General features: G+C 37.0%; 1 protein-coding gene and 1 pseudogene across 1 annotated transcript; both read left to right on the top strand.

Moving 5' to 3' along the window:
• Nucleotides 1-2,462: 2,462 nt before the first annotated feature.
• On the top strand, nucleotides 2,463-2,930 carry LOC149162066 (uncharacterized). The gene has a single exon (XM_089435091.1). It carries the CDS (start codon nucleotides 2,463-2,465, stop codon nucleotides 2,928-2,930), a length of 468 nt encoding a protein of 155 aa, XP_089291217.1.
• Nucleotides 2,931-75,866: 72,936 nt separating this feature from the next.
• LOC149162065 (butanoate--CoA ligase AAE1 pseudogene) lies at nucleotides 75,867-117,950 on the top strand (annotated as a pseudogene).
• The last annotated feature ends 2,178 nt before the right edge of the window (nucleotides 117,951-120,128 follow it).

Below are 120,128 nucleotides of genomic sequence, written 5' to 3'. Positions count from 1 at the left end.
TGGTGAAGGCCAACACGACTGCAGAGTCCCTGGCCTGCTTCGCTATCTGCAATGCCATATTTAGCGATTTGTTGTCGTGACGATGGCTCCGATGGAAAAAATTTCCATGCAGATTATGGGGAAATGAATTGAATTTGGCGAGAGGAGGAGTACAAAATCGGATTTTCTGATGCCCAATTCGGCCAAACCAGCGGCAAGTGATTTCACTCTCTGCCATAGCTGAGGGAAGGTGATGGTTTCTCCTGTGGTGGAATCGATGAGGGCTATGCGGCCTCTGTGGGGACCTGAAAAAACGAAGGTGGACAATACAGTTGCCAGTAAAAAAGAATCATAGAGACTAGTGTGAGGCTTCAAGGTAGCCAAAAGGCCCAGTGAGAGAAAAAGGTTCCCATTCAATAGCACTGAAACACCATGATCCCCTTCGTCCTTGTTCCCAAGACCTAATGAGAAAGATGGTGGTATAACAGATTGAAAGTAGAAATCTTCCCACTTCTTGCAGTAGGTGGGCAGCTTCTATTTGAGTTCCAAGCAATCGAACGAACCATGTTGTGTGAACCAAAACCCCCAAGCAATCGAATAACGAACCAATCTACTCACTATCTACTTGCAACTATCACTAACCAAAACTACATGCATCTCTTAATCAAGCAAGCATGCAAGAATAAAATGGGAGAGCCAGATGCCAAGAGAGCAGAAATTACCTCCACATGCACATAACTAGAGGTAAATGAGCAGAAATTACCTCCACCCTCCTTTGCAAACCCCTATTCACCCCCTGCTTTGCTCCTGACACTCTCTGCTCTGCTCCTAAAACTAGCTCGAAACGAAAACTCACTCTCTGCTCTGCTCTAGAGGAAGGATGCCTGTGCACAACCATTAGACATCTAGCACTGGCTACATGCAAGGCGTTGCATGCAGGGCACGGACAGCATGCTTGAAAGGAAAACAGTGACCCTGAACATGCATCAAAAGTAAACTTTGAGCAATAAAACAAATAAACTTAATAAACTTTGGATAAAATGACCATTTCCATCGTAATGTGCCTCGAAACAAGTGAGGTTTCCAATAAGAGGTGCAAGTGAAAAGTTTGGTTAAAATGTCATTGTGCAAAATTGAAATGTCAAAACCTTAGATTAAATTTTGGTGAACAACGCGGTCAACGACAACTAATACCTGGTCAACGCTCGATCGAACGCTATAGTCCCTGCTATGCCAGAGGCAGGGACTAGTAACCCCAGGGATGCATAAGAAAATTTAGCTATAGTGACAATTATACTTATTAATCAACACTGCATCAAAATCCGTACATTACCATATATAATAACCCTGAGAGATGCATAAGAAAATTTAGCTATAGTGATAATTATACTTACTAGGGACATTTCCAATCATGTGTGAAGATCTTGCACCATATTTGCGTGTTTAGGAGGATAAGCTCAACTCGTGGAGTCTTCACAATCAACGAGCGAGCATCACATTATAGGCAATAGCCACCATTGAATTGCATGTTTAACACAAAAACGTTGTTGTTATGAAAACTAGTATTAATGTTTAGATTGCTCACTTTAACCAGATGTTTTGTTTTATTGCTGTGAGGGTGGAATGAGATTTTGATCTTTTTCATTTAAAAATGAAGTCAGGTTTTGAAAAAAAATTGAAAAATTATCAAGCTTCTAGAATTTACATCTTAAAATTTTGGGAAAATTGATTTAGAAAAACATGAAAAAAATGACAAAATCTAAGTGATCAACCCCAATTTCCAAAAATAAGAACTAGTATTTTCACTGTAGTAAAGAAGAAAATGAAATTTGATAAAATAAAAACTAATTCCCATTCACTTGATAGTGAAATTGGGCATTGGTCAATACCACGGTTCTGCAACTAGGGTTCTAGCGACTATCTGAGACGGCACAGACCAAGCACAACACAGTACCCACTAAAGGCCTGACTGCCTGGTACTGACAGAGCATCGTAGGCTAAACAACAACGATTATGGATCCCCCACAGGGGGGGGCCTCAAAGCCCTCCCCCTTGTCCAACTCCTCTTCGCCAGGGCAAACGGGGTCTCTAGTATTTAGCTCGATCCATGTAGAGGCGGAAAACAATGAGAAGACGCAGCAGCATAAGCCCAATGCACCTGCCAGTCAGTCAGACAAGAACAATGAAATACCAAAAGGAAAAGACAAGACAGAGGAAATGATCAAGGTCACCTCGACAACATGCAAACCAATAGCAGCTGAAAGACCCAAGATAGAACTGCCCGGTCAGAAGATCAATGAATGAATCCAATATATGACGGACCCTGCACTCATAGGAAAATTTATAGGTTTTTGGCCGACAAAAAAGCCTTGTACGACTGGATCGCTGCTAAATGGAAACCCAAGGGCCACATAACATTGCAGCTAGGACCGAAGGATTTCTTCACTGTGATATTCTTGGGTCTAGAAGACAAGTTCAGAATCATGGATGAGGGGCCATACTTTTTCAACTCAGCAGGATTGTATCTAAGAGATTGGGTAGCAAGATTTAACCCGGATAAGGAAGACCTCACCTGGGCTCCAGTGTGGATCAGAATGTATTCACTTCCAGAGGAATATTGGGATGAAGGGCTGCTCAAAGACATTGGAAATGGACTGGGGGAATTCGTAAAAGCAGCTGAAGAGACGAAGCTCCAAAGATACACATCCTATGCCCGCATTTGTGTCTTCATGCGCCTGGATAAAGCCCTACTGGATTCAGTAAGTCTCTCTCATGACGATTATGAATGGATTCAACCCCTGGATTATGAACATGTACCTTTTCGTTGCCGTAAATTTCATGCTCACGGGCATCTCTTCAAGGATTGTCCGTTAAATTCCAAAGCCTCTGTCTCCGATCCCTCTGATCTGCTAGCCCAAGATGGGTTCACCAAGGTCCCTACCCGCAAATGATCGCATAAAAAACCTTCCACTGGGAAAAACCCTTGCAAGAAATGGCTTCTACCCCCACCACAAGTAATAGTTTTGATATCCTATCGCAAGCCACAGAAGAGCAACCCTTGAGCTCGAAGCATAACCACATTCCCATCCCCTCCTCTGTACCCCTTCCCCCCCCTGGATCCTCCCTAGCATCTCGTTTCCCCAGGGATGATAATGCAACCCCCAAAGAGAGCCAACAGGGACTTGATGGGAGAATAAAGGATATGGAAGTAGAGGGATCGCCATCCAAATCAAGTGGAACTCCCATAGCTAACTCGAAAACCCCTGAGGGAACATCCAAAGCCATGGATACGGATGAACCCCACAATCAATCCTGGCAACTAGCGCTTATCCCAGAAGAAAGCAGCCAAGTGCAGCATATGGATGAAGAACCAGAAAGCATAGATCTAAAAGGGCTAGACATTTTTGGATTGGAGCAAGCATGTAGAAAGAAGGAGTATGACAAAATCCAAGAGCATCAGCTCAGTACTCTGGAAACTATACTATCCAGAGCTTACCAGCAGCAACAATTGGGTATACAACCCAGGAGCCAATGGGATGGTAACCTCCTTCCAAAGGATTCCAAAAAGAGGGGGAGAAAGATAGATCTCCAGAGAACTATAGCAGTAGGGAAAATCCTGGTCGACTCAGGCAGATATGCTAAATTAATGAAGTACTATAGGCCCACTCCACATAGTGATCAATGAAGCTCACCTCATGGAATGTAAGAGGGCTCAATAGCCCTGGGAAACTCAGAATGATTAAAAATATGATAAGGCAGGAACAACCCCAGATCTTTTTCTTGCAGGAAACAAAGTGCAACAGTAACACCCTGGGAAACATCCTTTCAAAAGCATGGCCAGGATGTCACTCAGTGGTAGTGGATGCATCAGGCGCATCTGGAGGCTTAGAAATATTGCTGACAAATTTTCATGCATCCCACAATATCATCTAGGCAACATTCCATATAATCGGTACCAACATTCATGGTCACCTGACCAACGTTTATTTTCCGCAGGATGCACCAAATAAAATTGCTCTTTTAGACACCATAGCAACTCTCAACTCCAACAGGGAGCATTCTCTTTGGATAATAGGTGGAGATTTTAATATGATCACCAAGTTAGAGGAAAAGAAAGGAGGTCGGGCCAAGTTGGATCAGGATGCGGATCACTTCAAAGACTTCATCCATAATAACATGCTCATCGACATGCAAACACCCAATGGCATGCACACTTGGAGCAATCGTAGGGCTGGGAGGTATCAAATTGCTTTGAAACTTGACAGGTTCCTCATCACGGATAGTGCAATACATCTCGGAGGCGATCTCTCAGCATCCATCCTCCCCCACTCTGGTTTTGATCATTGGCCTATTGCACTCCAATGGCAGCGACTAGGTAACACTACCAGACATCCTTTCAGATTTGAGGCATGTTGGTTATCTCATCCCTCTTTCAAAGACTTCATCAATCACTCATGGAACAACTTCTCGGCGCGAGAAGGTTCAAAAATGTTCCAATTCCAACAGAAACTCAAATATCTAAAAACTCAAATCAAAAGGTGGAATAAGGAGACTTTTGGTAACATCTTTCAAGCTCAACAAAACCTCAACAAGGAAATGAGGGATCTCCAGCAACAAATAATAACAGAGGGGTACAGGGAAGGAACTTTGGAATGAGAGAAGCACCTTCATAATCAAATGGAGGAGAGAAACAAGCAGGAAGAGATTCCCTGGAAGAAAAAATCCAGAATCAGATGACTGAAAGAAGGCGAGAGAAACACCAAATTCTTCCACAGAACCACAATACAAAGAAGAATGCACAATACTATCTCCTTTATCCAAAAGCAAGGGGGGGAAGAGTGGAGGATCATGCAGAAATCGAACAGGAATTTACCAATTACTTTCGGGAAGTCCTACGAGAACCCTAAATTTACAGAAGGAATGTTATAGAAAAGATCACTCAATATGTGCCTAAAGTAATCACAGAAGACAACAATCAGCTCCTTCTCTGAACTGTAATGCCCGAGGAGGTGGACTTAGCCATGAAACATCTCAAGGAAGGCAAAGCACTAGGTCCGGATGGCTTTTCGACCACCTTCTTCCACTCATTCTGGGAGATCATAAAAGGAGAAGTTTGACAAGTAGTGGAGGAATCCCGATCTCTTCACTCACTGCTGCCTTCACTCAATTCTACTTTCATTGCTCTCATCCCCAAGGAAGACAACACCGTCACTCCAGATAAATTTCGCCCAATTGCACTTTCCAATGTCATCTACAAGGTCATCTCTAAAGTCATCGCAAACAGGCTAAAGCCGTTGTTACCCCTACTCATATCGCCAGAACAATCAAGGTATGTTGAAGGGCGACAAATATTAGATGGTATTATCCTCACTCATGAAATCATAGACTCCCTCAGGAACAAAGCAGGCAGGTGTGATTCTCAAGATAGACCTCTCCAAAGATTTTGATAAATTAAGTTGGACTTTCATTCAAAAAATGCTTCATGATTTTGGTTTTTCACCTATGTGGGTTCGTAGTTTAATCTCCTCCACCTTATTCTCCCTCCTCATTAATGGCATCCCCTCTCGACCTTTCAGCCCCTCCAGAGGAGTCAGACAAGGGGACCCCCTATCTCCTTTCCTTTTTGTTATAATGGCAGAAGGGCTAGGAAGACTCATCAAGCATGCCCTTCACTCCCATCTCCTTAAAGGAATCTCCATTCACAATACCCCTACTACCACCCACCAACAATTTGTGGATGACAACATGCTCTTTGGATATCCATCTGTTCAAGAAGCTACTAACTTCAAAGCCCTTCTGAAGGACTTCTCAGACGCCTCAGGCACTAGCATCAATAAAGCCAAATCGCAAATCTTCTTCTTTCATATGCCTCCCATCATTCAACGGGCCATTGCCTGCATTCTTGGTTTCACCATAGCTACTCTGCCCTCTAATTACCTTGGTGCCCCTCTCATTGACTCTGCCATTAAGCATGCCTCCTGGCGCAGGCTCTTAGAGAAGCTGGAATCCCATCTCTCCTCTTGGACCTATAGAGCTCTGAACATGGCCAGCAGATTAGTCCTTATCAAAGCGGTGCTTCAGGAAATGCCCCTATATCTATTTTCTATCCTGGCAGTGCCTAAATGGGCACTCAAAAGAATCAGAGATCTCCAGCGCAACTTTCTGTGGGGAACTCATGGGACAAACCGTAAATGGGCCCTTGTAAAATGGACTACGGTGTGCAAACCCAAGGAACAGGGAGGCTTAGGTCTGAGAGACCCGAATCACAGCAATGAAATCATGGGAAAGAGAATCTGGTGGCAATGGCTCACAACACCATACAAGCCCTGGGGGGTCATCTGTACAGCCAAATACGCCAACCACAGACCAATGGAGGAGCTAATCAGATTTACCCCTATTGAGAAAGGCTCGTTGATGTGGAATGCAGCCAGCCAACACTTCTCGTTGATTCAACAACACAGTTTTTGGGAGATCAGAAGTGGCAATATAGCTCGTTTCTGGACGGATGCCTGGAATCAGCTTCCCAAGCTTGAAAGCATTCTCAATCTTCAGCCCAACTATGATTGGGAGGAACGACAAAGGGAAACGGTCAAACAACAATGGGCACAGGAGATCAACCACGGCTACAGACAATGGAAGAACCTGGAAAGACTGATACGAAATACTGATAACCAGACAAGAGAAAATTTGGAAAGAGAGCTCCAAAAACGAAGAATCAGATACACCGAAGGTCAAGATCTATTGAGATGGGGATATACTCCAAGGGGCTCCTTCACCACGAAATAAGCTTACAGAATCAAATGCCAGGATGATGCGCCTCAGGATCCCATCTGGAGAAGGGTCTGGACTCCGGGCATTTGGCCCAAAGTCTCAATATTTCTGTGGCTCACTGGGCACCGAAAAATTCTAACTTGGGACAATTTAAGAAAAAGGAACATACAGGGGCCCTCCATATGCCCCAACTGTCACTCCCAAGAGGAAACGATACAACATCTCCTGGAATCCTGCTCTCTGGCCAATCAGTTGTGGGAGAAAACCAGCTTCCGCTGTCAAAGAAATTGTCGAACATCTGAGGACATCATCAACTCCATGCGCCTCTGGCACCAAAGTCCCTACAAAAGCGCTATCCTTAACCATCTATGGTGAATCATACCTGGCCTCCTCATCTGGACTATATGGAAAGAAAGGAATAAGCGTATTTTCAAAGACCAAAGCACTCCCCCAGAAATCATTTGGGACAAGTTCGGCAAGAACCTGGAGGAAACTTTGTTGCTTAAAACTTGGTTTCTGGATGACCTTCCCACGCTGGCTAATGAGAAAACCATATGGGAAAATTGGAACCTCCAGCTCCAGCAAGGAATCCCGGACTGCAATCCTATCGAAAAAACAAGCATCAACACGAATCTTTGGCTCCCCCCCCCAAGACACAGATACAAGCTCAACTTTGATGGAGCTTCTAAGGGTAACCCAGGGAACGCAGGATTTGGTGGCATTTTCAGAGATCATAAGGGTTCTCCTCTCTTAATCTACTTCGGCAACATAGGATGGGACACAAATAACTCAGCTGAACTGGAGGGACTCTGGCAAGGAATACTCTTAGCCCAACACCATGACTTCCAGCCTTTGGAGATCGAAGCAGACTCCCAACTCCTCATCAACATGGCCAAACAGCTGCTCAATGGAGCTCATGCGAACAAAATTTCCACTAGCTGGAGACTTGAAGCCAGATTGGAAGCCATAGAAAATATTCTCAACTCCAACAGAGCAATCATTCTCAACCATGTTAGAAGAGAAAGAAACAAGGTAGCGGATTTCCTTGCCAATCTGGGAGCAGACCATAGGCTCTCTCTCCTCACAGGGGACCTAGATATAATATAGAATCATGAACAGAAACAGGAATGCAACACTCTGGTTCAAAAGGATGCAGGCTCCCCGGATGCGGGTGCTTCAGTGGGCATTTAAAGAGATGGGACAGGGGTGCGGCAAAGCAGGACGACACCTGCCAGCCCAGCACCACTTGGATCAGGATGGGACGAGCCTCATACAGAGGAGGGTGAGTTCACATGGCCTTAAGCATTGGGAAGGCAGCATGCATAGCCGGAACCTGGACTGGACCATCACCTCCGCATGCTTCAGGTATAGCTGGGCTTCGGCTCCATTTATTGCAGAAGTAATGGCGGGGGAAAGTCGAGAAGAGTTGGCGGCAATCAATCTCATGTATAGCCATGGTCTCGGTTGGAAGTTTCATACGCATTGTTGGTCGGGAGAAGGTGGGTTCTAGAACGCTGTTGGGTCATGCCCGGCTTCTGAGACGTGCCCTCCGCCAGCTCCAAATTGGCTCTTTTCTCCTCTCTCGGAGAACCTGTGCGCTCTCTCTGCTCTATTCCCCATCATGGTGAGACGGCGGTTAATTAGCAAGAGGGGTGGTTCGAGGGGCGGCAGCTCTCGACAGCAAGTCCAGAGGCGCAGCATTTCGGGCTCTCCCTCTTCCTCTGCGGAGAATCCTAGCTATCCCAACACTAGAAGCGGACGAGGCAGAGCAGGCCTTCGCTCTGCTCCATTTCCTCTGCCCCAGCACCCCTCCACCCATACTACGCTCTTCCACTTCCACAGCACTCTCAACCAGCCTGTCATCACAGCCACCATCGCCATCTCCTTCTCCGAGGAAGAGGTTCAGAATGCCCAGATGCCCCGCCCTGGAGGTGACATGCCTAAACCAAAACCCAGTCACCGCAGAGACCAGCAGAACGAAAGAAGAGACAAGGCAATGGCGCACGGTGGACAGCCCAAGCGGAAAGGGAAGGAGGCTATGAGGGAAAGGCAGGAGGATTCAGAGCCTCAGCGTGCCAAGCCAGTCATGGAAGTGGGCAAGATGAACGAGGAGAACATGCAGCAAGCTGAAGGAAGAGGCGAAGGCGAGCCATCGCAGCCAGATAACCGCGAGGATTGGAGCTGCCCGGTGGTGGAGGAACCTGCCACGGAGGAGTTCATCAATCAAATTACCAATGCCAGGTGGCACTTCATATAATGTTTGGTTCCACCTCTATTTTGTCCACGTAGGTACATCCAGTAGGATGAATTGCTAGTATTTTGTTGTTTTCTTAGCTCTCCACAGAACTCTGAGGAAAATGTTCAATGATGTCCTTCTTTTTTTTGTAAGCCCCGCACTATCAGACTGGTTTCCCCTCTGTTGGGGCAGTCGCAGAACCAGTTCTTCAGCAAGCTGATATAGGTTGTTTTCTTTTACAGCCAGTTCCTCTCTGTAAATATCTTTTTTCATTTTAATAGATTAACCTTACTTAGCAAAAAAAAAAATTAGGCATTGGTCAATTCCCAAAACTTCATAGGACTAAACAATCTATGACACATGTTATAGCATAGGAGTTGAAAATAAAAAACACTTTCATTCCTATTATCCATTTTGTATTCACATTTCATTTAATTTTCTAAATTACCTTCTTAACCTTTTAAATCACCAAAATTATAATAATTTATAAAAAATTATCTCTTTTTAAATACACATAAAATATTAAAAATTTTCAATTAATTTATTATCTTGTTAAAATTGAATGGTAAACCATGTAGATTTTAATAAACATGAATTAACATCTATCAATTGAGTTTTACAAAATTATCGTTGAATTTTAAAATGGCCTCTGAACGACATGATACAGTCAGCTACATTGCACGCACAATGCAAACACAGAGGAATAATGGGCAACAACCTTTGACCTTTCATCGTCTATATTATTATGATTTTTTTGTACTTCTGCACTTTAGTAGCCATACATGATTATTCTGTACTGACAAGGTAGTTTAAGCCTTGTGCAGCATTCATTCACTGGGAAGTCAATTAGAATTCAATTTCGTCTTTATAATATTTGAATATTTGTTATTGGGTAAAACGAATAGAAAATTAATTTGATAAATTAGTTTTTATAAAAAAAATTATGGATTTTCGCTAACTACGACATAAACCAAGAAGGGGGAGCGACGATGAGAGCGAGGGTGCGCGCTGCTAGGGTTTGCAGACGGCGCAGCAGACAGGGTTGACAGGCGAATAACGCGGGAGAGAGGACGAAGAAAGCCGAAGAGGACAGATCCGGAAAACGAATTTCGCAATACTCGCATCTCAGGCAACCAGTTTTCAACAGCGAAGTAAGGGTAAATAATTAGAGGCAAGAGCTGAGGGGTAAATGGAAAATCCAAAGGGGAGGGGAGAGATCGTCTCCTTCAAAAATGTGGTAGCAAGGGAGACCAGTGCAAGCGGAATGCAGCATAACCAGAAGGAAAGCTATGCCCCAGTGATGGGCAACCTATGGCAGAAAAGGATGGGAGGAAAATGCCTACCTAGGGCACAAAAACAACCAAGATATGTCATTCCCTGCAACAAACTTGAGGAATATAACTGTTACATGAAGGACCATGCCCTGATATGAAAATTCATAGGCTACTGGCCATCTGAGAAGGAGTTATACAAATGGATTGATCAAAGGTGGAGACCAAAAGGCCATATAGATTTGAAATTGGGAGCAAAAGGGTTTTTCACAGCTATCTTCACGAATCTGGAGGACAAAGATAGGGTTTTCGAAGAAGGACCGTACTTCATGAACAATGTAGGCCTGTTCATGAAATACTGGGAAGAAAGATACAACCCAGAAAAGGAAAAAATGTTGGACGCCCCAATCTGGGTTAGACTGTTCGGGCTCCTAGACGAATTCTGGGACCCTGAAATTTTAGAAGGAATCGAGAACTCAATCAGGGGTTTTGTTAAAATTGCAGAAGCTACAAAACGAGGCAAATATACTTCATATGCAAGGATCTGTGTCTACATGAATTTAGTAGAACCCCTCCGAGAAAGTATCGAGCTGGAATATCATGATGAAATCTGGCAACAGCCAATAGACTATGAACATATCCCGTTTAGGTGCCGCAAATGCCATGAATATGGCCATCTATATCGGCAATGCCCGCTGAATAAGGAGGAGGAGTCAAAAAGAAGTCAAGAGGAATATCAGAAAAATTCAGAAAAATTGGAGGAGGCAGACAGGGGTTTTCAACAGGTCACAAGGAGAAAGAAACAGAGCAAGGAGGGACCAAAATCCCAGTCACAAGAAAAGCCCAGCCACACAACAAGTCAAAACAAGTTTCAAGTGCTTCAGAGCGAGAACGAGGACTATGAAGTAAATTTGGAGGACGACGAAGACCCTGGAAACACACCAATGGAAATTGTAAGTGAAAATAAAGGAAAAGATGCAAATTTAAGGAAAACTATTGAGGAACGGACGGAAGGAAAGGCAGAAAATGCAGCAATGCAATCCCAGATGGAAGTGGAAAACCAAGTAGAAAGTGAGGTGGAGGAGGAGAGAATCATGAAACAACTAATTCAGGAATGGAAATATCTAGATAGTAGATTCATACCTGAGAAGCAGAAACAATTGTATAAGGAAGCATTTCAGAAGTACAAGGAAAAAAAAGGGGAGAACATGGACAAGCAGATAATTATAGGAAATGAACAGGGGAATGGACAGGTGGGAATGGACGGCTCTGGAAAAAATAGTAGGAAAAGAGGTCGGAAAACGATGAGTGAAACTATCCAGACTGTGGGAGAAACGTTGATAAACTCAGGTAAAGTGATACCTCTGTCAGAGGTATTCTTCCCCTCCTACCAAAAGTTTTAAATGATTGTTATCAGTTGCAATATTAGGGGTTTGAACAGTAAGGGTAAACAGAGATATATGAAAGAGAAATTGAAAAAAGAGAAGCCTAGTCTTATGATTTTACAGGAGACAAAAATTACAGTTCAACAGCTTGAAGGAATAATTGACAAAAATAAACTGCAATACGAAGTTATGGGGCAAGATGCTATTGGCTCTGCGGGAGGTATTGAAATTTTGTGGAATCCAAATGATATCATTCTAGAAAGCTGGACCAGCATGAATAGAGTCCTTACTGGCTTGGGTAGGATAGTAGGAACAAAGGAAAAGGTTGTTATCTCAGGGGTTTATGGCCCCCCTTCCCCAGGGGAAAAAGAAAATTTTATAAATAGTATGAAAATCATCCGCAGAATATATCCAGAAGCTGCTTGGATCATAGGAGGCGATTTTAATTTAATCAGATCCTTAGAAGAAAAAAAAGGAGGGATAAGGAAGGTGGACCACTTCATGGATATGTTCAATGAAATGATAGAGGATTTAAGATTAGTAGACATCCAGACTATTAATGGGATATGCACCTGGAACAACAGGAGGGGGGGAAAGAACCAAATTGCATCAAGACTTGATCGCTTCCTAGTATCAGAAGCTATTATGAATAAGGATGTTTTCGTCGAAGCAAAGATCATATCATCCCTTGGTTCTGATCATTGGTCGATTAGACTAGAGGTGGATATTAAAAGGAATCGTGGAAAAAGACCTTTCCGATTTGAAGCCTTCTGGTTAAGGGACCCAGGATTCATAAAGAAAGTTGAAGAATGGTGGATGCAGAGTACAGTGCAGGGCAAAGGAAAAATGCACACGTTCCAGTTGAAACTGAAAGAGCTGAAAGGGAGAATTAAGAAATGGAACAAGGAAGAATTTGGCAACATTATGGAAGACAAACAAAAACTAGAGGGGGAAATGGAATCACTTCAACAAAAGATGATAATGGAAGGCAGAACAGAGGAAAGCATTAGAGAAGAAGGGGTAATACTTGGAAAACTAGAAGAAAGACGAAAGCAGGAAGAAGTCCTCTGGCGGCAAAAATCAAGAATAAAGTGGTTAAGGGAGGGGGAAAGGAACACTAAATTCTTTCATCAGGCTATGATCAAACATAGACAGAGAAACAGGATTCTATCCATCAAAGATAAGAATGAGGATAGAGTGGTCGAGCAAGCTGGGATTGAACAAGTCTTGATAGATCATCATAAAGGAATCCTAACAGAACCTCAAGCTGATCGAACGAGAGCAATTCAGGAAATATGCTCGGCCATTCCTCGTTTAGTCACAGAAGACCAAAATAAGGCGTTGATGAGAGCTATTACCTTAGAAGAGATAGAGGAAACTGTGAAAGCAATGAAGAAAGGTACTGCTCCAAGCCCGGATGGCTTCACAATTGATTTCTACCAGGCGTGATGGCACTTTCTGGGAAAAGAGATCCTTGATCTGATAGAAGAATCTAGGATGAACCAAAAGGTATGGCCTGCCATTAACTCTACTTTCTATGCTTTGATTCCTAAGGCTGATAATTTAGAAGATGCCAATGGTTTTAGACCCATAGCTCTGTGTAATGTTATTTACAAGATTATAACATCCCTGATCGCCAAGAGATTAAAACCCCTTCTGGACAAGTTAATATCTGCTGAACAAACAGGTTTTGTTGAAGGTAGACAGATCCTAGATGGCCTAGTAGTAACTCAAGAAGTTATTCATTCTCTAAAAATAAAAAAGCAAAAGGGAATGATGATCAAATTAGACTTGTCGAAGGCTTATGATCGACTTAACTGGAACTATTTGGAAGAAGTCCTGGAAAGTTTTGGTTTTAACAGGAGGTGGATTAAGTGGATTCATAGCTTGATTTCTTCTCCAAAATTTTCCATTCTTGTTAATGGAACTCCCTCGAAAACATTTAATGCATCTAGAGGAATTAGACAGGGAGATCCATTATCTCCGTTTCTTTTCATTCTAGTAGCCGAAGGTCTGGGTCGCTTTATTAAAAAAGAACGAGCAGCGAACAGAATCAAAGGTCTTCAGCTCTGGGAAAATAATTTGCCCTTAACTCATCAGCAATTCGTTGATGATATCATGTTATTCAGGGAACCAACTGTCAAAGAAGTAAGACATCTTAAAAGAATTTTGGATTTATTTGCTGAGGCTTCTGGTCTGGAAATTAATAGAGATAAATCCTGTATATTCATATTTAATACAGTGGATCAGGTCGAAACCCACCTCATAAGATTATTGGGCTTTAAGAGAGGAGAACTGCCTATGAAATACTTGGGAAATTCATTGGACTTTACTTCCAAAAAGATGAAAAATTGGCAAGGAGTCCTGGATAAGCTAAGAAACAAAGTAGCAAACTGGGCCTTTAGAGTTTTAAACATAGTAGGAAGGATAGTTCTGGCAAAATCTGTCCTTCAAGCTATCCCCATTTACCCCTTGTCGATAATGGCAGCCCCTTTAGGAGTATGTGCAAAGATTAAAGAGATCATTAGAAATTTTATATGGGGAGGGACTAACCAGAAGAAAAAATGGGCCTTAGTTTCTTGGAATCATTTAACATAGAGAAAAGAAAAAGGAGGTTTGGAGCTGAGGGACCCTGAAATTCTCAACAAAGTGTTGGGAGCAAAGCTCTGGTGGCGCTGGCTTAGGGAGGGCAATGATCTTTGGAAAGCCATATGGAAAACAAAATACAATATTCCTGACTCCACAGTTGAGATCTTAAGACAGAGAGAAACCCCCAAAGGGTCAACAATTTGGGACCTAGCTCGTCAAAACAGAGATTTGGTTGAAAAACATACTTTCTGGGAGATTCGAGGTGGAGAAGAAGCGAATTTCTGGGAGGATAAGTGGCAACAGAAAGAAAGAATGAGTAGAATTCAGAGGCTTCAACAGATTCAGGATAGAATAGAAGGAGATCGAACATGTGTCAGAGACTATTGGAAAGCTAATGATCCGGAAGGAAGCTGGAGAATATGGACTGATCCGACTGAGTGGGACAGGGAGCTCAGCCAAGACCATCAAGAAGCCTACAGGAAAGAGGTAGAGTCCAGGAAAATTAGAGCACGCACTGGAAAGGATATCCTCAGGTGGGGGAATTCCATGAAAGGTTATTTCACCACCAAAGAGGCTTACTACTTAACTGATACCCAAACCAGAGGTGAGGAGAATTTAGACTGGAAAATTATATGGGAAAGTAACTGGTGGCCGAAAGTCTCCATATTCATATGGCTTGCAACTAAGAATAAGATTTTAACCTGGGACCGAATTCAAAAAAAAGGCTTCAGTGGCCCATCGAGGTGCTGTCTATGTAACACTGAAGTGGAGACCAGAAATCACCTACTGATTAATTGCCCGTTCGCAAAGAATCTGTGGATGAACACTAAACGAATATTTGGCAAATCCGAGATAGCCCCCAGTGAATTCAATGAAATGGTTTTTCAATGGAATAAAGAAGTTTTTCAATGTAAAGTGGTCAGAAGAGCGTGGAATCTCATCTCAGGGTTCGTGCTTTGGATGATATGGAAGGAGAGGAATCGCAGAGTATTCCAGAATAAATCAAAGGATCCGGAAATAATTTGGGGACGAGCAGTCAAGTTAATGAGGGAAACAATCCTGGTTGAAAAGTGGGATGGGGAGGATTGGAAGGCAAACCAGGTTGAGGAGGGAATCCTGAACAATTTAAATCTAAAATTTGAGATGGTCCATCACAAGCAGAACTCCCGACATGATATGCGGACCCAAAGCCCCGATAAATCCAGCTATCCCAGAGAAAACTTCATCAAATTAAACTTCGACGGGGCCTCAAAGGGGAACCCGGGCGAAGCTGGTTTTGGAGGCATTTTTCGGGATAGTAACAAGAAGGTAAGGTGGATTTACACAGACTGGGGTGGAGAAATGACGAACAACGAGGCGGAGTTTTGGGCTCTTCACCAGGGTTTGCGAATCGCTGTAAGAAATGGTTACACTAATTTTGAAATTGCTGGAGACTCCCAGATTGCGGTTGAAATGCTGAAGAAGCTCAGTAATGGACGAGACTGGGAGAAGGTCACAAGCAGCTGGCGTACGGCTGGAATTGTCCAGGAAATCGCAGACTTATTGAAAAGAATCGAATACAAAATAAGAAATCACGTCAGAAGGAAGGGGAATCGGGCGGCCTATTTCATGGCAAACTGGGGATGTAGAGGTCGTGGCAGCACGATGGACAATCAATGGAGAGCGGTGTGCGGGAGCAGGGAGTGGAAGGACCTGGCATAAATCATTAATGAAGACCATGATCAAGCTACAAGCGGAAACACGAGGATCAATGAGCTGGAGCAATGAGAGGACGTGGAGGTCCCATGTAATGAACCTAGATCAGTCTGGGCAGAGAAGAGATATGATCATAGGATACAGGGCAGTACAGTAGCGGCGTGCGTGGAAAACGGCCCAGGATCACATCCAATGTGAAGCAATAAATGATCGAGATCTTAGAGGAGGGTGGAGCGGTCTGTCAGATCTCTTGACAGCGGATATTAATCAAGGAATGATGGCCAAAGGAAACGTCACCCCGGAAAGCAACCGGCGGCAAACGAAATTTGATTCAAAGGTGTACGATGAGGACAGAAATCTGATATATACCCAAACGGGGAAGGAAGAACAGTCATTTAGCTGTTTCCTAATTTGGAGAGGTGTGGACATTACTGCTGAGAGACAGCATTTTAAGATAAAGTTTTCCTGGCACCAGAGATTTCTCTGCGACAGATCCGTTGGTAACATGGAAACACGGCTGAGAACCAGGGAGGCAGAGGAGCAGCATAATTCAACTGTTAAGAATAAGAGCCGGAAAGGCAAGGAAATTATGAACGAAGATCAACCAACTGAGATCTGGGAGATTGAGGACGAGTCTGAGGAGGAGATGCCCCGAGGCGAGGGGAACGAGCGGTCTTTTTCTCAGGACAGACTAGCAGGCGAGGAGTATCATCAGATGGAAAATGACCACCCTGCTCCGCAGGAGGTGAAGGTTCGTCGTTATGGCATGAGAAGACGAGAGAGGGGCCCCGGCAGCGGTGCGGACTCGAGCAGGAAAAGGGGTCGGGGACAGAGTAGGAGGACGCATGAGGAAGGAGAGAACTCCAGGCAGGACACGAAACCTGTTAAAAAGACAAGAAGGACGGTGAATCATAGAGTCCGTCGGGCAGAAAGGGCCTATCAGCGAAACACCAACCCAGCAGTTAGAAGAATCATGCAATACCTGGAGGAGGAGTCTCTCCAGGACCAATCTGAAGATGAAATGGAGGATTGGGAGTTCCTGCTACATGATCCAGGACATACCAGGGGAAGAATGTCCTTGTTTAAACAATCTCTGCACATATACTGGGTTATGAAGAGGCTGCTGGCAAAGGCCCTAGAGCAAGTTGCTAAGGAGATGGTCGAGATTGCCCAGGGAGGCCCTGATATGCGCAGAGAATTAAGTTTCATCCGCATTGCCATGGAGAGGCAAGAGGAGAAATTGGACGAAATTCATCAGCTGCTGAAGGGAGACCACCAAGATGCAGAGAGAGGAGCAAGTCAGCAACCAGCAATGGACAATGTTTGACATGAGATATGTTCAGGAAAACTCATAGTCTTACTAGTTACAGTTTTTTGCATGATTTAGATAGAGATATATATTTCTTGCAGACTAGTAGTATTAGAAGATCTCAAGACTGCCTTGTTTATTTGGCTAAGATTATCAGACTTTGGGCCTTTTACTTTTGGGCGACCATCAAAAACTATAGATGGATTAATCATCCGGTTTTCCCATGTGGGCGGGTCTACAATGTTTTTGGTACTATGTAATGTTTTATTTTCTATCCAGTAATAGAAAGAGATCCACCTCAGCTTACAAAAAACAAAAAATTATGGCTTTTCAATGTATTTTTTAGGGAGTTGTTTTTAGTAGGATTTTTTGGAAGGTGAAATTTTGATTTGTGTTATTTAAATTGCTTTTTTTATTATATATGGATTCAGCATCCTAAAAGATCTCTAGGGCACTTCTATTATACAAGGGTTACTCATCAAACTTGTGATTTCAATAAATTTTTGTTAAATTTTAGAGAAATTGACCAGAAAAAAGCCATTATAAAAATTCCAAAAAACTTCACTAAAAAACAACTAAATTGTGATATTTAAAAACTAATAAAATAATAATAATTAAAAAGTCAAATTTAAATTAAAACATTAACCACACTTTTTTTAAATTTCAAAATAAAAAGTCAATAACTTTTTTACTTGAATATATTTTGATCACCCCGCGTGTAGTTCTTGTTAGTTGCTAGTTTCTTATAGAGTGTAAAATTAAAAATAATTGGTTGACATGTGTAAGCTAAATTTAGCATAATGGTCGTGCTAAAAATCTCCCGATTATCAGAGGTATTGGTATCCACGTTGCAACAAATGCTACAGTTATTGTTGAGTGAGCCATTTTTTGTTGCTATCCATAGTCACCTCAGCCTCCCGGTCAAGTGGAGTGTGTTCAAACTACCGATATGATTTGTTGGTTATGTGGTAAATATCTTGTTGCGCTTTTCGTTAATGGGGTGTTAATCCAATTCTCGTGTGTTTTGTGGATCCGTTACATTTAGCGATGTGTCTATTTACTAACATCTACGGGTTTTGGTCTAACAACTGGTATCGGAGTTAGGGTCGAATATCCACTATGCAAGTGCCATCCCCTTACTCTGTTAAAACGTTGGTTGTTACCCTTGGAGCAAGGATTTGTCCAAGAAATCGCTAAGGAACGTTGGAACTAAAAGACAGTCGCTGCAAGAAAAACAAGGTCGTGGATCTATGTTGAAACGTGTTGCTGGAGTTTGAAATATAGAGATCAGTGGAGTTTGGAGTTGAAACATGAGTGTTTGTAAGTTTTTTTTACATTACACTCGCAAGTATACGTCAAGTATTTTCTCAAACCAACATATGTATGTGTGAAATGTGAAAAGGTTAAAACATTATATATGTTTTTATATTTATTATGAAACATATATAATTAGGAATTTTGAAAAGTATATTTTAAAAGGAACAGGGATTTTGAAAAGGGTATTTTAAAAGGAGGAAGATCATTATTACTAAATTTTAAAGAGTAATAATTAAAGTTTTATTTTTAAGTGGTATCAGAGCCAAATGTCTCAAGTTTGAAAGGTTAGCATTGAGGGGGCATTGTTGCCCTCCCCGTTAATGGTAGTGTAGCGTTGAGGGGGCATTGTTGCCCTCCCCGTTAATGGTAGTGTTAATCCAACGCTCCCAGTGTGTTTCGTGGATCCGTTAAATCTAGCGATGTGTCTGGGTTTTGGTGTAAAAACAATCGTGACTCCAAAATATCCAAACCATTGAAAGTTAGATTTGAAGAATTGTTTATTTTGAAAATATTGAAGTTATAGATATTTCTACTTTGTTGTCGAAATGAAGTGCAATTTGTTTTTCATTTGAAGGTAAGTGTGTTTTTTTCATTTTCGCTCATGAATGGTTTATTCAAAGTTAGATATTATCTTAGGGTGCATGAAGGAATTTTTTTATTGGAGAGATATTTTCAGGTGATTTTGAAAAAGAAAAAGATAAGTTTTCGAATCCTTAGATTTCATTTGGTGTAAAGGGTTTCAAATCGTTAGATTTCATCTGATGTAATGGGTTTTAATGGCTTATCTATGATAAAAACCGAATAGTTTATATATTAAACTATAAAGTTTATATTTTACTTTCAACAATCTATAAAGTGGATTTTAATTAATGACTGTAATTCCGAATTAAAATGGGAAGATTAGAAAAGTGAAAATTAGAAAAAGGTAAAAATAAAAGTAAAATTAAAAAGGAAAAATTAGAAAAAGGGCAAAAAAAAAAAAAAAAAAAAAAAGAGTAAAAAAACAAAGAGAAAGATGTGGATTTTAAAAAATGTAAGAATAGGGAAAAAATATTAGAGAGTTGAGAATAAAATAAAATAAAAATGTTAAAACTAGCAACAATAAAAGTAGTAGTTATTGTGTGGAACAGTAGATTTACATAAGGTTTTAATTTTTTATTTTATTTTATTTTTATTTATTTTTATATTTATTTATTTATTTATTTATTTGCATATTTCAATGATTTGTATATTTCATAATCTCTTATTTTTGTTGGAAAAATTTATAAATAAGAAATAAATTACGAATAAAGGAGTTATAGGAAATTGTTTTGTATGGCTTTGAAGAATCTTCATGTCAAGCACCTTATGAGGCTATGACCCAAGATCAAATGAATCAAGCAATTTATATCCAATAGAAAGGATGATGCAACAACATTGTTTCTCATTCAACAAGGTTCAAATAACAACATTCTTCCCAAGATTGCAATATTAAATAGAGCTAAAGAAGTTTGGGATATTCTAGGGATGACATAACGTGGGAGGGGGAGCAACATTGTCAACATTGAGTTGAGCTAAAGAAGTTTGGGATATTCTACGGATGACATAAAGTGGGAGAAGGAGCAACATTGTCAACATTGAGTTGAGCTATAGAGAATTGAAGTTGTTAATGAAGTGCTCATTGTAATAGGAGAAGTGGAAGATTTTGATATTGCAAAATTAATTAGAGATATTTTGGAAGAGTCTCTTAAAGCACAAGAAGGTATACAAAACATGGAGGTTATAATTTCCCTAAACACTACAAAAAAAAATTGTTAAAATTTTTTATGAAAGAAATATGTGACTTTGTGCAAGACACAGAGTATCAACATGATGCAAAAGGTGAATCCCACTAGACACATTTGTGGAAGATGAAATTGAAGTTGAAGATGGTGAAATTAAAACAACTTTTATAGCAACACCAACGGGTGAGAAAAACCTAGTAGTCGAATTTGAATTTTCTTATGACGCTAAATTACTTTTTCTTGAAGAGTGACATGCATAACCCAAGTATAATGAGGAAGAAATTGAATATAAAATATCCATCCTAACTACAAGAGAAGAAGGAACAAAATAAATGAAGGAAACTATCAAAGTTGGTGAAGCTCTTGCATAATAGAACAGGGGATGAATGAAAATGAAGATATTGTCTTTATCTTACAAAGGTTGGCATAAAAGTTCACTAGTAGTAGTTGAGACACAAGTAGATGCAGAAGAAGAAACATATAAAGGCGGAATTGAAGATGAAGAAGTATTGAAGAAGAAGACTAGAGTACATCTAAAGCTAAAGAAGAAGAAAAAACATGCAGAATATAAAATTTGGAGGAAAAAAATTAAAACATAAGCTTCAAACAACTTACACCAACATGTAGAAGCAAAACCATTTTTTGACTTAATATCAAGTATTATAATATTAGTTATGACTTATACCAATAAATGGTAGTGGTCGTGATTAAGGGGGAGTGTTGAAGCCTATTAACTACTCCAACTTAGTTGGTAGTTTCTAGTAGTTTTCAGTAGAACCTAAATTTAGGAGTAATTAGTCATGCACATTTATAAGCTAAAATTAATATAATTATTGTACTAAAGATTGTACTCATGAATTATCCATGATCTTTTTGGTGGATTCTCCAGAGGTTTTATGGGTTCTTTTCGTGTATCCTCAAGCAATTCAAGTAACGATAATTTGAGTTAGCAAGTTGTTATGTTCTATTGTGTTTTATCATGTTGTATTATTATGAGTTATTTTGTGAGTGTTTGATTGATGTAGAAAGCCATTTTTCCTCTATTATCCATAAACTCTATGTTACTTTTAAATGGAAATAGGAGATATGACATGGAATTACTATAGCTCATCAATGTTTAATTTATGAAGAAAAATGTCTTGATAATCAAGATCCTCTATCTATTTATTGCATTGATAAATATTTAATCATCTTTTTAGTGTTGTGATTGAGTTGAGAAATCGTTGGTTCTTTAGTGCCTTCATCCTCCAAACCTATCTCTTTTTAAGATGCAATAAAATAATTCATCCATATCAAATGCTTCAAAGTCTTCTACCCTTCTTATTTCCTATATAGTGAAACATGGTCATGAGGTGCCCATGGTGAAGATGATAATGTTTGATGATATAGGTGGATATAGGTGGATATTGATGGCCACCCACCTCTTCTATTAAGTCAACCATTCTCTATATCCTTGGGATTTATCTTGCAAGTTTTTGGGTTAGAATCTTCTTGAGTCATATTGATGTCTTATAAATTATTTCTTGCAACTCCCTAAGGGGAGGGGGTGGGGGTGGTGGGGTAGGGGTTTCCATGGAATTCCTTGGCCTTCTTTAAAATTTGTAGCCATCAAATAGATATTTCCAACAAGCTACTATGAACCAAAATAGAAATTGTATACAAAAGTTATGCACTAGGATGTTGATGTACCAACTACCTTGGGACTCATAAACCTTTTAGCACTTCCTATCCTAGTGTTAGGGTTTTGAAACTCTAGGGTTCTTTCTTTATGTTAAAATAACATTCTTTAGACATATTATTTATGAATGTTTGTAGCAACCATCTCTCTCTCTCTCTCTCTCTCTCTCTCTCTCGCTCGCTCGCTCTCTCTATTAATGCCACCATTGTAACCCATTTGTGTTTTACAATATTCTACTATTTTATTTAAAAATTCAAGTTGGGTATTCACTATATTGCTATTCTCTTTGTTATATTTCTCTGTGTGTGTTTCGGTTCCATTCCTACCTTTCATTTCATTCATTGTACAACCTGCATCAACGGTATTAGAGTAATTTGCTCCTTCTTGTTTCTTGGTGCACGACCCCAATGAGGTGATAGTACAAAGAGTTGGGTCTCCATTTAGTTTCTCCTTGGAAGAATTTCTCTCACGAACTCAAAAGGACTTCTATGAAGTAAGAAAAGATAAATGATGGAGTACGAGATCCTATCAATCTGATGATCAAGGAAGCGTTTGTGCAACATATAAGTGAGATTATCGTAAATTGCATTTAGATCCTTTGAAAAATTCCAATATTAGTTGAGACGCTTCCAAACAACGATGATTTTAAAGGTGCAACACCCTTTAAGGTACACATTATCTTTGATATCCCCCTATTTGAAGGCCAATTAGATGCAAATGCTTTGGAAAAATGGTTAAATCTATTACAAGGTTATTATTTTGTCTAAAAATTTTCCAACAATGAAAATATCACCTTTTCACTATTGAAATCTCTTCCCCATGTCAAATATTGGTGGGAAGGTTATTGAAAGAGACAACAAAGATGAGTATGCAATATTTAAGGTAAGGCCCATTTGGAAATATTTCTTTGATGCCCTTAAGGAAGAATTTAACCGTGTATGGAACTATGATGACTAGTACACAAGATGGACTATGATGACTAGTACACAAGATTGACAACACTATGATAAGAGAGAGGTCAGATCATGTTGGAGTACACAAATATTTTTTTACTTTGCACCCTAAGCTAGGTATCAAAGACTACAAGCAACAACTAGTTTTGAAGTATCATAGTGGTATACACAAGTACATCCAAACAAAGATTGCTAGTTACATGGATGCAATAAAAATAAATCAAAGTTATCATTTAAAGATTTTTCACATAAGTTGTTGTTGCAAGTTCATGACATCTCTATTATGATTTTATGCTATTATTTCAAATTGTATGTTCTTGGCATATTAAAATTGACATATTCATTTATAATTTCAGTACTTATTTCAAATTCTAAAAATTTGGTCAAATTTTGAAGATACTTTCCTTAGAATCTACTATTTGTGTTAGTAAAAATTCATTAAATATTTTTGTTTACAAATCAAACCAAGGGTGGGTTTTTTTTCCTTTCTAGTTTTCTTGATTAGTTTCGAGCTTCCAATATTTTTGTGCATTAATTTATATTTTTTTCCTACTTTGCATAAATAAATAAATACCTGTAAATTTTTTATTTTTATTGTTTTTTAACCAAAAAAAAAGAAATTTAAAAAATTAATTTCAAGAATGTTTAAGCTTGTAATATATGAAACTCTAATGTTTCTTGTATGAATGTGGAATATAGGTTTTGTATTTTACATGGATGCAACAAAAAGGAAATAAAGGTATCATTTGAAAGTGTTTCACATGTATGTTGTTGGTGTAAATTCATGTTATAATTGTTGCAATTTGAGTATTTGCTTCAAATTATGAAAAATTGATCAAATTTTAATGTCTAAAATTTACTCTTTATGTTCGTTAAATATAATTGAATATTTTTTTAAAAAAATCAAGCTAATTATGTTCCTTTCATTCTAGTTTCCTCAATAAACTTTGAGTATGAGCTCCCAATATTTCTCTCTATACAAAATTCTATTTATTTTATGTAATTTCATTAAAATAAGTTGTTAGATATGAGACAAGGCTAATTATGATGCTAAGAGTATTATATTTTCTTTCTTGGGTAATTAGGCGCAACTTATTGTTAAAAAAATAGGTTGTATTATTGATAGGGATTTAATTATGTGAACAGGTGCCCCTATTAGTAGAAATATTTTTCGTTTAATTAGATTTTTATTTGTTGGTATAATGTTGTTGTTTCTTAAATGCAATTTCAAATATGAGTTGTCTTGATTATCTAAATCTATATTTACCTTTTCATATTTACCTAATATAATTATGAAATTACCATGCAATTTATTGTTAGATAATTGTTAGATATTGTTAAAGTAATTTACAAATATAATATAAATTTCCTTTATATAGTAAAAAAAAATTACATACTTGAAATATTAAAAACATTAAGAACACACAGTGGACTTGTTATAATAATTTATTCAATTTTTATACAATGAATAACCACAATTACTACCAATTTGAGATACATTACATTAACCTAATGTCTTGAGTGTAATAAAGTTGTTGAATGATAATCCTCAAAGTTAGTCACATTTAATTGATTGTTCGTGTAATTTGGTGTTATTATTTATGGAAGCAAATCCACCATTCTTATCATCTACTGTAAGCGCTACTTTATTATTTCCAAATCGACCTGATTAGTACTAATCAGGCTAGCAAGGATTGGTAGCACGTTCTAATGTTTTGGAGAAATATCTAGCCTTTAGTTTGATAGTTAGCACGTTCTAATGTTTTGGAGAAATATCTAGCCTTTAGTTTGATAGTTACGAAACACAAATATGTTTTTAGATTCAATTATATCAAAAGCAAAGTGGCAATTAACTATTTATGTTTTATAAACATTTCACTAATACATGTAAAAAAGTAAAAATGAATAACACTCAAATTTATATCTTTGACTTTTTAGTTGGAACATATACACTTTTGTAAGATGACCATTTTTTCTTATTATATCTTCTTTTCCCTAGTTCCAAACTAGCATTGTTTTTATCTAAATAAAATTTATTTAAACAAAAAGGTGAAACGTGTTTATTTAAGTTGGATCCTCAAATTAAATTGGGTCCCTACCATGTTTTTATTATTATTATTTAATATTAAAATTTATTTTTATATAAAAAATTCAATATACTAATCGTCTTTTCATTAATATAATTTGTATTTTTTAATTTTAATAAAAACTTCATAATGGTATGAAATAGCAATATGTTACCAGGAATTTCATGAGAAGTCTTCTCAAACTTCGGATCCAAATATGAGAGGTACTCTTTGATACTTTTACATCATTCATGAATATGTCGTGGTTTTATTTTGAACACTTCTTTAAATAGTAAGATTCATTCATTTGATGTGACATCTAAGTTAGTGTACACATATATTGTTAGTGTACACATATATTTTTTTAATTTTTCTGAAGTGTCTAATTTGTTTAAAATATTTTTCAAATATTTATTATATCTAGTATTTTATATTTTTTTTAAATTAAAAAGAGTTTTTAATCAAAACCTTATTATTGAAAATGTAGTTTTTTTTTTTTAATTTACATAACATTCTTTGACTAGAATATAAAGTCCCAAAGATTTAAAAAAAATGACAAGTAAAAAGTAATCCAAATTCAATCTAGTTTCTGTGACATCTTACTTAATAGGTTAAAATGTAAAGTAAATATGATTATAAGATCTCATTTCTATATCCTAAATTTCTTACCTATTCCTAAATTTTTTACCCATGACGTTCTCTTAGAAGTTCATGTAACATGAGTACGACACCAACCCCGTGGCCTATTCCTCTACCCTGGTATGTGATATATGGTGAGAACAGATGCTCGGAGATGGAGATTAGGGAGTTACATGTGCAAGTGAATGGTTTATTCATGTGTGATTTGATCCAAAATAGGTGTGCACCAAGAAGCAAGGAGATGGCTAAGATTTGATACATCTGACAGTGTAGTGAAGACAAATGAATATACTTGCTTGATCTATTTATGTCTGTGTAGATCACAATGCTAGATCTGGGGTTATAGTGATGGTAGGATCTGATTGTGCAGTAATATGTGATGTTGACAATATAGGCACAAGATATGGGTTTGCCATGTGTTATGACTTGTGCGAAGAAGTTGATTAAGTAATTTAAGATGTGTACGCAGGTTTGCTTTAGGATAGTTGCATACATACACGAATATGCTTCACAATAGTCACATATATATACTCAGATAATTTTCCTTTAGATTTCTTCTTGATTTGAGTCGTTTACAGAGGTTTGGATGTCAAATAAATTTATGAAGTTTGTATTATTTGTTGTTATCTGTCACTGAAGTATTGATATGTTTGGTTGTGGATTGGTATATTGATTAGTGATATGTTTGGTTGTGGATTGGTATATTGATTAGTTATAATGTTGTAGAAGTGTAATTGGGTATGGTTCAGGGATATGTGGTTGGTTCAATACTTGTTTTAGTTGTTGGTTCAATGTTATAGTGATTCAATTAGTTAAATGGTCAAGTGTTCATTAAACTGAAATCTATGCATAGGTTATATGCAGAGGAAAAACATATATATGTATATTTTATTCATAACAATCGTGTATACATTCTAAAGTAAATTTGATCAGGGTTTGCACTGACTGTGTTGATGACAGAGTGACTATTATCTTTATTCATGATTGGTTACTTAGTGGATTGATTTATGACTTGGTATATTGATGGGTGCTTGTGCATTGGTATGATCTGGTTATGGTGACTTGATATTGATTCAATATTTTATGATTCTTGGTTCTTCTAGTGATTAGATAATTTGATTCAGTATTTGGTTTCATAGTGGTTAATTGGTATTGAGCATAATGTTGGGTGTGGGTCCAATGTGAAAATTTGGTGAAAGGTGGTCTACATGTTTTGATGCATATTTGAGACATGTGGATCGAGTATGAAATATTATAAAACACGGTCCATGAGAGGTGCTTAGAGCCTTAAGTAAGGTGTTATATACCTAGGGGGGATAATATGGGGTACCAAAGGAGGTACCCAAGGTAATAATGTAATAATGGGATGGGCCATAGTAATAAATAAGGTGGTTAACCCATATCATGTAAGGGACCACAAGTAGTTAATAATAATGTAATGGGCCCATGGTATTAGTTGATGGTATGAGGGAACCATGGTAATGATCCATGGTATTGTATGCATGAGGCCTATATAGAGGCTAGAGACTCCACATAGAGGGATAGTGAAGGATTATTGTATGAACAAGCATATGGCTTGTGGAGTGTTCTCCTTCCTTAGGGAGTGAATGTATGGTGTTGCCCTACCTTAAGGGTTTGATTAATAAAGAAGAATTTCTATCTATTTCTATCTTGTTATTCTTGGGTTATTTCTATTCTCATATATCTTTTGGCTCAGATCTATAACAAGTGGTATCAGAGCGATAACAAGAATGTTATATACCTAGGGGGGATAATATGGGGTACCAAGGGAGGTACCCAAGATAATAATGTAATAATGGGATGGGCCATAGTAATAAATAAGGTGGTTAACCCATATCATGTAAGGGACCACAAACAGTTAGTAATAATGTAATGGGCCCATGGTATTAGTTTGATGTTATGAGGGAACCATGGTAATGACCCATGGTATTGTATGTATGAGGCCTATATAGAGGCTAGAGACTCCACTTTTGTGCCCAAGAAAGTGCTCTGATACCACTTGTTGTAGATCTAACCTAGAAATATTATAGATCTAATATGAAAATATAAGATAATGCAAATAAACCCAGAAATAATATGAAATTATTCTTTATTGATCAAACCCTTAAGGTAGGGCAACACCATACATTCACTCCTTAAGGAAGGAGAACACTCCACAAGCCATATGCTTGTTCATACAATAATCTTTCACTATCCCTCTATGTGGAGTCTCTAGCCTCTATATAGGCCTCATGCATACAATACCATGGATCATTACCATGGTTCCCTCATACCATCAACTAATACCATGGGCCCATTACATTATTATTAACTACTTGTGGTCCCTTACATGATATGGGTTAACCACCTTATTTATTACTATGGCCCATCCCATTATTACATTATTACCTTGGGTACCTCCTTTGGTACCCCATATTATCCCCCCTAGGTATATAACATACCGAAAGGGAGAACCTACCCACTGAACAAATTTACCAGCTACCACTAGAAGGAATCTCTAACTACCTTATGTTATATAGGAGAACACTCCACAAGCCATATGTCTGTTCATACAATAATCCTTCATTATCCCTCTATGTGGAGTCTCTAGCCTCTATATAGGCCTCATGCATACAATACCATGGATCATTACCATGGTTCCCTCATACCATCAACTAATGCCATGGGCCCATTACATTATTATTAACTACTTGTGGTCCCTTACATGATATGGGTTAACCACATTATTTATTACTATGGCCCATACCATTATTACATTATTACCTTGGGTACCTCCTTTGGTACCCCATATTATCCCCCCTAGGTATATAACACGGTAGGAGCTGGTAAATGAGATCAATGGGTTGTAGCTCGCTTCTAGTGGGTGTTTAAGAACGAGTGAAGGTTGTATCCTGTTGCAGGTAGTAGCCTACGTGTTGGTAAGAGTCTGTGCCAATACAAGAGATAATAAATATTTTCTTTATATAATAAGAAAGAAGAGAGAGACGACTACGATTGTGGTTTTCTCCCACATTGAGTTTCCACCTAAAACATTAGTGTTCTCATGTGTTGATGTGTTTCTTACATGTTGATTATTTATCTGCTCTTTAATGTTCATGGTTATTTCATAGTGAATAACTAAAGAAACAATGATGCATTGGTTAGGTTAAATCATTGATGGAATTTATGAAAAATTAAGTAAATTGGATATACAGATCTTATTTCACTCAACACGTGTATACATGCATATTTCATGAACGACAATAGTGTACATATTTCTGAGTGAGAAATTGAAAGCTAAAGTGAATTAAAAATAATGATTCACCTGCCCCCCTCTAAGTATTTTTCCTAACAGTTAGTATCATAGTAGGTCCCTTATAAGGAGCTTGATCGCTTAAAGGGAGATCTAAAGGGAGAAGTAAGATGGAAGTTGTATTTTATGCAAATCCACCTTTGTTTAATGGAACTAACTTTGTGTTTGGAAGGTGAGAATGAGAACGTATTTGCAGTCATCGGGAGTTGATGTATGGCCATTTTTTGAACTTGGATATCAATACCCAACCTCCTATTATTTCTATGAAAAACACCCTCCAAAATTTTGTCTACACTTGAATTTTGGAGCCTACCATGGATCTTGTGATTGTTCATTCCATAGTCACTTTATGTTCGATCGATAAGTGTCAAAGGCACCTACTCACACATGCTCAGTCTGCAACAAGTTCATGAGCGCACTCTTTTATGAAAACTTGATTAACATGGCAAAATTCCATTAAGATGGTGCATGTATGATGTTCAACCTATGTTGACAATCATTGGGCACTTTTATCAATGATTTCTCACTTTTGGTTGCGATTATTCTTCTATTTCGGTGAGTTTTCCCAACTGTTGCTTTTGTGCACCTTCGATTTTGTAAGTATCACTTTCATGTTTGTCACCGTCACATTTTGTTTTTTTCACTGTAATAAGTTTCGTTTTCATGCTATTCATTTTTACATGTGTTGCTTTCAATTTTGCTTGCATTTTGCAAGTGTCATTTTCACTTTCCTCTTACTATTGTAAATGTTGTCTTTTGGCATGGCAAGCGTCGCACATCGCAAATATATATTTTTGGCTTGCTTAAAGGGGTAACTTGGTCTTAATGATAATTATTATCATGTAGACATGTATCACACCCATTCCCAAATTTTTAAGCACTATCACACAAGTGTCATCACCATTGTCGCAAAGTGTACCTTTTGTGTTACACTTGGGGTAAGCCAATGCAACGTCGTCACATTGAAGGAAGCATGTTTTTCATGTGTTCCGAGTGATCAATATTGTGTTGTAAATTTTTCTAAGTGTGTGATCATGCTCAATTCTTTCCCATGTTCACCTTGACCTTACTGATCCCACACTTAGTCAAATTTGGAAAAGTTTTCACCCAAGTAACTTGGCCTCACTCGACCTTCCTGAACTGTCCACTGTACAATCTCAGTGCTCAATAGTCAAAATTTCCTCTAGGCACTGCGAAATGTGTAGTCCCTACCTTTCAAACTACGCATTGTGCAATCTCAGTGCTCAATCTCAACCTTTGGGCTAAAAAACAGTGCAATTCCTTCCTTCAGACGGTCTCCTCTGCGTACTACGTAGTCTCAAGAATCAAGCCTCCACCTTGAGCCCTTGAATTTCACAAAAGAATAATCCCTTGGTATCTTTCCTTCTAGAACTACACAATGGGAAACATTGAGGCTTTAACATCAAGCCCGGCCCCTCGAGCTTCTCAACTACACAGTTATCTTTCTCTGGCCTCCCTGAACTATGCATTATGGAGTCTCAGGGCTTAGTCCTAGCCCTTGACCTCTTGAGTTGCTCAATTGTGCAATTCCTAAGCCTGTCTCCAAGCCTATCACCTTATTACGTCTCAAACAACACCTATCCTAAATCATGTTAGACTATGGGTTTTATTGGACTGATGTTGTCTTGTCATGAGTGGATTTCAGTTGCAAGGATTCCATCATGTTACGACAGTATGATGATGAAGGAGATGAATAAGGAGACCATAATAGAAGACACCTATGTAGTTACAAAGAGAAGTGGATCAATCAAGAAAGACGAAGGGACACTAGATTGCGGCAACAACTGAAAATCAAGATCACTTTGAAGACTCCCTACCTTCAATCCTTATGGAGGAGGAAGAAGAAGAACATGATCTATATTTCAGGAGACACAAAGAAAGTAGCATCAAATAATGACTTGATACTGCCACATCGTCATGTGGTACATGTCATGAGAGTCATTTCATGTACTGTCATGAGTCATGATTTGCCACATCATTTGTGAAATATGTAAATTCAATATTGGGGAAATGTAATGTAAAGTGGAATTCCAAGAGAAATGTATATAATGTGAAAAGTCATGTAAGAGTTGAAAGGTCATAGGGAAGTCAAATTCCTAGGAGGGTAGTCCAAGAGTCAAAAGGGAGGTGAATGATCCCCCAATTTTTTATATATACACCCTCATTGATCATGTAAAGTACTTTTCACCTTGGCTCCACCTACTAGGAATAAGAGAGAAATATACTTCTTTTGGAGGAGAAAGTTGTTGCTCTAATGCTCCGGTAATAGGGATAGTGGTGTTCATTGTATTGTACATCTTAAAACTTTTTCTTAACTCAAAATCTCGTTGAGCTAGCACACTTTCATGCATATGTTGTAAATATTATAAGACTATTCTTTGAATGTTTGCGATGTATGTTGTTTCATCTATACTAAGGAAATTGAACTATTTCGGTGGATTTGGTACTTATCTTTTTGAAGGTATGATGTATGTGTTTTAACACTTATTGCTTCTATGTGAACTATTTTGCTAGTTTTCCAACTATTCACTCATATGTATATGCTCATGTGTATTTACTATATTATTACTATTACTTATCTTTTAAAGACTCACTTTTCTCTCCCTTTTGGTAGAAGAAACTTGATACATTCAGTAGTTGAACATTTTGCAAGGCATATCCACTTTGCTAATTTGAAAGCACCCATACATTTCTCTCTCTTGCTAAAATTTGTAGCCAAGGAAAACCTATAAGAATATATGGGAGTCAGGCCTTAGTTCTGGAAGGTCTCCCACACCAAATGGTGTGAAGTCTAGTTGGGAATTTTCATCAAGGAGGCCCCATTGGTTGATGGATTTCCAACACTGTCAACAACTCCACTCCCACTGATAATGTAGGAAAGAAGTCGTACGAGAAAAATGAAAAGGCAGTAAATGATATATTGGCAGGATTTGTTGAATCTAAGTTTGTGAAATTCATGCAGTTGAGAACCGCAAAGGAAATATGGGATAAGCTTGTTGAAAGCTATGAAGGTGACACTAGGGTAAAAAGTGTTAAACTTCAAACATATAGAATTAAATATGAGTCTCTTAGAATGCATGATGATGAAAGCATTGCAATATTTTTCCTTAGAGTAGACGAGATTGTCAAAACAATGAAAGGTCATGGCGACAAAATAAATGATAGTTGTTATTAAAAAGAAATTGAGATCACTAACCCCAAATTTTAATTCTGAAGTTTCTGCCATTGAAGAAATGCAGGGTTGAAAGAATATTACCCTTGAAAAATTCCATGGGATCTTAATAGCTTATGAGATGAGAAAATGGGATACATCAGGTATGAGAGAAGAAACATTCAAAGCCACATACAAAGGGAAATAAAGAGAAAAGCCTAAAGATACAAGCTACATTTTATATGAGGAAGAAGTGAATTTTGTGAGAAAGTTACAAGTGGGAACTCGTAAATTCAAAGGTAAGATTCCCTTTAAATGTTATGCTTATGGAAGAGTAGGTCACTATCCATCCAAATTTTCATATAAATAAAATATTGATAATAAAGAAAAAGGAAATGGCATTGAAAAGAAAAATGCTAAAAAGAAGTTTTCCGCCAAAAAGTTTTTATTTTAATGAATATAGTCAAAGAAAATCTTATGATCAGGAAGATTTAGATTCAGATTCTAACAATTGTTACCAAATATTTATGGCTTTTTAAGATCAATCAACTAGTGAATTAGATAGTTATAAAGAAGATGATTTAATGAAAACATTAAATGAAATTGATAGAATCAGGAATGCAAACAAAGAACTGGAAACAAAATAAAGTAGTATTGTCAAGGAAATGAACTTGCTAAAGACTCAATTAGTAGCAGCCAATAGAAGAACATAAGTATTAGCAAAACAACTTCAAGAAAAGGAAAGGCATTGTGAAAAAATAGAATAAAAAATTGTGACTCTAAAGAAATATTATGAGAAGATCAACAAATGGGTAAAGGCATCTGAATCATTAGAGAATATTATCAATGAAAAACACTCTCCTCTAATCAAGATAGGCATTGGATACAACCACGCCGATTTATTTTCACAATGTAATGACAAGAACCATCATAAGCATTTTTCAAAATAAAATTGAATCAAGTTACACATCTGAAAGGAAACATCCCATATCAAATTCAACATCAATACCTAGGAATAGAGGATGGTTTGATGGACGTTGTTTTTCTTGTAACTAATTTTGGCATAAGGTCAATGATTGCGGGTCAATAATTTGGAATGGAAGGAAAATATGGATAAGTTCCACAAATTTTGGCACATGATTAGAAATTACAAACAAATTTGGAGGAACAAGGAACATTAGTTAGAGACGTAGGGAAGATTGCCCCTACTATAGTCCATTGTTCTTAAAAGTATACTTCTCAAAGTAACTATAGAAGTGAATGCGAGGTACATAACCTCATGAGTAATAGATGATGACTATTAGGTCCATAGGATCAATGGCATTTTATCTCAGGGGGATCTATGAATGTCTACTTAGATCATGATTTCATGTGTTGCTATTCATTTTATATTGATGCTACATTGATGAAGAGAACGTGAACAAGAAAATACATGACATGGTTAGGGGGATATATGGCTATAAAAATCAGTAATTTATATTCTATATGTGATTCTTATGAAATAAATTCGTGTGTATACACAATAATTGATCTAGATAATTGCATATGCTTCGATGTGATGAAAAAGAAGTGGCACGGATTTAGGGGGGAGCTTCTCATATGTTTCATCAGTCCATTATTGGCATTTTGGTTTTGATATTGATTTATTGCAAACTGTTAATGATTCCCATATACTGCTTAGGAATTATGTTGGTTCATGATGAGGTTATGAGTTGCTGCAAAATATTATGCCATTATTGTTGTTTATATGGTTATTTAATGTGTGTCTTGCTGGTAAGAAGAATATGGGAAAATTTGATGATGAAGAATTGGCATAGGTTCAGGGGGAGCATCTTCCATGCTTCTAATAATTCACTTTTGGAATTATGTACTTTTGAGCACTCCTTATTACATGATGTTTCTTATGATGAGTACATGGTGATCACTATTGTCATTAGTCTTATTTCATTACTCACTACTAAAAATACATGTTGTTGTATCTATGTCTTCGATACTTGGATTGCATGTGGTGAAGTTATGGATGATTCCTATATGTTGCTTGAGCGTCATTTGGTTAAGCTCTTAATGGTGTATTATTCTTGTTGTTTTTAAAGCTTGAAGATATGTTCACTAAAGGTGTTGGTTGATGATGTTGTGAGTCAGTTCTATTCTACTTAATGTCTTTTTATGGTGGAGATACTCTTGGTTATCACATATGTTATTGATGCATGTATATGCTACCTATGGTGTTTCTCCTCCTATATGTGGAAAGATCATGTTGACCTTGATGACATGAGGACAAGGGTTTGAGTTGCTGACGGAGATCTATTGCACAATACTATGATACAGTTTCTTAGTGATGCTTGGAAGCTTTGCATATTTGATTGTGTATTGATGATATTGGAGAGATCGATGTTAAACTATATTGTCTTACGTTACTTATTGATGATGAGGATGTTCATGTTATTTCATTATAAAATTTATGTTGTTGTTTCCATATGATTATGTTGCAGATTTCTATATGATGCATGGTGGTGGCTGCTAATTATCATGCTTGAAATCATTATTTATGATTATGAATGTCATGTATGTATCTTGATGTAAAGGTCATGAAAAGACCCATGGTGTAATCATTTTAAAATTTAGTCATGTATGGGCTATTAGGATCAAGTCATGTTATGTATGTATTCCCATTATTTTGGGACATTGATGTAAAATTTTGGTCAAATGTCTAATCCCATTATGTTGGGAGATTGATCATAGAGTCATTGGTATATGGTAAGTCATTTATTCGAGTCCTACAGTCTTGTACTCTATTTTATATCTCTATAAGGTCTAGTATATGCTCAGGGAGAGCATGGTTAATATGTAGTTTTCATGATTCATATCAATAGATTATACTTAAAGTATTGAGGTCTAAAAAGGAAGTACTTCATTCAACCTAGTTCAACCCTTTGCCCTTGATGTCAAAAGGGGGGAGTGTAGTGCTATTTTAATTAATCCTAATTGACCAAGACTACAACATTTAATTGTCAACCTAGGGCAGATCTTGTTGTTTCAATGGAGTTTGCACTGTTTGTGCCGATACACTACAACCAAGAATGAGAAAATGGAAAAAACAATAAAATATGTTGAACAAAAATTACTAAATAAAATCATTCATGTAGACATAAAAGAACACTCCATAGAATTGAATCACACTTCGTAACTATCAAAGTAAGGGTGTGCCATGCAGTGACTAATATCTACTCCAATTAGTTACTACCATTTTTTTTATTAACTCAATGTAACACCATAATATAAACTGGAACAAGAGTCAATGTAATTCACAATTCTTACAACAACAACAAGAAACCATATAACAATTACCGAAACTAGAATGTACACTACCTCTATCACTACAGTCCCTGCCAAAGAGGAGGGCCCTTCCTCCTTAGCAGGACGCAGGAACAATAAAAAAGTAATTAGCGAATCAGCTGAAGAGCAGTAACAACATCACTGTGATGATTAATATTAAAAATAATTCAAAGTTACAGAAACAGAGTAACAATACTCTTCTATATGTCATGTCCTTATACATGTAAAATCGAATTCATTTACAACTATTACATACCTGAAATTAGAAATAAATCAGTCATGAGAATATCACGATTCTCATGCTGATAAAAAATAAAAGTAGTTACAACCTATTTCTAAATAAAAATATACATTAGCTATGATTGCAACCGCTTGGGTTTGTTGCTTCCAAAATAAACAATTCCTAATGTCGATAACTGTTATGTGGAATAGTACCCACATTTGCCAACTCCAGTGCAACAACATCTTGCGAGTGAATAGCGGTTCAGGACGTTATGACGATCATTGGCGACAAAACCCTTGGTGTACTAGTGGACCCTCATATCCGCGCGTAGTGTAACAACATCCTGTAACAACATTCAATGTGTAACAACAACCTGTGATAACATCCATTGTGTAACAATAAACTGCTCTACCCTTCTCTATGGTTAATTAGCCCTGCATGTCTACTCCATAACCTTTTTCTCGCAAACAACACTTGAAAAGGAGAATCTCTTTCCAAAATACTTCTTCAATGCTCCTCCAGTTAGCCACAAAAAGGAATAAAGTATTGTATTATTCAATGAAATACGACAAAATAACATGATAGTAGAATAGCAATCACATATGGTATGGTATTAATATGCCCACAATGTCTACAGGATCCGAGCATACTCAGGTACTCGTGTAACAGCAGCCACAAAATTTCTGTACTCAAAATGATCCCCTTCTTGTAACTTAGTGCTACAAGCCTTAGCACGTTTAGGACAACAACAAGGGAAAAAGGGGAATTAATCATGTAAATTTCATAGGCCTAGAGGATAAGAGGATCAAAACTGGGGAAAGAAGGTGCAGAAAATAGGTAAAAAGCCACACCCAACATCTCCCCCCAACTGAAGCTACTCCATGTCCCCATGCAAAATCTCATATTCTCTTGCTATACCCTCAATGCAAGTCTATAAAATTGTAAGCACTAGCAGTGTCTTCACCCATAGCTTTGTACCCTTGAATGGCCATCAACTGACGTGGCCAAGATTCTTCTTCATAATCACACAGGTGGTAGTCCGACTAATACTCTTCTACTGGCACCCAAATCAAAGGAAATTTAAATCTTAGCCCAATCTAGAATGCCCCCAATGTCTATAGGATCCGAGCATACTCAGGTACCCGTGTAACAACAGCCACAAAAATTCTATACTCAAAAGGATCCCCTTCTTATAACTTAATGCTACAAGCCTCAGTATGTTTAAGACATCCTCCTAGTGCTCCACTGTTCATATGTGCATACAGGTTGAGGCAAATCCTCACAATCCTTTTCCTATAGACGACCAATTGTTCCCTGACCTATGGAGTGCTCAGGAATAGCTTGAACTTGAACTCGCAGCTGAGTTCATAAACCATCCCTGAGTTAGCTCTAACCCATAATCTTGTCCTTTCTTCATTAGCCTCTATTGATTTCATGGCCAGATGCCACTCAATCTGGTCACTCATAAATGAAAGGAAGGCCCGCAACTAAAAATATCCCATACAGGAGAAGACACTTGCTACCATTTTCATTCTGGCATACTCATACATGATATTGTGCAAAAATAGCTCGCAAAGCAAGCTTTGTTCGTCAAAATCACAGGAGCGAAAAATATCAAGAAAAGTTTGGGTTGAAGAACCCAAATAATACCTATTCTCAAAAACTACTTTTAATTGAAATAAATAATATCATTCCCAAAGGAACACTCAATACGATAGGGATGGACGCCTGCATGCTAGCAGGTTTAGGGAAAGGTCACGGACCTTGGTCTTGTCATTCATCAGGTCCAAGACCTGTCGATGTAGCTGATACAACTGTTCATCATTCTTGTCCATGGCTTCCTTGCGCCTCTGTGCTTCCCATTCTCTCTCCCATTATTCCTTTAGCCATTTCTCCCTAAGGGAATCCATCATCCTTTTCTTTCCCTTGAGTGAGATCACCCCCTCTTGTAGAGAGAGTGCATGCTACTTCCATTTCTATAGCTCTGGTAACAAAAAAATCTTTTGAAAACACCATCCTTCATCAGGACTTGGTGTTGTCCCACATGCACTATCAATTAAGGTGTAACAACCTCCCGAGGGTTAAACTGCTCCACTTTAACTGCTGGTTCTTATTTAAGAACAACTTCATGAATGGATTCTGTTACAATTTCCTTATCACCTTGATCAACTTCCATTCCCACTGCTGGTTCTTGTGTAACAATAGTGTCATCCACAGACTTTTGTATATCGTTTTTCCCCAGGTAAGTTTCTATCTCCACTGTTGGTTCTTGTGTAACAATAGTGTCAACCATAGGCTTTTGGTTGTTAGCTTCTCCTTCCTTTCCTTGGCCGACTTTTGCCTCCACTGCTAGTTCTTGTGTAACAGCAGTGTCAGCCAAGGGCTCCTATGTATCCGATGCCATATCACTTTTTGTCGACTGTGTCATCTCAGTTGTTGGTTCTTGTGTAACAGCAACATCCTAAATGGGTTCTTGTGTGCCAGCTTCCTAGATTTCAGTTTGTGTTTCCCTCGAGGTGGTGTCTGCTGCACAGACTTTAAACCCTGTTTCCACTAGCTTCTATGCACAGGCCTTGCACATAGTTCCTAGGACATCTCCCCTTCTGGCCCTGTCCATGGCCTCAGCCAAAGTGTCTAACTATGAGGCTCTTTCCTTTGCCTTTCTCTCTGCTATTTGTTCCCATAGCTCTCTACTCTCGTTTCTAAATTTTCAATTCTTAACAACAAGGATTGAGTTTCGCTCTTACTAGGTGGAGAAGGTTCCTCTGGCTGAGCCTGCTCCTCGTCCTTCTGCTCTACCAACTATTGTTCTTCTTTAACATGGATGGGGACTCTGGGTTCCTGCTAACCCTTATCCTCTACTTTGGCCACCTATCACCAATTGGTTTGTCGACTAGCCTCTTACCAACCCTTACTGTCGAAGGCTGGGGTTGCTCCTTTGTCACCACTGGAGCTTCCTCAGACATCCCGGTTTGCCTCCTACGGGTGGTCCTAGCCTTCTTCCTCATGAATTCTTCCCAATTCCTACCCTGGCAGCTTAAGGCATCCAACACAATGAGCTTGATGAGGCCATGGTTGGTGACGCATGTTTCTGGATGCGCAACTGTTTTCACGGCTATGGCCATATGCCTAATGTTTCCCAATAAGAAGTAGGTAATATTGATTAGATGCTGATGTCGATGGTGATTTAGCAATGGAAAGTGGTAATTGAACACAATTGTTTCCCTTCCCTCGCAAGTAATATACTTGATGAGGTAGAGGACAACATCAGTCCATGAGTGGGGAAGTGACAACCTGTCGATCCCCCTCCCTTTCTTTACCAGCGACTCCTCCTCTTGGAGGAAATCCCCCTTCAAGGATGGGTCATTAACCTTCCTATTAAACCACCTCTTCCCTTCCACTGGTAATCCCGTCACTCGAGCAATCACCTCTTCTATAACCTCTAGATTCAATCCCCTAACTTCCATCTGGTTTCTCTCTAAATTATTTGCAAATTCCATGTCAACACCGCCGTCTGATCCCTCCAACCTCTCGAAGAACTCAAACCGGCCTGCGTCCTTGAAAATCTGGCATGCTTCATGATCCGTTAATGAAAAAGGTATTACAAACTTTATGTGAATTTTTTTATGTTACTTAGTGCCATGGATCGAAAAGATGTCAAATAACATAAACACATAAACAAGTTGAAAACACATTCAAACACATCAACACAGAAAAATTTAATAAAGGAGTTCACTAGAATTTCTGGCTACGTCTCCTGGTCCTTTCGCTTCCAGTGCTGACCTATTTATTTTGTCTTCAAATTGCTGCTACAGGTATGAGCTCGAAAACGAAGACTCAAATGTGAAAATGGACCTCACGACTGTGTTGAGCTCGAAATTTTGTGTTAAACGAGTATAAACTTGACCATATTTGCCCACTGTGACCTCCAGACCCCTTGGAATTGTCCAAAACCCCCTCTTTCCTTGCAAAACCACCCTCTGTTTGGAAAAAACAATTATGGCCTACATAAAACCACCTCGGTCGGCGCACTGGTAGTATGGCAGGTTTGGCACCTGCAACTATTTATTAAAAAATTGGTTCGGCTTTCTTTCAAGTCCTAACTGCTGACATGTTGGTTAGCGGAGGTGTGTTAAATCATTGCATATATATAATTTTGGAAGGTCAAGGATTCAAAATCTCTTCCTAACCATTCCGCCATTGGTTACATTATACATTGGATATGCGATATAATATGCATTGGCTCCGTTGTTCTGTTGGTTTTACATGGTTTGTATGGTATTAATATACCATATGTGATTGCTATTCGCGGTGAATGTGGGATATTACATATGTTTCGAAATATAATGATAACCATAACTTCAAAGGTCCAGCAGTCGCGGGGTTGACCCTGACCGTCCGGCCTTTTTCCAGCTAGAATCCCGACACAACATAAATACAAACTCACTGCTTCCATTACCAAGGCCTGCGATAGCTCAGCCGGTGAGCTAGTTTTGGCGAATTCATTACCACTCTTGGAGGTTAAGGGTTCGATTCTCCGTGATCCCCAAAATTTTTGAAATGAGGCCAAATTGGGCAAGATCTGGGTTGCCACGTGTCAGCACCGGATTGGCCCGTATGAACCAATCACAATCTGCCATCTCACCTCCTCCGCTGACATCATCCAGGACCTGTGGCTCATTCCCAGGTTGACACGTGTCCCTGCTGACGTGGGAATTAACTTGGTTGACCATTGACCTGGTTGATTGTTGACCTTTGACTTTTTGACTTTTTTTCCCTAGTTTTACACGAACTTTGACTGGCTCTAACTTCTCCATCTGGACTCGGATTTACGCGTCCTTCACACCGTTGGAATCATATTGACAAGCAGTTCGACTTGATCCCATTTTAATCTACATTTGAAGACTTTGATCTAGAGGCAAAACTGGATCCAATTTGGATCACTCCTCCCCACTGGAAGCTTTTGGACCACCAAAAGTTGGTTTTAGTTGTGAAGTAAGTGAGGATAAATTTCCTTCACTTTTTCAATCTCTATCCATCATGCCTTGCTTGGATTTGGGCCTTTAAGTCCAACTCAAAGATACTCAACATTTCCTTGTCGCGAAGTCCTTATCCTCGTGTCAAGAATTGTGTCCTACTGTAGCTCATTAAGATACTTGGGCAAAAGATATTCAAGGGAAGGTGGCTGACCTTGCTCTTCAGGATCTTCAATCAATGAAGGCTCTTAAAATCACAAGTTTTCAACATTTACAATGGAATAGATTGCATATAAGCTGGTAGATCTAGGCGGAAAGCATTTTCACCAATTTTTTCAAGTATTTTGAAAGGACCATATCTAATTGGTTTCAACTTTTTAATAATAATAATAATATCCATTTTTAAGGTCACAGCCAAGCCAGACACCAAATTGGTGTATGAGACCCCCTTGTTTGTGTGACAAGGGACCCACCTCCGTGCAGCGATTTGACTGCTAAGTCTACGAAGGCATACATACTCTACCCCCCCTCTGGTTTTTACCTTCCCCTTGCAGTCTTTCTTTCCTGATGTACAACTAGACTTGATCACTAACTTGAAAACTATGCTCAACTCGATGCTTGTCATGTCGCACCTTATACTTTTCTTGGCTTCTTTCCAGTTGTTCCTATATTGCCTGATGAATTTCTTGGATTTGTTCAATGAACTTGGTTGCTTTTTCCACATCATTGTGTCCATCAACTGTTATGTCTTTACCAAAGACAAAATCCAAGGGAGACTTTGGTATAAAACCAAAACAAGTCTCAAAAGGAGATCTCTGAGTAGAAGAAAGTTTTGCATGGTTGTAAGCATGTTGCATATAACACAAATTCTCATCCCAAAGTTTTGGATGCTTGCTACAATATCCTCGGAGAAACTGTATCATTTTCCTGTTGACCACTTCTATTTGACCATCTATTTGTGGATGAAATGTTGTGCTCTTCTCTAAATTTGTGTCCATTAACTCCATAGACTTGACCAAAATTTCCTGACAAATCGAGAATCTCAATCAGATACAATAGAAGTGGGTAACCCAAAATGAACCCATACATTCTGAAAGAACAACTTTGTAGTTTATTCAAATGTGACCTATTTATTACATGGTGTCGAAATACACATCTCACTGAACCTATCCACAACTACATACAAATAACCATGACTCTTTCTAGACTTTGGCAATCCCCCAACAAAATCCATGGAAACACTTTCCCAAGGACGAGAAGGAATTGGAAGTGGATTATAAAAGCCTAATTTTCTATTACTTGGCTTGCTTGCAGCACACATAGTACATCCTTTAATATATCTAGAAACTGTCTCATTCATTCGTGGCCAATAGCAAAATCTTTGTAATTATGCAACTATTTTACTTACACCAAAATGACCTGATATGAGATAAGTATGTTATTCTCGAATTATATTAACTCTTTCAGTTTGTGGAATGCATAACTTTCCCAAATGATATAAGAGTTTTTCCTTGATGAAATAATCTAATTCTTTTACCTACTTGCCATGTCTTAAAGTTGCATATACATCCTTAAAATCTGTGTCTTGAGCATATTGTTCAATGTAACTTTCATGAATTACTAAGTTATGCTTAAGTATTGTAGATGCATTTATAATTGGTTTGGATAACATGTCTGCAACCTTATTATGTATGCCCTTCTTATATATGATAACAAGATGAAATTGTTGTAGAAAACCCATCCACCTGTAATGTCGTGATTGTTGCAATTTAGTTTGCGAGTGTAAATATTGAAGTGGTTGATGATCTATGTGTATGATTGTTTCTTTACACATTATGTAATGTTTCCACTTTTTAACACTGAACTAATGCATACAATTCTTTATCATATGTAGGATAGTTAACTATTGTTGATGTGAATGTCTCAGAATGAAAGCATATATGCTTTTTGTGCTGCATCAACACTGCCCCCATGTCATATTCACTTGCATCTATCTCGATCTCAAATGGATGCTAAAGATCTGGTAGCACTAGTACTGGTGTTGTATTGATCCTTTCTTTCAATGCGTCGAAGGATTTTTGCTGTTTTCCTCCCCACTGAAACACTTATTTCACACTTGTCAAATCATGTAAAGGAGCTACAATCAAAGAGAAGTTTGCATTAAACTTTCTCCAATATTGTGTTTCCCCTGAGAAACTTCTAACTTCTGTAGCAGTATTGGGCTTAGGCCAATTTACAATGACTTTGACCTTAGAGGGATCTATCTTCAATTCACCACCCCCTACAATATAACCAGAATAATTCAAAGATGCTCTGCCAAATTCACATTTTGACAGTTTTACATAGAGATTTTCTCTTTTTAAAATATCTAAAACCTGCTTTACATGTCCATCCCATGTTCTACTTAAAACAAGAATATCATCTAAATAGACTATTACAAAATCATCAATGAATGGCCTAAATACATCATTCATGACTCACATGAATGTAGCTGGAGCATTAGTTAAGCCAAAAGGCATAACCATCCATTCATAGAGTCCTTGCTTTGTTTTGAAAGCAGTCTTTCATACATCCTGTTATGCAACTCTGATATGATGGTAGCCACTTCACAAGTCCAATTTAGAGAAGTAAACTACATCTTTTAACTAATCTAACAAATCATGAATATGAGGAAGAGGATAATGATTCTTTATTGTGATTTTATTTAATGCTACAAAATCAATGCACATTCTCCATGAACCATCTTTCTTGCACTAACACAATAGGTGATCCGCATGGTGATATGTTTGGTCGAATAAACCCTTGATCGAGCAACTGTTGTACGTGCTTCTTTTTCTCTTGCATTCTCTAGAGCTGATAACCTATACATTCCAATGTTAGGTAGTGGAGCATCTTGCTGCAAATAAGTCTCATGTTCTATCTCTCGCTTGGGTGGAAACCCTTTAGGCTCTTGAAACATAATATTGTAATCAGAAACAACTTTAACTAGATCTGCTTTCTGTTTAGGATTACAGCTTTGGATTGCATCGGATTTATAAATATCCTTTGCTTTTACAATTATAAGTAAAAATTGTTTACTTTAATTTATAATTCTTTTCATTTGTCCTGAATTTATCAGAGAGAAGTTATTGTTGAGTTCACAAGCCCTTACAATATATTCAATTCTATCCTTAGTGAGTTGATACTTATTTTCCGTTCGATAGAAGATAACATTTCTATCATACAAGTATGGACTTCCTAATACAATTCCACATATGTCCAATGGGACTATGTCTAACTCAACCTCATTTACAAACTTTGACCCAATATCAAAACGAATTTTAAATTGTTTCGTAACTTGTAGCTTAGTTTTATCACACACCCAACCTAATGGATATGGCTTTTTATGAGGTTTTGTTTCTAGACCCAACTTCTTTACAATTCCTTCAGAAATCAAATTAACTTGTGATCCACCATCAAGTATCAATTTTAGTATGCTTGGAAATGACTCTAATGTGAAATATCTCATTTCTTTTCCTCTCATCATTATCATTATCAACAGAATGCGAAGAAGTACTTGTAGATGCTTTAGAATCTTTACCTTTTATACTTGTAGTTGTAACTATTGTCTCATCACCTGAATCTGATCCCAAGTCCTTTTGAATAGCAGCAACATTCTTTTGCTATTTACTCCCAAACTTCTTAGGCTTCAATTCTGAATGCAATGACTAGCAATGTGCCTCATTGTGACCTTCCTTCTTACAATGAGTGCATGAAGGTTTATCTTTATTCACAGTGTTTGTTTTCTTCTCCTTCCATTTAAGTTTCTTCTTGCCTTTATTCTTGCTTTCAATAGGTTTGGATGATTTCCCAACATCTTGGGTTACATTTTTACCTCTAGCTTCTAGATGAGTTGCTTGAACCGATACATCATCTAAGCTAATTGGATTAAAAATAAGTATGGTATGCCTCAAATAACTATGAAGACCACCTATGTATTTCAACAATGTCTCTGGTGAGTCCAATGATATGCCGAATGTTAAAACTTTCTTACGGAATTCCTAAGTATAACTTTGAACACTTTGACCTTTTAATTGACGTAGTGTTTTCCAACTCATCATTGCTTGTTGCATATAAGACAAAGGATAAAAGTTCTTTTTAATGGTAGAAACAAATTCATTCCAAGTTGAAATGATTTTACCATGCTTTTGGAGATCTGCTTGTGTCTTGCCTTCCCACCATACAAGTGTGGTTCCTCCAAGTCGAAGTTTAGCAAGCTGGATCTTCTTCATTTTTGAAACAACTTTCTCCACCCTGCAATATACTTCAATTTGTCTTATCCAATTATCAATCTTTTCAGCGTTATGTTGTCCATCATAAATTGGCAAAGAAAATTTTACATCTAATTTGATCAAATAGGATTTCTTCTTTTTCTTCTTAGAAGGACTAGATTTATGAGAAGAAGAGGATGATGATGACGATGATGGTGAGGATGGAGGAGATGGTGGAGGAATCATCCCTCCCTTTCCCTTATCTTCTTGATCTTTGGCTGATGAAGTGCCTTCATCTTTGTTCTTCTTAAACTTGCGATACATCTCTTCCACCATTGCAAGTATTGTCATGAAACTATCCAAGAATTGAGGTTTTGACCCAAGTGGAGTTTCTTCTACCATCCTTCTTTTTGAAAAGACCCTTTCAATCTCTGGATTCACCTCAACAAGTTCACCTTCATCTTGTCTGAGCCTCAACCTAGTAAGCATTCAAATCTTCACATAAACTTGTCAAACCTTAAAAACCTTGATGCTCTGATACCACTTGATCCGTTAATGAAAAAGGTATTAGAGACTTTATGTGAATTCATTTATGTTACTTAATGCAATGGATTGAAAAGATTTCAAATAACATAAATACATAAACAAGTGGAAAACACATTCAAACACATCAACACAGCAAAATTTAATAAAGGTGTTCACCAAACTTTTTGGCTACGTCTCTTGGTCCTTTCGATTCCAATGTTGACCTCTTTATTTTGTCTTCAAATTGTTGTTACAGGTATGAGCTCGAAAACTAAGACTCAAATGAGAAAATGGACCTCACCACTACGTTCAACTCGAAATTTCGAGTCAAATGAGTATAAACTTGACCATATTTGGCCACTGTGACCTCCAGACCCCCTGGAATGGTCCAAAACCACCTCTGTCCTTGCAAAACCACCCTCAATTTGGAAAAAACCACTCTCGCCTGCACAAAACCACCTCAGTTGGCACACTAGTGGTATGGCGAGTTCGACACCTGCAACAGTTTATTAAAAAATTGGTTCAGCTTTGTTTCAAGCTCAAACTACTGACATGTTGGTTATCGGAGGTGTGTTAAATCATTGCATATATATAATTTTGGAAGGTTAAGGGTTCGAAACCCCCGCCAGACCATTACACCATTGGTTACGTTATACATTGGATATGTGATATAATATGCATTAGCTTCGTTTTTCCATTGATTGTACATCGTTTGTATGGTATTAATATACCATATGTGATTTCTATTCGCGGTGAATGTGGGATATTGCATATGTTTCGAAATATAATGATAACTATAACTTCAAAGGTCCAACGGTCGTGAGGTTGACCCCGACCGTCCGGCCTTTTTCTGGCGAGAATCTCGACACAACCTAAATACAAACTCACCGCTTCCATTACCAAGGCATGCAATATCTCAACCGGTTAGCTAGTTTCAGCGAAGTCATTGCCACTTTGGGAGGTTAGGGGTTCAATCCTCCATGATCCCCAACATTTTGAACATGAGGCCGAATTGGGCAAAATCCAGGCTGCCACGTGTTAGCACAGGATTGGCCGGTATGAAACAATCACAATCTTCCATGTCACCTCCTCTACTAACATCATCCAGGATGTGTGGCTCATTCCTGGGTTGACACGTGTCCCTGCTAATGTAGGAATTGACTTGGTTGACCGTTGACCTGGTTGAATGTTGAGCTTTGACTTTTTGACTTTTTTTGCCCTAGTTTTCCACAAACTTTGACTAGCTCTAACTTCTCCATCCAAACTTGGATTTACACACCGTTTGCTCCATTGGAATCGAACACGGCAAGCACTTACCTTTAGAATTTATGGGGCAGTCAGCAAACGACTTAGTTGTTTTAGCCTGCATTGTTCTTTTCCCACCTCTCTGAGAACTCCAAATGGGGATGCAATGCTCTAGCAGGGGTAAATGGTAGGGTGGTAAGGTGTCGCAAGTGAGGATTTCAAATTAAGATTTTGCAATCATGGTTCATACTACAGAGTGATATTTCCTTATTAATGCTAGGTTATGGGAGGTCTCGTCAAACGTACACTTCCCCTTTTTGGTATGATCGGGCATTAAGTAACAATAACTACTAGGTCACCATGCCTTAATTGCAGGTTTTCTTGAATAATCACAAGTCATGCGAAGGGCATGTCGCAATATGATTCACTCCCTCCCCCGGCATAAATGTGATAGCCGTCCTCGACTGTCAAAAGTCATGTTAAGTTGCCATAATTACCAAATAAAGAGAATAACAATATTACCTTTGTATGATATACCTGGGTGAGGTGGCGTGATGCGTGATCCTTTCTCCAATGGCGAGACGCACGAACTTAACTCCGATGATGAGAATCACGATGATGCCTACTGTTTATTATAATAAAATATCTTACTTATTTCTGAAATTCGTCAGCTGTTACAGGTGTAACAACCAAGATAACTAATATATATTATTTCATTTTTACAAAAATAGAGAAGAAAATAGCATGTAACAACACTATCGTAAGGTAGGATTTGAAATAAAAGATGTTGTTACAGAGTGTGTAATAGCCACCAAAAGGTGGTTTTCAACTGCTACAGAAATTGTCTATCTGAGCCTGGGAAATGTTTCCACAGACAGATTATTTTATTATGTTTTTTTTTAAGAGTTTGAAGGTGTAATATCCGCCAACCGTAGTTGATTTTCAACTATTGCACTTATTGGAAAAATTAGAATTTTTGCAGCACACAGGGGCTTTCCCTTATTCCTATAATCCAAAGATCTAAATTTGTGACAATGTTGATGAATGAATCCCTTGAAGCAAGTTTACGATATAATCGAACACTGTGCCCATTTGAAAGCAATGGTGTCCTCACACTATCAATTGTCACCAAATTTACAGTCCCATTGTCAAAGACTGCATCTACCTCATGGGGACCTAACCATCTGGTGTAGAGCTTACCCTTGAAGTCTTTAAATCATGAGTTGTAAAAGAGAGCCCAATCTCCTTTCTAGAACTTCTTCTTCTTGATGAATCTGTCGTGCCACTTAGCTCTCTGTTGCTGGATAATATATGTTTGCTAGATAGCATCTAACCATTTCTCCTCCAATTCAGTAAGTTGGTTCAATCTCTGCTTTTGTGATGTAGCCAGATCCAAATTGACCTGCAATGTTGTTCTTAGTGTCTTGATTTTGAACTGAATGGGGAATACCGGATTTTTATCATACACAAGTTCATATGGTGAGAATCTAGTGGTGTTCCTCCATGTAGTCTTATATGCCCACAACACTTATGGAAGTTTGTTGGCCCAATTTCTTTGGTGACTGGCCACAGCCCTAGTAAGGATCCCCTGAATGACTTTGTTATTGCTTTCCACTTGGCCATTTTCTTGTGGATGATAAGGTGTTTTGATTCTATGATGGATTTCATATTTTTCAACCAACTCTAGGATCATATGAGATGTGAACTGGCGCCCTCCGTTTGTGACTATCTGCTTGGGTATGCCAAATCAGAAAAAGATGTCTTCAAATAGAAAGTTTGAGACAACCTGCTCCGTGGCTCTGGTTAATGCCTTTGCCTCAACCTATTTTGTGACATAGTTAGTGTATACCAAGGTGTAATATTTATGTCTAGATGAAGGATTAATTGGTCCAACAAAATCTAGGGTCCATTTCTCAAAAGGTTCTAAGACAATTTGGGGTTGTAACGACATCTCATATGATTGTAGTGGTTGGCCCATCCTTTAGCGACTATCACATCCCTTCACAAACTTCTTGGCATCTTGAAATATTTCTGGCCAATAATACCCTATTGAAAGGACTTTATATCCTGTCCGTTTTTCTGTGAAGTGCCCTCCACAAGGTTCCTTGTTGGGCGCGGGATCCCCCAAGGAATCTTTTGGGGCTTAAAGCCCAGATTTTGACCAAATTTGATGTAAAGACTCCGCGTTTTGTGGGCACGAAGTGTGAAGATTTTAAATGAGTCAATGGGTTGTCTGCCCTCATTTTTGTAAATGTAATGTTAGCTTTAGAGATCCACCCATGGTCCGCGAACCATGCGATTATATAAATAGAGCGAGGCTCTAAGTTGTAAATCAGTTATAGAATCAAGGGAATGATAGTCATGAATGGAGAATATAGGAGAGTTGAGTCTTATCTAAGTGTCGAGTCGAGTATTTGGGTTGTAGAGTAGGAGAAGGCTCTGCAGCTGATTACGCAGAGGCCTAGTAGTCTGTAGTTGAGTGCACAGACCCCTACAGCTGAGTGCACAGGGCGAGTCGAGTCTGTAACCTTTGGAGAAGTAATAAAGAGAAGTTTTACATCATTTCTGTATATCTTTTTCCTATTTTGTGCATTTAATGTATCAGATATAAATTTCATTTCTATTGTTTATATGATGTGTGAACTTATATGAATGTGTTGATAAAGTGAATATAAGACAAAGTATATGTTTACACGAAGATAACTAACTGTTATAAGAAGATAAGTAAGATTCATGGTATAACTTGGGGAAGTAGCACAGATCGCTGCTAGGGCAGCGCGAAATCACCTCAGCCCCTGGTGAGGGTTGCGTGAAGGTGATTATAGCAAATCGTGAAGGCCTCGCAGGTTAGGATAGTGCGCGAAGTGACCTGCATGAAGGTATTCACAGTTGGACTAAATCGACCCCTCAGACATCTCAAGGGTGTGGAAACTTGGTTCCAACATCCCCCCATACTACTTCGGGTGAGACCTCAGTTCGTGCTCCACGGGCTGTTTCCAAAAGGGCCAGTAGTACAAGCATTTGTTTGGCTAATTAACTCCTAACCTGGGTCAAGCCCCCTCAAGCCAACTAATGGTTCTGTTGCTGGGACCGGAATCTGCATAGAGATGTATGATGTCATGTCATTGGAATCCAACTAAGAAGGAAATTGAAGTGTGGTTGAACAGGAGAATTCACGAGTTCGCGACGCAGGAGAACAAGAATCTGCGACTAACAAAAGAAGAGTTGTTAGACTACTACCTGTACATAGAGGTCCACGAAATATTTTTCACATCTTTCCCTGTTGAGATGTACGAGTGGATCATGAAGCTAGCAGATAGACAAGGAAGGTGGAAACTCGATAATCCTATTGTGTGGACCCCAGAGTTGGTGTGCATATTGGAAGCATCGGGGGATATGATGGTGAACGTTTTTTATCACTGGCTCGATCGAATTATAGGAGGATTCATTACTGAGTTCACAGTAGATACTTCAATCAGCTATAGCGAGGTAAAGTGATGCTTCCTAAAAGGACCGCAAGGTAAGTACGTAAAGCCTCTGAATACTTGGATTAAAATGCTATTGTGTGACAAAAGGGTTATGAAATTACCTTGATGTCCAGAACTACGTGAAGTGGAAAATCCTACAGAGACGAAGGAAGTAAGGAACCAGAGAATAGCCCTTTGATTTCACCTCCACGAGGGGACAACGAAGAGCTCGCTAAGGTCTTGACGTGAAGTGCGATCCATTTGATAAGGCAAAGGGTTCCACGCATACCATCCCCGCCCGCACCGCTACCAATTTCACCGCCTTCACCTCCATCTTCATTTGTACCACCTCCACTACCACTCTGATTCAATATGGCAAGCATGATAAAGTTTCCTGTGTCCAAGGGAGTAGGAAATGAAGATCCGGACTAGTTTTGGTTCATGATAAGAGCCGTATGGGAAGCACAGGGAGTTACATATTATAATATAAAGAAACGGATGCTGGTTAGTGCTCTGCAGGATCGCTCGCTGACCTGGTATATTAAGCATTCTAATGAAAATCCAAATGTGGGAATCACGGATACCCAAATTGTGCTAAACAGAGAATTTAGCAGGTCGAAGTGCAGTCGATCATTGGATTCAAAGAGATCACAATGCTACTAGGCGAGACTCCTTGGGAGCTGGATCAGAGACTGAAGTGTATGATTCGTGAAGCTAATATGACTTTGACGGATGGACAACACCGCGAATGGTTTGTAGCATCACTAACACTGCATTTGAGGAATGCGTTGTCACAACAAAGGTTAATGACTTAGGAAGAGGCCTTGGAGATCGCGATGAGGCTGCGTGAAACCTTGATGTAGGATCCTAACTTGGGAGTTTAGCAGATCCATGCGCAGTTGAAAAACTTGTGCCTTGAGATGCAAAGTCTAAAACAGGACATGAAAACCTGACCAGAAGTGCGCGAAGAGGTGTAGTTTGTAAAATGTAAGGGTCAAGGTCATGATAAGGACCATTGCCTTGTGTCCGCTAATTACCTCGCGGGAGGAGGACCGATGTCGTTAACGCTGGAAGAATAAGGAGGACCTAGCATGGCAATTGCCTTGTGGTGCAAGATTTGTCAAATAGGAGGAAAGCATGCTATGGACAACTGCCATTTGTTATAGAAGTACACGTAGAATTCGCAACAGTTGTTCTGTAATTTTTTTAGATCGGTTGGACACGATGAGCACACTTGTAAAAGCTATGAGCTGATGATGGATAAAACTCCCACCTATAGAGTTTAGGCCAAAACGCGGCCCCTAGACCAGAATACAGGAGTGGCAGGAACTAGATTTTAGGGGCACGGACGAGGCCAAGGTATAGGAGGACCTGGACGATGTCGCGGACAGTTGATATGCTATAATTGCGGAGGGCCAAGACATATGCCTGTGATTCTACAAACCCAACGCATCCATCATGTCTGTATTGTACCTTGTTTGATCATGAGATGGAAGATTGTCCTACGCTGATAGCTAAGATACATGACAAGGGAGCAGTACCACCTCCCCTGACTGAGAACCTACAAATTATGAGGTCTAAGCCGTGCGAGGAAGATCCAAATGTGAACATCGTGCTCTGAAGTGGTATCGCGATGGGAGATGATAAAGGAAAATAACTCAAAGATAGTACTTGAGTTTGCAAGACTCCAACGAAAGAAGCAGAGTTTGATTTGGAGCGCGCTAAGGAAACCTTCATGGAAGCTAAGAAGAGCTTCACTGATGCCTCCACTTTAGAAATCAAAGATAGACTGGAGCCAGAAATTGACCCATCTATGCTTACGTCATTCCTGGAAACATGCATGAAGCTATTGCGTGATAGTAAGGCTGTAAAAGGATTGTAGGAACTCATTAACAAATGCATTGGGATTGTGCTAGGAGAACCGTGCATAGTCCGAAAGATTGGAAAACACAAGACTAGGACACAGAGAGAAATGAGGCTAACCACATAGATTGGAGAATATGAGATGGACCAAGTAATTATGGATTTAGGATCAGACGCGAACATTCGGCTGAAGCAGACATGGGAGCACATGGGGAGGCCTACACTGCAATGGTCTCCTATTCAACTGCGAGTGGTGAACCAACAGAAGATAATACATATGGGGAGATTGCAGGGAATCATTGTGGATATTGAGGGAGCGAGCGCGCTAGTAGACTTTGAAGTAATAGAGATTGTTGATGACAACAATCCCTACCCTATGCTCTTAGGAATTAATTAGGCCACTGACATGAACGGGGAGATTAATATGAAGAAGCACAAGATGATTTTTGAGAAGAAGTCTCTGTGTGTAGTTATACCCTTGGACCTTAATACAGAAGGATCGCGCTATAAAGATCCAGTGTGTGACTATGAAAGTGAGGATGATTTGGAATGCATCTACAAGATAACCGCGTGAGAGAAAGACTACGTAAATCCCACCACGGTCGGGTGGATCTCATGGGAGAGTGAAAGCTCATGTACGTCAGATTCGGATGAGGATATAAAACGATGGCAAAACTGGTTACACGAAGTAACCATGCTATAATTGTAACATGATGACAAGGTCACTCCGTTGTGTATCGATAAAAGCAAGAGATATACCTACGTATGATGGTTTAGGTGAGGTAGATACTTTCCTAGATAAGTTTGAAAGGGAGGTGTCAGAAAAGCAATGTTTCTAGGCCTTGAATTGGGTACTGTGTGCTACGCCCACGAGGTCTTGGGGTATGCACAAAGGGAGCTTTGAAGACTGGCGTGAATGCAGGAGAATGATGTGCACACAGTTTGGGAAGCCTAGAGTGCGATTGACAGATAAATGGAATGGGTACGATAAACCACATGCACATCTAGCTAGGTGGATGCTGACATATGGAAAACAACCTACGTGGATGCACATGAACTTCGCGTTGGGAGATACGGTCAATAAGAATGTGTTGGGGGGGCAAATGCGTGAATGGTTCCTCAAGTTGGAACGACAGGGTGTGGAGAGAACGAGCGCGTAGAAGGTTATCCATGCAGAAGCATTTAACGAGGTGTGTGGAGCACTGAACAAGGTATATAATGTGCAACGAAGTGATTGGGACCTATGCGTACCAACAGTTTTATGGGCTTATAGGGTGATGTGCAAGAAACTTATGGAATAGATGCCTTCTAGGCTGACCTATGGAGCAAACTTTGTAATGTTGATGGAGTCTATCATGGCTACTTCGTGCATTCCAGCGCCCATGGATATGACGAATCGCAGAGCCTCGCAAGAAGGGATGGTGTAGTTGGAAGAGCTCGAAGAAGAATGCTTGGGACCTGAGGAAGAGCTCCAAGAACTCATGAATGAAAGAGTTCGGTTAAGGGAGAAAAGTGCCATGGTGGAAGCAGAAGTTAAGAAGCTTGAGGAAAGAATACAAAAGGACTTTCTTGAAAAGAAAACCGTGGTGATAAAACAGGATGTGCATGATTACATTGACAAATTTGGGGACTACTGTCTAGAGTTGATCAGTTTGATGCCTTGGATTGGACCATATGTTATTAAGGGGATCACCGATGGTGGCACGATGCAGATGGTAAAGTGCGTGATGTAGATAGTAAAGTTAAAAGGCAGACTATTTGACCCTCGAAGATGGGGATTTCAAAATTGACTTGTACCTTAAAGGGTGTGGCATTTCCAGAGTAGCTATTGGAAGCCGATGCGTCGCCTCTAGGTAGCCACTGAAGGATCTAGGAAAATCTGTCTATCATCGTGTTCCTTTGTCGCTCGAGGGCTTCTTCGATCAAAATTTTGATAGAATCTCTTGCCACCTTGTCTTTATTTTCATCCGCCATGGGAGGCCGTCGGGATTTGTGAGGATGTTCTTGCAAAGGTTGGACCAGTTCGAGCCCTAACTCCTTATATCACGACCTCATTGGGGACATGCAAAGAAAAACAGAGAAAAAGCAAACCACTCTAATACCATTGATCCATATTTAAACAAGAATGTAACAAATTACAAATATAACCATACATATAGATATGCAAGAAAAATAATACTTCATTTCATTACTATAAAATACTAAAATATGCTTATGGACAGAAATGGAAATAAACTAGCCAGGGTGATGGTAGCTTATCTCTGAGAAGAGATGTGGTGGCTACATGCCTCTGAACTGGGTTACAATGAGGCTCAAAGGCCTATGTATTGTTGAGAAATAATGGAAAACCCTAAACATCCAAAAACCTAACCGTAGGAGATGAAACGCTAAGTTATGGACCCCGTTTTAGGTAAATTGGTACATCAACTTCCCGGGGTCGTAACTTTGGCATATGATCTCCGTTTGACGTGCACAATATCTCGTTAGAAAGATCTATCCGAGTACTACAACTTTGGGAAGAGAAACATCAATCCATGGACACATGTTGCTCCCAGATTTCCCAAATAATGTCATTTAGGGCCTCAAAACAGCTCTGGAAGTTCAAGACCTGAAAAAATGCTAAAAATAGTAAATTGTGCTACAAATAAGGAAACTGAAAAATTGATAGAGACAGTTGTGGGGGTCCAAGTGGGACAGGTGGGTGGCCACCAACATCCACCTGGATCATTACACACATGAGGTGGAGTTGCAACAAGTTTATGAGATTTGGAAAAATGAAAAGGAAGGGATATATATATATATATATATATATATATATAATTTTTTTTATTTTTGTTATCTTCTGCAAATATTTCTATTTAAATAATTTTTATGCTAATAATGTATGAATATCTCATGTTTCTTATATGAATGTGGAAGACACAGATGGTTAGTTATATGGATGCAACAAGAAGGAATCAAAGGTATGATTTGAAAGGGTTTTCATATATATTTTTGTTGAAATTCATGGCATCTCGATTATGATTATATGTTATTATTTTAAATTGTATGTTTTTGACATATTGACCTACATTTTGATCTAACATATTGACATTTACAAGTTCATTTGTAATTTCAACACTTATTTCAAGTTCAGGAAATTTGGTGAAATTTAAAGCTACTTGCCTAAAATCTAGTATTTGTGTCTTCAAAATATCAATGAATATTCTTTTTTATAAGTCAACTTTTTTTTCTTTTCTGTTTTCTAGTTTTCTAGATTAATTTCCACTTGAGCTTCCAAGATTTCACTCTCTACAAATTTATTTTTATTTTATTTTATTTCATTAAAATAAGTGTATCAATCTATATATGATTCTTATTTTGTGTAAATTTGATAGATACGTGTGATTTTTTATATATTTTTGTATTTAAAAAAAAAAACAATTTCAACAATGTTTATGGTTGTAATATATGAAAAAGTAATGTTTCTCGTATGAATGTGGAATATAGTTGTAATTTGTTTAATTTATATAGTAAGAAGGAGTCACCCATATCGTTTGAAAGTGTTTCCACTTTTGTTGTTGGTCTCAATTCATGGCATCTCTATTATGATTTTGTGTTTTTATTTCAAATTTTATGTTTTTTTAGACATTTATCTATATTTTGATCTTGAGATATTGATATTTGAAAGTTAATGGTATCTTTATTATAATTTTAATACCTCTTTCAAATTTATAAATTTATCAAACATTGAGGCTATTTGTTGACAATTTGTTATTTGTATGAGTGAAATATCATTGAATATTTTAGTTTACAAGTGAGGCTAATAATGTTTCTTTCTTTCTAGTTTTATGTGTATGTTTCTAAATTGAGCTTCCAATATTTATTTCTTTGTAAAATTTATGTAATTTTATTAAAATATATGTGTAATAATATTCTTTATTTTGACAGTGATTTGTGTCATTTATGATAAGACTAATTATGATGCTAAGCCTATTGTATTTTCTTTCTTGTGTATTAGGCTGAAAGTATTGCTTAAAAATAAGTTATATTTTTCATAGGAACTTGATTACATGGATAGCCTTGCTACTATTGAAATTTTGTAGAATAATATTTCTTTTAATCCTAATATTTATCTTATGGTTATAAATGTGAGATGCTATGCTAGTGGTATTTTGGATGAAATTTAAAATATTAACTACTTTTCTTCTCTAAATCCATGTTTCCCTTTCCATATTTACATAGTATAATTATGAAATTAACATGCAAATGATCTAATAAAAAATGACATCATGTAGATACATAGTTTTGTAGAAGGGAGGAAATGACATTTGCTAATGTGGTCGTGCTAGTTAGAGAGTGCATCAAAATATTAACTACCTAAATCCATGTTTATCTTTTCACATTTACCTAATATAATTATGAGATTACCATTCTAATTATTAAATAAAAAATGACATCATGTGGATACATCTTGTTAATATGATTGTGCTACATACATAATTATCTAATTTTATTAAAAATAACTTACCCATATTTATTTATAGAGAATATATTTTATAATAATATTTACTTGCTTTATATATTAAGCATCAAGAAACGGAGAGGGAAGGAAATTAAGAAATTTGCACACATGCTTTTAAGATTTTTTTTGGGATGAAACTTTGAAAACATGGGGCACTCATAATGGACTTGTTATAATAATTTTATTTTTAGTTTTTATATGATATGTAGACACAAATAATATCAATTTAGCATACTTTAATATAATGTTTTAAGTGTAATGGAATTGTTTATAATAGTCTTCAAAGGTAGACATATTTTATTGAGTTGTTTGTGTAATATATTGTTAATTTTTTTTATTGAAGTAAATGTACTATTCTTGTTATCTATTATGAGCATTACTTTATTGTTTCCTAATTATCTTGGTTAGTATTCAGTCACTTTTACAAGGACTAGTAACATGTTCTAATGTAGTAGAGAAATATGTAGCTTTTTCTTTGTTAGCTAATCAACACAACCATGGATTTAAAGTTAGGAAGTTCGAAAGCAAGTTGTTAATTAGCCATTTATATTTTATATTCTAGAGAAAAATGTTTCGCTAATAAATGTAAAGAAACATACAAGTGACAATAGTCATTTTTTTCCCCTTCAACTCTTTAGTTTTAATCTATATATTTTTGTAACATGCTTGTTGTTTGTATCTAGATAAATCTTTTTAAATAAATAATTGCATGGTGTTTGTTGAAGTCAGTTAAATCTAATTCCTTCCAATGAAAATGTTTCTACACTACATTATATGTTTCTTATAAAATTTTATATTTAATACTATGATTCATTTTTATATTAAAATTCTACTATCACATTATCTAGATAAATCCTTTTAAAGTAATAATTGCATACTATTTGTTGAAGTTTGGGAAATCTAATTCCTTCCAATAAAAATGTTTTTATACTATATTATATGTTTTATAAAATTTTATATTTAATATTATGATTTATTTTTATGTTAAAATTCTACTATCACATTAATTTCTGGTTATTGAGCAGAGAGGTTCGATCTATAGCCGAGTATGATGTGTAACCATGTCTGTTTATCATCAAACTTGAAATTTTGCTCATATAGGTCAAAATAAATAATCAAGATGGATCTATACTAATTGATATAAAGTTGTTTTTCTAATTTAACAAGTATAATATTTTGTCTTTTTAACATATGAAATATAGTAGAAATTATATAATGAAATATAATAAACCTATGTTATATTTATTTTTTTAAATTTCCTTCTGGCATCCAAAGTTATTAAAGATATCTATTTCTTTTATCTTTCAATTTTGTTAAATTATTTAATCGGTTCATATCTATTATATTTAAATTATTTAATTGATTAATATTTATTATATTTAATATTTTTTAATTAATAATATATTTTTATTATTTAATTTGTTCTATTATATTTAATATTTTTAATTAAAAAAATATTTTTAATAAAATTTATTATTAATTTTTAATTTATATAATATTTAATAAAATTTAGAAAGATGAAAAACAAACTTTAATGTGTAATTTTTTTTTCCAAATTTCAACCCAATTCACTAAAAACTCACTTAATAAGCGTACAGGACTGGAAAGTAAATATAAAGTCCCATATTAATATTCCAATTACTTTTTAATGACCATGTGTTGGCAAGTAGCAGCTAGTTGCGAAAAAGTTTCCATGTTAATTCCAATTACTTATCCATAATCATGTGCTCGGGTGCGCAAATTACCTAGAAATCAATGTCACGCGAAAACCAAATTCTTCGAAAATCCAAAGAATAGAGCCTGCTCATCAGTAATCATGTGCTGGGCTGCGCAATTCACGTAGAAATTAATGTCCCGTGAAAACTAAATTCATTGAAGTATAGGTTAAGAGTACCATGTCTCAAAATGGAAATAAATTAAGAAAATTCAAAAACGTTTAATTATGAGCAAGTTGAAAATAAAAAGTTCGGTATGTTATGAGATGTTGTGTGAAACATGAGTAACTAGCTTCGAAATAATTGCAATGATGTAGCTTATAAAATATCTAAAAAGATTTGGGCAAATGGGAGTAGGTAGATGGCCTAATGTTATTTTCAATGAAGTATGAGTGAAGGAAAAAAAAACATGAATGAAACAAAACTACACATGCATGCAAAAATGGAATATCTACCTCAATGTCTGTACCACAAATAGCAAGAAGCTAAAGAATTTTGTTATGGAGAAGTTTCGTAAACAGGTGGGGAAAAGAATTGGGTAGAAAGAATAAGTACTACATTGACGAATTCAACCCTCCGTGTGATTTACAACAAAAAGAGAGCATTTGGTGGAGGGCAAATGTTATTATGGGGAAAAGAATTGGGTAGAACTATGTTACCAGAAACGAGAAATGGGAAACGAAACGAGAAACGACGGTATGAGAAACAGAGTTTGGAGGTTTCGCACTCAAGAAACCAGGAGAGAGAAAATGAAAATAAAAATGAAAAATGCAGAGTTAGTTTCAATTTTCAATATAGTTTCAACTAAATTTCCAGCCCAAATTTTATTTAAAAACTAAATAATTTGAACACCAAACTTATGCTTAGCAAATTGACTATTAAATATATACATTCTTATGCTTCCTAGTCAATTAAGTGTATACATTCTTATGCATTTTGGGCCTTCCGCTAATTATTGTTTCCTTAAAAAAAACCAAATAATATATATATATATATATATATATATATAATAAATAGATTTGTAATTAAATGTGAACTTCTTAAGCCACATATAAATTAGTATTTATACTATGAATTTTAACAATATAATGTTAAAGGAAAACAAATCAACTAAAAAAAGACAATAGTACAAAAATAATCAATTTTCTATATACTTCGCATAGGCCTCTAGTTTATTGAATGAATACATGCATGAAATCTACAATAAAGAGTGAAAATATAGAGCTGCGAAGGACCTGCAAAAGAGCCAAGAGCCAACTACGACCTTTAAAAGATTTCCAGTAAAATATATGCACTGGTTGGTCTTGTTTCTTACACTTTTTTTACTGTGAACGGTGACAACCATCCTGTTTTTGGTAACATAGGGGTAGAAAGAATAAGTACTACATTGATAAATTCAACCCTCCTTGTGATTTACAACAAAACAAGAGCATTTGATGGAGGGCAAACGTTATTATTGCTCAATTAAGAACCAACTAACCAATTCACATCAACTTATGTGGAAAAGGCCTAAAGAAGCCTTTGGAATCTGGAGCTCCCATCAACTTATGTGGAAAAGCCCTAAAGAAGCCTTTGGAATCTGGACCAGTGGAATCCAAAAAACATTTCATTTTGGAATGTGATGCATTCAAAGACATCAGGAAAAAGTTATAGTGTTTTTCATTTTGGAATGTGATGCATTCAAAGACATCAGAAAAAATTATAGAAATATGTTAGCCTCAGTTTCTTAGCATTTGTTTAAAAAAACTTATTAAATAATCTCATAAACTATTTTTAATTTAACATTAAAATATCGTTTCATTTCATTACTAAAATCTAAAATTACAAAAAAAACAAAAAAAATATCACCCCAAAATTTCAATCCAAAAAATTCCCAATATAAATAAATAAAATCAAATCAAATCTAACGCACCATTACACTACCGATCAAAATCTACATGTCTCAACCAATACCGATGACCTGATGAGAGTAAATGTTGACTACTTTTATCTAAACTGGTACACCAGCGCAATGAACACGTTGACTTTATCAATTATTGTGTTTTCTTGGTTATTGTTCCCCGCTCTGTCAGATAATTATATTCGAGTATGAACACTGTTGCGGAGATTGAAGTACGGCTGCTGCTCATGCTTTTGTTGGTGTATTGCACTCTTTCTGCCCGGAAATTTACTCTTTATCAATGATCAAATTTGAACGGTTGGTTTTAATTTTATTTGGAAGGGCATATATGTATCTAATCTTTCAAAGATGAAGAGCTATAAAATAATTTGTACTTCTATTAACAAGTGTATATTAAATAAACTCTTTATAAAAAAAATGTCAAAATGAAATGGTGTCCTTCTAAATCTTTAAAATTTAAAAAGTGGCTACATTATAACACTATAAAATCTCAATATAGTTTAGTAAATAACATTTTTTTCAAATTCTATTAAAAAAAGGTAAACATATGTTTTTTCTATTCATTAGATAATCTTCGAAAATATTTGAATTTTTTTCATTGAAAATATAAATCTATTTGCACAATGGAAAAAGTTTTTTAAGTTTTGATTTATTTCTAATTTATACTATATGTTTTGTTCAGCTTGAAACAATTTAAAACAAACCAAAAAAATAAATATATACCTTCAACAACCAAGGGATTTGAACTTTTCTCTTAACATTGCTCAATCAAAGAACATTATCAATAGACTTTCATCTCCATTAAAAACTTCAAGCTTTATAGATTCAAAAATTCAAGCTTTATAGATTCAAGCTTTATAGATGTAAAAATGTCAATATTGTCACTTTAATCTATTTTTAAGCATTGGACAAATATGAAAAAATTCGTTTCAAATGTTGTAGTTTGAACTACATACCTGTTGAAGGCCATTGATTGGGACTGTGAAATCATTTTCCTTTATCCACGCTTAAGAAACTTCGTAGCTCCCCTTCCAATCCCCTGGAAAAACGAATATATGAAAAAATATGAAGTGAAATGCTTCAATGGATTGATTTTTCAGAGTTATATAAGGAGACAGAAATCCACATCAAACCTTATGGTTGAATGGAAATATTAAGAGATTATGCTTGATATGGAGTGTAACCTTGATGGTTCTCATTCCACACCAATTTCATCGTTTCCTCCTCAGGAAGGGCAGCTTTTGACTTTGTTCAAAGACTTAGTCCAAAAAATCTTCATCGATGACATGATGGATGATATAAAAAAAAATCCACAGTCTACACATGACTATATAAAGATCAATCAACCATTCCATATATAATAATTTTAATGGGTTCCACCTAAATCAATGAACTGAATGAAAGTCCAGGGAAATGAAAGTTGAAAATTAAAACTGAGAGTTAAAAATATTTTGCTAACTTGTGCTGCACTGGCCTTAAGGTTGGGATTGGAAAAATCAATGCATGCAAGATTCACAGGCTCAGAATAATCTAGCTCAATGATCGTTAATTCTATCTTTTGTTTCTTCTAAATCTTTGATACCTTCAAAATATGCCCTATTCATGGATACCAATACATAGATACTTCTCATCTGCTATTAATGAATGCGAAAAGAAACCTTTGTTATCAACTAATGGGAACATAAACCTCATATCATGACTGCTAGTTGTATCAATGTTGCCATTATGACTAATGACCTGGGAATGGATGAACAACCTCCATTACATCCCATTACACATTGTGGAGCGTTGGTAGAACCTCGTGCAGACTTTAGAGTGTTACATCAGTCAAAAAACTGGAATTTTTTGAAATGTCCTATGGACATGTTTATCATATTATTTTAATTTTTTTTAAAACTTGTAAAAATCAAAACTTAAAATTTTTTTAACTAGTAAATTTCGCTGAGCACTTCTCTAACGTGGTAGAAGGCTTGGGAAGAGCTGTGATGTGTTCAAATTTGAACACTGCCTACCACTACTATTACGTGACAATCAGACAACCCTCCCACTATTACGTTGAAACCCCTTCCGATTACATACCAGCTGGACAACCCTCCTCCTCCCCCCGACCAAAGGAGCAATTCGACAATCGTACAATCTTCCACGCCATCCCCCTCCTACCTCCTAGTCCACCTCCCTCTAACCAAAGGAGCAATTCGACAATCGTACAACCCTCCTCGTCCCCCTGGGCGCCGTCAAGAGGGCAACAAATTTAGATCCCAGTTTATTCAAACAAGAATTATCTGTGCTTCTCAGATTGCCACGTCATCCTCATCTAGTGGATCTCATCGGATTGTGCCTGAAACCAGGTGCGCCTTCATTCTTTTGGGGACTGTCTAAACATTGAATATTATTTATTTTTATTTCCAGAGGGATTCGGTCAAAGACTCATTCAGGATAGCGTAGAAATTTATCTATTTTGATTTAGCGTAGATCCATATTTCTGATGCGATAGGACTGACTGTATAGTTGTTGTCCAAATTTATTTATTGTTAATAAATCAGTCAACAAAATATTTATTAAATATCAAATCTATACTTCTTGTTTAATTTTTTTATTGTTAATATATCAGTCAACACATTATTTATCTATATTATTTATATAAATATCAGATCTGTAAATAAATTTTGTAGATCTATAATGGTAGAATAATTTATCTCAAGATTCTATTCATGAAATAGAAATCCAAATAATTAAAATGCCCCATCATCTTAAATAAAATCTATATATCTCAATAATATGTGGAATAAAATTATTTTAAATAAAATTTATATATTTGAATAATATGTGGAATAAAATCATAGAAGGAAAATAGAAAACAACTTTATGTGAAAAACCTAATTAGAAAAAAATGAGGGAAAAAGATTTGTAACTTTCCTATTAAATAAAACATACAAATATTTGGGCTTCCACTGAGCTCCAATTTTCTTGCCTTCTCACTCCATGCCTAATGTGACAACCAATATGCCTCCCTTAACTTGATCAACATAATTTGATCGACATTAGTCGAGCTTGCACTGGTTTGGTCTCGTCTCGTGGTCACAGCTTCTTTCAAAACACCACAATGGCTTAAGCCCCAAACTCATTCAACATGCAATCACGACTCGTGGGCTATTTGTTGAGGTCGTGCCTTGACCTCTCTTTGAATCCTCATAGGATGTCTTACCCAGACACTCATAAATGCTCGACTCTCGTTTTCTCCAACCCCTCGTAGGGCCTTAGCCAACATGATTGTGGACTCGTGACTAGGTGCTCTCATTCCACAATCAATGGCCATGATCAGACGAATAGAGCCACTATCCAAACATGGCTTAAGTCTCTATTGAGGTGGGCCCTCCATTCAATGGTTACGATCCATGTATAACAATATACAATGGGGTGAATTGCAAGAGCGGGGAGGGTAACACATGATATCAATGGAGGAGGTAGGGGAAGGGGGAGAACGGGGGTCTACACTCTTGGTTTTGACTTGGGGTTCTACTTTCCATTACGAAGAGTCGAGAATCTCTGGCAAAATCCCACGACCCTTAAGGGGGCTCTCCCCGTGATGTAATTAAAATGGAGGGTGGGTCTACAATCAATATGTGTCGTTGATTGAAATCAATCACTCTCAAACTTCCTAGAATCCTGTAATGGAACCTCGCCTATAGAATCTCATGAGGAATCCAAGTACACTTCGACCTCCTAGTTGTGTTACAACTTTTGCCTAGTAGACGAAGAAACTTCCGAGACTTGATCACTAACATTGGCAGACCTATAGGCTTGGGTTATCGATGTAATCTAGTACCAACTTATCTATTCCAATGTACCTACCCACAATAGATGACTCATGGGTACAAATTCTTCCATTGTGCTCGCAATGGTCTCATCCCTACTCGACTGAGCACCGTTGCTTTTACTCCATGGTTGAGACCATTAGCTAATAGCATAAGCATTTTCTCCCTCACGACTCACTATCCCGAATACTCGACTTGAGCATTTTATTCTGCCAGAGTATGGACAAAAAAAATATGTGAAACCAAAACCCCGCACACAAAATAAATTAGACTTAATGCAGAGACACTCGCCCACTTTACACAAGGCGTCGATATATGTTCAGGTAAAGGAATCGAACACATGGAACAACTGAATAAACTCATATTTTATATAACTCATAATGATGTATATACAAAAGAATGTTACAACCTTTGTTGTCCAACTACAAAGCTTTTGTGCTCCTCCTCAAGTTGTTTTTGCTTCTTACTTACTATACCAAGACATATATATCTAACTATTGCAAAAAAAATATCTTAATAGAATAAAGATTATTCGAACATCAATCCCAACTCCTAGAAATTTCCTAACATCTCACCCTTACGTTTGTCATTTATACAAAGACCCACTTGGAAAAAACACCATCTCAATAAATAAAAACCAAAAAACACATGTAATTACATCAAAAACCCAATATTTATAATTTATACAAATTACATTTAAGGGATGTAGAGTCTTCAAGAAGTTTCAAGAAACCATATTATTAAATTATACTTTCATTTTATTTATTTGGTTCTCAAACACAACAATATATTGAGATCCATGCTGACATCCATTGTAATTTCATTCGTTTCATGTTTTCCTTACTCAGTGATTAGTCGTTTGATATTTTTTGGAAGTACCCTTTTTACTTCATATAACAGTCGTCTATAAGGAGTTTGTTGCCCATTTTTGCAAGTTATTTAAAATGATAAATAAATGTTTTTTTTTGTAAATCAAGCTTTTCTATTATACAAAATGTTTACATATTTTCCCATGGATTTCCAAAATCCTATCGACCTCTACCTTACTAGATTTGTTGGCTAGTAGGTAGTTTTAAAAAGCATCATACATTGCCAAAAGGATTTAACCATCTAGAAATGGAATGGGACTAAGAGGCAAAACAATAGCAGAATCAAAGTACATCCAGAAGGCATCTGTATCAAATGAAGTTATTGGAGAAAGATTTTTTGGATGTGAACTGGGAGATGGTTGAGGCCTAAAATCATAGTGAACATGTTTCTCCATATGGACCATATGTCCCGCATGTAGCACTACTTTCTTTGTATATCACTTAGAAAGGAGATAATTTCATTTATGTTGTTGTGTTTATCCCTGATGAGATAAAACACAAGTAATCTAAGTTACCTAATCTAGTCTCCAATGTCCACTTCAAAAAGCTCATTCTCAAGGGAATTGGGTGGCCTTGCTAACATAGGTGTCGCTTCCTTGCCTGGAGGAGAACCCGATTTATGGGGATGGTTAGATTGGTGTCTATCACTTCCCCAACACCCTCTTCTTACACGACCACACTTGCAAGGAGTCTTTAGTGTGGCACCAAATCAATAAATAAAAGATGTTGGGTAACAATTGTCATAACAAAAATATGCAGCGCCCCTCGAAGAGCACCCCTGGTATAAACCACCACCATGTTACTGACTCATGTTACAATCCCTACAGGAGTTTTGAATTGCAAATTCCCTACCCACTACACCACAGATTATCTAACCAACATAATTCCACTACCAAAATAACCATCAAAGTTTCAGAATGAGGGAGAACTACCCATACCCCCTAAGGGCTGAATCTTCCCTCTCAATCTTAGCACCCACAATATGAACATGACCCAAATAAAATGATCCCAGAACTAAAAACCCATAGCACCATGAAAATGAGTGGCATTATATGTATTACCACCATGAAAATGAGTGGAATTATATGTATTACCACCAGGAAAAGGACAAGAATGCCAATACAACCAACATAGTATATTAAACATGAAATGCAACCACTTCAGAAAGAAAAATCGTAATAACTTGTTCCTACGCCTTATGCTTCCTAGATGAGAACCACAACCAAGTACCTAGTTACCACCCTAGATAACCAAGAGGTTGACGCTCTATAAATTCATGTTCGCCACTCCACTGGTTTGATCCCTTTTCTCTCCCTTGCCCTGATGACACACTATCAATAGCCAAAAGAGATCTTCCCCTAATTCTTGACATCCATAACACTTGTAAACCCAGAGTCTCAACACCAAATCCTTTAATGTTAGCTATCCCAAAACGGATGAATCACCATTGTTGGGCTCCCCTCTCAATTTATCGAACACCGACCAGAACTAGTGAGTGAAGTTACCATAGCAACAAATAGGGGCATAGAACCAAGGTTCCAGCGACCAAAACAAAGCCAATACTAATACTACACTCTCTTGCATAACTCTCCTCTTGCACCAGAGACTATCCATGGTAAAACTCGACAATAAATAGAATTTACACCACACAAGCTTGCGCATGGGGGAGGCACGCCACCCCCCACCTATATCTCCATGGGATTCGTTGGGGTGGGAGACACCCTCCCCGAGATCCCATGTACCATGTTGATCTACCCCCATAAGGGATAAATGAGAACTAAATGTCTAATAATAACATTTTTTTTGGATTGACCCAAGGGTATTTAAACCTTGAATCTCATTGCTTTATATAGTATTTCATAACAAAACTCCTATGAACTATTTAATAATCATATTTTCATTAAAAATAGGGAAAGACATTTTAGTTTTCCTTAGGGGTTTTTCACATAGAATTTGAATCCATATCTATAATCAAAAGATAGAGTTTTCATCAAAAAAATATATCGATTTCAACCTAAAACTCCAATTAAACGATACCATTTTTTTCTTAAATAATTAATTTAAAAAAATTTACTTTTATATTCATTTAATCTTTTTAAAATTATTTGTATACATTTTAAAATTATTTTTATACTTTTTTAATGTAATTATTATAATTTTGGTTTTTTGAAATATCTTTTAACATGGCTTTTTCTTAGAATGCAAATATCATTGAAGAGAGTTTTAACATTTGAAAAGACATGTTTACATAATCCAATTTTATTGTATATGATGTAAATTGTTCACCATTGTTAGCCCATTGCAATAATTCATTCTCTCTCCTTGGAAGGTCACTATCGAAGGGAATGCGGATTGGAGTTAGGATGAAGCTGCAGTTCAAGGCATCTCAATAGCATTATTTATTACAGCTTTTTGCAAAAAAAATTGTTTAGCTGTTAGTATCATTGAAAATAAGAAACTATTTCATTATTATTGTGTTTTTACAAATGGATTTTATGTTCAGGTTTGTCTACTAAAGAGCTTATGAGTGCTTCCATTCTTTCATAACTTATGTTGTTAATACAAAATATCTTTCTTCTGTAGCTGTAAGATTTCTTGTATAAGATAACGTTTTTTTTTTTTTCGATGTGTAGAAGTGTCTATAAGTGACATGGGGCAAAAACTTGATAGGATTAAAGCCAAATTTGGGGGCAAAAGCAACAGATAAGGGGTTTTTGTGATTCCTGAGATTAATATAGTAATATGTATGTGCTTTGGACCTAAATATAGGAGAGGAGATTATCCAACTGTAGAAAAAAACAATGGAACCAAAACTGCATCAAAATCTGTACATTACCAGATATAACAAGGGAGCCACTGTCGTAGCGGTAGTCCCTGTTGGGGTTGAGAAACTGTCGTTCTTTGAGTTGCATCTCAGTTGTCTTGAGCATACTGGAAAATTTGCAAGTGAGCATTTATTGAACATAAATGATGAACCACAACTAATTTGAAAGAGAAAAGTGATAAAAAAAACTCTGATGATTATTTGCAGAGCCCAGAACCTTCACACCAAAATGTAAAAGAAATAGGCCACTGCACAAATAGTCCTTGGTTAACATTAATCCATGTGAGTGATTTTTCAAAGAAATAGGCCACTGCACAAATAGTCCTCAGTTAGCATTAATCCATGTGAGTGATTTTTCAAATAAAATAGGCCATTGCATAAATGGTTTTTTAAACGACCTATTCTTACTTGGGTCAGTGAAGATCACAAGCTCGGTATTATTGTAGTAACAATACCATTAAATACGCATTTAATAATAGCAGAGTCAACTCCTAATTGAGAACATGCGAAGTTAAGATTAACAGATAGGCTTTGCTATGCACCATAACCTTTGCACAAACCAGAGGCCATCTTTGGTCATCTTTATTTGAATTGCAGATTCAAAAATATTTTATAAGACATATAAACACATTAGTATCATAAACCAGAGGCCATCCTTATTTGAATGGTATATTCAAAAATATTTTATAAGACGTGTCTATTACATGGCATTAAGTTGAACACAGTGTAAAAACATCATTTTCACCTGCAAATAAAGTAAAAGCAAGACAGGTTTAGCATCTTCATGCACTTGTCTGTTCTAATCCATCTTTTTTCTGTAAAGAGAATTCAATGAGTATGATTGTAGGGGCACCTATTTTAGATTGTAAACAACATATTCATTGTAAGCCAGAGGGTTGTCTTTGTGTCTAGAAGGAATCAAAGATCCACAGGGCACCCTAATTTCATCTTTGCAGATTAGATTAACTAGAAAAGATAGTAATAGAAAATCCTTCATCATCTAAATCAATTTATGGGGAGTTTCCAAAGCAGCATCTGAGAAGTATATGCCTCTACAAACTGCACCCCAAATAAATATGTAGAAGCTCCTCCATATATATGTTACTTAAAATGATCTAGGTGCAGGGGCAGAAACTATTGCAGGGAGCAAGTCGTTCTTCAAATGTCTTATAAGGTTGCATGTTCTGGTTCCTACAAAATATCATGCCAATATTATGATCATAGTCTAGTGTTATCATATTTTCAGTCGCAAGGAAATCCAAAGATGGTTCCTTACTTTGGTGGGATGAGATCTGATGACATCCTTTATAAACCTGGAACTGTGACATTGTATATTCAATGTATATAAAATTAAGAGGAAAGAATGAGCATACCACACCACAACAGGACCTTGTTGGGCAACTTCGCAACTTCCTTATAGGTAGGTCTGAAACCTTGAAGAGCGTAGATATTATGCACATTAACCCGAAAAGGTTGTGCAAGAAAATTTAATCTACAGACTCATCATCTAATCGAGACCAAAAGCTCAATCTAGTGAGCAAACAAAAAATACAGGTAGAAGCAGAGTTTGGTACAGGGCATAACGGATTAAATCACCTCATTTTTTATTTTGATTGGCTTTTAAGCCTTCTACAAGTATTTCAGGATCATAATAGAATCATCATGGCATCTCTCCATTGGGATGATAGAGTAGTCTAGTTTAGAATACTTGTCAGCTAATAGGTCATCCAAAGAAGCTGCTCCACTCATATCTCGAATCACCTGTGATGCAAAACTAATATCACGAGCAGCGTCCACAGTAGGTGTTGCCTGTGATCAATATACAAATAACAAAACGTTAGTAAAATGTGAAAAGGGAAAACATATTGCAAAATGTTTTGAAATGTAAAAATGGAAAACAATTTACAATACTCGAGCATTCTGAAACTTGAAAAATGGCCGCAGAATATACACTACATAATGAAAGTGGAGAAAGAAAGGAATGAGAGATAGTATCACTTAGTGGAATGTATAGGGCTATACGGGCTCGAACCGTAGACCTTCTCGGTAGAAAAGATCAAAGTTCTTATTATCAAAATAATTTGAATTGTTCCAAGAACCCAACATAAGATGCACGAACTAAGTAAATGCATATGATACTTGGACAATGATACTTGGAGGATGAAGCTTATGAGTTAAAGTACAACAAATATTTAAGTTAGGTGATGTTTGTTTTCATGTGAATGTGTTTATTCATATATAAACTACTTAATTTCTCACCAGGCTGGGCTACAGTGGCCATTGTGATGATCTATTTCATACTCATTGCATGTTTCTAATAAAATGACATTATATTCATTTAAATTATGTGATTGAAATAGGGATACAAGAGCTTATTTGTATTTGAAGGTCTATAAGGCAGAGTATAAGCTCACGCCAATCCTTGTTATTCTCTGCAAGAGAAAATCAGTTTCTATTTCACTCTTCAATAACACTGACTAAATCCCAGTTTGAAAATCAGGTAAATTAAGAAGAAATTACTCATTCAAAATCATTTGGATGAGGAAATTGTCAAATAATTGTAAGTTGTCGTCTTAAAGAACATGCAGGGAGTACATTCGTCATATTCTACCAACTGTAACATACCTACCTTCAATGCACTCTCTGTAAGGACCATAACGGGAGCAAATGTGGACCCATGTACAAATTTTTACTGCCTCAGGGTTTGTTTCGTCCTGTGACAAATTTTTACTGCCTCAGGGTTTGTTTCGTCCTGTGACTACTAGGTTCGGTAGTCCTTCACATAACTCTCGAACAAAATGAATCCAAGAGTGGAATATAGACTCTTCACACATGCAATTTATTTTCTAGAAAGTCTATAAAGAGAAATGAAAGTTGCAAGAATAAGAATTATGCTTCAAAAATAATTTTTCTTGTGTAGTGAGCTATACACAAGGGTATGCTTTTGCAAAGTTTTATAACAGTCAAATTTGTCAAGAGGAATTTATTAAGGAAATCTCTTGTTAGAAATGAAATCCAATTGAGTTGAGATAAAGTCCATAGGTACAAAGAAGTATTGTTGTGGAAAGCAATTCCACTGTGATTTCCAAGCTACTTGAATCCATTGAACACAGAGAGAATCAGTTGAGAACTTATGAATGAACATGGAAATAGATGTAATTCCTAAGCTACTTGAATCCATTTTGAACTTGTTTCCATGTAATATTATGTTTCCGAAGCGCTTGTTAACAATGTAATATTATGGACTCTCATGAAGACCACCTGTTGCAGTCAGGAAAACAAAATTTCTCCAAAGTTAAAGTTAACAATGTTCTCTCATGTTATTGTAACTCGAGTTTCTCAATTCTAGCAGCAATGCTTGGGCTTTGCGCGTAAGGAAAGGAGACATAAGAGAACACTTACACTCTGCAGCAACTTACACCTAGATGAGATCATGGAAGAAGCAGTGGCAGATGAATATTTATGCACTGCATTAAGTTGAGATAGAGACAATTATTTTTAAAGGAAACTTACCTAAAGATGGATTTTTTCATTTGTAAAGCAAAAATATTTTTCTAATGTTGACATAATAGTTTTGTTTCTGATGTTAACATATTGATAAAGGAAGAAAGCAGATATAGTAGACCTGAATCATACAAAATTCAATTTGAACATCAGTATAGATGCAAATATCCAAAGGAAATAGAATTTGCTTTTAGAGATAGATCAAAAGACATACCATAGTTGTATAATTGCATAAGCTTTCTTGAAAAGTTGAAAAGCTCCAGAGACATTTACTAACTGGTAGAGCTGTCAAATCGACGGTGTTTCCATTTTAGAAGTTGGGTGATGCAGAAGCTTTCTTGAAAAGTTGGTCCAAAGACATCTACCAATTGGTAGTGTTGTCAGATTGGGGGTGGTTCTTGATAAATGGTTGTTTTTTAAGATTAGATTTGAAGATGTGCGGAATTCGATATGCAAATTGACAAAATTTTGGAATGTCAGCAATCGGTGCAGGAATGATGTACGTGACATGAAAAGCAATGAAGTGGTCTATTTGACATTAGAGGCAAATCACAAATAAAATGATGTATGTGACAGAAAAATCAAATCGAGATTAGATTTGAAGATGTGCAGAATTCGATATGCAAATTGACAAAATTTTGGAATGTCAGCAATCGGTGCAAGAATGATGTACGTGACACGAAAAGCAATTAAGTGTTCTATCTGACATCAAAGGAAAATTGCAAATAAAATGATGTATGTGACAGCAAAAGAAAATCGAGAATTAAGTGATGTATTTGACATCAGAGGAAAATCGCAAATAAAATCCTGGTGTTAGATTGCAAGAGTTTCATTGGCTGCCAATCATAAATGAGGAGACTAGATGTTTTTGCAAAGTTACAACTAGCTTTACGAACTTTGATCTACCCAATTAAGTGCTTGGAAAAACAATAAAGGAGATTGGTTGTCAGGTTTAGCAGTTGAGTGTGATAGGCTCCAACTTCTCAGTTCTGCTGTAGTTGGCAATTTCTTTTGTGGAAAATTTTAGAGTGTAAGGCACAATAGTGACTTTGAGTCAGGTTTAGTGGTTCAGTGAAATAGCTCTGAACTTCTTGGTTCTATTGTAGTAAACAATCTGATCCATGGGCTTGCTTAGCTGTAGTAGTTGTTTACAAGAATTGCTTACAACGACTCATTCATGACCTTGAGTAGGAATTGCTTACAATGACCCAAAAGGTACAACTAGCAAGCCATGATGTTGGGGTTGTATGAAGAATTCCAATGGTAGAGCCATAGTACAAGTAAGTAGCTACAAAGAAGAAGTTGATTGTAATATAATATCAATTAGAAGTTGTAGTGGATAGCATCATATGATGAACAGTTGCATCGGAATTATTTTTTTTAATAGGCTTGAGGGAAATATTCATTACAACAATAACAAATTTTGCACCAACATAAAATACACCAAATCCAATAGTAATAGCATCTCCAGCCTACAAATTCTTTAGCTAATTCTACATGATTTTCTGGTAGTTCTGGCCCCCATGTGCAATGCATGATAAATTTACCTGTGTTAAGGTAAAAGTTGTTGACTATGCAGAAATTTTCTGAGTATTTCTATTACCTGGCATGGATGCTGTAGAGGCAGAAGCAGTAGATGGATAGTCTAATAGCCGAGGACTTGTCGTAGATTCCTATGCTCCTCGTTCGAGATGTTATTGTTAGTGGTTGTTTCTTGGTTTCCTTTTCCTTTGTGCTTCTACTTTTAGGATGTCCATAATCAGAAGAGTCATGAGAACAAGTGCTAAAAGAAACAATGCTACCAGTTGAGTAAGTTCGCTTATGCTAATGGACTCCATGTAGCTTGTTACTACATTGATCAGGAATGGTATTCAGATTGAAGCTATGTTATGTGAAGCAAAGAGATGTATGTCAATATATAGATGCAGAAAGAAGTTATGTTTTGTAGGTTTAAGTGTGAATGGAACTGAGTTTTTGGAAATATTTTACTGCAAGCAAGAGGTAATCATTTGAAAAGATTGAAAGACATTGGGTAATGGATGTTTGTCTAGGCTTCTTCAACCTCGTGGAACGAGCCGTTTTGGAGCTTATGTGCTAAAATAGATGCAACCAAAAATTCCTTTAGTTCCAGTTTTAATGCATCTAGTCTAAAGAGACCATTTCTTTCTAATACATAATCAATGTTGTCAGACACAATGCATTGTAATCTGAATTTGTAACTGTCAACATCTATAATTTCTTCCATCATTTCCAATTGCTTACCAGAGTTGCCTTGTGCAATTGTCTTCGCAAAAACTCAATTACTTTAGCAATTTTTACTATTGTTGTTATCTAGCATGGAAAACTTAAAAAATATTAAAACAACAGCAAACAAGAATGAATTTAGAACAACGTTAAAACAAGAACAAGTAATTTCTTAGATGAGCTTTGAATTAACAAGAGAATTTTGAAAAGAATAACAGACAATCTATGTCAAATATGAACCCTGAGATTACAGGGAAAAGTTAAAAAACAAGAACAAATGACAAAGAATTGACCAGAACATTGAAGCAGAAATAGAGTGATGTCAAAGATAAACCTTCCATTTATAAGGAAATGTTAAAAATCAACAAAATGACGTTGGAAAAAGTTAAAACAAGAACAAAATCATGCCTAAAAATGAATTTTTTGATGAAAAATACTTGAAGCAATAGCAGAAATATCATCAAGAAATATTCCCAAACAAAATTCTTGATTCATAAGAAAAATTTAAAACAACTACATACTGGTGAGACTATTTGCAAATAGATTCCAAATAATGATAATCGTTACCCATAATGTTATATAATCTATGAATTTAGTTAAGACTATATATACCTATTGTCTGTTGGAGACTCCTGTTCATCACATTTTTTTGCTATTGCCTTTATATTAGAAGTTGATACAAAGGATTTTACTGAATTTTCCCAAACCTCACACTGACCAAAAACATCATCTTCACCTGCAAATAAAGTAAAAGCAAGATAGGTTTAGCGTCTTCATGCACTTGTTTGTTCTAATCCATCTTTTTTCTGTAAAGAGAATTCAACGAGTATGACTACAGGGGCACCTGTTTTGGATTGTAAACAACATATTCATTGTAAGCCAGAGGGTTGTCTTTGTGTCCAGAAGGAATCAAAGATCCACAGGGCACCCTAATTTCATCTTTCCAGGTGAAATGTTCATTCTCATTTGTTGTCTTTCTACCTAATCCTTTGACACCCATACCCTTCTCCTCTAATTCCTTTGTATCCTGCATCAATTACAAATCACATTAACTAGAAAAGATAGTAATAGAAAATCCTTCATCATCTAAATCAATTTATGGGGAGTTTCCATAATTTCAGTACCTCTGGGCACTTGGACATCTCAATAACTTTCTCTCACAGTGATGCCACTGCAAGTATAAGAAACCCTTGTGGTTTGTCCAAGCCATGGAATCCATATTGTGTTGTTTTTGCAGCAGCATCTGAGAAGTATATGCCTCTAACAAACTGCACCCCAAAGAAATATGTAGAAGCTCCTCCATATATATGTTACTTAAAATGCTTTGTCATGCATAATTAATAAGAAAATTACAAACCATGTATCGAGGTGCATGGGCAGAAACTATTGCACCCAAAATAAATATGTAGAAGCTCCTCCATATATATGTTACTTAAAATGTTTTGTCATGCATAATTAATAAGAAAATTACAAACCATGTATCCAGGTGTAGGGGCAGAAACTATTGCAGGGAGAAAGCCTTTCTTCAAATGTCTTACAAGGTTGCATGTCATTGTTCCTGCAAAATATAATGCTAATATTATGATCATAGTATAGTGTTATCGTATTTTCAATCGCAAGGAAATCAAGAGATGGTTCCTTACTTTGGTGGGATGAGATCTGATGAGATCCTTTATAAACCTAGAACTGTGACACTGCATATTCAATGTATATAAAATTAAGAGAAAAGAATGAGCATACCACACGACAATGGGACCTTGTTGGGCTACTTCGCAATTTCCTTGTAGGTAGGTCCGGAACCTTGAAGAGCGTAGATATTATGCATATTAACGCAAAAAAGTTGTGCAAGAAAATTTAATCTTCAGGCTCATTATCTAATCGAGAGCAAAAGCTCAATCCAGTGAGCAAACAAAAAATACAGGTAGAAGCAGAATTTGGTACAGGGCATAACGGATTTTAAAATCACCTCATTTTTTATTTTGATTGGCTTGTAAGTCTTCTACAAGTATTTCAGGATCATAATAGAATCATCATGGCCTCTCTCCATTAGGATGATAGAGCAGTCTTGTTTAGAATACCTATCAGTTAATAGGTCATCCAAAGAAGCTACCCCACTCATATCTCCAATCACCTGTGATGAAAAACTAATATCAAGCAACTGAACTGAAGTATGGGACGTTCATATCTCTTCAACGACAATTGGAAGAAACTGAAAAAAAACAAAATTTGTAATTCAATGCTTCAGGAGGAAGTTACAAAAATTTATATTGTAGAGATTGTGATTAGGTGGACTGGTATTCCGGTTTCAAATCTGTAGTAGTTGGAGAGGGAGAAGCGTGCCTTCTTGGAGGGAGAGCTCCACAAGAAAGTTGTCAGTCATTATATTGCAGTGAATTCTATTGCTGATGCAATTTGATGATCAAGAGTAGGAATTTCTGACCCTAACAACCCAATTGCTAGTTTCATGTTTATGGGTCCAACTGGAGTGGGAAAAGCTAAACTAGAAAATGCTCTTGCAAGCTATCTTCTTAATATGAAACAAGCACTTGTAAGGATTGACATGATTGAATATATGGAAAAGAATGTTGTACCACATATATTTGGAGCTCCTAGGTGTGTTCGTTGGCGACCAAATAATGTGCACCGAACCGTGAAACACGTGCTGACTTGCAGCTTGAAACAGGCAATCCATAGAGGACAATCTGTGCATGGCCTGGAACTGGTGGAGAATGCAGGATCAACCTTTGGAGAATTGGGTATCAAACTTAAAGAGTTGACAAATATAGCACCAAACACCATGTGCCTGCTTCTTCCTGGAATTGAGTTAAACCCTTCTGGAGCAAAGGCATTACGAATCATGCATAGACTTGTCAGTGATCTGGGTATAATTGCTATCATGAAAGAAGCTTCGATGGAGGGAGGGAATTACGACAGAATTAGCCCCTTTTGGGTATGTAAGGATCAACCCTAAATATTTTCTTGGATTAAATAAGAATGGGGAAGAAACATATTTATGGCTAAGAACATATGACCTAAAAGGATTAAGGCATGAGAGAATTAAGAAGACTTTATTGTTTGAAATTGCTCACATGGTGCTCTAAGAACATGATGCATTTTTTTTTCATTAAAAACATTTGAATCAAGAAGTTATTTCCTTGGATTGGATAAAGTCGAGAAGCCCAACATTAACTGAGTTAAGGCAAAAAGCTGATTCATATATGCTCTTTTCTTCCCATCAAACTTATAGCATTAACAACCTCGGAAGGAACCCTTTACATTATATGGTAGATGGTCATGATTCTACATTAGTTGCACATTAAAACTCTTTCAAAATTCACCTCTTCATTGTATCATATCAAATATTGCACAAGATGGGGCTAAAAGAAACATTATTCATGCTAGTGGAAGTAGTGTTCCTTCTCAAGATGAACCTGGTCTAGATGATTGTTCTAGAGTAAGAGTTGATAAAAAAAATATGTAAGCATTGATAGAGCAATGCATAATTTCATGTCTTAGAAACTAGATGTAAATGAGGAACTGTGGTAGTAACTTGATATAAACTATTGTCAAGATCACGATATTTGTAGACCTTGTTACCCACCAAAATGGTTAACCCCCACCCCCCCCAGAAAACTTTGCCTTCACAATAGGTGCTGCCTGTGATCAATATAAAAATTACAAAATGTTGTAAAAAATGAAAAGGGAAAACATATTGCAAAATGTTTTGAAATGTAAAAATGGAAAACATATTACAATCCTGGAGCATTCTAAAACTTGAAAAATGGCCGCAGAATATATACTACACAATGAAAGTGGAGAAAGAAAGGACTGAGAGATTTTTGTATTAAGTTACCAGTTCAACTAATTGTTGGATTTCATGGATGGTGAAAGGCCTAGTAGAATGCAATAAACTGAACCATTTGCTGCTTAGATGCAAGCACATTGCCTCATGCTTAGTGTTATCATATTTTCACTCGCAAGGAAATCCAGAGATGGTTCCTTACTTTGGTGGAATGAGATCTGATGAGATCCTTTATAAACCTGGAACTATGACACTGCATATTCAATGTATATAAAATTACGAGGAAATAATGAGCATACCACACCACAACAAGACCTTATTGGGAAACTTCATAGCTTCCTTGTAGGTAGGTTCGGAACCTTGAAGAGCGTAGATATTATGCACATTAACGTGAAAAGGCTATGCAAGCAAATTTAATCTACAGGCTCATCATCTAATCGAGAGCAAAAGCTCAATCCAGTGAGCAAACAAAAAATATAGGTAGAAGCAGAATTTCGTACAGGGCATAACAGATTAAATCACCTCACTTTTTTTTTGATTGGCTTGTAAGTCTTCTACAAGTATTTCAGGATCATAATAGAATAATCATGGCCTCTCTCCATTGGGATGATAGAGCAGTCTAGTTTAGAATACCTATTAGCTAATAGGTCATCCAAAGAAGCTGCCCCACTCATATTTCCAATCACCTGTGATGCAAAAATAATATCACGAATATCCTTCACAGTAGGTGCTTCCTGTGATCAATATACAAATTACAAAATGTTGTAAAATGTGAAAAGGGAAAACATATTGCAAAATGTTGTGAAATGTAAAAATGGAAAACATATTACAATCCCAAAGCATTCTGAAACTTGAAAAATGGCCACAGAATATATACTACACAATGAAAGTGGAGAAAGAAAGGTCTGGGAGCTTTTTGTATAAAGTTACCAGTTCAGCGAATTTCTAGATTTCGTGGATGATGAAAGGCCTAGTATAATGCAATAAACTGAACCATTTGCTACTTAGATGCAAGCACATTACCTCATGCTTGACTTCCGAATATTGGCCAAGAGGGAAAGCTCTGTGTAAGTATAGTTGATTCTATTACCTCTATTATTACATCTATTACTTGTATAAGTAAAATAATATGAAGATGCACGAACTAAGGAAATGCGTATGATACTTGGAGGATGAAGCTTATGAGTTAAAATATAGAAAAAAGTTAAGTAGTTGACATTGAAATCTAACCACAGAATTGACGATAAAACTTCCATGAAGATTGATGCATCTATATGATGATAGATTTACTACCACCTTCTTAAAAGAAGTGTTGTAGAGCTGTAAGCTGACATAAGAAACAATTATCTGTGTTATGGAGCTATAAGGTGGGATACAAAAGACCTCAAGTTGATTCATTGTATTGATTGTAAGCTTAATTATTGCAGAGAATATAGTATTTATAAATGGCAAGAAATAAGCAAGCTATGATACTTAGAACCAGCAGCAGGAGACGACTCCTTTGAAGATCAATACAATATTCAGCTACTTTTTGATTTGAGAATTTTTTACTTCCAAAAATTAATTGTCTTATATCTATTTTCAAAATAAAACCTAAAACATATTTTTATTAACTTATACATATTCTCAAAATAAAATTTAAAATATGTTTATTTTTATACTTAAAAAATAACCATAAATCACTAAGACATTTATGAGAAAGAAGAAAACACATTTTGATATTGAAAAAAACTTGGTTGTTCTTACACAAGTCTAAATGGATTATCCCATGTGAGCTCCTTAGTTGGACATTTTCTAGACATGTTATAACATATAGGATATGTACTTATTGCATACTAAGAAAAAAGCAGTGAATGCTCAAAACTAGAGTAATGAATTTGAGAATTTCAGATAGACTTTTGTAAAAACTTTGAGTGGAAGTAGGACAAAAATAGAACAATTGTTTTTAGATAATTAGTAGGAATTATGGAACATTATGATAATCAAAAAATATTGTACAACAATATTGTGCCATAAGTACATTTTCTTGGTAAATGAGTGGAAACTGCAAGTTAAATAGTTCTATTACAATAACAACATAATATGAAGAAACATATTCATATCACTTTTTCATTTCTTGTGTACATGTGTGCAAGCTATTGGATTCCAATAGTTTCCATGTTCCTGGATTTTGTGATCTGTATAACAAATAGTTAGTTATAATCAAATGATAACATTGTGAATTGAACAGAAGACATATTTGAAAGAAAAGATGTTAAGGCATATGTTGATGTACCTTCCATTTGTTAGCCAACATTTAATATTTCACTATCTTCATTGAGTGTGAACTTGCTGTGAATTTTGAAGTCACATAACATGTATATAGTGGTAGCTTTCTGTTCCAAATATGCTTTCTATGACATTGGTTTTAAATCATGACGTAAGTCATGTAGTAAAGGTTGTCTAATAATGCAATGCACAATGTTATTTGTAATAGATTCTATTACACCATTTATACAATGCCTGTAGATGAAAGGGCAATTATTATTGCATTGTGAACAGTAGATTGTTCCATTGGTTATCAGTATGGATGAAGTGATTGGAGAGTTACAAATAGCACAAAGAGATTTGAAAGGAGTTGAATATGAATTTGCTACCATCAAAATACCTTCGACCTGTTTATAAAATGTTAAAATGTTAATCTACATTATTACATATGAAATAAAAAGCTAGTAAAAAGATCATTATTGTTATACTTACAACATAGGTAGATGTAGTTAGTTTTCTGAGATTCTTTACTGCATCTGTGTTAAGTTCAGTCATGAATGTTGACTTTGTTGCTCTGAATATTTTTTCTTTTGTGTCTATCCTTTTTGTTATATTTTTGAAAAGGATCAGGGGGAACTCTCCTTTTTGCAGTTGTTCTTCCATTGAAATAAAATATTGTTCGTAGGTGTCAAACAATTGCAACTGCAAGAGACAAATTACAATAATTATATAATGAAGTAATGCATGTTATCTATTGAAAATTACGAATAAGTAATATGCAAATACATTGTTCGTATGTGTTGAACAATTGCAAGTGCAAGAGACAAATTACAATAATTATATATTGAAGTGATGCATGTTATCTATTGAAAATTAGGAATAAGTAATATGCAAATACATATTGTTTCATTGTCATTTTTAGAATCTCCATCTTTATGGAGTGTGTAATGCAATCCAACCCGTTTTGCAAGTGTAACGGCTGCAGCGATTGTACCAATTGGGTACATTTCTTTTTTGTTTGCAAATTTCCTAATGGTTGTATCGGGAATGAAGCAATATTCTTTGCAAACCTCAGGTATAGTTTCTATGATACTTGATTCATTGAGCGAAATTATTTTGTCACAGTCACCGCGATAATAAACAGTTTTAGGCAATATCCTAAAATTTGTAATTGATATGTTGTTGCCTTGCAATTTTTTTTTTTTCATGTCACTCAACTAGATGTGCAGGTACAATTAATGTTATAGTCATCATTCCTTTAGCATCTGTCAAATCGGACCGTAATATTTGACGTGATTTGTTTGCTTTATCAAGAAATGCGCTATACACAACCATTATGTCTCCAACAAATAGCTGTCCAATTCTATGACTATTGAGATCTTCAATTGATACTTTAATTGGGAGTATCTGTTTTTGCCTATAAAAATTGCTTAGTTAGATACTGCTATAAACATCTCTACAATGCTATGTTTTTTCTATAAATTGTAGAAGTATAAATAGATTACAATGTTGTATTTCATATGCATACCTTTTTGATGTATCATTTCGTAGATTTGTTGAATCAAGTTTTGTTGTGTTTGTTTCACTTGGACTAAAAAAAGTAATTGCATATTTCAATATGATGTGGATATTATCACATGTATTTTGCATAAGCAATCAATAAAAAAATTATGATATCTAACCTGTACATGTATTGTTGCTGCATTGTGTGGGGGGACTTACTACTAGTGCTTTCTCCACTCGTCCAACATTTTCTAATTTATATACATTTAATTATACATATGTAAAAACATAATGCATATTTAGTAAACATTAATATTCTAAATACAAATTAGCATATTTGTATAGTTGTCATAGACATACCTTTCCAAAACAAGTGGTTGGCTTGCCTTTTCTATTTGGGTCATGCCCTCTATCTCTTGAATTGTTTCTTTTCCTTTTTCAAGAATTATGCTATGTTATAGAATAGTAGCATATATTTAGTTCAGTTTAAAAGAGCATATAAAAGTAAAAAGTGAACAAGAACATAAAAACCATAGAAAAGGAAAAGCAAGAAGAATATAATCTCTTCATACATGTTCCATGTTGTTGTTCCTTTTTCTCGTTCGTTTTGTTTAATTGAAAAGGGTTTTACTGGTACAATCTGCGTTCAAAAATATATGAGGTCATATGTGTAAATTTACAATAGGATTCTTGTCTTGCTTAATTGAAAAGGGTTTCATTGGCACAATTTGCATTAACGAATATATGAGGTCATATATGTAAATGTACAATAGAATGAAAAATATATATATGGTGTTATTATTTGGTTTATTGCAGAGAGAATATGCTAATATGATTTAGTAAAATAGAAGTGGTAAAAACAATGGCATATTGCAAAAGTATCAAAATTTGCAATTTTGTAAAGTGTTTCATGTGTATATCATCGCTGAAGGACAAGAGATATTGTATCATGATCAAACCAATATGTATCTAATATGAAAATTCTATATTTTATATTAGCTAGATTTTCCCAAACATGGTCAATGAATGATTTATGCATGTTATTAGTTTTGTCAATAAGGAAATGAAGATTGTAGTTTTCCATGTAGCTTTCTAGCTGCTTTGTTTTTTGATTGCAATGCACCATTTCAATATTGAAGTCCCCTAATATAATTATGATATTTTTTAGATCTAACTGGCATAAAGCATTTGCAATGACATTCAAAATATTGTTCGCATTTGCATGTGGTGATGCATATATATTGAGTATTGCACTTTGTAATCCATGAACTTTTATTTTTGTGAGCAGTGCCTCTACAAGTTGATCTTCAAAATGGGTATGTTCAAGGATAATGATATATTTTTTTTATCAGTATCAATACTCCATGCTTAATGCAACTTGAGATACAATTGAAATTTTTGAAGTACTCATTTTGCATACACAATGACATATGTGTTTGTTGTAAGCATAAGATATCAGATTTCATTGTGTCATAATCATTGCATATGTCATTAAGATGTGCATGAAGATTATGAGTGTTCAATGAAAGAATAAAGATGGATCGCATTGATTGTATTGATTAATAGTCATATTCCAATTGCCATTTTGCAGTGGTTTGTAAATGCTGCATTTCACAATTTACTTTTTGCTTAACCTTAAAATTATTGCCTTTAAGAGCATTAAGCAAATACAATGATTCTATGTTTCTGACACGTGATAGCGTTGTGTATACTAGTGTTACCAGGAATAGTGTCTATGCAGAACTGCTAATCCCACTAAGGCTGGTAGCTACCTTAGAAACAAACAAACTAAAACTACTTTCGTTTTCCTTTATGAAAGATAGATGAGAGAAGAATAATGGAGACCAACCTCTGTCTTGCTTTTGACTCCTTGTTCGATTCCTCTCTCTTTTGATAGTCCTTTGCTACCTATTTTCGTACCCAGCTTCACAAAATACCTGTAGAATCGAAGCAGCATAACACTATACGAGAACATGGATCTATTATCATAAGCAATATAGGATCAGATGTATATTAACCACACAAATGCATAAAACATCAATCACACAAGTGTATGGAGGAAAACTTGAATAGTTTTATTGATAATCAAGAAAGAGCCAAGAGAATTACAACCAATTGTTCTGACCCAGCATCATCTTCTCAGCAAGTAAGCCCTTCTTCACCTCATGAAAAGCTTAGATCACCCAACACTATGATGTTGTCTCAAGAAACCAACAACATCTCCTTACAAGATGCAAAATTCCAGCCACTGGATCTCTGGGATGAGGGATCCATATATAATGGATTGTAGATTTCTGTGGTTAGGTTTTTTAGTATTTTCATTCGGATATTCCACAGTTTTCATTTTGCTTTGTCGAAGTTTCGAGTCTAGACCAAGACTCATCATCAGGACTTGATTTACAAAAGAGAGAGCCAATAGTGATAAATAAGGTTAAGGTTGAGATGTCAAGTATGTGAGCCGACCAACTTACTGATTTGTATTAACTAGAATTTATTTTATTATGTATTTTTTAGCATACTTGGGTATTTATTATAGTTATTATTAATTGTTTTAAGTGAAATTGTTTATGTAATATGTTATTTATTATATTTTATTTAATAAATTAATTTACCAAAATGATTTAGTTTTAATTATGTTTATTCATATATCTATATATATATATATATATATATATATATATATATATATATATATTAAGGAGGATAATTTATTATTAATGCTGCGATAGCTTAAATGTTTGTTAATGTATTATAATAATTTTCCGATATATTAATTTTATTTATTATTTATGTAAATTATTATAGTTGTTTATTAATTGCTTGAATTGAATTGTTTATGTTTTAATATTGTTTATTCTATTCTATTTAATAAATTAATTTATCATAAAGATTTTGTTTTAACTAATTTATTAATTATACACGGGTATATTATAGTTATTTAATTACTTGTATTAAGTAAATGTATATGAAATAAGTTATATTCTGTTTGATAAATTAATTTATCCTATGATTTTACTTTGATTATGTTTATTTATTTATATATTTATTTATTATTTTTATTATGATTTGATATATTAATTTTATTTTATCTATTGTTCATGTAAATTATTATGGTTGTTTATTAATTATTTGAGTTGAATGATTTTTAATATTTTTATAATCTTATATAATTTTTTATATATTAGATTATTTATTGCACATGTTTAATAAATAAATAAAGATTTTGTTTTAACTAATTTATTAATTATACACGGGTATATTATAGTTATTTAATTACTTGTATTAAGTAAATGTATATGAAATAACTTATTTATTATATTTTGTTTGATAAATTAATTTATCCTATGATTTTACTTTGATTATGTTTATTTATTTATAAACAAACAAACTTAAACAATTCTCAAGCAATTAATAAGCAACTAATAAACATGTGCAATAAATAAAACTAATATATCAAAAATTATAAGATTATAAAAATATTAAAAATCATTCAACTCAAATAATTAATAAACAACCATAATAATTTACATGAACAATAGATAAAATAAAATTAATATATCAAATCATAATAAAAATAATAAATAAATATATAAATAAATAAACATAATCAAAGTAAAATCATAGGATAAATTAATTTATCAAATAGAATATAATAAATAACTTATTTCATATACATTTACTTAATACAAGTAATTAAATAACTATAATATACCCGTGTATAATTAATAAATTAGTTAAAACAAAATCTTTATTTATTTATTAAGCATGTGCAATAAATAAATCTAATATATCAAAAATTATATAAGATTATAAAAATATTAAAAATCATTCAACTCAAATAATTAATAAACAACCATAATAATTTACATGAACAATAGATAAAATAAAATTAATATATCAAATCATAATAAAAATAATAAATAAATAAACATAATCAAAGTAAAATCATAGGATAAATTAATTTATCAAACAAAATATAATAAATAACTTATTTCATATACATTTACTTAATACAAGTAATTAAATAACTATAATATACCCGTGTATAATTAATAAATTAGTTAAAACAAAATCTTTATGATAAATTAATTTATTAAATAGAATATAATAAACAATATTAAAACATAAACAATTCAATTCAAGCAATTAATAAACAACTATAATAATTTACATAAATAATAAATAAAATTAATATATCGGAAAATTATTATAATACATTAACAAACATTTAAGCTATCGCAACATTAATAATAAATTATCCTCCTTAATATATATATATATATATACATATATATATATATATATATATATATATATATATATATATACATAATTAAAACTAAATCATTTTGGTAAATTAATTTATTAAATAAAATATAATAAATAACATATTACATAAACAATTTCACTTAAAACAATTAATAATAACTATAATAAATACCCAAGTATGCTAAAAAATACATAATAAAATAAATTCTAGTTAATACAAATCAGTAAGTTGGTCGGCTCACATACTTGACATCTCAACCTTAACCTTATTTATCACTGTTGGCTCTCTCTTTTGTAAATCAAGTCCTGATGATGAGTCTTGGTCTAGACTCGAAACGTCGACAAAGCAAAATGAAAACTGTGGAATATCTGAGTGAAAATACTAAAAAAGATCCATATATAGATGTCTGTAAGGGAGGTGAGTCAGCTTGAGATTTGATTAGTGTCTTCCCACTGATAGTTATTGATTCCACTTGGAGATTGATGATCTCTTACTCATCCCTGGTCAAATTCAGAGAGGCAAGTGTCACAGGAGAAGTTTCTGGAAGATTCCATGCTTCTCCACCTCGCGGATTTACCCTGCCATTTCTCCCTTCTCGCCCATCGCACCCTATAGAAGGGATTTTTGAAATGAAATTCACCTACTGTGTGTATTTAGGTGGGATGCAACGCACTTTGCCTATGGAGCAGGTGAAATGGTCCAATTTTGACCAGTTCTGAGTAGCTTTTCATGGACAACTTCTGGGAGATGCTGTAATCAGTTGACCTTGTCCTTTTAGGGGTTGGAACAACACCTTTAGGGACTTAGGAGCCCTTGGTTTATGGACATTTATGATTGGGGTTGCAGTGCCCAAAAATGTCTATAACAGTTTCCCCCTAAAGCATGAGGTCGTTAATCTTTTGATGTTGGGTGAAATTCTTTATCATGAGGATCCGAAGTTCTTTTAAGCTGGAAGGAGACCTGTAATAAGATACAATACAATACATTATATTCATTTTATTTTCACGATCTAGCTGAGGCGGGCATTCCCATGCTCAGCTTTATAAATTCATTTTTCATGTACATGAGACAGACAATCGTCTGAGTGTAGACTGATGATTCTGGTAGAGCCATCATCCCTTAGATTGGATGATTATCTGTGCAGCAATGATGTACATTTGATGTCTTTATTTTCCTGAATATATATCGTAGCCTAGATGGATGAAACTAGATCCAGGGTCTTCAATCTCATTCGATCTTCACTCAAAGTACAAGTCGATCCATGTGAGAGATGTTTTGGAGTCGAACATGGAAAGACATCGCCTCATTACCAGCCAATGATGTAAGCTGTTAACAGGCACAAGAGGAATCACCGATAATGATGATGACCCTCAAGGTACTGCAGTACAATTCACGTGGTGTGAATAAGGGACTTGGCATCAAACACCACGTAAAATCTTTCGGTTGAAGGCCATTGATGTAAACCTGTCGCTGGAAGTGAGAAACTTGCCATTGAGGCATGCAAGCTTCAAAGTACTGAAAGGGTTGTTCCTAGATCGACTTCTTGGATAATGAGCTGATGTCGAAAAGAAGCGATCCGTCATAGGAGGGCCTTAATGAATCCCACACCAATGACACAGAATGGAGCAAATGATTTTAATGAAGGTGAAAACAATCTGGTGATATATGGTTCAGGGTGGCGGTCATGAAAGAATGGAGCGAAAATGTATTACAGTGGGTGAGACACAGGTGAATTCTCTGAGCGACTTCTCTTGAACATAGCGGCGACACTGACATGATGGATTAGTAGCATTAACCCCAAATGTGGATGGTGTGATGGAACCATGGTGATATGACCAGTGAATGGAACAACCCAACCCAACTAGGATGCGGAGTGAAAGTGTCATGTTCAAGAGCGACTTGCTACCAACAAAGTTTATTCAATTTTTCTTCCCAATTTTTCCCTAGTCATTGCTGACTAGTACCTCTTTATTTTTAGCAAGCTTGAGGAGGATAACATATGCTTGTTCTATAATTTTCTCTTCGGGCAAACCCATCGCTATGTTTTAACGAGCCTAGCGATAGTGAAACTCATTCTTGTCTGTTATGGACAAGTTTGTCGCTATTAGGTTTTAACGAGTTTAACGACAAAGATAACTCGGTCCTTTTCAATTTTAGAGAGTCTGAAAAAGAACGTAAAGGAAACTCCAAAATCCTTTTTCGTCATCTAATCCCTTAAGTCCGAAAAAGTATAAAATAATACAGAAGGTATGAATTTTCGGTACTTTGAACGAGCCGAACAAGACAAGTGCTCGATCTTTTTGTGTAATAATCACTCGGGTCCAGAAATATTAAAATCTAAAGGAGGGATAGCACTTCTGGTCACTTTAACGAGCTGGAGAGGCCAATGGCTTGACAATCTTTTCATATTTTACGAGTCAGTTGAAAAGAGCTTAAAGGAGACTTGTTTTTTAGGAACGAGTGATAAATTCGGGTAGCAGCTGATTCCAGGTAAGGTTTGGAATTTTCTAATCACGGAAGTGTTACAAGGCTAACACGATCACTCTTCGCAGCTGTTCCTCAAAAGGGGTAAACAATCAAGTGGAGGTGAATGATCGGCCAATACAGAGTGGAGGTGATGATGAGAACACGACCAAGGCTTCAAAGGCTGAAGTACTACATTCACGATGGTTATTTACCAGAAATTGGTTCACTTTTTATTTTAAAATGAGCTTAAACGCTAGGGGAAACTCTTGCTCATTACTTATTTTTATTTTTTAACGAGCATGAATTCTGCGTTAAAATTGCTCGATGTAATGGTCATTTCTTGACTTTACCATTAATGACTTTGTTCCTTCAAAGATTGCGCTGCATGCTCAATTGCTTCATCAAACTAGTTAGAAATGAACAATACATGTTTAGAAAATGAGTTAAGACACCAAGATTTTACTTGAATTACGTAAAAAGTAATTTAAAAGTGCTTTTACCCCTCATTTTACCATTTCATTTGAACTTTGGCTTGTTGGAGTTTTGGAGGTGCTTTCCCCCTTTGATTTTCACCAGTTGAACACCTTCGGTTCGAGACATTCTAAGGCGTACTGCATATAAGACCAGTTGGCCACATGGAGAGCCGCACCACCATCCATCCTACCAAAAGTGAACAGAATGGTCCTCAAAGACCTGTCAGTGACATCTCGGATGATGATCTTTCCATCTTTACTCGGCTGAGATCCCTCTCTGCAATACCTGCGAACATAATCTCTCATAGATTCGCCTCCACGGGCCGAACCTGATAAAGAGATAGGGGCACCCCGCCTCGATAAGCCGGTAAAAAAATAGATGTCCACAACAGTCAAGGGGATGGATTTGCCCCTAATCTGGAACACCTGGCTGGTAGGATCCCAAGCATCAAGAAAATACTGCAACAAGTTGATTTGTTGTCTCATGCTAGAGATGGGGAAAAACTTCAACAAGCCATAGTTCCGCAGTGCGTTTACTGTAACCGGATCATGTAAAGCAAGCATGTCCTCTTCTTCACGCTCATGTTCTCGCCATGTAATAATCATTTTTCTCCAATAAATCTTTGAAAGAAAACAAGAGAGGAGTTAGATCCTGATTTGGTAAGAAACAGGCAAAAATTTCCATTGAAAACTGTGCACATACCCCGTATGGTATTCTAAGTAGCTTGCAAGTTGAACTAGGGGGGAAAATGGTAGAAATAGATGTTGAAGTAATCGACGGAAACCTCGATTACAACATCCTACTGCGAAGACCATGGATATATGCTATGGCTGCTGTTGTGTTGACCTATTTTAGGAAGATTGCGTTTCCCTTCCAAGGAGGGATTACAATCGTCGATCAACAAACTTTCCTCCCCAATGGTTCCCAAGTTACGTGAAGCATTCCGATGATCCATGGAAGCCCCCATTCGCTTCAAAATATTGGAGTAGGCCTACTAAAAGACCCTATATTAATGGGTACTTTTTCCCTCCCACCTCCACTCAACCTGGCGGAAGTGGAAACGACAGGAAACTGCAATATGATATCTTCTATTAACAAGATCTCAAAAAACGATATTAACATGGATCATCAATTGGTGTTGCCTCCAAGCCAAATGGAAATATTGTAGCAATCAATGTTTCTAGCATGGGAGGCAAACCGAAATCAACGCTCATCAAGCGTTTGGATAGATAGGTTTGAGGAATATGGCACCCCTTCAGATCCTTGGTCGCAAGTGCATTACATCGACGAAGGAATTGTTCAATCAATGGTAATTGAAGGGGCACCATGGCAAGATTACCACCATCGTTCCCATCTTCCGACTTGTAAAGAAGATACTGCTGATGACCTTCATCATCCATCAGTTTTTTATTTCCTATCAAATACTATAAACACGGTGGATTCTGAGCGAAACTTGTCCAATATTGAAGAGACTATCGCCATAAATATCTCGACCAAAACAGATGTTGTAGAGAATATTTATGTTGGCAAATGTTGCTATCCTTCAGAACTGGAAATATATAACGCTATTTTTCGCGAATTCAGAGATGTCTTTGCTTGGTCATATGATGAAATTCCAGGCATTGACTCGAGTATAGTTGAACACAAAATTAATATGTACCCAGATGTCAAACCAGTACGACAACGGCTACGGCAGGTGCACCCCAAGAAAGCTGCTGCCATCAAGGCAGAAGTTGAAAAGCTTCTCCATGCTGGTTTTTGTTTACCTGGTTCCTCTAACCGATTGGGTATCGAACATTGTTCCTGTTATGAAAAACAAGGAACGATTAGAGTGTGCGTCGATTATAGGGATGTAAATCAAGCTTGTCCAAAAGACAACTACCCTACACCCTTTATTGACCAGATAATTGATGAATGGGCCAGATGAGAAATATTTTCATTCATGGATGGATTCTCCCGGTATAATCAAATAAATATCCGCCCACAGGACCAGTCAAAGACTGCATTTATCTGTCCGTGGGGAACGTTCGCATACCGCAAATTACCCTTTGGTTTAAAGAACGCAGGGCCAACGTTTCAGAGGGAAATGAATTATGCCTTCCATGACATCAAAAACATCGTTCAACCGTATCTCGAAGACCTTCAGGCTCATTCGCGAAAGTGGACTGATCATCTGCAGCATTTAAGAGCGATATTTCTACGTTGCCGACACTACAAGATACGACTCAATCCACACAAATGTGTGTTCTGTGTCAGTTCTGGTCGCTTACTTGGCTTTGTAGTCTCAAAGGATGGGATTCGTCTCGACCCATGCAAGGTTTAGGCAATCATAAATTTGCCTCCACCTTCAAATTTTCTTCAGATTCAGAAACTCCAAGGGAAAGCAAACTTTCTGAGGAGGTTCATTCCAAATTATACAGAACTTGCTAAAGGTTATACACGTCTATTGAAGAAGGAAGTGCCCTTCGTCTAGGATCAGGTCACGCAAGCTTCCTTTGATGCTTTAAAAGAATCCCCAATGAAAGCATCATTAATGTACGCTCCTCATTATCAAAAAGACTTTAACCTGTATCTGACTGCAGTAGATACAACCATCGCAATGATTTTAGTTCAAGAAGAAAACGGAATTGAACATCCTATATATTATTTAAGTAAAAACTTAAATGATACAGAGAGAAAATATTCCTATGTTGGAAAGCTGGCGCTCGCAGCTATTCAAGGGATACAAATATTTTGACACTATGTCCTCTTTCGAAAAACTACCATTCTGTTATATTGCAACCCCATGACTTATATATTGTTGCAACAGTTGCTAGGGGGCAAATATTCAAAATGGATAGCAATTCTACAAGAGTTTGATCTGGAATTTGTGAAATCCAAGTCAAAGAAAGCCTTGGTTTTCGCAGAATTATTATGCGATGTGCCATCGTCGTCCAGCGATGAAACATCCGAAGAAACAATCGTGGATGAATCTTTGTTTCTGATATCTTTAAGCAATCCGTGGTATGGAGATATAATCATTTATCTCCAAACCCAAAAATATAGGCCTAACACCTCCTGCTCCGTACAAAAACGTATTCGGTACCAATCAAAAGACTACATGATCGTCGGTGACATGCTTTACGTCGTGGTGTCGATACAGTTCTAAGGAGGTGCGTCACCCATGAGGAAGCCGAAAAAGTCCTGAATGACTTCCATTCAGGCGCGTGTGGGGGGCATCAATCTAGTTACGCTACGGCACAAAAATTTTTACAAGCAGGATACTTTTGGCCAACAATGTTCAAAGATTGCATAACCGCAGTCAGAAGTTGCCATGCCTGTCAAATTTTCGATAGCAAAACTAGGAGACCACCCGCACCTCTGCAGCCAATAGTTGCTGTTGGGCCATTCACCAAATGGAGCATCGATTTCATGACATGTAACCCCACCTCGACCGGGAGGCATGGGTATATCATAGTCGCAGTGGACTATTTTACCAAATGGGCCGAGGCAATGCCTACATTAGATAACACTGGTGAAACAGCTGCCCTTTTCTTTTTCAATCATGTAGTCTCTAGATTCGGCATTCCACAGGCTATAGTCACAGATCACGGATCACATTTTCGCAATCACATGATGGCCAAATTAGCTGCCAAATTAGGGTTGTCTCACGACAGCTCTACTCCGTACTACCTGTTACAGGGAAAAGTGTCTATGCAGAACTGCTAATCCCACTAAGGCGGGTAGCTACCTTAGAAACAAACAAAGTAAAACTACTTTCGTTTTCCTTTATGAAAGATAGATGAGAGAAGAATAAAGGAGACCAACCTCTATCTTGCGCTTGGTTCCTTGCTCGATTCCTCTCTCTTTTGATAGTCCTTTGCTACTTACTTTCTTGTATACCCAACTTCGCAGAGTACCTGTAGAACCAAAGCAGCATAACACTATATGAGAACATGGATCTATTATCATAAACAATCTAGGATCAGATGTAAATTGACCATACAAATGCACAAAACACAAATTACACAAGAGTATGGAGGAAAAGTTGAATAGCTTTATTGATAATCAAGAAAGAGCCAAGAGAGTTACAACCAGTTGTTCTAACCCAGCATCATCCTCTCAGCAAGTAAGCCCTTCTTCACCTCATGCAAAACTTAGATCACCCAACACTATGATGTTTCCTCAAGAAACCCACAACAATTCCTTACAAGATGCAAAATTCCAGCCTCTGGATCTCTGGGATGAGGGATCCATATATAGATGTCTGCAAGGGAGCTGAGTCAGCTTGTGATTTGATTAGTGTCTTCCCTCTGATAGTCCTTTCTTCCACTTGGAGATTGATGATCTCTTACTCATCTTGGTCGAATTCAGAAAGGCAAGTGTCACAGGAGAGGTTTCTAGAAGATTCCATGCTTCTCCACCTCGCAGATTGACACTACCATTTGTCTCTTCTCACCCATCGCACCCCATAGAAGGGATTTCTGAAATGCAACACACCCACTGTGCGTATTTAGGTGAGATGCAACGCACTTTGCCTATGGAGCAGGTGAAATGATCCAGTTTTGACCAGTTCTGAGTAGTTTTTCATGGAGAACTTCTGGGAGAAGCTGTAATCAGTTGACCTTGTTCCTTTAGGGGTTGGAACAACACTTTTAGAGACTTAGGAGCCCTTGGTTTATGGACATTTTATGCTTGGGGTTGCAGTGCCCAAAAATGTCTATAACAGTTGCCCCCTAAAGCATGAGGTCGTTAATCTTTTTTGATGTCGGGTGAAATGATTTATCATGAGGATCCGAAGTTCTTTCAAGCTGGAAGGAGACCTGTAATAAGATACAATACAATACATTATCTTCATAATATTTTCATGATCTAGCTGAGGCGGGCATTCCCATGCTCAGCTTTATAAATTCATTTTCATGTACATAGGACAGACAATCGTCTGAGTGTAGACTGATGATTCTGGAAGAGCCATCATCCCATAGATTGGATGATTATCTGTGCAGCAATGATGTACATTTGATGTCTTTATTTTCCTGAATATATATCACAGCCCGGATGGATGAAACTAGATCTGGGGTCTTCAATCTCGTTCGATCTTCACTCAAAGTACAAGTTGATCCATGTGAGAGATTTTCTGAAGTTGAACATGGAAAGACATTGCCTGATTACCAGCCAATGATGTAAGCTATTAACAGGCGCGAGAGGAATCACCGATAATGATAATGATCCTCAAGGTAGTGCAGTACAATTCATATGGTGTGAATAAAGGACTTGCTGTCGAACACCACGCAAAACCTTTCGGTCGAAGGTCATTGATGTAAACCTATTGCCGGAAGTGAGAAACTTGCCATTGAGGCATGCAAGCTTCAAAGTACTGAAAAGGGTGTTCCTAGATCGACTTCTTGGATAATGAGTTGATGTCGACAAGAAGCGATCTGTCATAGGAGGGTCTTAATGAATCCCACATCAATGACACAGGATGGAGCAAATGATTTTAATGGAGGTGAAAACGGTCTGGTGATATAAGGTTCAGGGTGGCGACCATGAAAGAATGGAGCGTAAATGTATTCAAGCGGGCGAGACACAGGTGAATTCTCTGAGTGACTTCTCTTGAACATACCTGCAACACTGACATGATGGATTAGTAGCATTAACCCCAAATTTTGATGGTGTGATGTGACCATGGTGATGGGACCGGTGAATGAAACAACCCAACCTGACATGGATGCGGAGTGAAAGTGTCATGTTCAAGAGTGACTTGCTACCAACAAAGTTTCTTCAAGTTTTCTTCCCAATTTTTCCCCAGTCATTGCTGACCAGTACCTCTTTATTTTTGTCAAGCTTGAGGAGGATAAAATATGCTTGTTCTATAATTTTCCCTTCGGGAAAACCCATCGCTATGTTTTAATGAGCCTAGCGATAGTGAAACTCGTTCTTGTCTACTATGGACAAGTTTGTCGCTATTAGGTTTTAAAGAGTTTAACGACAAAGATAACTTGGTCCTTTTCAATTTTAGAGAGTTTGAAAAGGGACGTAAAGGAAACTCCAAAAATCCGTTTTCGTCATTTAATCCCTTAAGTCCGAAAAAAGTATAAAACAATACAGAAGGGATGAATTTTCGATACTTTTAACGAGCCGAACAAAACAAGCGCTCGATCTTTTTGTGTAATAATCCCTTAGGTCTAAAAAGATTAAAATCTAAAGGAGGGATAGCACTTCCGGTCCCTTTAACGAGCTGGAGAGGCCAGTAGCTCGGCAAGCTTTTCATATTTTACGAGTCAGTTGAAAAGAGCTTAAAGGAGACTCGTCTTTGAGGAACGAATGATAAATTTAGGTAGCAACTGATTCCAGGTAAGGTTTGGAATTTTCCAATCATGGCATTGTTACAAGGATGGCTAACAGGATCACTCTTCGCAGCTGTTCCTCAAAAGGGGTAAACAATCAAATGGAGGTGAATGATCGGCCAATACAGAGCGGAGGTGATGATGAGAACACGACCAAGGCTTTAAAGGCTGAAGTACTACATTCACGACGGTTATTTATCGGAAATTGGTTCATTTTTTATTGAGCTTAAATGTTGGGGGAAACATTTTCTCATTGCTTATGTTTATTTTTTAACGAGCATGAAGTCCGCGTTAAAACTGCTCGATATAATCCAGTCGCATAATAAGGATGTCTCATATATAAAAATGACAATTTTTCAAAGCTTTGCCCCACATCCTTTCTTTATGCAAGTTAGGAAACGACCAATCCTACGAGTTTAAAGGGTTAGAGGACCTACAAATTTAAAAAAATAAATGGTCGCTCTTCGCTTGCATGTGAAAAGGTTTGCATGCCCCCAGGTATAAAATAGAGTTTCAAGGTCACCTCCCAATCTACCGGCAAAACATTTGTTTGATCGGGAAAGGCCTACCTCTTTCAGGTTACCAAAGATTGTTCTATCCGCAGTGCAAACAAAACACTTCTTCGGCGATGCCTACCGAAATAGACAAAGGTGAGTGGCGCATACACCTCTACCCACATAAATTTGACAAGGGAATCTTATTCCAGTCTAACCCCCTTTTCCAATCATGGACGGGAGTGTCAGACTAGTCATATATCTCTCGCGTAAACCTATCTTATACCTGAAGTTTTCCTGCCGAAGCAGACCAGGGTGCATGCCCCCTGGGTTTCAGTCATGTCCCCCGAATCACTTGCGCTCATCAGCTGGATGGACTAGGGATTGATGTGACATTCCTTGCATGAAAAGACCATTCAGGGATGGTATATGACTATTTTCCATGTGTGAACTGGGAAATGAAAGCTGATCTACGAGCTTGACCACTCTTCCTTCGTGCGGAAAACACATTACTCTAAAGAGTGATGAGACAATGGCTCCCATGCAATAAATATAGTCTCTTCCAAGGAGTAGATTATAATATAGGGGTCCTTGGACTACCATTACGTTCATTTGAACGGTTTTCCCTCTCAATGTTATGCGCACATTGGGAAGGATCCCTAACGGTCGACTGGTTCCTTTGTCAAAGCCTGTTAGATTTCTCATCTCAGGCAAAAGCGATGGTGAACCAAGCGCTTTCCAAGCAGTCGAGGAAAGGATACTCACAGAAGCCCCTTCATCTATGATGGTACTGGCCATAACCATTCTATATATTTGAGCAATGATTCGGAATGGTACACTAGCCGGTAAATGGGGTCTACCTAGTAGATTCCAGTCAAATGAAACAACTAGGTTGCTTGGAGGTGGGACCGAATAGATGGTCGGGTACGACTCTGATGAACTTCCTTCCTACAGTAAAGGAATGGGTAAACTTCCCCCATGTTCTTCGGAGTCTGTTCTTATGAAAAGAATTTGGACGGTGTCATCCTTGTTCTCTTCGATGACTGTATCATCTGAAGATGGAACCTCTGAAGGAAAGACCGGGTCAACTGCCACCTCGACCTTTTGACTTTTGTCTGGTATGGGTTCAAATGGTTTATCTTCAATGGTAGATGCTTCAGCCGACCACAAGGGCAGGTTAGCCGGATTTTCAACTAGTGACGGACTCGGCAAGAGTTTCTTATATCTAGGAGGGAGTCGTAACGGTGAAACCAGACGATCGTCCAAAACTATTTTAGCTTCGTCTAAGAAGGGACAACAGTGGATGGCGTGATCGCCTTCACACAGTTTACAAGGAAATTTTCACTTTCCTTTTTGTCTAGGGGCTTCACTTTCACTAGTCGACGGTGTGTTTTCAACATGATCATCAGAGGTTGACGACATCAGGTTATGCAAACGAGGAGACCAGTCCCTTAAGATCCAAGGGATGCAAGTACAATCTCTATGATAGTGGTCTCCTTTGAAAATGACACATGGCGATTTAGGCCTGGTCAGTGCAGTGTGTGGATTTTTGCTAGACGACGCTTGGTTACCCCTTTTCGCCTTTGGTTCCTTCTTCTTCTTCTCTTTCTTCTTCTTTTCCTTCTTCTTCTCAGGTACTTGATTTTTGGCTTCACCGGCCTCATCAAGTGAAGAGGAAGGAGGAGAGGAAGAATTGGATGAAGTAGAGGGTTGGGGGGTAACTCTGGAATTGTCTAGTTGCTGACTCGATTGTTCAGGAATTGTGGTGTTCTGAACGACGGAGGTTGAGAAAAGCCATACGGGCAAGCCGATTGTCAATCCTGGAAGCGACAATGTGGCCATATGGGGTGCACCAACATCTCCCCAAGAGGAGAAGGGACTAGGATTTCCTCCAAGGGGAACTCCTTGGTTGGTGGACTCCATTTTCTTAACCTAAGACCAACGTAGGAAAGGTGATGATTATTCCATTTAAAATAAATTTTAGACACTTTGACACAACTTGTTTTTTCAATTTTTAAGAGTCGAGAAAAAACAAAAGATGACTCTAGTCGCCTTCAATTTTTAATGAGCCTGAAGTGACAAGTGCTCCGATGGACCTTTTCCGTTAAGGAGTCTGAAAAGGAATGAAAGGGACTGCTCTGGAAATCTAGGCAGAGGGATTACCAAACCAATCGCAAAACTGCAGAATACTTTTTACGGTACAGCAGTCAATCTTCCTGAATGTTGTGTTCAGTGCATTGCGATCAGTAGGGCGGCAGACACAGCTTCCTATGGATAAAGGATTAAGCCTATTGTGGTCTCCCAAAATATAATCGACGGTACGTGGGAGCACAAGTCCGTACTGGCACTTATCATCTCAAAGTGGAGGAATCACCCAACCAACAGTGAGAACAACACTTTACCAGGCTTTACGACGCCAGAATTAGATGTTGTGCGTTAGGTTCCAAAGCGTTGTTAGATTCATTAAATTTATTTTATAGTTGATCTTGCTTAAGAAATTTGCCTTGCAGGTTCACCGCATGATGTATATGTACAATTCCTAAAATGCAATCTAAGATGATAAACAGTCGTTTTATCTTCTTTGTGCAATGAAAATCCTCGCTACTAAGGAAAGAGAGACAGTATTCTTTCAACAAAGAGCAAAGAGAAAACACTATATGCACCATCCTAAATCAAACCAATAAAACAGTCTAAATGCAAATGCACATGCATGTATTTGTTTTCAGCCTTCTTAATATGTGAATGATAAAAGAAAGCTAGTGTGCAAATCTGAATTATTTTCCAAAGCGACAATTACTAACAAGTTTCTTTTCAAAATCAAAACGAAGACAACTACAACACTTTGCGATTCGGAAATGAAAACTTGCTTTCGACACTAGAAAAACTACTAATTCAGATCAAATACAATTGTAACAGGGTAATTGACTATCAAGAACAATCAGATTCTCTTCTATGACTAAAAACGACACTTGCGACACTTTCAAATCAAGAAATGACAGTGAAATTACGTTACTTCTTTGTAAAGGAGAACTGAAAATGACTCAACAAATACATAAAAACATTTACAGTTCTTTGCACAATGGAGGCGGACTAACAGCAAGGAAAAGGGGTTTCAAATAGAGGTGTACTGACTACAGGTAGCAAAACTCTTGAATAGATCTGAAAAGAGTGAACACAGAAACCAAAATTTAGGAACAAGGCCTTGTCTGATCAACGCACCTGTAACACAGTGAATTTGAAATGCAGCACACCTACTACACTCGGGAAGTGCGCTGAATTTGAGATTCATAGAATAGACAGTGCACTGGACCAAGGACGAGACTTTGATTGGGTTCTGGGTCACATTTTGCAGTTCAGTTTAGGGATTTTGGCCGAGCAAGTGGTAATCAGTAAATCAAACATAGGGGTAGATCTAAGGAGGTTACTAGAGCCACCACAAGGGCAATTAGAGAGTTTGTAAATCAATTGTTTAATTCATAAACAAAACCCGAAGATTGACTGAAGCGGCATTTATCTACTTTGCATTTGCATAGCAAATGCAGTTCGAATGCTACCTGGCTCAACTTTAGGCTCTGTCTGTAAGTTTATAAAGTAAACAAATGTAGATAAACATACAACCTAGTCACTCCCCAGTGGAGTCACCATTTTGTTACAGGGAAAAGTGTCTATGCAGAACTACTAATCCCACTAAGGCGGGTAGCTACCTTAGAAACAAACAAAGTAAAACTACTTTCGTTTTCCTTTATGAAAGATAGATGAGAGAAGAATAAAGGAGACCAACCTCTGTCTTGCGCTTGGTTCCTTGCTCGATTCCTCTCTCTTCTGATAGTCCTTTGCTACTTGCTTTCTTGTATACCCAGCCTCGCAGAGTACCTGTAGAATCAAAGTGGCATAACACTATACGAGAACATGGATCTATTATCATAAACAATCTAGGATCAGATGTAAATTGACCATACAAATGCACAAAACATAAATTACACAAGAGTATGGAGGAAAACTTGAATAGCTTTATTGATAATAAAAAAAGAGCCAAGAGAGTTACAACTAGTTGTTCTAACCCAGCATCATCCTCTCAGCAAGTAACCCTTCTTCACCTCATGCAAAACTTAGATCACCCAACACTATGATGTTGCCTCAAGAAACCCACAACAATTCCTTACAAGATGCAAAATTCCAGCCTCTGGATCTATGGGAAGAGGGATCCATATATAGATGTCTGCAAGGGAGATGAGTCAGCTTGTGATTTGATTAGTGTCTTCCCTCTTATAGTTCTTGCTTCCACTTGAAGATTGGTGATCTCTTACTCATACCTGGTCGAATTCAGAAAGGCAAGTGTCAGAGGAGAGGTTTCTGGAAGATTCCATGCTTCTCCACCTCGCGGATTGACACTACCATTTGTCTCTTCTCGCCTATCGCGCCCCATAGAAGGGATTTTTGAAATGCAATGCACCCACTGTGTGTATTTAGGTGAGATGCAACACACGTTGCCTATGGAGCAGGTGAAATGATCCCGTTTTGACCAGTTCTGAGTACTTTTTCATGGAGAACTTCTGGGAGATGCTGTAATCGGTTGACCTTGTTCCTTTAGGGGTTGGAACAACACTTTTAGGACTTAGGAGCCCTTGGTTTATGGACATTTTATGCTTGGGGTTGCAGTGCCCAAAAATGTCTATAACACTACCCGCAGGCCAACAGACAAGTTGAAGCAATCAACAAAGTCTTGAAGCGCATGCTGCAAAGGATGATTGGACTCCACAAAAGGAGTTGGCACCTGATCCTGTACTTAGCCTTGTGGGCATACCGAAGATCGGTAAGGAATGCAACCAGGTTTACACCCTTCCAACTAGTGTATGGCCCAGAAGCAATCTTACTAGTTCAGTGTGAAATCTCGTCCCTCGAACTCGCAATTGACCTTCTCCCTGGAACTTCAGAAGAGGAGGCTCGTTTCTTGGAACTAATCCAATTGGATGAAACCCGTCGTGATGCCACTTTTTCTAACGAAGCCCACAAGAAACGAGTCAAGGCACAGTTCGACAAGAATGTCAAACCCCGTGTCTTCTCAGAAGGTGACCTGGTCTTACTTTATGACCAAGAATCCGATAAATTGGGAGCAGGTAAATTCAAGTCTTTATGTATGGGCCCCTATATTGTTAAATGTGTATTAGCAAAAGGAGCCTATGAGTTAATGGATTACGACGGAATTCCACTGGCGCAACCCTGTAATGGGTTGTACCTTAAGCGTTACTATCCATAATGGTAACCTATATGCTTTTGTTACATTTTTGTTTTCGCTAAGGGTAATCATTTTGGTCAAGTAAATCCACTTTTTACATTTGTCGCAGATGTCGAACCTATTGGAATCTTTTGTTGGATATGCCGACAGAGCAAATCATAGTTCGCAGAACCCATCTTCTGCAGCCTGGGCAATTTTTAATCCAAGCGGCGAGTTAGTAAGTTTCAGAGGGGTATGTATTGGTAGATCAACCAATAACATCGCTGAATATAGCACGTTAATAGAACTTCTCTCTAATGCCATCACACATGGCATACGATGACTTGTCGCCAGGCTAGACTCGCAGCTCGTCATACTACAACTCACTGGTATCTACTCCGTCTGAAATCCAGCTATCTATCGCATGTTCCTAAGCGTCAATATTTTGGAAAGGCAATTTGATTTTATTCAATATCAACATATTTCCAGAATCTTAAACACACTAGCTGACTCATTGGCAAATTATGTGTTAGATAGATATTTGCAACATTTATAAAAGGAAGCATTTCATCAATATTTGCATTCAGATTATATAACTTAACCAAAATAAAACTCCGAAAATCAAAAATATATATATATAACTGTTTATGGTTTACACATAATGTTCTGTAACCAAGACAAAATTGGTCAAATGACCCAAAACTCAAAACGCTAGGGGGCACCCTAGTCTAATGATGCTGGTAATAACAAGTCACCGCCTGTGAAATCATGCGTAAAATCCTAGTCCAACGACTTGGCACGCCAGTGGTATGTCGCTGCAACCTCAAAGGTAGCTCGTCAGTTCTCACATCTCGAATACCGAGAGTGAGACCCACGACCTGATCCTGTAATGCTGAAAGAGTCTCGGCCACATCAAGGTCGCGAAGGATAGCCCTTCCCATAGCCTCTCCTGCTGGAGCGACGACCGACACTCTCAGGCGTACTACTGGCTGGACGGGACCAATATCTGCATGAGCACATGAGTTCTAATTAGTCTTGATAGAATAAAGCACAAGGATATTATAAAGAGAAATGATAAACAGAAAAGTGGTCAAAGAATTTACCAATGGCACCCCACTGCTCGCCAGCCGGCAGTACCAAATCCGGGTCACCCCAAAATTCCATACTAGCATATGGATACTCGGAAAAAACCATCTCCTGATGATCAAAATACCCGAAGAAGGTATCAGAAAAGGAAATCTGAGACTGACCAGCATGTCTGGACATATGGTTGACCCATCTCTGCATCCGTGGTTCAGTCGATGGAGGTAAACCAAGTGAAATATATTACGGCTGCATCAGTGGGATCTTTTCCAAGGCGAAGGTGGTCAAAATAGAACCATATCCAAAGTTCTTCAATCTTCCGTTTTTCACCTTGGTCAGCTGTTCTTTCATCACAAGTAGTACTGCATCACACCAGTTGAACACCTTCGGTTCGAGACATTCTAAGGTGTACTGCATATAAGACCGGTTGGCCACATGGAGAGCCGCACCACCAGCCATCCTACCAAAAGTGAACAGAATGGTCCTCAAAGACCTGTCAGTGACATCTCGGATAATGATATTGTTGTCTGTACTCGGTTGAGATCCCTCTCTACAATACCTGCGAACTAAATCTCTCACAGATTTGCCTCCACGGGCCGAACCTGATAAAGAGATAGGGGCACCCTTCCTCGATAAGCCGGTCAAAAAATAGATGTCCACAACAGTCAAGGGGATATATTTTCCCCTAATCTAGAACACCTGGCTGGTAGGATCCCAAGCATCGAGAAAATACTGCAACAAGTTGATTTGTTGCCTCATGCTAGAGATGCGGAAAAACTTCAGCAGGCCACAGTTCCGCAGTGCGTTTACTGTAACCGGATCATGTAAAGAAAGCATGTCCTCTTCTTCATGCTCACATTCTCGCCATGTAATAGTCATTTTTCTCCAATAAATCTATGAAAGCAAACAAGAGAGGAGTTAGATCCTGATTTGGTAAGAAACAGACGAAAATTTCCATTGAAAACTGTGCACAAATTTCCCTCCTTGTGCCCATTGCACCTCCAGCAGTGTTCTGGGTGCGTTGCATGCTAACTATCCAGTGGGTAGACCAACATGCAACGCACCTTTCGATATAGAAAGGGTGCGATGGAGCGAGGACGAGTTTTTCAAACCCCAGGGGCTCAGAAAAACCAGAAATCAGGCTCAGAATGCAAAATGGAAAGGATGAAATGAAAGAGGTTAGGTTTAGCTCCTACTTGGTCCAGACGGCGCCAAAAATCATCCACAGAATATCCCGGAATCAGGTGGTGAAAATCAAAGGGGGAAAGCACCTCTAAAGCTCCAAGAAGCCAAAGTTCAAATGAAATGGTAAAATGAGGGGTAAAAACACTTTTAAATTACTTTTTATGTAATTCAAGTAAAATCTTAGTGTCTTAACTCATTTTCTAAACATGTATTATTCATTTCTAACTAGTTTGATGAAGCAATTGAGCATGCAGCGCAACCTTTGAAGGAACAAAGCCATTAATGGTAAAGTTAAGAAATGACCATTACATCGACCAGTTTTAACGCGGACTTCATGCTCGTTAAAAAATAAACATAAGCAATGAGCAAGTGTTTCCCCCAGCATTTAAGCTCATTTTAAAATAAAAAATGAACCAATTTCCGGTAAATAACCATCGTGAATGTAGTACTTCAGCCTTGAAGACTTGGTCGTGTTCTCATCATCACCTCCACTCTATATTGGCCGATTATTCACCTCCACTTGATTTTTTACCCCTTTTGAGGAACAGCTGCGAAGTGTGATCCTGTTAGCCATCCTTGTAACACTGCCATGATTGGAAAATTCCAAACCTTACCTGGAATCAACTACTACCCGAATTTATCACTCGTTCCTCAAAGATGAGTCTCCTTTAAGCTCTTTTCAACTGACTTGTAAAATATGAAAAAATTGCCGAGCCATTGGCCTCTCCAGCTCGTTAAAGTGACCGGAAGTGTTATACCTCCTTTAGATTTTAATCTTTTTGGACCTCAGGGATTATTACACAAAAAGATCGAGCGCTTGTCTTGTTCGGCTCGTTAAAATTACCAAAAATTCATCCCTTTCGTATTATTTTATACTTTTTCAGACTTAAGGGATTAGATGACGAAAAAGGATTTTGGAGTTTCCTTTACGTTCCTTTTCAGACTCTCTAAAATTGAAAAGGACTGAGTTATCTTTGTCATTAAACTCGTTAAAACCTAAAAGCGACAAACCTGTCCATAACAAACAAGAACGAGTTTCAATATCGCTAGGCTCGTTAAAACATAGCAATGGGTTTGCCCGAAGGGAAAATTATAGAACAAGCATATGTTATCCTCCTCAAGCTTGAAAAAAATAAAGAGGTACTGGTCAGCAATGACTGGGGAAAAATTGGGAAGAAAACTTGAAGAAACTTTGTTGGTAGCAAGTCGCTCTTGAACATGAAACTTTCACTCTGCATCCTAGTCGGGTTGGGTTGTTTCATTCACTGGTCACATCACCATGGTTCCATCACACCATCCACATTTGGGGTTAATGCTACCAATCCATCATGTCAGTGTCGCTAATATGTTCAAGAGAAGTCGCTCAGAGAATTCACCTGTGTCTCACCCACTATAATACATTTTCGCTCCATTCTTTCATGACCGCCACCCTGAACCATATATCACCAGATCATTTTTACCTCCATTAAAATCATTTGCTCCATTCTGTGTCATTGATATGGGATTCATTAAAGCCCACCTATTGTTCTGTGTGGAGCATGATTGTTCAGAGGTCTTTGTTTCAGCCGGATGTATACCCCAGGAAGTTTGTACACCCCTCCACGCGGGGCGGGGGGTGCAGGGGGGACTTGTTCCCCCTGCGGGGGTCCGGGGAGACCGATCCCCCCCAGCTGGGGGGTCCGGGGGCTCCGGGGTGCTTCCCCCGAAGCTAAAAACAAATGTAAAATTGCCTTGTAAAAGTATACTAATTTCTAGTCAATCTGGGCCGTTCATTAGGCAGATGATCTGACGGTAGAACTTATGTTTAGTTTAGGGTTTTTTCCTCTAGAAGGCAACCCTCTCTCTTTGTATGAGGGCATTGTATTTGAGGCTGAGATATAGATGTGTAGTCTGTGAGCGAGAAACAGAGAGGTGAGACTGTGAGAGAAAACAGAGGATCTTACAGCGGATTTGCTGTAGGTTGTGTCTCTTCATTTTGCTGGATAATAGAAAGGAAGGACTGGTTGTTCAGGTTGGACGTAGCCCAAACTGGGTGAACCACGTATATCTGTGTCTCTCTTCTTTTGTGCGTTTTTTGTGTTTATATTTCTGCAATATTTTATGTGTTCCATTGCTCCGTAATATATAATTTTCTAACACCTATGACAGATTGCTTCTTGTCGACATCAGCTCATTATCCAAGAAGTCGATCTAGGAACAACCCTTTCAGTACTTTGAAGCTTGCATGCCTTAATGGCAAGTTTCTCACTTCCGGCGACAGGTTTACATCAATGGCCTTCGACCGAAATATTTTACGTGGTGTTCGATGCCAAGTCCCTTATTCACACCACATGAATTGTATTGCAGTACCTTGAGGGTCATCATCATTATCGGTGATTCCTCTCGCGCCTGTTAACGAATTACATCATTGGCTGGTAATCAGGCGATGTCTTTCCGTGTTCGACTCCAGAACATCTCTCACATGGATCAACTTGTACTTTGAGTGAAGATCGAACGAGATTGAAGACCCCGGATCTAGTCTCATCCATCCGGGCTGCGATATATATTCAGGAAAATAAAGACATCAAATGTACATCATTGCTGCACAGATAATCATCCAATCTAAGGGATGATGGCTCTACCAAAATCATCAGTCTACACTCAGACGATTGTCTGTCTCATGTACATGAAAAATGAATTTATAAAGCTGAGCATGGGAATGCCTGCCTCAACTAGATCGTGAAAAGAAAATGAAGATAATGTATTGTATTGTATCTTATTACAGGTCTCCTTCCAGCTTGAATGAACTTCGGATCCTCATGATAAAGCATTTCACCTGACATCAAAAGATTAGTGACCTCGTGCTTTAGGAGGCAACAGTTATAGACGTTTTTTGGCACTGCAACCCCAAGCATGAATGTCCATAAAGCAAGGGCTCCTAAGTCCCTAAAAGTGTTGTTCCAACCCCTAAAAGAACAAGGTCAACTGATTACAGCATCTCCCACAAGTTCTCCATGAAAAACTACTCAGAACTGGTCAAAACTGGACCATTTCACCTGCTCCATAGGCAAAGTGCGTTGCATCCCACCTAAATACACACAGTAGGTGCTTGTTCCAACCCCTAAAAGAATAAGGTCAACTGATTACAGCATCTCCCAGAAGTTCTCCATGAAAACTACTCAGAACTGGTCAAAACTGGACCATTTCACCTGCTCCATAGGCAAAGTGCGTTGCATCCCACCTAAATACACACAGTAGGTGCGTTGCATTTCAAAAAGCCTTTCTATGGGGTGCGATGGGCGAGAAGGGACAAATGGCAGGGTCAATCCGCAAGGTGGAGAAGCATGGAATCTTCCAGAAAATTCTCTTGTGACACTTGCCTCTCTGAATTCGACCAGGGATGAGTAAGAGATCATCAATCTCCAAGTGGAATCAAGAACTATCAGAGGGAAGACACTAATCAAATCTCAAGCTGACTCACCTCCCTTACAGACATCTATATATGGATCCCTCATCCCAGAGATCCAGGGGCTGGAATTTTACATCTTGTAAGGAATTGTTGTTGGTTTCTTGAGACACCATCATAATTTTGGGTGATCTAAGCTTTTCATGAGGTGAAGAAGGGCTTACTTGCTGAGAAGATGATGTTGGGTGAGAACAATTGGTTGTAATTCTCTTGGCTCTTTCTTGATTATCAATAAAACTATTCAATTTTTCCTCCATACACTTGTGTGATTGATGTTTTATGCATTTATGTGGTTAATATACATATGATCCTATATTACTTATGATAATAGATCCATGTTTCGTATAGTGTTATTCTGCTTTGATTCTACAGGTATTCTGTGAAGCTGGGTACGAAAACAAGTAGCAAAGGACTATCAAAAGAGAGAGGAATCGAACAAGGATTCAAGCGCAAGACAGAGGTTGGTCTCCTTTATTTTTCTCTCATCTATCTTTCATAAAGGAAAACGAAAGTAGTTTTAGTTTGTTTGTTTCTAAGGTAGCTACCAGCCTTAGTGGGATTAGCAGTTCTGCATAGACACTATTCCCGGTAACAAAATGGAAACTTCACTGGGGACTTAGGAGCCCTTGGTTTATGGACATTTATTCTTGGGGTTGCAGTGCCCAAAAATGTCTATAACAACTAGGCCATGCACTTGTACTCCAGTAGGGTCGCGTGCAAGCCTATCCAAGGTTAAGCCTTGTGATCTATGTATTGTGTGTGCACATGCAATTTAAATTGGAATTTGTTTTCGTATTTTCAAATGATCCATCTTTGGTGTGATAGGCATTGCTTTTGATATTCGCAATATTGGTGCCAATTATGTGCTATGTCTGAAGTATACAAATGAGCCAGTTTTCTAGATTGTCGATGACCAATATTAGGGTCATGGAACTTAATCCATAGAACATCGACCTTATCTATATGGGTATATGATTTAACTATTCCATCTGCACCATTTACTAGCCCATCTGGTGCATCATAATTACAACCATACATTTCAACTAACATGTTCAACTTTATCACAAGTTGTGAAGGAAAATTAGTTGTATGTTGATGTGTTGGAAAATTTCCGTCATTCTCCTCATTTTCATCAATTGCATTAATTAAAATTTCATTGCCAGGCATGAGCTTTAACATTTTCTTGTTATGCATTGCAAAATCCTTGTTTTTGTAAAATAAATAGGGAAATGTTGGATCATTTGGTACAGGGCGCATGCAACTTGTATTAATATAAGTTATATCATCAGATGTTTGACAATTTGTTCGCATTCTATTTAAAAATGATATGAATCTCTCATTTTTTTGTCACATAGTCATATGAAATTGGAAGCACTTGACATTATCCTTCATGAAATCATGTGTTATTTTTTTATTGTTGATTCTTGGTTGTTCAAAAATAAGAGTCTTGAATAGGTTGCGCTTGATAGAAATCACGACAAAATATGATGTCAATGTTTCCAAAGTATTTGGTTTGGACATGTTTTATGTTTCTAAATCTATTGTCAATAGAATATAAGAACCAACTACCAATCATAGAGGCCTCATCTATGAAAGCTAGCTGCAATTCTTGATATAGCTTTGATAAGTTGTCTAATACTTCTTTGCTAAGTGGCAACAATTGAGACTTGTTAAAAGGCATTAGCAATGCAGAATGGATTGTTGTTCCACCTGCATTATATGCATCTTTTCCTGTATATGCTAATATTAGACCTTTTGGTTTCATAGGATCAGTTGTGTTCTGTGAATCATAAATTCGTATAAGAATTTGGAAAATTGCTTTTGCTGTGAGTGTTTTGCCTACCCCTGCTCCACCTGTAATAAATAGGTAAATTGGTTCCTTGGGGTTTTTTATTTTTTTAATTCCAACGTCTTTTACAATTGCTTGTTACTCTTTGTTAAACATTATTCTGAGTTTGTAATACTCATTGTTCTCCATTAAAAATGGATGAGCAGTTATTTGAAATCCAAGATTGATTTTTTTCTTCATTTCAAACTCTTTTGGAAATTGCAAGTCCGATTGCAAATCATATTCCTCATAATGGGAACTGTTCTCTCAGTTTCACATATTTATTTGGCTAGTATTCAAAGAGCTAATTTATTCATTTGTTGCAGTCTCTAAATCACCCCATGTTGGATTGATGTTATATGTAAATTTAGCTTCATTGGTCTGAACTGTTTTTTTCATGTAATGTATATGCAGATAGCCATGTAGGCAACTCTTGTTTCAATGTATTTTCACAATTTTCAAATGGCATATATAATAATAATTTCTCTCTATAAAAGTTTTCAATATCATTGTATTTGTCATATCTGACAAATCGTATAACATTTGGTTTTTTCCTTTTTGATATGTGTGTGCCATCTTTCTTATAATTTGATACAAATTCTGCAAGGCAAATTTTGCTAATGGAACTTGGGCGTCTGATGTAGTAGTCAATAATGGAATGTCACATCACATCCTCTGAATCATCAGGTTCTTGTTTCAAGAGAATAGGCAGTTTAAGCATAAATGTGCATTCATCAACTAGAGATGTGCTTATGAATATACATTCTCTTGAACTACAACTCAATGGCAATGAAAGTGCTATATGCACTACTTGTTGAGCTGACATTTTTTGGAGATTGAGTAATGTATTTCTGAGTTTACGAATCATTTGCATAGCATCAATTTCATTTTTCTCATGCTCTTTGCGTATTCCTATAAATGCATCTGTCATAGACTTGTCAATTTTGGTCATATATTAACTACAATATGATGTTGTGGCATATGCATTTAGCATAAATTGTGCATCTGTATTTGCATTCCATAGACTAGGCATAGCCTTTGCAAAACTGGTATTCCAAATGTGAGAAGGTTTTCGTTTCAGGAAAATTGTTGGTTGCTTTACTGTACATTGTAATAGTTGTATGAACTCACTTTCTATTAGTCCTATTTCTACTAGGAAATTGTCATGGGTTATTTAATCATTGTAATTTTTTTGCTCCAAAAATGCCAAAGGTGATATTGATTTCTCTGCAAGTTTTTTATTCTGTACAATGGTTGGCTCAATGACCATTGTTGATTCCATTGGTGGCATGGGGAAATTTTATCTACAATTTGAATTTTTTCGCTTCTTACAGCTTCTTGTATGGTGATGTTTATGCAATTTAGCAACATCTGGCTCCAAATGATCTGTATCACAAGTTATGTAATTGTCAAGAAACTTCTCAATTTCTGAATTTCTTTGTTTCCCATATATTGGAGCATTTTCTATCCATAACAGTCCATGTTCATGTTCAGTTCCTCTATTTTGAAATTCTATTATGAAATAGTAATCATATATTTTTCGAAAGAATGTAGTATCTTGACATATCATTCGCTTTACAGCATTAATTCTATATCTATAGCACTGGCTACAGGTGACCGGATATTTTCTTATAAGGTAGTCAATGTCATCATCTTTTAATGTATCAGTATCATTTTTACTTGCTTTATTTCTAAACAATGTGACTAGTGTATCTACTAATGGTTTCCATTGATGTTCTGCACTTGTAAATGTCATAAAGAAAGTTGGAGGTCCCAATTGTCGTATCATTGCAAATATGTTTTTCTTAATTTGTTCCAAATGATCAGAATATATGCGAATGTTTCTGAAATCTATGTATCCAATATCAAATTTCAATAACTTTTCCAAATTTGCTCGATACTTGACATCTTTTGCTAATATTTTTCTCCCTTTTAGCTGTCCTTTTCTTATTCGTACCCATATGCAAGAAAGCACTTTATCAATAATTATTTGCATTGTCTTGAAAAAAAAAAATTGTTGTATGACATGAGAAGTCACAACTTGCTTGTAACAATTCCCATTGTACAATTTTTTGGTAGCTAAACCTATTTGTGATGTCATCATCACCGTAGAATAATGTTGGAAAGTTCATTTCTTCTGCATATTTGCCCTTGAAAATCCCCAGTGGTCGTTGTCCTTCAGCAGGTGCCAGTTCAATAATATTGTCTTGCAAATTGTAGATGCGTTGTGACTCTATTAATCCATGCACCAATGTTTCAGTAGGTGCTTCATTATTTGCATCAATATTTGTATCACTTTCATTGTCATTGTTTACATTTTGTACGATGTATTCATTATTCTCTTGTAAAACATGGGTCCAATTCTCATTTAGACAAATGTTCTCAACTTTATAAATACTTCTAGAACATAGCTCGTTCAATGCTTTCATGACAACAATTGGACGTACTTTACCTGTTTGGTATGCATTTTTGTATTGCAATCTTCTTTTCAATGCATCTGCAATTGTCATTGTATCACTTAGATATTGCGGCAATGTTTTTTTCACAACGTCGATATGAACTGGTACATTTGATAATTGATCCTGTTAAGCCAATATGTGATCACTTATATCCCCATTGTCTAATTTGTGCAAATGGAATTCTCAGTGACACAAGTCTTTCTTCTAGCTCTGAAAGTGTATTTATAGTTGGTATTGGAATGTTACATCTTATTTGTTCAGGTGTTGCAAATTGTGGAAGCTTTCCATTTTGAAGTGCTTTTTTGCAAGCAACACATATGTTTTCATTGTTGAAGGTCCTATTGTTAAATGTCAAATTCATATGCTTTTCTTGCAATTCTGTAGTGAAGAATCTGATATTTTTTTCAAAATGCAATCTAGTACAAACTGCACATGTATTCCTAGGCGTGTCTTCGACCTATTTCATATAAATTTATTTTGCATCTTTCTTGCTTGGATGGATTTGTTTGCTTATTGTATTTTTCTTATTGTTTCTGATGTTGAGAAATATTTGTTTTAATCCAAGAAATGTCATTCTTGTCTCCTTATTAGAAGATGGTTTTTTGCATATGTCTTTGCATTTGTTTCTTGTACGTATGAATTGCTTCATTTGGTGATAAGTAAGCTTATGACACTTGGGACAATTTTGTAAGCAAGATGCTATTTCAAATTCAATGTTGTTATTGAGTTGTATGCGAGAAATAGATTGTTGATTTTCTAGTACATGCTTATGACAAAAGATGTTATCATTGTTATCTACATCACTGCATTTGCTTTTTGTACATATGAATTGCTTCAGTTTGTGATAATTGAGCCTATGACGATTAGTTGGTCGCATTTTTTCTAAATGAGATGTTATCTCAAATTGAATATTATTGTTAAAATGTACTTGAGATATACATTGTTGTTTTTCTAGAATATGCTTATGATGCAATTGATTATAATCCTCTTTTGCTTCCATGTACACTTGTTGAGAATTGCGATCATATTTTTGTATCATTGTGTGATAATGAATATGTAATGTATCTGTTCTGAATGACATGATGTTAACAACACGATTGCATCTCAAATGAGAAAAATTGTAACTAAAAAAGTTATTAGCAACAGAGGACCATACTTGGATATTGACTTTGAATATGACAGATATCCATTGCAAACAGAATGGTCCACCTTCTACCTGCCCTTTCTCATATGGCATTGCCATATTTATGAGATATTGTTGCCAGTTGTTATTCATTGCATAGTGTATCACATCAACTATTAGGTATTGTTCTAAACAATGCAATGCATCTTGATTCTTATGCATAAGTGCATTGCAAAAAGATTGGACAATGTAAAGTCGCAAACACTGTGCATCGAATTTTGTTGCTACTAAATATCAAATTGCATTAAAGAGACTGTCACCACAATTAGATGTCATTTGTTTTGCGATCGTTAATTCATTTAAAAGCATATTATGTGCAATATGCATCCAATGGATTTCAATATCTTTGAAAAAATATGACAGGTAGATATTAGATTGTTTAGAAATGCATACTGGAAACTTTTGGTAAAGAGATGGTTCATAATGACCACTAACAGGATTTGCATCATGAAAGAGAATGTAATATGGAATTGTATTTTCATGTTGATTAAAAAGCAACTATCTTTTTTGCCTTCTCAATGACCAAAGTCTAATTGATATATCTAGCCATTTAGATAACCAACATATGCAAAAGGTATCCCCCCATAGACCTCGTTCAGACTCCTTTATATTTATAGATGTAGAAAAATGCATTTTATGAAGATATGTACCAATATCATTAATTCCATGTAACTCGTATAGGAAGTCAGGTGCTAGTTCATATTCATATGACTCTATTACTTCAACATCATTATTGTTTAAGCAAAAAAGAAAATGTTCTGTTAACCCATTTCGTAGTTGGTTTGAAGTATAACGAAAATGTAGAAGCATTTCGAATGAGTCAAATAGACAATCTCCTACAGTATATGAAAATGCACCTAGTCTAAAGAGACCAGTGCTTTTTAATACACAATCAATGTTGTTAGGCACAATGCATTGTAATCTGAATTTGTAATTCTCAACATCTATTATTTATTCCATCATTTCAAATTTCTTACCGCAGTTGCTTATGCGAGAACTAGATTGTTGATTTTCTAGTACATGATTATGACAAAAGATGTTATCATTGTTATGTACATCACTGCATTTGCTTTTTGTACGTATGAATTGCTTCAGTTTGTGATAATTGAGCCTACTATGCTTAGTTGGTCACATTTTTTCTAAATGAGATGCTATCTCAAATTGAATATTATTGTTAAAATGTACTTGAGATATACATTGTTGTTTTTATAGTATATGCTTATGACTCAATTGATTATAATCCTCTTTTGCTTCCATGTACATTTGTTGAGAATTGCAAACATATTTTTGTATCATTGCGTGGTAATGAATATGTAATGTATATGTTCTAAATGACATGATGTTAACAACACGATTGCATCTCGAATGAGTAGAACTGTAACTGACAAAGTTATTAGCAACAGAGGACCATACTTGGATATTGACTTTGAATATGATAGATATCAATTGCAAACAGAATGGTCCACCTTCTACCTGCCCCTTTTCATATGGCATTGCCATATTTATGGGACATTGTTGCCAGTTGTTATACATTGCATAGTGTATTACATCAACTATTAGGTATTGTTCTAAACAATGCAATGCATCTTGATTCTTATGCATAAGTGCATTGCCAAAAGATTGAGCAACGTAAAGTCGCAAACACTGTGCACCGAATTATGTTGCTACTAAATATAAAATTGCATTAAAGAGATTGTCACCCCAATTAGATGTCATTTGTTTTGCGATCTTTAATTCACTTAAAAGCATATTATGTGCAATATGCATCCAATGGAATTCAATATCTTTGAAAATAGATGACAGGTAGATATTACATTGTTTAGAAATGCATATTGGAAACCTTTGGTAAAGAAGTGGTTCATAATGACCACTAACAGGATTTGCATCATGAAAGAGAATGCAATATGGAATTGTATTTTCATGTTGATTAAAAAGCAAATATCTTGTTTGCCTTGTCAATGACCAAACTCCAATTGATATATCTAGCCATTTAGCTAACCAACGTATGCAAAAGGCCATAGACCTCGTTCAGACTCCTTTATATTTGTAGATGCAGAACAACAGATTTTATGAAGATATGTACCAATATCATTAATTCCATGTAACTCGTATAGGAAGTCAGGTCCTAGTTCATATTCATATGACTCTATTTCCTCAACATCATTATTGTTTAAACAAAAACGAAAATTATCTATTAACCCATTTCGTAGTTGATTTGAAGTATAACTAAAATGTAGAAGCATTTCGAATGAGTCAAATAGACAATCTTCTACAGTATATGAAAATGCATCTAGTCTAAAGAGACCATTTATTTTTAATACACAATCAATGTTGTCAGGCACAATGCATTGTAATTTGAATTTGTAACTATCAACATCTATTATTTCTTCCATCATTTCCAATTGCTTACCAAAGTTGCCTTGTGCAATTGTCTTCGCAAAAGCTCAATTACTTTAGCAATTTTTACTATTGCTGTTATCTACAGATTTGAAAAAAATATTGGTTAGATCAACAAAAACTGAAGATGATTGTTTCCAACAAAATAGATATATTAAAACAATAGTCTCGTGCATTATGTTTCCAAACAAATATCAAATTTCTAGCAACAAGTCATATTTAGAAATGACAAAGGAATTGGAAATGAAAAAATTGCTTTGGAAAGCAATATAACTTGATAAAGGACATAGTGGAAAGACAATGAAAATGACTGGGATGGAAAAGTTGCAACCGAGTCCTTTGTTTATGTATAGCAAGTTGGTGAGGACATGTAGGCTTGTGTAAAATGCTATAACTAGGCCTGTGAAAAATGGTATAACTTGATTGACTTGTAGATTGAGTTGGCCCCACTTGTCATTTGAACCCTAGAAAATGGAAAATGAAAATGGAGCCTAAACAAAACTGAGCTTCATCCCTAGAAAAAAAATACAAACGACACAGCAGATAAGAATGGAGCTTGAGCCCCCCAGAAAACAGCACATGAAAAGGAACTCTAGATGAGAATTTTACTGAGTTCTAATTTTTTAGAGGTTGCATAAAATCATCATTTTCATTATCTACACCCATGTTACACAATATATTTTACCCAATATTTTATGTGCATAGTTGGACTTGTATTTTTGTGATATTGCAAAAATATCTTACTGCAAGGCATATCCCAGTATTTGAAATTTGTTGCACATTATATACAAATACTACCCTTGGATCATCAGTTTCCTTACGGTTTAGATTGCATTGTTTCTTTAATGAATTGAAGGCCATTGAAGGTTTCTATTTATCACTAGCTTTTTTATAGCACCATGCCATAATTCCATCTTTAAATAGCACAACAATTCACAATGAGGATGTTGCTCCCCGTGGGATTTGGCATATTACTCATTCTTCTCGTATGGTAGGTAGGCCTTAGTAAACTAACGCCTACAGGCAAGGATTGCCGCCTTTCAGGTCAGCCTTTTGGCCTTTACAGAATAAGCATTTGCATTCTTAGAGAAAATATGGACAATTTCACAGATCACCAGTACCAGTAAGATCTCTGCATATGCCCCTCGACAAGAGCTCGTGTGTGTTATATAGAGCTCCTCAGTCTCACCAGTTAAAACCAATATAACCCATGGCACTTGCCTGTGCCATGACAGATGTTCACTAAAAAGGATGGGGATTGCTTGGTAAGCAATATGTATCCTTCCATGAATTGTAATGTCTTGTTTAAAATGAATGCTTCAGCGCACATTTTAATTCAGTTTAACAGTTTTGTTAAATGATGTTAGACTACGTTCCTCAAGTTATATTATTCGTTAATGTGACAGGTTGTTGCAGTAGCTCCAAATGTCCTAATAACCTATGAAATGCATTTCGGAGTTCCAATGGCAGGGGCAGTGCTTAGCACTGTAAATATTAGACATGATGCATATACAACGTCTTTTATTTTGAGGCATTCAGAAGCTAAGGTGGTCTTTGTGCATTACCAATTCTTGGAAGTTACAAAAGCGACAGTAAGGATTCTTTCACAAGTGAAAAATGAATTACCATTAATGATTTTGATTCATGAATTGGACAAGTATAGAGTATCTTTGAATGATGATCATGAAGGTGTTCTAGACTATGAAAAGCTTTTGGCAAGTCGAGGTCCTAATTTTTAGACTCGTTGGCCTACAGATGAATGGGATGTTATTACACTAAACTATACATCAAGCACCACGTCTATTCCTAAAGGTGTCGTGTACAGCCACAGAGGTGCCTTTATCAATACAATCAGTACCATTTTAATGTCGGAAATGAAGTTTAGACCTATTTTCCTTTGGACTATACCCATGTTTCACTGTAATGGTTGGGGTTTTCCATGGGCTATGGTAGCACAAGGTGGAACTAGCATTTGTCTCATAAATGTAAAAGCAAAAGATATATTTGACACAATTGAGGAACACAAAGTCACCCACTTAGGCACATGACCAACTATATTAAGTATCATTGCAAATGCACCACCTCATGAAAGAAGACCACTTCCTCACACTGTATATGCTATGACAGGTGGTTCTCCACCTCCTTCTTGATTGTTATCCAGAATGGAGGAACTCGTTTCCACCTAGCACACATATATGGCCTCACTGAAACCTACGGTCCCGTAACTTCATGTGTTTGGAAGCCTGAACGGGGTAAGCTTCCATCAGAGGATCAATTCAAGCTGAAGACCTAGCAAGGGGTTCCTCGCTTGGGGGTTTCTAAACAAGATGTCAAGAATCCCAGCATAATGGAAAGTGTTCTTCATGATGGTACTACAATTGATGAAGTCATGATTAAGGGCAGCATAGTCGTGAACGGATACTTCAAAAATGTTGAGGCTACAGCCAAAGCATTTGAAAATGGATGGTTTCACAATGGTGATTTAGGGGTCATTCATTTTGACAGCCACCTTGAGCTCAAGGATAGATCAAAAGACATTATAATCTCAGGGGGCAAGAATATTTGTAGCATCGAAGTTGAAAATGTCATTTATGATCATTAAAAATGAAATATCATGATTAAAAAATACATGAAAAACCACACTAAAACGAAAAATGGTGATGGAGTGACAACTATTGTCAAAACCTAGTGACATTTTCTTGAATGTGCAATTTACATAACTATATACCCATAGCCCTGGTACGAGAGGACCAAGAATGGTCATCATTTCCCACATAAAAAAGTAGGCACACGATAATGGAAGAAAGGGAAAAGAGCCAATCTCATTCATGTCTATTGTCGAGAGAAATAACATGAAAAATTGATATTGAGAACGAGTCCTCAGAAAAGAAATAAAGCCTACTTTTTTATTGGGTTTAACATTTTTGTTAAATGATGTTAGACTAGGTTCCTAAAGTTATATTATTCATTAATGTGACAGGTTGGTGTAGTAGCTCCAAATGTCCCAACAACCTATGAAATGCATTTTGGAGTTCCAATCGCAGGGGCAGTACTCAACACTCTAAATATTAGACATGATGCACATACAATGTCTTTTATTTTGAGGCATTCAGAAGCTAAGGTGGTCTTTGTGCATTACCAATTCTTGGAAGTTACAAAAGCGGCAGTAAGGATTCTTTCACAGTTGAAAAAGGAATTACCATTAATGATTGTGATTCATGAATTGGACAAGTATAGAGTATCTTTGAATGGTGATCATGAAGGTGTTCTAGACTATGAAAAGCTTTTGGCAAGTCGAGATCCTAATTTTGAGACTCGCTGGCCTGAAGATGAATGGGATGCTATTACATTAAATTATACATCATGCACCACATCTAGTCCTAAAGGTGTTGTGTACAGCCATAGAGGTGCCTTTATCAATAGAATCAGCACCATTTTAATGTGGGAAATGAAGTTTAGTCCTGTTTACCTTTGGACTATACCCATGTTTCACTGTAATGGTTGGGGTTTTCCATGGGGTATGGCAACGCAAGGTGGAACCAACATTTCTCTCATAAATGTAAAAGAAAAAGATATATTTGACGCAATTGAGGAACACAAAGTCACCCACTTAGGCATAGCACCAACTATATTAAGTATCATTGCAAATGCACCACCTCATGAAAGAAGACCACTTCATCACACTGTCTATGTTATGACAGGTGGTTCTCCACCTCCTTCCCGATTGCTATCCAGAATGGAGGAACTTGGTTTCCACATAACACACATATATGGCCTCACTGAAACCTACGGTCCCATAACCTCATGTGTTTGGAAGCCTGAATGGTGTAAGCTTCCATCAAAGGATCAATTCAAGATGAAGACCCAGCAAGGGGTTCCTCACTTGGGGATTTCTAAACAAGATGTCAAGAATCCCAGCACAATGGAAAGTGTTCTTCATGATGGTACTACAATTGGTGAAGTCATGATCAAGGGCAGCATAGTCATGAACGGATACTTCAAAAATGCTGAAGCTACAGCCAAAGCATTTGAAAATGGATGGTTTCACACTGGTGATTTAGGGGTCATTCATTCTGATGGCTACCTTGAGCTCAAGGATAGATCAAAAGACATTATAATCTCAGGGGGTGAGAATATTTGCAGCATCGAAGTTGAAACTGTTATTTATGCTCATTAAAAATGAAATATCATGATTAAAAAATACATGAAAAACCACACTAAAATGAAAAAATGGTGATGGAGTGACAATTATTGTCAAAACCTAGTGACCTTTTCCTGAATGTGCAATTTACATAACTATATACCCATAGCCCTGGTACGAGAGGACCAAGAATGGCCATCATTTCCCAAATAAAAGAATGATGCATACCAAAATATTGGGGTTTGTAAGAGATCACCAATTGAAGTGCAAAGTGATCCAAAACGGTGCGAAACGATGCAGGGAAATCCTCAAAAATGCTAAACCACAAGCCCAAAAATACCTGTCAAATAAAGATGAATTTGAAAGGCTGTCAAATTAAACTGGACCTCAAAAGCTGTAGCAGTTCACTACTCTGAAACTATAATGTATAAAATCAAAGACAAATTGTAACGTATCAAGCTAAAGACAGAGATTTTAAACAAAAACTTGTAACACATGCAGAAAAAATGTATAATACAAAAATATATTTGAAACACGTAAAATACCGTGGGCCCACAATTTTACCACCTGCCTGCCTCTCGTCCTTCTTGCATACCCAACATCTTTACCTCTGTCTCTTTTGCATGTCCAATGTGTCTGCCTCCTAGCTAACCAACTCACTTGCATCCATCCAAATGATTGAATCTCCTTCTAGAGTCTTTCTAAAATTGTCCTGAAGAAATGATTCAAGGTATTCGAGGCACGTAGAATGATTCAAGGCAGTCAAGGCACATGGATTGTATCAAGGCAGTTTCTCCTGCCCCCCTAATGCAACCTCTCACTTTGTTTCATTCTTCCTCTGTACCGTCGAAAACAAACCCAACCGAGAGAAAGAAATGACAGAAAGCCCTCACTGCACGCTCAGAAAATACAAACCATAGAAATGACATCTCTGTGCATGGAGATGACCCCCTTGGACATTCCAGTAGTCCCAGATGAATAAAGCAGCAAAATCAGTCAATCAAGGTTCGGGTCAAGCCCCGTCCCTCGCTCACCCTGCAAGCAAATCAGCTCGCTTATGATGGAAATAAAACTACCAGCCAAGCCACTCGAGCTGAGCTGTAGTAGCCATCAGACGGAGGGGTAAGGCTTTCTTACTGTCAAGGGCATAACCAGGTCAATTAGGGTTTTCAAGAAAGCATGTCCTGGAGCACTAGATCTCATCCGATGAGTGAAAGCATCCCATCAAGGGGCAGATCTTTGGCCCTCAGGGGTCGTTTCGATGCCTTTCAATGACCAGAATCATATCCTAATGAGAAAATTCATACAATCAGACCAATTACATGAATTCCACTCATTCCCTCGCTTCCCGTACCTCCATTTTATTACTCAATGAATCCTCCAAATATCCAAGTGCCTCAGGTTATTTTCCTATTCTAAGGTCTAAGGTCTCTCCCCTTAGTAGCGAGACAAAGAAGAGTTTCTGAGCAGTACACAGTGGGTCTTCAAGGAGTACGGTTTGAGCCTGGGGGAAGCTAAATAGGAAGATGGTTTTGGCTGGATTCGATACCAAAGATGGCGTGGTGAAGGGCAACACTGTGGCAGAGTCTCTGACCCGAGTCCTTTTTCTGGTATGCAAGAAATCCCTCTACCCGAGTAAGCTCAGATTGCCTCAAAGATGTGGAATCGAACTTGGATTACCTTAGCTCAGATTTGTGAGGCTTTAACCATGACCTACCTGCAATTCCATCTCTCCATCAATGGAAACGCAATTTTGGTTTTTTGCAACCCTAAGTTAGAAGAAGAAGAGGAAATTAGCAAAATTCGCAACTAGGTGGCTTCCAATTTGGGAACTAAAGATGGCATGGTGAAGGCCAACACGGCCACAGAGTCCCTGGTTTGCTTCACTATCTGCGATGCCGTATTTAGCGGATTTGCTATCGTGACGATGGCTCCGATGGACAAAATTGCCATGTAGATTATGGGGAGACCAATTGAATTTGGCGAGAGGAGTACGACATTGGATTTTCTGATGCCCATTTCGGCCAAACCAGCAGCAAGTGATTTCAGTCTCTGCCATAGTTGAGGGAAGGTGATGGTTTCTCCTATGGCGGAATCGATGAGGGCTATGCGGCCTCTGTGGGGATGTGAAAAAACGAAGGTGGACAATAAATCTGTCAGTGAAAAAGACTCATAGAGACTAGTGTGAGGCTTCAAGGTAGCCACAAGGCCTAG

Source organism: Pinus tabuliformis, chromosome 5_2, assembly GCF_031772625.1.
Source record: "Pinus tabuliformis cultivar Carrire ecotype Pingquan chromosome 5_2, CPIR1, whole genome shotgun sequence".
In the NCBI taxonomy this organism is placed as follows: domain Eukaryota; kingdom Viridiplantae; phylum Streptophyta; class Pinopsida; order Pinales; family Pinaceae; genus Pinus; species Pinus tabuliformis.
Note: the sequence above shows the minus strand (reverse complement) of the source record. Positions and strands in the feature narration are given on the sequence as shown.

What these genes read in the sequence shown, in the direction of transcription:
- LOC149162066 (XM_089435091.1), top strand. Translation starts at nt 2,463, where the DNA reads ATGGATGAGGGGCCATACTTTTTCAACTCAGCAGGATTGTATCTAAGA.